Source organism: Gymnogyps californianus, chromosome 3, assembly GCF_018139145.2.
Source record: "Gymnogyps californianus isolate 813 chromosome 3, ASM1813914v2, whole genome shotgun sequence".
NCBI lineage: Eukaryota > Metazoa > Chordata > Aves > Accipitriformes > Cathartidae > Gymnogyps > Gymnogyps californianus.
The window spans coordinates 43,522,973-43,667,151 of record NC_059473.1 but is presented as its reverse complement, the minus strand read 5'-3'; the positions used below and the strand labels follow the sequence as shown (position 1 = coordinate 43,667,151).

The 144,179-nt window shown below is 38.9% G+C and overlaps 3 protein-coding genes across 10 annotated transcripts in view; 2 read left to right on the top strand and 1 right to left on the bottom strand.

The window, feature by feature from the left end:
• The window catches only part of LGALS8 (galectin 8), a 14,621-nt gene extending 3,215 nt beyond the window's left edge, over positions 1-11,406 (top strand). The window contains exons 3-10 of one of the 2 annotated variants that reach the window (XM_050895110.1): positions 2,307-2,395; positions 3,122-3,332; positions 3,989-4,105; positions 5,883-5,939; positions 6,019-6,045; positions 7,445-7,533; positions 9,468-9,633; positions 10,091-11,406. In XM_050895110.1, coding sequence (XP_050751067.1) covers positions 2,307-2,395; positions 3,122-3,332; positions 3,989-4,105; positions 5,883-5,939; positions 6,019-6,045; positions 7,445-7,533; positions 9,468-9,633; positions 10,091-10,240 — 906 coding nt within the window. In that variant the 3' untranslated portion in view covers positions 10,241-11,406. The remainder of the gene's footprint in view (positions 1-2,306; positions 2,396-3,121; positions 3,333-3,988; positions 4,106-5,882; positions 5,940-6,018; positions 6,046-7,444; positions 7,534-9,467; positions 9,634-10,090) is intronic. The other variant, XM_050895111.1, reaches the window with a different exon arrangement.
• A 995-nt stretch (positions 11,407-12,401) lies between these two features.
• HEATR1 (HEAT repeat containing 1) lies at positions 12,402-51,498 on the bottom strand. 2 transcript variants are annotated; one of them, XM_050895107.1, is made up of 44 exons: positions 51,353-51,498; positions 49,126-49,342; positions 48,044-48,185; positions 47,415-47,516; positions 46,346-46,486; positions 45,588-45,799; positions 44,189-44,322; positions 43,245-43,353; positions 42,783-42,893; positions 42,213-42,330; positions 40,905-41,012; positions 40,403-40,498; positions 39,300-39,388; positions 38,790-39,001; positions 38,392-38,513; positions 37,685-37,882; positions 35,832-36,015; positions 35,417-35,565; positions 33,097-33,289; positions 32,383-32,555; positions 31,862-32,029; positions 30,766-31,008; positions 29,865-29,996; positions 29,346-29,452; positions 28,104-28,247; positions 27,213-27,328; positions 26,829-26,950; positions 25,220-25,348; positions 23,652-23,882; positions 22,839-22,965; positions 21,559-21,725; positions 20,874-20,920; positions 19,895-20,018; positions 18,902-19,042; positions 18,396-18,685; positions 17,459-17,609; positions 16,784-16,942; positions 15,906-16,040; positions 15,548-15,652; positions 15,286-15,454; positions 14,372-14,526; positions 13,868-14,026; positions 13,050-13,158; positions 12,402-12,621 (listed from the first exon to the last, which is right to left on the bottom strand). In XM_050895107.1, exons 1-44 carry the CDS (start codon positions 51,492-51,494, stop codon positions 12,533-12,535), a joined length of 6,471 nt encoding a protein of 2,156 aa, XP_050751064.1. In that variant the 5' UTR covers positions 51,495-51,498; the 3' UTR covers positions 12,402-12,532. The 2 variants fall into 2 exon arrangements, with proteins under 2 accessions (XP_050751064.1, XP_050751065.1); XM_050895108.1 differs by having other exon boundaries at positions 44,195-44,322.
• A 16,529-nt stretch (positions 51,499-68,027) lies between these two features.
• On the top strand, positions 68,028-138,721 carry ACTN2 (actinin alpha 2). Of its 6 annotated transcripts, XM_050893223.1 has the most exons (22): positions 68,028-68,476; positions 93,180-93,294; positions 94,578-94,697; positions 101,422-101,508; positions 102,584-102,671; positions 104,752-104,830; positions 108,284-108,365; positions 110,524-110,609; positions 113,310-113,402; positions 114,422-114,652; positions 115,813-115,960; positions 117,518-117,668; positions 123,353-123,461; positions 124,279-124,419; positions 124,813-124,995; positions 126,152-126,286; positions 126,771-126,950; positions 127,316-127,462; positions 133,657-133,734; positions 134,895-134,960; positions 135,854-136,012; positions 137,364-138,721. In XM_050893223.1, exons 1-22 carry the CDS (start codon positions 68,342-68,344, stop codon positions 137,520-137,522), a joined length of 2,772 nt encoding a protein of 923 aa, XP_050749180.1. In that variant the 5' UTR covers positions 68,028-68,341; the 3' UTR covers positions 137,523-138,721. The 6 variants fall into 6 exon arrangements, with proteins under 6 accessions (XP_050749180.1, XP_050749184.1, XP_050749185.1 ...); XM_050893227.1 differs by lacking the exons at positions 104,752-104,830; positions 133,657-133,734 and adding an exon at positions 106,494-106,572; XM_050893228.1 differs by lacking the exons at positions 104,752-104,830; positions 134,895-134,960 and adding an exon at positions 106,494-106,572.
• Positions 138,722-144,179: the final 5,458 nt, after the last annotated feature.

The following is a 144,179-nucleotide window of genomic DNA, read 5'->3' as shown; positions in this document are numbered from 1 at the left end:
AGACCATAATCTGTCCTCTTGTTTTATGAAAACTGGCAGATATTAGAAAGAACTTGATCTTTGAGACCTCTCAAACTCAGTTGACATTGACCAATTGGCTTCAGAGGTAATTTTTAGAGGTCTGGAAGAGAGCCTGGATGCTGGTAGATCACTTGATGTCACAAGCATTACTCTTAATAAAGGAGGAAGAAGAACATCTTGAGACGTGAAGAAATTACAGGCACATTCTGTGATGACAAGACCTCATTAAGTCTGTAGTATTGCACCCAGGAAATGCTCTATTGTGGCCTTCCAGATTCCATGTCTGAGCTTCTGAAGAGTTGATGGGCCAACCTTCTTTTCTCTTAAATAAATGCATCCTTTTGAATGTAAAGAAGTGTTCTTGCCACAGCTTCTCTTCCAGGGGTGAGTAACTTTGATCCACTAGAGTGGTTAAGTCCCAGCATCCCTGGCCTGTGTCTGTATGTTTCTCTGGTTCATCTTTGGAGACTGAACCAGTAATTTATTGCTCTACTGCATTACTCAGAGCTACTACCGTTCAGGAGCAGTGTGTTAAAACTAAAATAATCAAGATATGCTTATTCTTATTCTTTGAATAAAAATGAGCCTCTTGTGTACAGCTTCTGTATTAAGGAACCAGGCTACTACCAGTAAGCAAAGGGATTTCAGCCTATTTATTCTTTCACTTTTAACACTTAATTTCACATTTAGATCCTCCTCTACTGCACCTTCTTAAGCCAATAAAAATACACAAGACTTAAAACAACTTGACCATTTGTGAGCTTATGCTTGAGAAGCAAGTTCTTTAAGTCTGTTTTGCCTGATGTAGAAGACGAGTGCAAATTAGCTTTTGTGCAACGTCTGGGCAGCTGAGAAAGGAAGTGGAAAGAGGGCAGAAAAGGATGTGTATCTACTGGCAGAAATGATCAACACTCTGTATTTAGACAATTTTTGCTGTCATTCCCCCTTCCCTCCTCACAAATTCACAAGAATAGGTGTCAGCAAACACATCCCCTTTTCATATCTTTGTTTTGCATGATGATACATATATATATTTAAAAAATAAAAATATCAAATTGTTCTTTTATGGTCCAATATTCCATTCAAGAGTAGTATTTCCAGTCTGTTCATTTTTTGTTGTTAAATTACTGGAACTCTTGTTTGCAATTGCTGTTTCATTTCAAAGATGGCCTAAAATCTTATATACGCTGTTCCATAGATCAGGGATTTTGGGGGGGGGGGAAACTCCAAAAAACCACCTTGGTAGAAATTTTTGTCTGTTAACCAGAGCAAATGCAACATTTGCTACCATTTACTTCCTTTTTCAATGTAAAGCACGTGTGATGAGATGCAGACTTATAGCTTTGCTTTCAGATCAGTCTCCTGTGAACTTCCACAGTTTTCTGTTAAGGTGTTCCCCTTCCCTCCCTGAAATGCTGGGTGCACCAACTGATGGTCAGGGTAGGGCTTCTGTCAGCATGTCTGAGCCTTTGCCAGAGAGCCGTGCTGGGGTGTCTGGGGCTTTTCTTTTAACTGACATGTCCCTGCATATGGCTTAACAACTCCTACTATGTTGCCATTTCAGTTTAGCATACCATGCATGTGTTACCTTCTCCAGCTATTGATATGGAAATGAAAATAGGCAGGCTTTGAGCCAGACTGCGTACCGTAGATACCATAAAGACCAAGGCCCCTGAACAGGGCTATTTCAGTGCACCTTGCAGTTCTTAGCTCATTAGGATGAGGTATTTTGTTGTGTTTGTCGTGTAGTTTTTACTAAGAAGACAGTCTGTGACATAGTCTCTTCTTTTCCCATCACTGTTTTCCAAAATGGAGCAAGAACAAGCAAAAAGGCAGCTGCTGTAGTCTGGGGTCAGAAGGGTTGTGGAAGGTGCCTCCTGCTACCAGCAAAGGGCTGGTAACAGTCAGCCCTTGGCAATGACCTAATTTGAAGTGAATCCTCTTTATACTCTATTAAAAGTGAGGCAATAAAATATTACCACTCTTCATTTGAGAGCTAGGAATGGAGGCTGGAAATTTTAGTTTTAATTTTATCTGAGAAGCTTGGTTTTCATAGGTGAAAATCTACTGGGTTTTTCCTTCCCGTTGTGGTGGGTATTTAGTGCTTTACTGTTTCTTTTAAATGAAATGCTAGTTGTATTTCTTTTAATGCACTAGAGCACCACATATTTAAGTATTGGAATATTATTTTTAAAACTATTGTGGGTTTTTTGCCATCATCACAAAATGTTATTTGAATCCTTTTTTCCTTCTTTTTTTTTTCTCCCCCCCCCCGCCCCTTCTAGATCATTCCGTATGTTGGGACAATACTTGGTGGCCTTGTTCCTGGAGAGCTGATTGTGATACATGGGACTGTTCCTGATGATGCAGACAGGTAGTGGCTACAGTGTCACTTTTTGCAGTGTCACCATGTGAACAAGAATGTAATGGATAAAATGTTTCCGGGGTCCTACTTATGATGGCACACAAAGGCTTGATCTAAATCCTTGTGATAGCATCAGAGTGAATACAGGCTTAAGTGGTTAATGAAAGCTTTGTGATGAGAAGTGGAGGATGAACTGATTTTTTGCTTTCTGCTGATCCTCTCTTCTCTCCTTTTGCTTTGCCTGCTTTGGCAATTTTTTTTCCCTGTCATAGCATATGCTCCTTGTCTAAAGAAGTTATCTGAGACAAAGAAAATTGATAACTGAATGTGTTGCTTGACGGAATTAACTTAAACTGGGATAAGGAGGTCTGAACTAGTGCATGTGCCCAGTATGGGCGTTCTGTTCTGTGACTTTGCCCAAGGTTCGTTTGGTTGTTCTACTGAAGATGGTGGGAGGGAAGGTGGTGAACGCAGTAAGTGAGGAGCTTACATGATATGAATGATGACCATTAAATAAATACTTAAATATTTTAATTCATTGCAATAAATCATGGGAGAACCTTTCACAAATGTGTAGGAGTTGGACAAATATATGTTTGGTTTTTTTCCTTATCCAGCAACACTCATTGTGTCTGCCTGTTCTGAGGCTCCACAGTAAAACACAAGTGTATCGAACTTTTAGGTGATTTCTTGACAGACTGAGCTGAATGTGGTTTGTCTTATTTTTATGACTAGGTTTCAGGTGGACTTACAGTGTGGCAGCAGCATAAAGCCTCGAGCTGATGTGGCATTTCATTTCAACCCCCGCTTCAAAAGGTCTGGCTGCATTGTTTGCAACACACTGGAGAGGGAAAAATGGGGCTGGGAGGAGATCACTTATGAGATGCCCTTTCAAAAAGGGAAGTCATTTGAGATTGTCATCATGATTTTAAAGGATAAATTCCAGGTGAGTCTGGGTCGATTCTTTATCTGTAGCCAGTTGTCAGGCCAATACAAGAGAGGTATATTGTATACTTACAATAAATAGTTGGAAGCCTTGGTTTCTCTGTTACCTAGGTATAGTCTTAACTACAGAAAATTTTAGAAGCTTTTCTTTAAAGAGGTGCTAAGTAAATCAGACCTTTAATTTTGTATTGCTTCCCTCTAAGTTGGATGAGAGGCAAGTAACTTCCTGCCGTGGCTGATGGCTACTCCACCCTTCCCTTCTTATGTGCAAAGGGCTGACCTTAGGATAAACCTGTTTTTTGAGTAGCGTAGGATAGTCCTCTTGGAGGAAACATGTGAGGTGTATTTGTCTTGCTCTGTTAGACTGCAATAATAGATTCTATTAGATTGGTAATACCACATTGATAAATGATCAGATGATAGAAACAAAAGGTGCGAAATGCAAATATTAGTGTAGGCAAATAAATCTCCCTCATAGTGATGGGAAGAGAGACTGAATCATGGATGAGCTGAACTTAGTTGCTCTGAAATTTCTAGGACACTCCCTGCTTCTGTACCAAACCAGTGTAAAACAGAGATACACGCATACAATTTGATACATGGCTGGTGTAATGTATGTTTAATACCATTTTCCTATTTTGTTTCCTGTTTCTTTAGGTGACTGTAAACAAGAAACACTTGCTGCTCTACAACCACAGAATTAGCCTTGAAAGAATAGATACTCTTGGAATATATGGCAAAGTGCAGATCAAAACTATAGATTTTGTTTCTAATGTAAGTTATATGGACCGCTGACTTGTTCAATTCCTTTTCTCTGTCCTGCTGAACTACAGAGCAGGATTTATGGTGAAAAAGAAGTAAAGAAAAGCAGCTACACAATCTAACATCAGTAACAAGATTTTTTTTCCCCACATTTCAACATGTGAGTCTCATGTGAGGATCTCTGTCTTCCCCTTTTAGTCTTGAGGGGAGGGGCAAAAGGGTGACAAAGTTCACAGCTTACAAAGTTAACAGGACAGGTGGTGTAAGAATTGATTGGATACTGGATCTAGGAATGGATTAGACTTTTCAAATATTGCAGGAGCTCCAAAATGAACTCTCAGTATTCAGTGCTTCTAAGTGACAAGCTCAGCCATGACTGCAACTTGTTGCTTGGCTTCCAAATGCCAAGTTTAGCCACAGCTGGAACTGCTTGTGCACATAACCCTGCTTTTCCTGCTAAAATGACTGAATTGTTGAATGAAGTGATTAGTAGGAGTGTACGTTTAATTCGGGGCAGGGGGGAGAGGTGAGAAGAGGTGTCCTTTCTCAAAGACTTTGTGGCTTGACTTGCACTTGGACCAAACTGCAGTGAATTTAAAGTGAAGGCAGTGCTGTGCTTCCTCTCAGCTGCCAGCTCTGCTAGAGAAAGTAAACCAACAGGGAGGAGTTGAACAACATTTTCCCCTGTGCAGGAGGAGTGATCCTTCTGCTCTGGAAGGGTGAGACTTTTAGAGCAGAAATGGAAGGTGATAAATTCCAGGGAGATACAGAAGGTGAATGCCTTTTCCCTTTCTTCCTGCCAGTCACTAAGGCAGCTTACCTACTCCTGTGTAATATTCTGGGTCTCTTCTGCCCCATCCTCACTACATTGTGGGCAAAGCTTGGGTCTCTTGCTGCCAAACGTCAGGTCTAACTCAGGTCAGCAGACTAGTAACTGTGTTGATAGAAGGTGGAGATTTGGGTCTGAATGAAATGGGGCCTAAGCTTTAAAGCTATATCTACTCACTGATCATTTGCAAAGCCTATGACAGACTTTTGTGGGCCCCATCACTTGGCCTTGGGCATGTTGCCAGAATAATGTTACTTCAAAGCTGTCTGAGTCCTGGTCTTGGAGGACTGACTCTGAGAAGAGCTTGGGGGCAAGCAGGTGCTGTAGGCTGGTTTCTGTCTCAAGCACAAAACAAAACAGAGTTGCTTTAGTCTGTGGTTGCTGGTGCTGTATCCTTTGGGGGAGAAGGGAATAGAGAAGGGCAATTGTTTCCTTTTTGTCTTTGCTTCTTATACGCTCTTCTGAGGAGGAAGATGGAGGCTTGTATTGAAATAAACAAGCTGAAGACACAATCTGCCAGGGCTAGGCTGGAACTGTATCTCTGCATGGCCATGTTGCTCATCTGCCCTTCCCGTGGGAAGGGACAGGGATGCAGGGCAGGGGGCTGCTTAGAATCCCAAGAGCCCCTGTGTGGGCCTGCCCTGCTGGTATTCCTGTACCAGTGAGGAAAGCTCAGTGGGTACCCTCAGATGCTAAGGGGTTAACAGTGCTCTGACTGTTAAATAAAGATTCCAACTGTAATGAAGTGGTGTTTAGAAATCTCGATTTGGCTGCAGCAGTTGATCTTCAGGACTTTTCCTTGGTTTGTAGGGGTTTGGCTTTTTCTTTACCACAGCCCTAGATTTCCATGTTAACAGTTCACCCTTCAAAGCAGCACAGATCCTTATATGGTTCTAAACCAACTTTATGTTAAAGTTCTATGATGTTAGCAATGACATCTAAATATCTCTCTCTCTGCAGTCTATACAAGGCTCTCAGCCATCATCTCTAGGAGTAACAAAGATAAACACAGAAAATGTATGTATGTTTGTAAAAGGTTGAGTGAATCTCCCTGTTGTCTGATAAGCTAGTTAATGTTGTTTGTTCTCTCTTGTAGGGGGAAATGCCAGATGGTTCACAATTTGTAAGTGTCTCGTGTAGACTTGTGGCAAATGTGAAGAATAAAAAAAATCAAAATAAAAACATCTCAGTTATTCATGAAAAAACTTGCACAGAACAAGGGAATCGAGAATCTACTGGGAGATGATCATCAGTGAGGTTTTGTAGAGAGTAATCCTCTTCGCTGCTGCTAGTAAAAGTGAGGCTATTTGTTAAATCATTTAGAAAACCCGAAAGATAAACACGGCATCCACAGCCATAAACAGAGAAATAAAAAGTGAGGTACCTGAAGTTTTAAAGGACCAAATCACATGAAAAACTTTTTTCAAATAAGCATACTTAGTTTTCTCTGCCTTAGGGAACACCTGCAAAACAAAAGTATTCTGCAGTCATACCACGCCAAATGGCCTTATGTTAATGTGCGTATCTCAGAACCTGTCAGGCTACATCTTCCTCTTGCTGACAGATCCATGCTTACACTGTATACACTTCAGGTGGCTGGATGCAAGCATCGCATCTTAGGGTTGGAACTCACACCCAGCTAGCATGGAGCGTAGACAGAGTGAGTGCTCATCTTTTTGCAAAAAGCTGTACACGTGGACAGTATCCAGACTGGAGTAAGGACCACGCTCAAACTGAAAAGGGGTTGGAAGCCAGGAATATGTGCAAATAGAATTTGTGGAGAAGGTGAAGTTGCAGTGAGTGCCGTGATTTTAGTTGCCTTGTCACTTGACAGTCTGCCTTCTTCAGTCTTCTTTTCAAAACCAAATAACGTGCAATATTGTCATTTGCAAGTGGTGGACTTCAGCAAAAAAATAAAGGCTAAGTACTTTTCCATTCACTCCTTTTCCCTGATCAAAATAACTTCTAACACAATGAGGAAAAAAAAACCCCGCAAATAAAATACTTGCTCTGTCTATCATTATGAACTGATGCCGGGAAGACAGAATACTCAGTGACCCTACTTCTAGTACTTATGCAACTGTGGGACTAGACACTTAGCGTGAGTCTTATTCTTTAAAGCATAACTGAAGTTTTCAGAGAGGAGAGGTCAGGATGTTTGCATGTGAATAATTATGTGATACAAATTTAAATTAGTGCAGGGAGTTTTGTGCTTACTTTTTTTTTTTTTTCCTTCTTCCCCTCCTTCCACCATTAGTGGTGGCAGAAGTAGTTGTAAATAATGTTTATTTTGAACCCAAGGTGGTAGTCTAAAGAAAAAACCCAACACATTGATATGTTTATCTCAGTGTAACTTTTCCACTATAGTATTAGTATCCCAGAACGTATCAGTAGGAATAACTTTAGCTATAAGTGCAGATTCGCAATTGTAGGCTAAATTTCTTCCTGCCGTAACAAAGCTGAGCTTGTATATTGAAAAAAGTAAGTCACAGTCAAAATTTTTACTGGTGGTGTACTTCCAGGGAGTTCCTTATGTTGGGAAACTTGATACTGCACTTCGTCCAGGATGCACAGTTGCCATTAAAGGAGAAGTGAATAAAAACCCGAAGAGGTAAGTGTTACTGAATTTTTCTGCTATTTAACTGAGCTACTCTTGAGAATGAGTAGGCTTTTCCATTGCCTCAGTATATCCTTACTCACTTGCAACTTTGCATCTGGAATCATCTGAAACTACAGTGCACTTTTCTCAGGAACCTGCAGGATACCGCTTTAGAGAGGACTTAAAAGAGCAGCTCCATTGTGAAAAGTGAAGGTAAAACCTGAGTGTCTTACCTACTAAATCTGCATCATTCACAAGATTGTGTGTCTGTTGAGGCTTTCCATTGTGCAAGGCATGTGAGCACACATATTGTACAAAGACAGCTTTTATTCTAAAGAGATCGAAGAGTAAGGGAACTGGCCGAAGTAGATGGAAAATGAATGAGTTAGATGAGTTGCTGGTGTGCTCAAATGCTGCATGTTACAACATTTCTCTGAATACTTCTCAGTCAGCCTCCTTGGGGACTGTGTAAGCATGAAGGTGCCTAACTGACAACAATTGAATGATGAAAGCTGGTAGGGGAGTATGAGCTGTAATTTTGATAGCAAATTAGGAACAATGGGTTGCAAAGCAGACATTTTCCCAACATGATTTAAAGTGGGGGTGGGGAGGGGAAAAGGGGAGCGCAACACAATCAAAATGGAGCTGAGGAAACGTCTGTGCTTCAGCATGCCCTTTGCTTGAAGGGTGGTTTTGGCTCTGCAGAAACATGCCTAAAAATGAAGCGATTAGTGCAAATGATGAGAACCATGCTTTTTACGCCGTGTGTATGCATTGTACTCCTGCTTCCTCAGAGTACATACCTTCCCTGCAGCTGCACAGCACTCAGAGTTCATATTAATACTGGAACCCAAGGTCTAGAAATCTCATCAATGAAGTTTGAATGGACTTTAAATTGGACAGGATAAGTAATACTTGGATAGTAGCATTTGTTTTCCTTCTTTTGTCTTGAAAAGCTTATTAGCACATTTCAAGTGCTGAAGGTACTGCTTATAAGCGTGAAGAGGCTTTTGGGTGTTAGTTAAAGGTTGTCTGCTTTTTGTGTTTGTGGTTTTAAACTTATAGATTTTTATAGAGTTTGTAAGTTATTTAACGTCTTTCAGTTCACACAGTTGTAGATATTCCTTTTTCTCAGTGAAAAAGAGGACTTCACAGCTTGGAAGTGTGGCTGTTGCTGTATTTCGTATCTGGACTAAGCAATTCTAGGCTTCTCAAAGGAGGGATATAACCTGACAGCTGGAGCTAATTTGGGGGGAGGAATATTCCTTCTTCAAATGCAGTGAGGTCTTTGCCACAGGTTGAAGCATTCATTAGAATTTGGATGACACTTCCCTCTGATCACTCTTCTCCAGAGCTCCCCTTTAGGAACCCTGTGTTGTGGACACATAGGAGACTGCAGAATATTCATTCAGCGTGGGCAGAGCTACACGGCCTAGAAAGTAACACTTTGTATGCATGGTGTCCCACCAATCTTAAATGTATGGAGAGAATCCTCAAACTTTTCTTTAGAGTCTAACCAGTTTGTTGGCAGAAAGAATATGTCTTTAGGTAAAACAAAGCCTCCCGCTCTCCACTGCCTGAGTTAAGAGAAAGAGATGGTGGAGCAAGTAGCACCGTATGTTTCTGTGAGAACGCTGCTTCCTAGTGCTGAGGGGAGCAGCGCTTGGCCCACTTGGCTCAATACCTCCTTGCTGAGACATGAACAGAAAGCTGTGAGTGATGAAGCAGATCTAGCAGGGTCATGTCCTACATTTGCTCCCTCCAGCAAAGGTTTCTGTGCGAAGGAGACAAATGCATGTTAACTGCCTGCTTGGTTCTTCAGGTGAATCACGGCCCTGGCTCCAGAACAGTTCTGAGTATTGGCTAAGGGCTTGGTAAATAGCATAGACTACTGTATCATGTTCATAAACCCTTGGTATAGTAAACTTTTAAAAAATATCTTCCAGCTTTGCGATAAATCTGAAATCAAGTGACTCAAAGGACATTGCATTACATCTGAATACCCGAGTGAAAAATAAAGTTTTTGTAAGAAACTCATACCTTCATGACAGCTGGGGAGAAGAAGAAAAGGAAGTTGCCAACTTCCCTTTCAGTCCAGGGATGTACTTTGAGGTAAGATTAACTGAAACATAGCATCAAACTGGTAATTCTGCCAAGAGGATTAGCAGTGGTGCTTAAATGTCATGCCACTAATGCAGATTTAAATAAAACTGCCATTCCTGCATTTCAATGTCTTGAGAATATTTAGGATTAAATGACACCATAGGGAGCAGAGATTTGACTTGGTTTTAATGACAGTTTTGTTTTTAAATAGTTGCAAGAATTCAGCCTGTGCTCAGAACGAATTTTAATTGAGTTGGACTCTATGATCCTCATGGGTCCCTTCCAACTTGAGTTATTCTATGATTCTATGAATTTTATTGAAGTTCCACTTTTTAAAATGTTTCTTTTGCATGAAACAGTATTTGTAACAGAAGCAGGGTTTGCCCAAGTCTAGGCTAGATCACCCGGTTGTTTTTCACATCTTACCTGAGTTTAAAACTTAACTGTTTCTCCTCTTGCTTTTCAGCTGATCATTTTCTGTGATGCCCACCAGTTCAAAGTTGCTGTTAATGGTGTTCACACTCTGGAGTACAAGCATCGTTTTAAACAACTTGAAAAGATCAATGTAGTGGAAATCACAGGAGATGTTCAATTGTTAGATGTGAGGAGCTGGTAGTTCTTTTCAGTCAGTACTAAAAGAATTAAACCTCTTCTAATGACAGTGCCTCATTGTCAAGTACAAACAGGTGCTGACTCGCGCTGAGCCTGCCTTTATCTGTCCAGGCTTCTGCATCTGCCTCTCTGAGTTAGGTGAGTACCAGAACCGCTAACTGCGAGATTAAATCCTCGCTAATTAAGCTAAAAGTAAGTGTTTGCTCAGATAAATCTCCTGTATTACTGAACCTAGCAATATGAAAATGCTGCATCATGCTGTCTAACAATTGCACTCAGTATGTTTAAGTTAAACTACTACTCGGCATTCCTTGATGGCATACATTCGATATTGTGAAGTAGAGACGAGACTGAAATAGGATCTGAAGATATGGTTGTCCACTCCAAAAGGGACATTGATAATTCATTTGAAATAGAATTATGAAATATACTCTTCTGCTTCTTAGTTTATATTAGCAGCTATAACCTTTTTACCGAGGCTGGATTAAGCAAACAGTTGACCCATCAGTTCTAGCAAAAGGCAAGGAGGAATTTGATCTTACTTCTTAGCCTGCTGCTGCAGTAGTACCTTCTCTGACACTCATGGTTATGTCACCTCCTGCTAAGAAGTGGCTTAAATCAAACATACAGCAGCATTTCTAGCTTTTATCTTTCCAAAGTGAAACAAATGAAAAATGATTTAGCTGGTTCCAATTGTGTGAACTTTTGAAAGCTTGTTTGATCTGAAATGGCTCCTAACTGAGTTGAGATTGCTCAGAAACTGAAGTAGATGTTTGTGGTTTTCATTTTTTAAAAATGTGTGAACCCAGGTACTCCAGGCAGGGTTTCAGCTGAGATGAGACTCAGATACTCATCAGTGGAATAGAGAATGAATCCTTTTTCAGTCTTGTATTAAAATACTATCTATCATCTGAAACAAGCTGTTCCTATTCAATCAGTTTTCCGTACAAATGTCAGTCTTAATTTTTATACTCTTTTTAAAAATAAGTTGCTACTGGCTGTCAATACATGCCTGAGGAACGTTCCTATTTATCGTAACAGCTGCTAAAAGAGTGAAGCAATTTTGAGAATAAGATGTACCCTAAAAGACTGTTTAAGATAAATTACCAGATTTAATGTATAAAAAGCATAAATAAAAACATTTGTGAACTCTGCTTTTCTCCAAGTGTAGCTAAGTAGCTATGGTCCCTTTTTGGTCTATATTTTGTCTTGTTTCGCTTATTATCTTATGAGTATCTCCAAGGTGGCATAGTGACCCTGACTGGAGGACCATTTCCAAGGCTGTGCTGGTGTGGCCTCCAGGACAGTGTTGTGCTATACATACGCCTGGGCCGCAGGATAAACTTAGCTGGCTGATTGTAACAGAGGAGCTGGTAGGCAGCTCCCACTTGGTAATGGCAATTACACCACTTGTGTGTCCTTGCCTTTATCTAAGAGTTCAGCAGGAATTTCTCATGTGAACATCCTTTTTGTTTGACAGGAGACATGATTAATAGTTGTTTTCTTTTAATAAAATCCTGTAAGAGCACGAATGACCATGATGGGAAAGTGAAATGCATGCTGCACCCTGAACAGAGGCCTATTCCCAGCACCCGATGGGATGTAAGATTATCCTCTTTATAGTGTTAGTTCTAACCAGTTGCATTTTAAACCATATTTTACAGAGTCTGAGTGCCTTTCTTACTAGCAGTGTAATGAATGAGCACCTCCTGGTGCAAAACAGGTGGCGAGTTTTTTGGTAAATTCATGAACATAGCAAGCAATTTATTCTTGATCTTCACGTGAATAAGAAGCTAATCAGTAGCAGTCTTTAAAGAATAAAAACCAGCTTCAGCTCCTATATGAATCCTAGTTTCTTGTAACTTCCTTTTCAGTATCTTCAGTGGGTTTACATTTTACTTCCCTAAAAATGACAGAAAAGCAGATTCTCAGGATTGCAGTGCATGGGTCCAGTGAGTACCATGCCTACAATGTAGTATGACAGCCCCTCCACAGGGACAGTAACTGCATACCCCAAGCACAGTGGAATTCAGTGAGTCTCACATGTTGTCACTCTGTTTGTGCCCAGCTTACCAGAATTTGCTTAGAGCTTGCTCCAGTTCCCACTGTTAAGAAAAGAGCAGTTTAGGAAAAGTCTCCAGACCATCCAGAAATGATAAAACCAGGTTCTTACAATATTTTATTAAAAAGTTAAGATCTCAGCTCTGATAAAAATTACTATGACAGTTTGCCTGTAACACTTGCACGTGTGAAGCTAACACGATTCAGACAAAATTGGAAAACAAAGGGGATAAATTTAGAAGTAGCTTTGGAGTGGTTCTCCCAAAATTACTTCCAGTTGTTGAATTGTCTTCTGACACAGCTGTTCAACTTCTTCACATTCATCTAGAAACAGAAATAAAGCAGGAATTAAGTAGAAAAGTGATTATAAAACTACCTTAGGAAGGCTTCATCATTCATCAAGGCTAGAACTGTCTTCAAACACCAAGTATGAAATAATTATTCAAAGATATTTTGGCACTGATGCAGGACTTAGGCAAATTATTGCTACTGTAACACTGATCTAAAACATGCAACTGGGGAGTTGTGCACAGGCTATAACACTGAAGAAACTGCCGTAATTTAACTGGACTTTACAAGTGTGTTGGATACAATCCAATTCAGTTTGCATCCTGCACAGTTTAAGCTACTGTATACCAATTCATAAGATTTATAGCAATCATCCTGTCTGAATCTTTGAAATAAGTGGCCCTTATTCTTTTTTGGTCATAGGCCAGTTGTCTGCCTTCACTAATGCCACTTTAGAACATTACCTTCCATGAGCTCAGCTAAGAATGGAATAGATTCTGGTAGCAGGACCAGGTAGTTCTCCTTCAGTTTTTGTGCAACTTCTACCAAAGCAAGCAGAGCAGCAAATCGGACCTAAAACAAAACAATAGTCTTTGTAAGGAAACAAACATTACAGTATAGTTCCCTGTTTTGTCCCCCCTCCTGTCCCTGCTGCCTTCTTTCCATATAAGTTTGTAAACTAGCTTTCCCTACTGAAAGGAACTAGTTTTAAGCTAATTTAAATCTCAACATCTGAATTAAGATAATGTCAAAGGAAAAATAGGTTGCAAGAAGCAGGTATGTTGCTGGAAGTTATTTGATATAATGGTCTTTAACTTCCCATTACAATGCCACTCTGTTCCACTGTATCACAAGGACTTAGCTCAGTACAACGAAAAACCAAGTACTCCCGCTGAATACATATAACCTGTCAAATAGGAGAGTCTTGACAAAACTCTATATAATAAACAGGTCTGAAGATTGATAAGTAACTGTCTTCCAGTTCCCCCTCTAAAGTGCCCCTTTCTTCATACACTAACAGGTTAGCTCTTATTCCAACAGCCATCAAATCTTTAAAAAACGCAAACCACACGGTATGAAAGACATCCACATGTGGAATATTGACTGCTTACAGTAAGAGCAGAAGGCCATGTTGTATACATCTCTCCAGAACTTGGGAGTAGCATAGTACAATATCAGTATTTTAGCAATGACTTGGCTAATCCACTTCTGGTTTTTGGGGCACTGTTCCCATTTTCTAATGCAACAAAGAAAACGGGTTCAAATTCTGTTAGTTCCCAACCTTAGAAGAGGTGTGCCTCATTTTCAGCAGGATGTGGTAGTTCAGTGGTTTCCAAAGAGAATCATCTGCCATTGCCACTGAAAACTGAGCTATGCAGGGTATCAGGTGTGCTGTCACTCTTCCCTGGAACTTCTCATCTCCTCCAAGCATATTTTCTAGCTGTGGAAGTAAAAAGCTTGTCAAACAGATCCAGGCTCAGATAAACCCAGCCAAAAGCACTTCTAGCTTTGGCTTTCAGGTACTCAACAGTTACGTCAAAGAGCATCAGTGGGAGTGCAGTGGTCTGCAAGAGCTCAACAACATGCAATTAAAAAGAGGATAAAAAAAGTTAGTAATTCAGAGCCTTAGGCAAAGCAGTTAATGCTGTCTGTAGCCCAAAGACAATGAATTAATTCCTCCCTTTTTGTTTAAGGGAGAGGACTAAGGCCTGATTGATAGTAAAAAAAAAATAAAAAAATAAAAAAATAAATCAGCTATGAATTGTTTTTTTGTGTTTGTCAATACCTGATCGACCAGAGGCATCATCAAGGTTTCTGCTCTTTCCTTACTCAGGAACTTCTGGGTGTCAAACAGGAAGAGCTTGTGCAGACAGTCCATGGTGAACTGCAACAGCAGACAGCTCTTTTCTGTGCTATTCTCAGAGTCAAAGAAAGCTTCATCTACATACCAATCAAGGAGAAGAAAAAAAAAAAATCATCAAAAAAATGAAAATACAAAACTTCCCCACAAGATAGAAACATTGTTAGTTTGTGAATATAGATAAAGGATGTACTACATAGCAATTATGTACTCATCACTCAGAACAATAAAGTGGGTGCAATATGTTATCTGGCTTTTAGCTAATGCCCTAGCAGGTCTGCTACTGCCATTCACAGTCAGCTGGGGATAAAAGAGAATAGCCACAGGCTATAGGAGAAGTGCTTGGCCATACCTAGGGATATGGACAATTTCTTCAGGTCACTACAAATGGGATGGGCAAATAGTTTCCCATACAAAAAAGTAACACCTATTATTGCCAAGAAAGCAGAGGAGTCTGAATACACCAGGTAGCATATAAGAGAAGTCAATGAATGCAAAAGAAAAAAAAAAAAGAAAAAACCAAACCCAAACAGAAACAAGTCACCCTCTTGCCACACAATTTCATTCTCATGGAACTCACTGGGACTGACACTGAAAATTTTCATGTGGTCTCAACTTTGTACTGGCAGCCCAGAGCCCATGGATGAAAAATGTCCTTTGGTTCCACCAGAATAAGAAAGATGCCTTATTTATGAGCGAAAGAAGGAGGAGAGAAATGAGAGGTATATGCTGCGAAGTAAATCCTGTAAGACTAAACTTTCAGCAATTATAATAAACCTCTTTCAGCAATTAAAGTTAGCCTGCCAGTGCCTCTCTGTAGTTAGTAACTGAAAACTTACCAGTTTTAGAAATGTTGACCTGGTTCAGTGTCTCAGCAAATGGCTTCACTAAGTGACCAGCAAACAGGGTGAAGAGACCCTTGAGCTTGTCTGCAATGCAATCTGCTATTCGGTGGAATGTCAGCAATCTGTCTTTTAGGGTAGACTCTGTTTTGGACCAATCAAAGAGCTGAAAGTGAAAGGCAGATTAGCTCTTTCCTGTGTCTGTGCACTGGAAAATACAAATATGCTGATGCAGATGAATTGTATTTAAACTTCTTACCTTGAAGAAGAGGGGTCTGAAAGAAGCCTCGGAAAGTTTCATAACCATACTTATTAGACAATCAATAATGTAAGCCTCTGTCTTACCAACTTCCTCTAAATCATCCTAGAAAAATCAGAAAACATAATTCCAAGTTTGAAATGTAAGAATTTGAGCTTTCAAAGCACATTTTGTCTGTTTCAGACTTAATACCCAACCATAATGTTTTCTACCCCAAGAACAATTCCAGAACAGAATATTTGATACCCAGAATTTCAGAGCACAGATGCAATGGAAACTACTAATATTTTTTAAAACAACTGATAGAATTAGCATGTAGAGGTTGAGCTGATGCTGTTCATCCCCCTCAACAAGCCACCTGGGCATGTTCTGTTCGGAAGTCCAGGGCTTTCATGAAAAATGCCGTCAGCTCAGACTGATGGGAGATCAGGTGCTCCTTCTCCATACCAACAATGTGCTCCTTCAAAATGTTCATAAGGGGACCCAGGCAGTTCTGCCAAAACAAAAGCAAAGCAATGCAAAGGCAACTGTGATATTGACAGTAACTGAGAAACATGACAAGGGAACTGGATTTTTGTACTTCACACATTTACTCATTAAAATACTGTTGATAAAATAAACAAACTTTTTCCTGTACTTTTTGGGGGCTTAAGTTAGTAGGAATCCTGAAAAGAGTTTGGTCTCCCCTTTCCAATACTGGAGATACCAGTTAAGTCTGAAAGGTTTGCACCTATGAGGCAGGAACAAAGCCCAGATGAAAATTATGACCCAAGTCGTGTTCCTACCAGATAAATCAAGGCCTTTATGAATGGGATGATTTCTCAAGCATTCATCATCTAACAGGCTAAGGACATTAAACTGGTGCATTTCTCCCACGTCTAACTTTCCTGAATCACCATTGCAGTACAAAAGAAAACAGAGATAATATAAAGACTGTGCTAGGTTTGGCTGGGATGGAGTTAATTTTCTTCATAGCAGCTCATACAGGGCTGTGTTTTAGATTTGTGACCAAAACAACGCTGATAACACACCAGTGTTCTAGCTATTGCTCAACAGTGCTTGCACAGTGTTAAGACTTTCTTTGTTTCTCACTCTGCTGCCCCAGTGAGTAGGCTGGTGGTGGGCAAGAGGTTGGGAGGGGACGCAGCCGGGACAGCTGAACCAAATTTTGCACTGCTTGTTTCTTTTTTTTCTTTCTTTTTAATCACAATGCAAAAGAATGAAAAAAGTCCTTACCTTCCGGGTATTTGCCACTTCACTGTAACACTTTGTAACTGCAGGCAACAGTATCCGGGGAGCAAGCCTTGTAGCTAGGATAGTTTTCAATGATGTTATGCGTAAGCTTATCTGGGAAGAAGGACCAAACTCGACCACAATCTTTTCCAAGCGGACAACCTATCAGGAAATCCAACAAAAGTTAGGCATACTTAAAACAACTCAAGAACTTGTTGACAACTACTGTACTTGTACTTGTCAGATGGGAATTTTGCTGTTTGCACCACTTGGAGCACCTTACATTAAGATGTCTGTGTACAGAGCTTTGCCGTCTTCAGAAGACAAACACTGAAAAAATGCGCATGTCAGCGGCAGGGGGTCAAAACGACCCTAACTAGAGCTGTTAGATACACATTTGATGAGATCATGGATATTACAGAATGATCCTTCAGGATTCATCTCCCTTTCCAAAGAGGCAAACTACAACCTATCAGAGGGAGGAGCAGGAGATGCTCTTATATTCTGTATCTTAGTTATGTGCATAAGAAGGTGAGTAGAAGAGTAATATGTTACGACCTTCCACATAGTTGGCACACACTCCTACTTCAGTTTCGGAGACAAAAAAGTAATCTCTAGCTTCTTCTAGGAACTGGGCAGATCCTGTCCCCCTTTACATATCTGTAGGAGTCAGCTCACCTGCAGCAAGCAATCCAAAAGATAAGGACTAAGGAAGTGTGGTAATGTTTCTGCAACCTTCAGCAGAGCAGTGACAGCACTCAGCAAGTAAATCTCATTGGAGACCAGCTCCTTCTTATTTTTTAGTGTCTTCAACAGTGCTGGCATCAGCCTGTGAATAACCAAGCATAAATAGAGAAAGGTGAAACCACTGACCATTTGGAGGCACATTTCCAATTGCATAAATACATCTGTTAAGCCTGCAGGGACAATTTTCACATGAATTTTTACATGTGTATTTGAGAAAACTCAGTATTCTGGGCTCTTCTGCTGTACTTAATTTTTTCAAAGCTAATGAAGGATATTAGGTTTAGAATCACAGAATCGCAGAATGGTTTGAGTCAGAAGGGATCTTTAAAGATCATCTAGTCCAACCCCCCTGCCATAGGCAGGGACATCTTTCACTAGATCAGGTTGCTCAAAGCCCCATCTTTAGTTTAAAGATTTAGTGACAATAAGAAACTTGTATTTGTAATGAGATAAAACAGTCTTAAAAGCAACAAGTTAGATGCTTGAATTCTTCTTGAATAGGGAGAATAAAATAACGTAACATGCAGGGTTTCCAACTGTACTGGTTCTCACGTTTTTAAATGCAATCTGTTCTACAGTAAAAATACAAAACATGGTCTGACTTTTCTAAAGCCATTAAGATTGCCTCTCTGTTCACAGTAGCAGACTCCATAAGGAACTCTACTGATTATAAAACTCTTACAATTTCCCCACTAGCTTCTTAGTTCTACGACCAGGAAGCGCCTTCAAGCGCTACGAATACCTTTATTCTTATCTACACAAAGCACACACATGGGCAGACTGCCATTTGGCCGTCATCAGCATTCCTTCCGTTTAGTATAACTAATTCCTGCTGCAGTTGGTTCTGTTAAAAAGAACCCAACAGTACCTTGGAAGCTGAGGTATTGCTTGGGCTTTCAGTGTACAGGTGACCTCAGCTATACAGAGCAAAGCACTTCCCATCACATTCTTTTCCTCCTTCTCTGAAGAAATTAGATGAATGGCGGTTTTCAGAACAGGTACAAATGGCACTGGATTTTCTGTGCCAAAACCTTTGCAGAGTAGCTTGAGGCTGAACAAAGCAGTCTGCCTGTTGATGGCTTGCTCCTCCTCTTCCTCCTTTCTTTTACACTTCACAATAGCAATGAGCTCAGGAATTAGCTCTAAGAGCTGCAGGATCTAAGAGGACAAGAGAACACACACATTAGACATACAATTAGAAACTCAGAACCTGCAAGGTAACTATGGGCAGGTAGCCTACGTCTCACTACTCAAGAGCTGCTTGCCAGACTTGGCACTGGTACTTGACGTCTTTACATAGAGCAGACCACTTCTACATCAATCTCTCTCCAGGTACTTCTGCTAAAGGAACCGAGTTTAACCACTTTGCCTCACCTGGCTCTTCTGCCACCTTGTGCGCTGCTGCACCTTATTGTTCAAAAGGTCCATTGCCTTACGTCTCACAGATGGGAGCTGATTCATCATTAGTCCCCTAATTACAGGGATGAAAGTTTCTGTTGGCAATAAGGCATTGACCTACAAGAAAACACAAACAAAACAATACCATAAATGCTCTTCCATGCACTATGACATAGTAGCCTCCAAATAAGACAGGCAAACTTTCTTCAACTTCCCACATGGGTTTCAGGATCAAAGAAGAGAGGACAGGCTAGCAATGCTGTACCTGAGGCAAGCAAAAGAACAAAGCAGGTTCCAGTTACAGTACCTAATGTATGTTCACTGGCTGCTAACCAGCCATTATCCACTAGCTCTGAGATCTCCTCGGCAATTCCTTTGGTCTACACTGGTGAGCTAGCCCTCCTTACCCTAAAATACTTCTGGTAGTGCCCTGTGCATGTACATCATGAAAACTGGAATATGCTTCACAGGCAAAAAAAAAATCCAAGCTGTGAAAAGACGTATGCTCCACAGCATGCAACGAGACAGCCAGTCCAATTCTACAAATATACTTCTGATCAGAAAAAGATTAGAAAGAAAAGCATAAGGATTTTTTTTCTCCATTGAAATCCATGTAGAAATATACAACAGTTCCATTAACATTAGTTAAATCATTTTATGAGTTAACAGTGAGAAATGCTGCCAAAAGCCATTCTTCTCCACCAGATAGATAGTGAAATGACTGCTTCCAGCCAGTAGAAGACTAACTAGAGGAAATAAGCATTCCTGAATTTTTTTTTCTGCTTGTTCTAAGCTGTTAGCTGTAGTTATTAAAGCTGTTAGATGAGTTTAAACAATGATGCACCAGGTTGCAGACCATCCAATAAAGATTAGTCCTAATCCAACAAGAAATCCTACAAAGGTTATAATCATATTAATAAGCAAAAGCAGAAATGTCCCACTGCTAACATGAGGGCTAATGAGACATACTTTATCCAGCATATCATAGGACTTGTTAAGCAGAACCCTCCAAAATTTGGCTGTTGGCTTGTCCACGTTTCCTTCCACTGAAGACGCCACAGTGTTTATATAGCGAAGAACTTCTTCTAACAGCCTAGATGGAAAGGAAGCATCTTTTAGTAAGTAACAAGGACACTAAAGAAGTCAACTTTATTACTGGAAAGCGTAAAATTTCACGAAACAGCTACAATAAAAGAAAATTAAACACCTAATGGAGAGACTAGCAGATCACATCTACATATTAACAAAAAGCTACGGCAATAAGGACAATCATGCGCACATTAAAGAAGTCTACCTGGTACCCCCAAATTAGCATCTACATACAACAGTAGTTCTACTTAAGAACTCTACTTTAAAACAAAAACAATCTGGGAAGATATAGATGTTTAAAAATGAGCATTTAAGGAACACAGCATTTAAAATAAATCCTACACCCTTTTTCACTTTGAACAAACATAAAAGTTAAGCCTCTGCAAAAGAAACCCTCCATTTTGCATCATTGGCTGTTATAGCCCAAGGACTACAACTGTGATCTGTGATTACTGGTAATTTTCTTACACCAATATAGGGGCACCTGTGCATAACGATTTTTTTCCCTACAAATGAAGTGATATGTTTTGCTAAAAATCTGGAATTCTTTTAGAGACTCCATCATCAATAGCATAATAGTTATGGCCAAGTATGTAAATAAACACTATCAGAAATACAGAAAGAGTGGATATTGGGTAGAGCAACCTTTCAGAAATAAAAAACTCCACATCATATTTAAAAAAAACAAACCAAAACAAAACCCAAATAACTTGCATATAATAAATATTGCTTGTTGCTGAGGACAACATTAAAAGTATCCTTGGGGAAAAAAATATTCTAATGGGACTACACTTAAAAAATATTCCCAGGTTGCACTAAAAGCTAGAAATAGGAGGAGTGGAGCAGATTTAAAGCATACCTCTGTTCCAACTTCTGCAGCTCTTCTGTTTCTTCACATTCAACTATCTGGTTTAAAAAGGAAGAATGAAACGCTAAGTGTGAAACTTACATCCCTTCATTAAGTTAATATCCCAGTATACGCAAATTTTTCTGTTCTGAATGAAATGTCCACTAACATGGTAATTATGAGTTCCCCACATTTGCACTTAAGCCATCATTCTAGAAGAAAATCTGAGAATCTTAGGCAATGCAGTCACAGTAGCAAATACATTTCATGCTGGTGGATGATGTTCAGTTGAAAAACTGGGAACTACTTCCAGCTAGAGCCGCAGCCTAAAATTTGTAACATTTATTTTGTCTTTTCAGAGTTAATAGTATGAATCCCACACCAAACTTGGAGTTATACAGACTGCGAGTGAAATCCCAGGCTCCATAAAGCCAGTGGGAATCCACTGGGACCAGAAATTCACTTTGTTACCTATTCATCAGTCACACAAATGGAGTCTACCTGGAAAAGCCTTATTAAAAAATAATTAACATCACTGAGAGGTTTCAAAACTGTGTCAATAAAGGTGTCAGCAAGATACACTGGACAGATCCCTTTTTAATATAAAGCCATACTAAAAACCAAATTAAACCTCATCTATTACAGTATGGCACAGTTACTTAATGTGAGCAGCTTAAAAGCAATCTGCCATTATTACCTTTTTCACAAAACTCTGAGAGGATAAAAGTTGTGACATGAAGGAGACGGACAAGAATTTGAAATGCCGAAGTTGTTTGTCTGAGTGAGACTCCACATTAAAGAGCTGCCCATCCTGACTTTTTAGCTTTGTCTTGCATGTTCTTGACTTTTTTGGCCCAGGATCATCTGTTGAAAACATTCACAAAACAAATTTGCAGCCAAGAGAAAAAGATATTTGATTTCTGATTACAGAAACAAAGTAAAATTACAGTCAGATGCCTATCAAGGATAGTAATTCTGCAGTATCCAAAATCACGTCAAAGTTCCAAAAAAGATGCTCTGAAATACCACAGGAGATAAACTTTTCATTTCAACAGCCTCAAAAGAAGTAGTGCCATTTCACTATCATTCCATCTGATCATTTTTACATGAAGAATCTTCTTTTTTCTTGGTACTAAAGCTACGGTACACTGGCTACAAACACGAGAGACTTTTGAGGCAGGACCACATACACTGCGCGTCACATATTTGGGAAAACTGCTTTCAGTGTCATTACCTGGTCCTTCCTGGCTGAGAAAATGTATTCAAACAACAAATACGGCAAGTCCTAACTTAAAAAGAAACAAACAACCCTCACCCACCTTCCTCAATGCTCTTTGAAATAACAGACTGGAAAAGTATTAAAACATACTGTTTAATTATTGCTCCACTATACTGTAGTAGAAAGAAATTAAACCTTAAAAAACCCAGAAATGACTGGTAGTCCCTGTGATCTTGTCTGCTATGAATAACAGCTTTTTATTTCAACTAAATGATTTACTGTACCTTCTAAATGAGGACTACTGTTTTATTCTAAGTGCTCAAATTAATCTATAATTAAAAGAATTAAAAAAAAAGTAATCACCTATTTTAGCCATTTTATTAAAAAAAAAAAAAAGTCATTAAAGTAATTCTGTATTCCTTAGTCTTCTGTCTAGAGGAGTAACAGAATCATAGAATAGTTTGGGTTGGAAGGGACCTTGAAAGGTCATCTAGTCCAACCCCCCTGCAATGAGCAGGGACATCTTCAACTAGATCAGGTTGCTCAGAGCCCCATCCAGCCTGACCTTGAATGTTTCCAGGGGTGGGGCATCTACCACTTCTCTGGGCAACCCGTTCCAGTGTTTCAGCACCCTCATTGTAAAAAATTTCTTCCTTATGTCTAGTCTAAATCTACCCTCTTTTAGTTTAAAACCATTACCCCTTGTCCCTTGTAATAAGGTGGTTTACATGCATTTGCTGGCTCTGTTTTGTGGTTACCTTCTTTGTTCTCTGGCAGCTCTGTCAAGTACTGAATTATTTTCATCATGCTCTGGAACTGAGAACGTACATTAAATTCGCAACAGATGGAAATCCAAAATTCAGTGTCTGCTTCCAGAACAGCATCCTGTTTATGGTTTAGAAATAAAAACAAAATTATTTCAAGAATTAAAAAATATATTCCTAATAATGATAAAAAGACTCAAAAACTCCTCAGTGAGTTTGTGAAAATGCCATGGTGAGCTGGATACTGCCAGGATTAACACCAAGGGTAACAGCAGCAAGCTCTTGGAGAGAACATAGTTCCAGAGGGAGTAGAAAGAGATTAAATTGCTATAGCAAAGACTGTATCTTCGCACCAATGTTCCTTTAATAATTCTTTTAGTTTTCCCCATAAACTATGCTTTCACCTAATCCAAGGGCCTGCCTACACAAAAACATAATAGGGTTTTTATCTTGGTCTGTACAGGAAAAACAGTATCATGTTTCACAAACACAGTTAAAGAAAAAAAAGCAACCTTTAAAAATATTGAAGCACTTCATAATTAGATTATCAGCTCTTCAGGTCAAGGATTGCTGTACAATATGATCTGATTTACTGTTCAGGCTCCAGGACTAAACAATATTGTATCTGCAATACAAATTGTAGTCAACATCACCATCAGGTTCTGCTATAGCACAAGCTCACAACTCACTACCTATTTTAGCATAACCTAGGGGCTTATCTTGCACCTTCTTAAAGGCAAGACCATGAACAGAAAGGGGGAGAGATCAGTCTGTTGAGGAAAAAGTTGACCCCACTAGTCTTCTAACCTTGTCTGTGCTTGGTGTCGCAGTCACAGTTTTGGTCACATACTGCTCAAACAGCAGCACCAGGAGAACCCAGAGGAACTTGTCTCCTCCCACCGTAGTGATCAGCTGGGCCAGAATTGGCAGGCGTCGGTGCTCCGGCACGTGGGGCAAGGCATCCACAAACACACGAATGATCTTGATCACCACCTCTTCCACACTTCCCGAGGACTCTGACAAATCACTGTCTTGAGCCTAGGTACAAACAGGTACAGCTGTTTAAACAGATTATTGCAGATGGGTACAAGTTCTTTCTTGTGAATTCAGAAAATGAGAGAAAGCACTACGTGCCTGATAACAGCATTACCAAAAGCATAATCTCAAGGAAAACATAAGTGCTCCAAAATAAACAGTTTTCAATAACACAGTTCCTTTTCAGTGTTTAAGGAAGATGCTTCAAATAAAATTAAAAAAAAAAAAAAAAAGAAAAAAAGAAAAAAAAAAGAAAGAGAAAAAAGAGAAAAAAAAAGTTACTTGGCATCAGCTGAAACAAGCAGGACGTTTTCAAGGGAAAGCAATGCCACATCCTTCTGAAAACTTTGCCTGTAAGCCTGATAGTTAGGGTCTTGGATTCAAGGACTTAGTAAAAATAATACAAGTAGGCTACATGATCTCAGGTAAGTAACATTAGGCTCTCCCCAAATGTAATAATTGTGTGTGCCATAAATAATTTGACACAGAAACTTGTGATGGCTGTTATGAAAGATTTTAAATAAAAAAATAAATTAAAAAAAAAAAGAGACAGCAACTCGATTTCTCTAACAGAGATCTGCAAGAGGATGCAAAACGTGTATACATATCATTAAAAAATACACTGGGAAATCCCCAGCCCATTGGTAGGAGAAATTTTTTTTTTTTTCCCCCAATTCATTTTTACATAAGAAATTTATATGGCATTTTTCATGTTTAAATCTATGAATGACTCTAGAATTCAGATTTATTAGGTGCAAGTGAAATCTGACTGAAGAAAAAATGTCCCCTTTGAAAAACAATGATGTATTTTTCTTTTGGTTTATAACTATTTATCTAAGATGTCTAGACAAAAACAAGAAAACCCACACAAATGCCAGCTGGAAGAATAAAAGCATTTGTCAAATATTGTACCTTTCCACTTCCTTCAGACCATGTCTACTATTGATATGACCATGACATATTATTATAGGACTAATAACCTCCTTCTTATTTCCAATGGTTCCTCTGCTGAACTTGCCTGCTATTTTTATGATAAAAAACTTGAACTTAAAGTATGTTTCAGGTCCTCTTTAGGTACAGTTGTGATACTGTTTTGGCTAAACCATGTGTAAAGTGCAGGACCTCATAAGATTAAAAAGAAGCAGTAGTCTGATGAACTCAAAAGTTGGTCAGATGAGGAGTAGTCTGTTAATATAGTTATTATATATAATTTAATATCTATCTAAAAATAATCCTAGAATAGGCTACAAGTTATTCTACCACTGATATTCTAAACCATTTACTCAATAATCTTATTGTTCACTTTTTTCTACTCCTTTCCATTAAATAGACAAATTTACCTGTATAAGAGCAGGAATAACCATCTGCACTGTCTTATTAATTACTTGGAACGTGTAAGTATCATCCAGACGCAAGACATTTGCTCCCATGAATGTAAAAATGGGCATAATGTTATGGAGAACCTTATCCTGGAAAAGAAGACAGATGAGATTAGTTTATTTTTTGAACTGTGCTGCTCTGTGTATTATACCTTAAGGCATTTCTCCTTCCCACAAATGCCACTAGATTCCTATAAAAGAAAATGAGAATCGTTAGTATCTTCCAAAATCTAAACTAATTTTAAATGTATAGTGTCCCTTAAAGCTACTTACTATGTGATTGTTAGAGTTCTAAATATTATTTAGAAACCAAGATACACTTCTAAGCAAGTAATTAAAGAGTGGAAATTGAGAGTTTAGTCTGATGAAATACCTTGTATTCTTCAACTCAGTGCCATAGTAGTATGACAAGTAAAATCAGCTATGGGGAGATTTGCAGAAGCACACATGTGAGTGTGGCACAGATTCCAGTGATTTTCATACCTTTCCCACCCATACTTTTTATATCTGTAAAACATTTGCAATATCTACAATCATACAATGGAAACCAACCACGCTTATTTTAATTTTTGGCTTTTTTGGGGGCTAGACTGTAATCACAGTCATTAATTTTAAGAGGGCTGGATTAGAGGTGTCACCTAGCTCAAGACTTAGTTTCCTAGATTTTGCCAGAATTTAGAGCAAGAAGTTATGGGCACATTTTTCATTCAGTTTTAATGAACTGAAGGAGTGTTTTAGATTTAAAAAGAGAGATGAGACTCATACAAAGTATTTCCTTGTATTCTGACCTTGAAAATCTTGTAAGAGCCAATATTAATGTAGAATAAAAGCTCGGTTCTATAGAAGGTGATGGCAGTAAGATGGCGACAAAGAAAAGCAATCCCAACAATAAAAAAGCCAAATCCTCTACAAATTTATCAAAAACATTCCAGTTTTGCCTTTTGGGAAAAATGCTATCTTTCCAAATGCGTGGAGAAAATACTGAGGTACAGATAAAGATGCAAACTGAGTTTGATACATCTGGATACATTTTGCTGATTTTATAGTTTCAAAGCAAAAGAATCTTACTTAGAAGAGTGAGTGTACAGTCAAATTTCAATCCACAGAAGAAAAGGCCTGTTTCTCGGTCAATTAAAATCAGACCAACCTGGTTTTATCATCAACTACAACTACATTTCTCAGTGTTGTACAAGATAGGAACTTGTAAGAATACATGTGCTATCAGGCTAGATGTTTTCTCTCTTGTATATAAAAAAGCAGGGGAAAGAAACAATGCACGAGAACTTGACCACAGTGGGAAGATGAGGCAGGGCTGTTGTCAGAAAGCTTCTTCCATTTCTAATGCACTTCATTGAAAGTCATAAATGATTAGTGACCAAAGCATCAAGACAGGTTTGTTTTCAAGTAAAATGGAACAGAAAGCCCTAAGAGAGCAGGGAACCTGCATATTTTGTCTCTTGCTCCTTTCAGAAAGTTTCTCCCCATAGAACAGCTTTATATCTTCTTCACTCTTCCCAATATTTGGAACCTGAAGAGAAGAGCCAACACGTGAATTTCAGGTACTACTTACGGGAAACATGCCAGCAACAGCACCAAGGAGAAGCAGTGCATGGTGGTGTGTCTGGGGCATTTTAGAAATCCTGATGCACTGGACTATCACTTCCACATTGAATTTTTCTTTGTCAAGGATATCTGCAAGTAAAAAATGTTCACTAATTAACACTTTAATGGTCAACCATGTAGGAATAAACAGTACACTCAAGCACTGGTTTCAATTTGCAAACCATACCTAAGGGATATACAAAAAATGATTAAGGCAGCAAACTTGTATACCCTATAGAGGAATCTATGTCTCCTCAACAACACAGCATAGACTGAGAGAAGAAAAAAGTTAGAGGCCATTGTTTTAATGCCGGTGAGAGAAGTACCAAGAAATGAGTCTGGCAATTTTTACCTGCTGGGATCTTGCCATCTGAAGACAATTTCTGACAGATGCTTAGCAGGCAGCTGAGGATTAGCTGCTTTGTATATTCCATATTTTCTTCTTCTGATGCCATAGGTTCCAGACACCTATACATTCAGGAAAAAAATTAGAGATTGAAAAAGGAGACAGAAAAATAAGTGATCAAACTGCACATTAAGATTCAAATAAGAAACTGCAATCTTCATTCTACAGAAGTTCTAAATTGAGGCTTCTAAAAAGCATTTGCCAAAAAGCGTCTCTTCTTTTTTGTTTTCAGATATATCAACTGGTCTAATAAAAGACATTTATCAAAGCACTGTCAAGAGTATAAGATGATTACCTGAGATATGATTGCCAGTCTATGTAAAGGCAAGTCATAAAGTAAAAAGATAAATATCCAATCTGTATGTGAACTTTCCTAAGTGCCTGGAGATAGGGCTGGCAGGAAAGTGATATTTTTCTTAGGTTGCACTGGAGGAAGGCTGTTCCACAATCTTTTGGGAGGAATTTTAAAGCTTAGAGTATTACTATAATAGCTCTGCAAAAGACTCAAGTCCTGTCAATTGTGCCAGTTTTAGCACAGGTGTCATCCTTCTTAGCAATCCCAAGCACTCCGCCTGAGAAACAAAGTCTTCACATAAGAAGCTATGCATCAGGTAAAAATCTTAAAAAGCCCATCACATTGTTTAAAGGGCAAAAAAAGTCATAACAACCTCCCATTCCCCTCATCTGATTTACCTAAAAGAAGTTCAAGTAAAAAAGGCAAGCTAAGCTACAAAACCTGGCAACAAAGCAGAGAGAAAGTAGCCCATATTTTAACGCTTTGCAGTGTCTGCTGCAGAAGAGAACGCTCAAGGACTTGTGTTACGGAGGCACCATTACCGGCTCAGCAGGTTAAAAAGCGCAGGTACCAATGCCTGCGGACGTTTAAGTTTCTTCTTATGCTGCAGTAATTCCAGAATAAGCATAACCCTCTGCCAGCTGAAGTGGCTTGTTTCCGGTGCCAATTCTGCATCTTGAGGCTTTCTAAAAAGATAAGACAATCAATCAGGATATACTTTTGCAAAGAAAATAGCCCAGTGTTTCAGGGAACAAACACATGCATAAGTAAAAAAAGACAAATGTTCTTTCACATAGTAATATCCTTTACTGCTTCTCCTGGGAGAAGTGGCAATGTGTGGGCTTTTGATTGAAGCAGCAACACGTTTTGAACATCAACAGAAAATCCAGACCAACCTTGTCAAAACAAACCAGTATAGCATGCCTTCTGTGCATACAAAAATTCTACACAGTGAAGCAGACTTCTGTGGGAAAAAAATAAAATCTCTTACCAAATAACCGTCCAAATGCTGATCTGCTCGCCACCCAGGAAACTTGTATCTTCAGAACTACTAGTTGTCTAACCACTGACTAGGCAGGCAATGGGGGTGTGTGCAAGCATGTGTGTTTATAAACTCTGACAGACAGCATTTACAGGTGGATCCATCTAATGGGTGATGATTGTTAAAAAAGGTCAAGTGAAGGAAAATAAGAACAGCTATTCTAGGTCAAACCAAGAAAACCAACTCAATATCCTGTTTCAACAACAGCTGACAGCCGATGCTTAAAGAAGAGAATAAGTACAGTGGACAAGACAGCTCCTTCCTCATGAGAATGGAGAGAAGAAACAAGATGAAGAGATGTAAAAATTAATGATTACATTAACATTTTAACTGAAAGAAAATACTGTTTTTCAGTCAACTGACAGGAACATTTTGATAAGCATCTGTAGGCTTCAGCCATGTGTATGTAATTTGTCCATACATCTTTATTACTAATCAAGTCTAATACCTACAAAAGTGAATCTTGTTCAACTGTGTCAAGCCAGATTCTATAAGAGCAAATGTCAACATTAAAACTACTGGATTTTTTTTTTTTTTTTAAATTTTGACTATAGTTCCATCAGTTCTCAAACAGCAACATGAGTTGGTTTTCTCCTGCCAAAAGTAGCTCAGAGTTATTTTACTATGCAGGGGAAAAGAAGAAATAGATGCTTATGCTTTCAATACAAACTACGCAATGTAGTAAAACAAGTGGCGTTTTCAAACTGTACAGGTAATATTTTTGGGTCTCTAGTTATTTTACCTCTGTTGCTGCATCTTCTGCCTTCTAGTTTGCTGAACAGTGGCCAGACTTTTGGTTTTCTCAGGAGGCTCCAGTTCTCTGACAATCTGCTCAGCACACACTGAAATCTGAAACAAAGAACAATAATGCAAGTACCAATGAACGACGTGTCGTATCACACGTCTATGCCCCCTCCTTTTTTTAAAAACACATCCCTTCCATGCACATATGGGTATATAATCCACATGTTCAAGTCGTATCCCAGAAAATGAAAATCAGTGCAGCAGAAAGAAGTGACTTCTGCTGAATTCATTCACATAGTATAGTAAATGACTGATGCATGGCTTTTAAAGAAATACCTTCTAAAAGCAGTCACTTAACAGACTTTTCAAGCCATTAACACAATTATATTATGTGACAAATAGTTTCCGATTCCTTTCATGCTATGAATGATATAAACAACGAGTGTTACTGACTGTAGCAAGAGAGAACCACCGCAACAGGTTTGAACATATTTGTGTTCTGGAGTTTGCCACTTACCCCTTTAAACACACTGCTAATTGTCTGGGCACAAAGCGGGTTCTTACAGTTTAACAGTAAGTCAAACAATACTTTTAATAGCTTCTGTTGCACCATCCCATCTGACACAGCTGCAAAAAATGGTTTAGTAATCTACAAAAGGGAAAAAAGAAAGGATGCAGAGAGGTTTACTGTAAGAGGGTAACAAAATCACAAGCTATGGAACTTAGGTATGTTAGATTATGGATGACACACCCAATCACACACGCATGTTAGTATGAACATATATCTTAAAAATCTGCATATTAACTATGTATTTTTATATATCCAGGAATCCTCAGATGCAAAGCACAAACTTCTGAAATATCCATCAGACATACTGATTCCTGCAATTTTTCACACAGCTTGCCTGGGGGCAGGGAACAAACTTGCTGTTGCCAGCCTTTGGTAAGTATACACTAATACCTGGCTAACAGAAGGCCTGAATTTGTAGCCTCCTTCAAATGAGACTATTTGTCACCTACTGTATTTTCTCGACAATTTTTTCTCAGAAGAAAAACATGAAGTAAAGCTCCTGCCTGACTGATAAAAACTAAGGACAGTGGAACAGTAGTATCTGCAAGCCATGATACAGGTATTCAGCTGCATGCAAATACAATGATATTTCTATTCTGTACTTGTCAAAATGCAAAAATAAAGCAAGCAGCAATTTCTCCTTCTGGTAAGTTTAAGAGAGAAAGTTTTGCAGCCTGTTTAGATGTTTCAAAGACGCTACGGAGACCTTGAAAACTTTTACTAAAAGAAAGACAGGTCAAAAGCTATGGACTCCTTAACACAAAAAGAGTCCTTGTAAATCCAATCCTAAACACTGCTATTTGCTTTAAGCATAAAAATAAATTTAAGATCTTTCATAAAACCACACCTGCCCAAGTGCTGTGATCTGAAATGGTGGAATTTCTTCATAGATTTTCTTGGCAGCATGCAGACTTTTGATAAATAAATCCAGACTCTGCTGATTCTTGCACAAGAGGGTTGCTGAATATTCATTAAACTTTCCAAGGATGAGATGCAGGAGAACAACTTCATCTTTCAACATTGCCTCAGGTTTCTTGAAGACCTTCTCTAGCAACCGGTCTAGTGCAGGCAAGAGGTGAGAAAGAATCATCTGCAAACAGAGGAAATTCATAACAGAAGTTTTTATCCGTTCTCATTTTAACAAACTTCCAATAGCACAGCCTTATTTCAATGCAACATCCCCTCTCTGATAACACACTGCATACAGTCTTTTATGCAACAGCTATTCAAGAGGAAAAATACAAGACTTATTGTGAGATTACCACAAGTACATGCTCATCTGCTACTTTGCTATTCTCCTTTGCAGAGTAGTATTTCATATTTTTGAGGTACAGAAACAAGGCCATTTTTTCACCGATTTATGACTGCTGTCTCCTACAAAATCCAAATGTCAGGCCAGAACGCTCATCCTCTATGCAGTTCACAATCCTTTTAAGACACATACAACTGAACAGAGCATAAAAATTCATAATTTCATTAATTTTTTGAACATGAACTCATGTATTTTCCAGCACTTAGAGAATTCTGAATGTACTAGATAAGAGGAGGTTAATACATACAAATAAAATTGATAGTACTACCTAATGTGTTACAATTCTGTACAGAAAACTCTATATTCACTGATATCTAACCAAGGTAATAAATTTTTTCTGGAAGAATCTTCTTCTGAAACAGCCTTTTTCAGTAACATCAAGGGAGTTTCCTTAAGAACTCCAGTGCAAAATTCTGCAGCCCTTACATTTGTGGATGGAGTATGCAAATATTTTATGTTGCATTAAATCATACTTTGCAGCACTACCGCATATTATTAGAGGTATCAACTTAATACCTAATAGTCTAATACATTATGAAGTTATTTAACAGCATTATTACTAAATGAAATTTGATTTTAGCATTTCAATCAAGTGCAGAACCCATAAAACAACTAGAAAGGTGGCATTTACCTCACCATGGACTCCATGAAGAATTTTCATTAAGTTTCTTGCAATATATGATGGGAAAATAGGGTTCTGTACACAATCAAGTATGCTTTCCAAAGCTTCCAACAATTTTTTCTTCTCGGATTTCTGTTTTGGTTGTGTCTCAAGCTCCTCAAATAGATTTTCCATAATCTAGTTCATTAACAAAGCAAAAATTAAGTTCTTTCCCTGCAATAAAAATGCCTTAAAACAACATTTATTCAATGCTTTCATAATAATGCAATCTAGATACAAACAGAATTCTTCATCTGTAATTAAACCACAAGTTATTACCTCTTATTTGACTGATATTCTCAATTCTCTGTATGTAATAAATCACATCAGTGTTTTTATAGTCCTTTAAAAAAATATATATAAAAAATCAGTCTACTATAGTATACAAAGACAATAAACTTTCCCAGTTAACTTGATTTCTTTTAGAAAAGATGGGAGCTCACAGCAGCAGACAAAACTTGTATTAACGTACTCCTTAATAACAAAAATACCTGTCTTATGTACGTAGGGTCAGATATGATCTCTTCTGTCTTTGGCTCCAAATGCTGAAGAACAGGATGAAATAGAGACTCCTTTATCCCTCTCAAGGAATGGAGGCAATTGAGAGCAGCCCTTCGAACTTCACTCACAGGACTACCCAAGTTAATTAGCAAAGATATCACCACTGCAAAAAGAGTGAGGGAAGGAAGGAGGAAAAGACAACAGAATGAAGTGAGTGGTCAGAATTTTAGCGTATCTGTCCCTGAAGAGGCATCAACGTTACTTTGGAATTAAAAAGTCATCTCTTTTCACTATAAACCTCTAGACTACACAAAACCAATATCAATTTTGCAGATCCATGGCTCTGAAATTCTTCATCACAGTCCTTATATTCGTGTTTAAGCTCAGAGAGTTCATATATTTCTACTGACTGCCACATCCTTATACTGCACAGAAAGTAAGGTGCTGTAACTGACTTCTTCAGCATAGGAGCATGTTTCTTTAACACTTTTAAGATTAAAGAAAAGTGGTTTCACCTACTTCCAAAGCTTGGGCTAGTAACTGCAGCAGTGAATCATCAAGAAAGAGAGCGCTCTCAGCCTACTGCAGCCGAACATAAATAACTATTGATACCCTTCATGGTATAAAACATAGTAAAATTGCACAAAATTAAAAAATACTGTGATTAAGTCTTATGATGAGAGATAAATACTGTTTTACTTTACCTGGAGATGATGGCGATAGCAGCTGTTTCTTTTTTTGGTATGTCTGTGATTCAAGCAGTGCATAGCCAATATATAGAGCTTGAGTCTGTAGCATTGCATTGACTTCATAGTTCAGATGATTTGAAAGGTTATAACTGTAAGTCCATAAAACTGAAAGGAATTTGAAGAGAACCTCTGAATCTTTTAGATGTACCTTAAATTTAACAATAAAAAAAAAAAAAGAAAAAAGAAAAAAGAAAAAAAGAGAAAAGCACTTGTTTAATAACTTTAATTTATTTGGCAAACTACTACTCACAACATCTGATAAACCACCCAAATCAAAGGAATACACAGAAAGAGAACTAAAGAGTCAGAAACAGTGTCTTTTGGGAAGAAAAAGTTATTGAGTAGATGCTTTTGGGTAAGCAGTACTTGCATGTGTATACAAGTCCACATGTTGCTTAACAGCTGGCTTATTTAGTTTAACAGATAACTTGTAGTCTATAGGTATGCAAATACAAGGAATTTTTTTTTAATCATAACAAACTGAAAACACATCCATATGAACATTTGTATAGTATGTCAACTGCACAAGAAAACTGTTATATGCAAAATAAAGAACTTCTATTTCCTGTTTTGTGCAGTAGTAATCTTAATATTAAAAGCGCTCTAAGTAATCCCTGACTTTTTCATCAGTCATACAAAGTGATTTTCAGAAGTCTATAAACTAGTGTCTCAGAAGAGCTGGGCATCCAATTTCCTTGTACAGCACAGCTTTCTGTGCTGAATATTCACACTAAACTTTATTCTTAGAACTTGTCCTGGATTGGCTGTACGGGCTTTATCATAATAGAGCATGGACCAAAATGAACAAACTCTGGATCATAAATGTATCACTGACCATCGCAGACACAGGTCAGAGTGCCTTCTCCCCCCCAATAGTAATAGCTGCTCCAAGAAGATTCAGTTCAGTTTTTCACATCTCTACATCCAATTACCTTAACTTTGCTTTAGGATATTTCAAAATTTAATGAGGATAGCTTCTGATTTTGAAGCAGTTACATTGTCTCCTAATAGTATCCCAAATCAATTTAAAGTTCTTGCTTACTACATGGTCTGGCAATAGCTAGCATGCTTTCTGTCTGCAAGATGCTCTCTGGAATCGTAAGAACTTTTCATTCATCAAACAGGAGTGCCCACTCAACATTCCGCAGACTGAACACAGCTTGCCAGAACAACTGATACAGCTTCTGACATAGTCTTGCCTATTCTCTTTTCCACAAGTCCACCAAGATCTAGGTTCTAGTTATATTAACTGTTCTAGAGTGGGCAAAAATAACTGTCTTGTCCCCTTCAAATTAAAACACCCTCAAAATCAGAGGCCAGCGGTACTCCACAAGTGAAAGAAGCAAAATTATTACTGCAGCTGTTGCCTTCACTAGGTCCTAGGACATTACTAACCCCATTCCACAAACCTTCTGTAGTCCCTCCTCCAACCTTCTCCTCTTCTTCTGTGCAGTATGACCTAGCTTGCTCAGTCAAAAATCCCACCAAAATAACATCCTTCCTTCCCTGCTGACAGCCTTTAACTAGCCAGGCACTGAATCAATCTCTTTAACAGCTCAGTGTCGGTACAATTTCACCAGATCCTGGAGTGACTGATAATTAAACAAAGTTATATACAAGAATTACCATCAGAAACAAGTTTTTTTATGAAATCGTTGCTATTCTTTCCTTCCTCTGTTTGTGTTTGTCATGTGCTGTTCTTGATGAAACAGCATCAAATTCCAGTACCAGCAGCTTTGTGTCAATTACTTGCTTCTCTTTTCCTCGGAATGTGCAGTTGTTATTCTCTGTCATCTAAAATTCAGTCTGCCAAAATCCCTTATTCTCTTCACAACAATCTATCACTCGATGCGGGTGAGAAAACATGAGATGATGTTATAAGGAAACATGCAATGTCTTCTAAAAGTTTTCCTTTCAATTTTTGTATTTAAAAACTAACAAATTTTACAGAGCAACTGTTTTCTTTGCTCCCAAACAGGACCAAAACTTTTAGCTCAAACTTCAAGCTCTTGACCTTGTCCTGCAAATCAGTGTTATGTTTTCACCTTTGCGTCAACTGGCCCTTTTTTTTTTTCTTACTTTAGTTTTCTATTATTACATTTAATTAGGGTTAACTAACCAGCTGAAGCTTAGACTTTCATCTGCTTACAGTACTAGCATGCCACAAGCAGTGTTGCATGATCAGTTCTCCATTTTTCTCAGTTTTCCTTAAAACTATGTAACTGCATAATAGTTGATGACTAATAATTCAGAGCAACAAATGCAAAAATAATACCTTGAGTAAGAGATTCATCAATGCTCTGTACTGAACAGCATTGTTTCCCTCACTAGCTCCACAGACAAGTAGGTCAAATAGCCCCAAAAGGAGGTGCAGGTAGTCTTGGCTATCTTGATTCAGAGATTCAGGATTCCACCAAGTTTCCTCTAAAAAATACAGGTTATAAATAAGACACAGTGGATGCATCTGAACACCTTCAGAAACCAAGAGAAAACAGACATCTCTACTTAAAAGAAGACAATACATTTGGCTGATTTCGTGTTCAGAAGCAAGTAATCTTTACAGATCTCAACAACAAAGGAAGAAGGTTAGGGAGGCAAGGCTTGTTTCCAACAAATTCTGAAGACAAAAAATATTAACCTTCCTTTTTCACCTCACTGATATAAAAGAGAGTTGAAACCTTAACACCTACCTTTTGAAAAGGACAAAGGAGGTTTTAGGCCATTAATGAAGTTTTTCAATAAGAACAGGAACATAGCTGACTCCTCTGCATGAGCAGTCTGATCATTATTGAGCTTTTCTATATATGCAGTTAACAAGTCCTTAGGCACCAAAGTTTCCTCTATTGTTTCAACAGACCAATTTAGGGGAGTTTCCTGTGAATGAAAATTCATTTTAATGTATACTATCACAACTTCATGCAACAGAAGACAGAAATTTAGCACTAAAATTCAGCAATATTTAATTTCCAACCTCAAAAGAGGTATCCTTATGAACTGAATTACATTTCTGATTTTACATTTAAACTTGCATCTGCAGTTTTAAAACCTATGCCAGCTCTTACTACCATAATTAACAGTGTACATAAGTGAGGTAACAGAACAGTAAAATACCAATCTCTCTAAAAAATCTCTTCAAAGGGATTAGGAGTTACTCACAGCATTTTGTGGACATTAAATTTAATCCTTTCATCTAGCTCTGTTCCAGCAACATAATCCTTATCTTTCAGATATTTGTATATATAAAAACTCTTTAATGGAATAATCTGAGGTCAGAATAACTAATTACCATGTATTGCTATGTGTGTGTGTGAGGGGGTGCACACACAGAAACACAGCCCTGCTCACATGGGTTTCTTACACACGAAAAAGAGAACAAACTGTTTCAACAACAAAATAAATCAAGAAAACCCCAATGGGAAATATGCGTAAAAATAAAGCAAAAAAAGAGGTAGCAGAAAGATGCAGAAATACTCTTTCTGAACATTGTTCCTGCCCTTCTGATGGCTCCTCCTTCCGCCTCCACGTTACCCCCCAACAAGTATCAATACAACTGCTTATGGAGCTGCACAATAAACCAAAACCCAACAAATTCAGGGACAACACTTTCAATATTGTTGCAAGGACTTGCTTGAGGCTGCAATTCATAGAATGATAGAATCATAGAATGGTTTGGGTTGGAAGCGATCTTCAAAGATCATCTAGTCCAACCCCCCTGCCATGGGCAGGGACATCCTTCACTAGATCAGGTTGCTCAAAGCCCCATTCAACCTGGCCTTGAACACTTCCAGGGATGGGGCATCCACAACTTCTATGGGCAACCTGTTCCAGTGCCTCACCACCCTCATAGTAAAGAATTTCTTCCTTATATCAAAGCTAAATCTACCCTCTTTTAGTTTAAAACCATTGGCCCTTGTCCTATCACTACAGGCCCTGGCAAAAAGTCCCTCTCCATATTTCCTATATGCCCCCTGTAAGTATTGGAAGGCTGCAGTAAGGTCTCCCTGGAGCCTTCTCTTTTCCAGGCTGAACAACCCCAACTCAGCCTTTCTTCATAGGAGAGGTGTTCCAGCTCTCTTGACCATTTTCATGGTCCTCCTCTGGAACTGTTCTTAGCATAAGCTCTTTTTCATACTCAACTGCATTTCCTTCTTTCCCCTATTGAACAAGCCAGCAAAACCTTTACTCAATGACTAAAACCCCTGATATTCCTAAGCCAAACAATGACATCACAGGGTAGCTGGCAGAAACGCCCCAAACTTTGTGCCAAGCCCACAGCACTGAAACACTGAATTAGTTGGTGAGATACTAGCCTAAAGCTCTGGAGTTCTTAATTTTTCAACGCATACTCACTAGAGTGGTAAAATGTAAGAGCAGTTCTTAATGGCAGCTTCTAGTACTGCTGCCAAGGGTGTGTTTTTGCTCTGAAAAGAAATGAAGGCGAGATTTTCAGTCCTTCTCAAGGTTTCTGAACTTCTTGTTCTCCAATAAAAAAAGATTTCTCCATTACAAAGAAAATGCCCTCTCCAAACTGTTTACGTCTTACCTCTGCAGGATCACAAGCTCTGAGATTTTTTATTTTTTTATCCAAGAAACCGAAGACTCTGATAGCCACTGAAAAATAACTTTCCTTCATCTGTGTATTGCAGCAGCACTGAACAAGCACTGAACCAATTATATGAGTAGTTACTTTCTGTCTCACACTGTCAGATTCCGTTTCAGCAACGAGTATCAGATCATCCACCTTAGAAAAGGGAGTGGAGGAAAAACAACAACAAAAAGTCTGTAAGACAGTAGAACTTCACTATGACTTTACACCATTTTTCATTTGCATGTCCAATTAAATCCTTGTTACCTTCTATCATCAGTAACAAGTTACTGTCTGCTGTAATGGTACTCTTTGGAACCTGGGAATGCACAAATATCTGCTTCTACGAACTACCCACAGGTGCACTTGTTTATTCTCTAGAATTTTTTTCAGGAAACTAAAAATTCTTGGAATTTAGTTACACTAATCATCTGTCCAAATAGGTTAATAGCTTCGCTTCTTCTTTTCCTTATGTTAAGGTAGAAATCTGTTTTATCTAGATTGTATTGGGGTTTGTTATTCAATATATTTGCCTAGCAGCTTGATGATAGCAGACTAATGCTAAGAAGAGCACATACAAAGTTCTTCTATATCACGTTTATTCTACTACAGTGACCACCTGGAAAGTAAAATCTCTTAAGCTTAGGGTAACATGGTACACATACCATTTGCAATAGTAAGGAAGGGTCCCCTGAAGTCATGTTTTTAGAAAACAGCAGAATCATTTTCTTGTTGGCCATTCCAATCAACTCTGCAGACTTGCTAGATTTAATTGCCTCTTCAAGAGCTATTCCAAGGAAAAAAATAATAATCAGACAATCTAGGTATACAAATCACATATTAAAACACTGGTGGCTCAATAATATTTAGAAACAGTCAGAAACATACTAGACAATTTCTTCATCTTTTCAAAGGGTTTTTTCAAGAAATCATTCACAGTCACAGCATGATAGCTTGTTAATGACAGCCAGTCTCTTTCAATAAGTGTTTAGGTTCAATAAGGATGACGTCCTAAATTGTCACAATTTGTCTTTTACCAAATTAGTTAGGATTAACACTTTACCTTCTGGCCAACCTTTCAGTAAAGGGTGTAAGGAGCAGAGATCAGATTCTGACAGACAAATGGCCATTTTCCAATCTGAAGATTTTGAGTTTGCATTAGTGATTACCATAAAAGGTAACAACTGCATTACTGCTTCATCTAGTAGTTCTTTTTTCTCTTTCAAAATTTCCTCTTTGACTAAAATTTTTATTGCTCGCTCCAGGACCTTGTACCTAAAAGAGAACAAGTCATGTTGAAAACCCATTGCTCAATCATACCAGCAATATTTCTTTGATTTGTTCTCCATTTTCCATGGCCATTTTCTGAATCCAAATAGCAGTGAGAACAAATAAGGAATTCATGGGAAATGGTATGCAAATAATTGAACATTTCTCCTGTAACTCAGCATAGATATAGCATAACAAAAAGTATTTGAAGTGAAAAACAGTTTTTAAAGTATTCTTTAGAGTTACTTTTTAAAAGTTTAATTTATACAGAAAGAATGCAGACTGAAAAAAGGCACAAACATACCACTTTCCATCCTTTGAAAGATCAGCTCTCTGGAAGATGTTCAAAAGACTTGATACTACGACTTCTGGATTGACTTGTTTCCTGAAAATCTGAAAAGTAATCAAGAAAAAGAAATGAAAGTATAATAAAATACAAAATAATTTACCATATCATAATGGAAAATGCATCTGCTACACCAAGTGGATACAGGGGTCAAACATCACTAATTGCATTCCTATCGATGATCATGTAATAAAAATATTATCAGGGTAAACAAGTTATAAGGCTGCCCAGTATGCCCTATTGATATGCTAAAGTATGGAGAATTTATCGAATGCAGAAATGTTTGGTAAAATTGATAAACAATAAGCAAAACACTTTATAATTAAATAAGAATTGCTTTTACTTTACATAGCATCTGTATGACAAAAATGTAAGGCACATTTACAAAAGATACTAAAGTTTAAAGAAGCACTCACGTGCTTCTATTCCTATTTTTTAGTGACTGAGAATGAATGAACACACAACACCAATTATACTACTGCTAATAATATTCTCCACTACTACTAGCAGAAGCAATAAAGAAAGATTGTTACTCTAGCTGGAAACAATCGGTACAATGCATACCAGAGTCCTATCCAGTAAACCTGAGCTGGAGTTTAGGACTTTGCCACTATCAACTGACCAAATGACTCTCATATGGAAAAACTCAACTGAGTTCTTCTCACTAGCATAATGACTTGTCACTGCACCATTTTCCATCCAAAAGGCAGATAACATGGCTTGCGTTTTTATAGAAAAATGTACAGGATAAGCAGGAAGCACACTTCAAATAATAATCAAAGATTAAAATATGCTTTAGTAGCTACATAAAAAACCATCAATAAATTCAGGTTAACTGCAAACATTTTGGGAAAGATCAGGAAGCAGAAATCTGGGGAGGAATTGTGAGGCAGTAAACAACACAAGCCTCCTAAATTTGTGCTGCTTCATCCCGTTAAAGGACAAAAGCCATACACTACAGACATGAGTAGAAGAAAGACAATTACAAGGAATACATTCCAGACACACATATTCAAGACCAGCTAAAATCTCACCTGACATATCAAAAGATACACACTTACCTCCAAAGAACTGAGAGCAGACATTACAACATCTCTGTTGTCATCCTTGAGCCGACCAAAAATTGCTTCTTCTATGAAAGACTGATCAAAGCCTTCCTGAAAAAATGAAGGAAAAAAAAGAGCCAAAGGAAAAAAAAAGTCATTTGCTGGTAGCACAATTTACAGGCTTTTAATGAAATATCTGAATCCTAGTACAATAAAAGCAGTAATATCATCTAAATTAAACCTCACAGGCAGACTAAATTTCAACAACAAAAGAAAGAAAACCAGAAGTATCCATTAACTTAGCTTTTATCTTAGACTACAAGCAGCTTAATAAACAAGAACTACATCCAGACTCCAGAATACGGGAAGCTTACTGAAAACACCATGAAAAACAGTGAGGATGACATATGAATAGTTTAATGTACCACTCATCTTCCACTGATATGTCTGGCAAACAGCTTTTTGAAGATATTATATGTTAAGTCAGTTCTGTAAGTGAGAGATTCATGACACAAACCTTTGATGTTTCAATAACATCTTTCAAATGCTGAAGAGCCAGGACCCGCACAGCTGGCTGAGGATGATTCAAACTAAGCAGAAGGGAGGTATCAGAGTCTTCCAGAAACTGAAATACAGATTTCAGAGTGACTTACTGCATGTTTGAAATACTTTAAGTATATATAAGGATAATGGGAGAAATTCTTTCAGCAATTTTTTGTACTAGAAGAAAACCTGTATAATTCAGACCCAAAAAGCGCCAATTACAGAACAACGATGTTGTATAACTGTTTCAAATTTGGTCTTCTTCACTTTGGCGGACAGTTTTTGGAATATAGCTTGAAAAGTACAGTAAGCCACAGACACCTTTCTGTCCTAGAAAAGCACTACACTTATCTAAGGATTCTGAGAAAGCTCTAGTGACAATGTCAGTGTGACAGAGCACAGATAGAAACTGTTAAAAAGGCATCCCTGCCAGTCTAATTGCGTGCACTTATCTCAGGAACCTTAAAATCTAGAAGAGAGTCACATGCCTTTGTTCTGCATGCCTTGTTTTTCTGTTAATCCACTTGTTATTCAGTCACAGAATCTGTACCTTTGTTAAATCAGTACAAAATTATATGAAGCACTTCTTTATGTAGGTTATCATCTTCTTCTAAGTGCTTCAGTCTTTTGATCGTTGCAAACAACAGCCATAATACTAACTACCTTTTAATAATAAATTGCTTGGACAGATCTCTTGGACTCATGGTTATTCTGTGTTAGGCTGAATTTCAATTGCTATTCAGAAATGGCACAGGAAGAACTCTGTAGTCACTCTATTCTTCCATGTTACTGACTGTAAACACTCATAAAATCAATGCAACAAAAAAGATCGAGCCACCTTCTCTCAAGAGCGATAAAGTTCTTTGTCAACTTTCCCAAAACAGACTCTTCTGACACTGACAAAATCTTTAAGTAAGATGAGGCCTTGCTGGGCACCACCATGTTTTCACTATCAACCACTACAGTATATGTAGTGGCCATGTTCCTAAGGAAAAAAATTACTGATAGCAATCAGGGCAAGTGGAAATGTATAAATTTTAACCATGAAAAAAAGCTCACACTCATGACTGTTCATCATAGCTTTTGATTTCATCACAGTTTTGATCAAGCCCTGCCCCCCCCATCACATTTAAGTTGGTTGGTTGTTTGGGGGTTTTTTTCGGTGGGAATGGTAGAGATTTTGTTTAGAAAGAGGAAGAGAGAGTAGAACTTTGCCAAAATATCAGCCTTCTGACAGTATAACCAGCTAAGAGCTAGGATCACAAACTGAGCTTCTACTTACCTTGTATTTGCCACAGCTTAATGAAAGAGAAATAAATTGGTGAAAAAGATTTTGGTCAGCCTCATCTGTGCAATCTTCCAGATACTTCTCCAACACAGAGTCTAAGGCTTTAGGATACCTGCCAACAGACAAACCCCCCAACATTTTCCACAGAGCACTACAGAAGAACATATATTTACTAGAGAAATACAGAGAAATACAAGGAAGCTGAATGCACACGCACTCATCTGAACCAGCTATTTTAAGTAGCTTTGCAAAGGCAATCAACCATTATGTCTTTACACAGATGAACAGTATGCAGACCACTAGGATAAATAATGAGCAGAAAAGGTCATGCTACACAGCAAACAGCTGTACAAAGCCAGTAGGTCTGTGTCCATGTACTACAGTGATAACAAAATATGTAAGGATAGATTGGTAAAATAAAATTTGGACAAAGATTAGGAGTCAGTTATTTTTACTGTAATATTTGGGCAAGAATATTGTGCTTACTACACCCAATAAGCCAAGATCATAGTTGACATCACCACTCTACAGATCGTGGGGCTGTCATAGAAAAATGGAACTTACTTTCTCTCAAGAAGTCTGATAAGAGGAAGCATCTTTTGATTGAGTGCAGCCATTTTGGTGGGATTAGATTCAATCTCTGTACCACAGGAGATAAACTCTTCAAGAAACTTGCTAAAATTACAAACAAAAGAAAAAGCCATCATTTTTTGGACAGTACAGTTTTCATTAATGTTATAAAGCACACTGCTAAACAGGTTAGGATTAATATGCATTACTTATTGCAAGTACAGATTTGGTCCTGGCCTGAAGTTTCACTCTGTCCCACAGGTACTCCCACAAGTACTAAAAGCATGGCTTTTCTGGATTACTGAATGTTTCAGTTTCAAAATCCAGGTTTGGAGTTAATTTATGAACTCAGAAAAACATGTTCATGTAATGCTAATGCCATTGTCAGGAATTAGTTGTTATTAAGCCAGAAATGACTGTAGTACTGCAGAAGAAAAATAATCGAAGTTAACTCACGAAGCCAACAGGTGATCTAAATCCTTTTCCAGTGGTATAGTCTGAAGAATAGCTTCAAGATGTCTGATGTAAATCTGATTCTCTGTCTCCTCAGATTCTTCTTGTTCCTCTAAGGACAATGCATTATCATAAAAGATGAACAACAGTTTGAGAATATCGCCCTCATACTGATTGAAGCTAAGACCTTATACAGGCATCATCATCGGCATCATCATCCAGTGAACCAAGCACACAACTTGAAGACCACAACGTTCATTGATCACTAGCACTAACTCTCTGTGAGCTGCTAGCAATGCTTTATACCAATGTCATTAAAATGCCAAAGGCTGTATTGCTACCAATAAATTCAAGTATGCTTTGGAACGTTCCAGACCTGCTACCACAACCTGTGCCGGCAACTCCCTCCAGCATTCCCTGGCGTGAATCTGGACCTTTTCAACAAAAGAGCTTTCCCAGTCATGATTCGGCAGTTACAAGTCCACGGTGCAAACAGACTTACTAGTGCAGACACAGGCTACTACTGCATGCCAGTCACTCTTGCTGTCCCAGACTGTTCCCAGGCACATTTAATTCATCAGGTAAACATAGATCTCCACTACTTAAACTACATATGGAGTACATGTAATCTACCTAAAAATGATTTTGCAGTACTACAATACATCTCTAAGAGTCAGAAATTTCATACATCACAATTAAGTTACAGCTGAAATACTGCAAATCAACATCTAAATGAAAGCAATATAGATAAAACAATGCCTAAAATATCCTCCTTTGTAGGGCCTGGAAAAACAAAAAGCAACACACACACAAAAGCTCGATCAGGTCTTCACATGTATTGGTGCAGTTTTAATGGCAGACGCAACTAAAATTACACAGCTACGACATTAACCACAGCCATCTGTCCTTAAGACTCAACAAAATTGTAAAAATGTATGCTAACTTACCCATACCACTTTTCATGACAGTGCAAACAAGGTGAGGCAACAGGTAACGCAGAAGAGGAGAGATATCATAGCCTGCTGAAAGGCCTTGCAAAAGTGTTACCAGTTCTGGGGTTTTGCACAGATAGTTAAACGGCCTGCACAATGGAACAGGGAAATAAAAAAAAAAAAAAATGTATGCTCATCTGCGTTACTAACACTTTCAAATCATGCAGACTTCCTAAGGATTCAATTTTCAGCATCAGGTAACAGCCTCATTGTAAACAAATGCTGAAAAGATTCAAAGGGTTTCACTTCCTTATTGCTAGAGGTTTACTGGCGCATTTAATATCCAAGAAGAAAACAGGGTACTGCCAGTCATGTTGAGCACAGCTGCTGCAATAGCACAGCAAACATACCTATGTTTTTGAGAAGTTGGTAGTACAAGAAAAAATACTCGTATGGATTGCATGAAGAGATATCCTCACATTGCAAGGAGCATATCTATTACCCAGCAGCCGCAAAAGGAAGAGAGGAGAAATAATAGCTCAATGACAGGAGATCCTAAAAGAGAGTGGAAGCAATTTCCCTTCCTGCTAATAAAAAGTTTCTCTCATCTTGTCTCCTTTAACAGCCACCTGGCTGGATACTGCATAATGCATCAAGCATGCCTCTCCTTAGTTTCCCCACACCTTAGCTTTTAACCCATTTTCCTCTTCTATGACTGTGCTCGAGTATCTGGAAGGTAATCACTGCACTTAGCCCAGCAAAGATTTATTCTATGGGAATACCCACGCTAACCTCTCTGCCAGCAAGCAAACTCCCTGTAGCATGCAGGACTTCTATCACCGTGTTCAACTGCACGTTAACAGCACTAGCTAACTGTATCAGGGCAGGGCAGACAGATCGATGGGACTGAAATACTACATGTACTTCCAGAAGAACACCTGACTTGTGGGACCAAAGAAGTGGTGGTATAGAAGCACTTACACTTCAGGTGTCAAACTATATGAATTCAAAGCCCTTCCATTGAAGGGACAGAACTTCTTTTTTCCAAGCTATTCAAATAACCTCAAATTTGCACTACCATTATTATGCTGGCTTCTTTTCCAGGATTCCCACTTTCAAAAAAACCTCTTACTGGCCAGGTTCAGTTTTGCACATTGACAGCAATCCTTTACTGAGGGAAGTGGCAGGAGAGGGACCAAAAGATGACAGACTTGCACCACTGAGACTCCTTAGCTGTAGCAAGCATACAAATTTTCAAAGTAAGCCAAAGAAACTTCCAAGCCCTTTGAAATGTCAACTACCAAAATTTCTGATAGGAAAGTATCCCTTTAATGACGAGGATAAAAAAATTCAAATTATCAAAGTACAGTCTGAGCTTTTAAAAAGTGGGAAAACTCAATTCATGTAGACTTACTTTTTCCCAAGTTTGTCTCCTTTCTGAGTTTGCAGAAGTAGGTTCAAGCATGCCACCCCGTCCCTGACTAATGAGGGCACTTTAGATAATGTCTTGCTTATCTGTAACATCAAGGAATGCACCAAGGAAGTCTCCACTGTCACTTTTACTGTGATCTGGCAGATTATCATGTATGTTGCAGCTCTGTAATCCTGTATAGAGGATTTCAAGCCCTAGGAAAAGAGACAAACGTGGATTTTTAACACACACAAATTAAAAAAAGAGCACCTTAACATAAAAATCATTTTCATTATGACATCCATGGAATCACATTACCTTCTTCTCCATGTGTTAACTTTCAAGGGATCTATAAACTCAACTTTCAAGAAGAAAAAGCTATCACACAGGGTGCACACATAGAGGAGATACATTCATTAATAGAGCAACAATCCTGGAGGAAAGAGGATATTAAAGCAGGCTATCCACCCTGACTCCATTTCCTCGTTGTTTGGCATGATAAGTCTCTAAGGCAAAGAGGTTCATTAAAACTGTGTATCCATTTCTCACAGCTCCAATCCTCATGCAGAGTAGGAAACAGAATTCTTAAAGTGCTCATCTGAGGTGTGAAAAAACATTACTATTCATGGACCTGCACCTGCATGATGTTTCAAAGCAGGCTAAGAGTGGTATGATGTATGTCACATAGAATGTCCCTCTTAAACGTTATAGGGCACACAGCACATTTCATCACACAGGAAGGAAAACAAAGCTTCATGTACCTTTTGGATGTAAGGGAGCAGCATAGAGACTATAGTGTCTGTTATCTTCTCTGCAGCTCCAAGAGCTGATACAATGGTGGAGGCATAAAACACAAGAAGAACTCTCAATTGAGCTGAGCTGCCAGGACACTCTGAAAAGACCTGGATCACAGGAAAATCAGTTGTTCAGACATCAGGAAAAGTGGAAACGCACATACAGCTTCCCCCCAAACCAGCAAAATCTCAGAACTCCAGCATGTAAGCTCTACCAGCTCCTGCTGGCACAACTTAAGTCATCACCTCCTCCTAGCAGTAACCCTCACCAGAGGTTACCGCTCCCCCTTGCAGACAAGGTAGAAGGAAATGGTGCTATTCCTCAGCTACTGTAGTTTATCATAATAAGGTAATCTAAATCACTTGTGATTTTGGTGTAATGCTCAAGACTGAGAACTGGACAGCCAAGAAGCTGACTGGTATATGTTTAACACCCCCTACTACATCTGTGAACAAACCCTGTTATTGTGTGTGCTTTGCTTAGTTTGACAGTACATGCATTCTAGTTCTCTAAACAATTGGAACTGTCGTACGTCTTACCCTTCTGAGACTATAAAACTAGTTCTCTATTTGACATTAACTGAAGAAAAAAAAAATCCGCTCACCTTCTAACATTCTCAGTTTTAAGTTCTCATTAATATTTGAAGATGTACGTTTAAAACACCCAGGACAACCCCCAAAAGAGATACCCAAATTCAAAGCACAGTTCCAAACTAATAGCAGGAATGACTGTATAAAAGAAATAAGACAATGAAGTACTTGAAGCAATACAGTATCTTTAAGTAACACAGTATTGCCAAATTGTTTTGTCATGGCTCATTGGTTCTCCGCCACTTCCTTACAAGAATTTCTGATAGACTGTCATCTATACAAATAATAAGAAAAGAAATTTGCATATTGTTTACTAATAAATGAGTCGTTTTACTACTTGATATGTAGTTCAAAATATTAGTAAATAGCATAATACTACACAAATACAAAGATGGGGAAAACCAAGTGACAACAAACAAATAATGTTCTAGAAAAAATGAACAACCTTCACAGATTTTGCCACCAGCCTGCAGATGAAATCCATGAAATCCAGGTCTTTGTAGCAGTGTGTAATGACAGTACCCCTTGCCAGAGGGACTCCAGGTTTCTTTACATGGTGGAAAAAGTAAAATTAGAACACTCAAGGGTAAAGTGAAGCACCCAAAGTAAAAATTAATATAATCTGTAAATTAATCCTACCGATCAGTTAACACCATTTAAATCGAAATAAGTAATGGAAACCCACACACCTCTCTGGAATTGTTTGTATCTACATTAAGACAGATGATGAAGAGCATTACATATCATCTATATTCAAATAAACATATATTTTAGTAATCGACATATCTTCCTAGCAGCAGCAAATACTTGCACCTTAAAAGCATACTTTAACTTTTCCAAAACAAAGAGTAATTACAATCAAAGCTTTTTATAATTAGCTTTATATTTCAAGAAAGATAGCAGAAACAACAGGTGGGCATCCAGGCTCCATCCCTGCAATTAAATCTTTCAGTACAGTTCTACAACTAACCACATGAACAGGTGGACCATATTCATTAACCTAGTAACAGAGTCAAGATATTATTAATAAAGTCCCTCATGTTTCTCCCAACTTGCATCTGTTAAATACTTTACCCTTATTGGATCCATCCAATGCCATTTATGAGTTGGGCTTTTTATATTTAAAAGTTGAATAACTCTCACAAATAGTTTAGTCTCGTGATATGGCAGAACACAACCAATCAAACTATCTTGATTGTAGAGATGGATGTGAAACCTAAGGAAAAAACATATATATACAGTTAAAAATTATGTGGAAGTCCAAAAAAAAGACCCAGCCACGTTCTTCTCAGACCACCTGGTTTACTCGCTTTTAAGCAAGACGAGAGATGATGGTCATACTGAATCAGACATTTGGTCCACCTACAGTCCAGAATCCCAAGGTGGCCACTAGCCTGTATGTGCTAGAGAAGAGAAACAGTGCTAGCAATTTTTTTGCTCACTCTCAATAATTTTAGGTCCCTACAGGGCTTAAGATGACCTTAGTTTCTTCTTCATAGATTTCAATATTAAACCAGACATTACAATAATCTAGTATGAATTTCAGTATAATACATATATTAAAAAATTGTGATTCAAAGGTTGTATCAACAAAATCGCCCACTCTTTCATGACGTGAAATATTACACTTTCTGCATCTGGATAGGTTAATTTATATAAATAACTACAACATCACTTCATAAAATACTTCTGGTTTTTTTTCTTCACACCTTCCTACATAACCTTGAAATAAGAATACTTAGCTCATGTTGTAATACAAGGGCATGCTATTCATGGTGCACAGTTAATATTGAAAATCAGCTATTTTACACAGCCCATTTCTAAAAGCATATTACATAAATGCCTCTCTAGGTCCTCTGTAACATGGCTAGAGCTGGGCAAATCTGGTGAAAGCCAGGCAAGGGAAGAATTGCTTTTATATAGAATACCATGACAGATCAAAATTTTCACAGGAATTTATCAAAAGACAAAAATCTAATTGCAAAGAAGAACATCTGGCCCCATAAAGACTAAGCTCAAATGGATATTTTTAACATTTTAACCTCTATTTTCAGAAAACTAAAGTAATATTATGAAAAATTTTTCTCATCGGGGAAAAAAAATCTGGCATTTCTAGTAGCCTTATCTATTGACATGTAGGATCTTCAGTGGATTACCTGTGAATCAGCCATTCAAGGCACTTCTGGGCTGGCTTAAGCATAAAGTAAGGGGACAGATGAATCAGGAACAATGAAATATTCTTATTCAGCTGCTGATTTACTGCTTTAGACTGAACACTGCGTTCCAGGCCTTTGGACGTGGAACTAAACAAACTGGACTGGAACACTTCAAATGAAGGATCAATCCCCATCAGCTCTTCTAAGCCAGTGCATCCTGTGGAAAAAAATGGAAGAATGCTTTAAATGCAACAGTTTTATTCACCAGTCCTACCCACCTACCTCCTCACTGGCATACCCAACTTCTTCGCTATACAGGTATACGTCATCCTCACTAAGCAAACCAAACCAAACAGTAAACACGTCTAAGACCAAAACTTTTGCTACACTTAAAAGTATTTCTTAACTGACAAAGAAAAAGAACATGAACAAGTATCAGCAGTGCGCTCTTGTAGCAATGAAGGCCAGCGGCATCCTGGGCTTTATTAGCGAGAGCGTAGCCAGCAGGCTGAGGGAGCTGAACTGTCCCCTCCATTTGTGAGATTGCATCTGGAGTACTGTGTACAATTTTGAGCTCATCAGTAGAAGAAAAACATTGCCATATGGGTGTGAGTCCAGCAGAGGAACATTAAGATGGTCAGGGGACTGGAAAATAACATACAAGGAAAAGGAGGAACGAGGTTTGTTCAGCCTGGAGAAGAGAGCGTCAAAAGGAAATCTTCCTGCCATCTGCAACTACTTAATGGGATATAGTGTAGGTTGTCAAGAAGATGAAGCCAGACTCTTCTCAGAGATGTGCAATGGAAGGATGGGAGGCAACATATGCAAGCTGGAACACAAGAAATTCCAAGACAATGTATGGATTGATTTTTTTTTTTTTAGACACTCAGGTGGTCAAACACAGAATCAGAGGCACAATATTGGATCAGAGGCCATAAAACCTCCATCCTCAAACTCAGCCGAACATAGGCCTGAGCAACCTGTGCTAACTAGCCCTGTGCTCAGTTGGGCTAGTACCAACTGACCTTCAGAGGTCCCTTCCAGCCAAAATTATTCTATGATTTTATACTGATGAAGCAAGCAAAGGTACCTCTTTGAATAAATTCAAATACAATATTCCATGTACACCACTGGAGACGCATTGGAACTATTTCTTTATTTTACACAAGCTTGTAAATATGAATGGCTAAGCACAAAGCAGACAATTTCAGCTGAAATAAAGAAACCAGGCAGCTGGCTGAAATACGGAAGAAATAATTGATTATATGCAGCAGTTCTATAGTAACTATTTAAGAAACTAAAAAATACTCTGTGTTGCATCAAAGACACCCATATCTACAATCTTGTTACTTAAAATCAATATAGGATATCAATCTTTCTGGTTTTAGAAAACAGCTTTCTTATTCAAGAAGTATCACATTCCTGGGTAAAGTTCTATACAAAAATGGAAAGAGATAAGCACAAAGGATTTGAAGTGTGCCAACATAGCAATGGCTTCTCCCACTTTACATTATTTGTGGCCATAATGTTACCAAAGAGCAGGGCATCAGCATGTTTTCACAAAATCACAGAATTCAGGTTGGAAGGGACCTTGGGAGATCTCTAGTCCAAGGCCCTGCTCAAAGCAGGGTTAGCCCTGAAATCAGACCAGGTTGCTCAGGGCATTATTCAGGTGGGGTTTTCAAAAGGATGGAGAGTTACAACCTCCCTGGACAACCTGTTCAACTGCTTGATTGTCCTCATGGTGAAAAAGTTTTTCCTTATATCCAGTTTGAACCTCTATTGTTTCAACTTATGCCCATTGTCTCCTGTCCTCCAGCCATGCATTCCTCTGGACAGCCTGACCCATCATCTTGAAACCTCCTCATAGGTATTGACAGGCTCCTATTAGACCCCTCAAAGCCTTCTCATCTCCAGACTGAATGAGACCAGAGACGTTCCTCCAACCAGCCTCCCCTTACAGGGCAAATTCTCCAGCCCTTGACCACCCTGGGGCCCCCAACTCTTGCCAATCACCTTACCCTTCACGTGCCCAGAAATGTGGTCCAAGAGGACCTGCTCCATGATTTTCGCATGGACTGGAGTGATGCTGACTAGCCTGCAGTTTCTTGAATTATCCTTTTGGCCTTTTTTGAATATGGGTTTGCCTTTCCCATCTATCTTTCTCCAGCTGTTTTTCTCGATAGATGATTTTTAGAATCACTGGCCTCTAAACAGCTGAACTCACCGATTGCAAAAAACGTGTCCCTGTCAATACTAGCAGCTTCCTTGCAACTGAACAGCAGTGATGCTACTTCGCTGCGGTTTAGGAGGCTGGGATCATTCTGGGGAAGCGCCAGCCGCTTCAGCTGCTCCGCCAGGGACGTCATAGCTTCGTGCTGCGAGGGAAGGAGCCTCCAAAGAAACCTAATGAAAGAAAACCAAAGCAGGCCCGCGGATAAAGCAGCTGCACGGAGACATGCCGTCTCTCTCCCCCCCCGCCCCGCTCCCCGTGCAGGCCCCGCTGCCAGCTGCCCCTCGGGGGTGCACACACGTAGGGATGCGCCGGGCCCAGCCAAGCCGGGGAAGAAGCGGGACCGCGGCAGGCGGTGACACGCCCCGCAGCGACACGTATCCCGGTCCCGGTCCCGGTCCCGGTCCCGGTCCCCGACACCGACCTGGCTCCGCGCCGCTCCCTGCCGGGCCCCACGTGGGCTGCGCGCGCCGCTAACCCGGAAGCAGCGGCTCCAGCGGAACGGGAAGCTCCCGCCCCCGCCCGGTAGGGAGCCGCCCCTCCCCCCGCCCCGCCCCGGGGCTGCGGGCAGGGGCTCCACTGAGCATGCGCCACCTCTAGGCGTGGCGGTGCTGCCGCGTGGCGGGTCTGCGCGAGGGTGGTGGCCGTTGTGGCCGTTGTCGGTGGTTTCGCGCATCCGGGCGGGCGGTTCGGAGCTCAGCCTCCGTGTGGAGGCGTCGTGCAGGTGCGGGGCGGGGGCCAGCCTGCCTGTGTGGGAGAAGCAGCCGGTCCAGGCGACCAGTCGAGGTGTGAAGGCGTGCAGCGCCGGCGGATAGATGGGGAAGCCTCAGTGAGCTGTCTGTGGCAAGGCGTGCTGCCGGCTTTGTGCTGAGCCCAGCAAGGCAACAGCTTGGCCTGTGGGTGGGGATCCACTAAACAGGTATTCCTTTTTCTCATCGGGGAAAAAAAATCTGGTATTTCTAGTAGCCTTATCTATTGACATGTAGGTTCTTCAGTGGATTACCTGTGAATCAGCCATTCAAGTCAGTGTGTCTTAATAATAAGGGTGCGCACAACTGGAGTTGTTCCACCTTAGGATTTTTCCCTATCTGGAATGAGTGATGCTAGGGGAAGTGCAGAACTCCCATGAGCAAAAGGTCTTGAAAGCTACTGTAGTGTGTATGGGCTAGATCCCAGCTGCAGAACCACAGAACTATGTAGGTTGGAAGAGTCCTCTGAAAGTCGCCTGATCTAGCCCCAGAGCAGGGCCAGCTTAGAGCAAGTTGCTCAGAGTTTTGTCCAGTTGCGTTTGGAGTATCTCCAAGGATGGAAATTCCACAGCTTCACTGAGCCTCTCATCCAAGGTTTGGTTACCCTCAGATTAAAAGGAAATTCCTAATATTAAAAACCATGATGTGTCCCACCAGTTTGCATTCAAGGCTGCAGGGTTCTGCACCTGCAAGTTGGTGCACAAAGCCAGAAGGGAACATGGCTTGTGACAAACCAGGAGAAGCCTGGAAAAAAAAGCAGAAATAAAACTGATTTCAGTTGATGTCAGCGGATGGACAAAATGATGCCAAATATAACAATTCCAGCACCAGATCTGTAAAATTATTTCCATATATTGTTGAGAAGCTGTATAGCTATGGCAGAAATAACAAATTTGTTCGCATAGTAAAGCTGCCTTATTTGGCAATCATTTAGCATACAGTAGGAAATACAAAAAGCTGATAAAAGTTTAGGGTTGCAGAGAATTGTTTAAATACTTAATTTTATCCATTAGGAGTATCCACTGATTTCAACAAGACTCTTTGCTTGTGTTAAGTTAAACATTTGTAGGAGTGGGCGCAGAGAGAGGAAATGAAGCTGGATGTCTGACTTTGTGCCTGATTATATTTACTGGTGCCTTGTCAGAGAGCATGAATTAACTATATATCGTGTTACTTCTGACATGGTATTATCTGGAGGTAATGACAGCAATTGCTGAGCTGTCAAGGGTTGCTACCACTGCAGTTATAGCAGTGTTAAGGTGTTTGGAGGATTTTACTGATTTAACGGGATTGCAATTATTTTTCTGATTGTTCTAACACTGAGATTCTGATCATCTAGCAAATGAGCTGGCTAGGGGTGGTGCAAACCAAGAGGCCAGTTTATTGCACTTTTTCACATTCCCTGTGGCTTCTGTGCATCTTTTTCCTTTATGAAGCCTTCATGTGACCTTATTTTTAGCATAGTTTAAACCTGCATAAATATGCATGTTTCCATGTCTAAAAATACCAAACATTAAAATATGTAGACTTTGCAAAGGACGGAAAGCTGTTTCTAAAAAAGAAAGCTAGTCATTTTTTAGCAATGTGGTTCATTATTTGAATACTCTAGTCAGAAAGATAAATTAGAAGTTGTAAATGCTGAAATGTGTTCAGGTTTTCTAGTACTCCTATCCCACTCTATTCTTTCCCGTGGAGAGCTGCAAGACAGAGGTTTTATACCTTTGTGCTTTCTGTTCCATCCTTGTTTGGTTTCAGAGTAAAGCTGGGATTCCCTTTGGAGGTTAATTGGAGGAACAGAGACACCTTCTGTAGAGGGAAAAATATTTGTTCTTGATTTAATTCTAAAAAAGTGTTTCCTGGGAAAAATATAAAACCAGAAAGTCTATTAGGAAATATGCTTAGTTGGCTTTGTAATTCCCCTATGGTGAGGCTGAATATTACAGAGGTTTGCTTCATGCTGAACTACAAAGAGATGCTTTTCTGAACTTAAATCCAAGTCTGTTTCAACCAGTCCCTTTAGCTTCTCAGTGCCTGCATCATCACATAGCTAGTCTGTATGGGTGGAATTCTCATAGCCGTACTGCAGCTGAGGTCACCTCTGCTGATGGCTGCTATTAAACTACGTTTGACAGATTAGATTGTCTGTTAAAAAATCTTGAAGTCTTAGAATATAAATTGTCATATGCTAATTTTTATTTGGAAAAAAGTGATCTGTTTCAAATGTTTTCTGTAAGCCTATTCACTCGTAAGTGTTGGTGTGTTTGAAAAGATTTGATTGAGAAATGCAAACACTATTAAACTTTTAATGTTCTTTACATCTGGGTAAATTTGTGCTACCGCTGGAGCAAATATAATTGATATCTTTATATAGATAAAGATCTAGTCATTATATTCCTTTCCTTCCAAGTCACCTCACCAGCTGTGCATATATAGAGCTATATGTACCTTGGTAAGTAATGCAGCCCAGTAGGAGGAAATTTGTAGAATGAAGTGGTGCTTAGGAACCCTCATCACACTGTGTGCATTTCAGAGGTTTTATGCAGACTAGATCTTGTTCTGCCCTGTAGACCAAATTCCCATTAGGTGTGCTCCCGGAATGCATCTTCTAGTTTGGTTTCATGTGTAGGCAACAGATGGGGAGAAATTTCATTTAAAGAGGAAAAGGGAATCACTTCTGATACAAAAAAGGACTGTTCAGTAGCATTCGATTGTAATATGTCAAAATGAAGGTAAGGAATTGTGTACTAACTATACAATTTACTGTTTACATACGAAGTTAGAGAGTGTTTGTATTGAGTACTTTTAAGTACTTTCAAAAGCTTATTAATTCATTTGCTAAGATGATGATGCTTTTTCCTTCTTGCACCACCTCCTGTAACCTAGTGAGCCACCATGATTTTGGGTTGCTAGAACAGTTCTGAAGGAGATGGAAGAGGGCCAGCTTCCGTGTGCTTCACCATTGCTTGCTAACAATCTCGGTACGTTCCCTGGCATTTCCCCATGCCATTGCTAATACGGGATGTGACAGTGCCTGACATCTAAAATATGATCTGATTGCAGTGTAATGAAGTAATATTAAAACCTTTCTAGGATATGCAAAGGAGACTGTAACTTCCTTAGAGTGTATCAAGTTCTCTAACTTTTTAAGCAAAAGTAGGTGTTAACAGATATGTGCGTTTAATGTGGGTATATGTATGCTAAATGACCTGTAAACTGATCCACGTTCTGGAGCAGTGGCTTGAACACCTTGTAAGCCAAGGTAATCTTATTGTCAAGGGATGTATTTTGATTTGCTATTGATTGTAGGAGGCGTGCCAAAGTTTTGTAGTTTTGGAGGCTGTGCAGTTAAATCTGCTACTCTGAACTAATCTGTGTCCTTTGTTCTTAATTTGTGTACATATCTGTTCCCTATTGGAAGTTTTTCATTTATAAGAACACATCTGTGGTCTCTGAATTTGTAGACTTACTGTAATTATCAGGAAGAACAGTGCTTTATTGTGTACTTTAAGGCTGCAGTAATGTATTTTTCTCTGTTTTCAGTTCTTTCTGCTCTCTGACAATGCAGCAGTCACCCTTCATGTCTGGACATTGTGAAATGATCAGACAGTACCCTTCTGCAGTGCATACATTGATAAGGCCTTCAGGCTGTTATTCCCTTGGCTAAGCTTTTGTTGGAAGCAGAGATTGGAGCCATTGTATCATGTAGCAAAGCAAATATTTAAAATGAGAGAGTTAAGATTTGTTTTCCCTATCTACCCTTCCTCCCCTAAGGGCTTGATCTTTTTATGCTTACATTAGTGAAACTCAGGAGTAATTCTGATGAGGGTCGGGAGTTACATGAGTGTGCAGCTGATGTAACTGGAGGCAGAAACAATCAAGCATAATTCGATGGTGGTTGAGGTTACAGCAAATTGCAGTTCTCATTGCTGGAACAGGACTGAAGGGAGAATAATTCTTCAGTTGAACTGAAGGGCTGGAAGAAGCTTCCTTGCTAGGCAGCGTATCAAGAACATCATCAACTTACTGACCACTGTGGCAGGCAGTATCATGTTGCCCTGGCTTTTCTTGGAAAATCTATTGCAGCTTCCCCCAGCCATAAATTCTCATGTGTAGCTGCATTCCAGGTCTAATAATAAATAGAAACCCTCTGGATGGGGTGGCAGGAAGCTATTTTGGGGATTTTACCGTATTAAAGGCTTTCTGATATGGTAATATAAACTGAGGGCTTTTGAATCAAAATTGTTGTAAAGAAAACTTTTAAATATATATTCTAGATAAGGAGAAATAAACCCCAAATAAACAAACTAGCTTCAGCTAGGCACATACAGAGAAAGCATCAGCTTGAAAAGGGTAGGCAATAGTCATCTTTGTAACCCCATTTGTATCCACTCAAGGTAGGTCTAGTTTGTCCCAAAAGCATCAGGGAGAGTAAGGAAGACAAATGGAGATGGTGAAAAATGGAAGAAAAAAGCAGTCCTTTCAGTGCTGAGCTACTTGATGAATTGTGATTTTTTTTGTTTATTGTGTAAAAAGTCACCTAGAAAGTTGGATTGTAGTGACTGCACTATTGTCGCAATGAAAAATAGGAAAATGTCTCTCATGATTGCTGTGACTGTGATAGTCCTTTGTCATGATTTGATATTTATTAGGCTGGGAAATATGATACTGTGTGTGTATGTTAGCTGTTTATTATTATGAAAAGATACCTGTGCCAGACAACCTACTGAGAGAGTAGGTGTCATAGATCTACTGTGTGGTAGTTGTGAATCACATTGTTTAATGTATTGGGAGAACTTGGTAATCAGAGTGTAGCAACATGGCCATTAGGGACTTGGATGTAATAAGCAATAAGGAGAGTGTCGTGGACTAGACATGTATCACCTTTCATAGCAGGGCTGTAAACAGTAAAAGAGGCAATAAACTGAAGGATGGGGAGAAGGAAAAAGTGATCAATAAGGAACATGCTTAATGCAGCATGCTTTTCTTACTGCAGTATACTGTCTTGCTGTTGCCTCCCTCAATTGCCTGTTATTCCAGCAACTGACAGGCATTGGAATAGTAGTAGATCTCATATGGTGCAACTACCCATTCCTGACCTGCAGCTGTTCGAACCTCTATTTGCTTGTCAGCCAGCCATTTGCTGGGGTTTTTTTGAAATGCTGAGATGAATCACAGCTCTTTCCCTGAAGGAGAAATAGTGTCATTCCTATCCAGATGCACTAAATACAAATTTCAGCCTTTTCCCAGGCTGGCCATTGAAGCCAGTGCTGCTTTCATTTCTTCATTTTCCCCAGTCACTGCCAGTCCATGGGTCTTTTCCGTATCTGGTGTATACGTGGTTTGAACTAGAATGAGCTCACAACTTTACATGATAATGCCTGAAAACAGTATGATCCACATTCAGTAGCAGAGAGGAGAAAATATATCTGCCAATTTTGGTGTTCAATTATATTCAGTTACATATTTTTATTTATCCACTTTCTAAAGTTTATTTATTTTACATATTTTTCTGTAAGAATGAGTTATGCATTCACATAATGCCTAGCACAGTGGTATTGTGAACACTGGGAACAACTGAACATTTTTTAATGTATGTGTATATGCATATATATATGAGAGATATTAATACTATAATATTTAAAAAGTATTAGAAAGTCAAAGAGTGCATTTCTGTGATACTGAATTATACAAAGTATCTGCAATCATAAAAAAAACCCCAAACTTTTCTCTGCATTTCAGTGCAGTTTAAAAAAATGTTTGGCTTTTGTATTTGCTTTCATTGTGCATTGGAAACTATTTATGCTGTTACGTATCTTGGGAATTCTTGGGGAAAAAAAATGTTATTTGAAGAAATAGTGTGTTTGATTTAGATGGTGAGGGCATGCAACTGAGTTTTACTGATAAGCCTAGATCTCCAGATTTGCTGATTTACTAGAGGTGCCATGTTTTCAGAGTTAAAATAGTGGCCCTGCTGTCTCGAGATGATGTAAAGACTCTGTGCTGCCTTTCATAAAATAGTCTTGACAACTGGAAATGTTCTTGATAACAGCTAATAACTCTTACTGACAAAAGTATATGTCAATGTTTTCTCCAATGCATTTCTTACTCTGTCATTCTGCATGTATTGTGTATGCCAGTGACTTAAGAGAGTTCTCTGCAGAGAAATTACTTGAGAGAGACTTAGAGGCCCAGTGACATCAGAGGCAATTCCTTGGACACACTGAGAGGAGGGTGCTATTTCTGCAGAAGGTTTGACAGGCACTTAGTATAGTGGGTAGGAAGGCAGCCTGGCCTTGAACAGGTAGTGAAGGGGAGTGTGTGGCGCTAAGAATCAGGTAATTCTGCCACTGATGCTGATACCCCTCTTTTAAATAAGCCTGGTGGCCAGAGACAAGGTAGTTCCTGCTGCGATGCTCTCAAATACTGCACAGGAGAGGTTACACTTCAAAATCTTGCTTGCTTTACTTGTGGTAGGATCCCTTTGGTTTGCAATACCTGCTGATTCTTAACAGTATAGTGATGTATGCGCCTTGTTTTAGTCTGTAGAGGGGGAACAAAACATTTTAAACAATTTATGACTCATTTAATCTTTAAAATGTGCCTAGACTGTCTGTATCACTGTAACACATTTAAAGACCCCTTTGTGTGAACATACAACAAACAGATCTGAGATGCAAAACATGATGTTCTTTCTTGAGCAGAAGCTGTAGTGGTTATGTAACTGTTAGGCTGCACTGGAAACCTTTAGTGCTTTCCTTAACATTTTGTATGAACTGTCTTCCAGTTCAGAACTCATTTATAATTACTTAATTTATAATGTATTTATAACTAGTTGTAGAGCAGATATTTTGAAAGAACGTCGAGATCACAAGTCTATTAATGGTGGACTATGCCAGAGTTAAGTTTTCCAAGCAATCTTCATTCAGCTGCTTTGTATGTATCACAATGCAGACTTTAATTGCATAGTCACAAACTACTTTTTCTCCAGAAATCCTGCTTTGTTCAGTATATTGCATAGGCAGTGCTCTACAGCATTATGATTTCTCTTTTTTATTCAATGAAGGTCTGTTACACTCAGTTGAAGCATGTTCCCACATACATAATTTATGATTTTCAGCTCTGGTCATCACAGTATTTGTACTTGTCTTCAAATATTCCAAATCTATTGGGTATTTGATTTTCACATACTTCCTTATCCTTCACAGCATTAGTATTATTCCTGGTCTACAGAAAGAAAACTGAGGCACATGCTCCAAACTGTCCATAGTTCCATTTCCCCATCCAGTGGATAGTTTTAGGATAATGAATGCTGGTACTATGGAATTTGTCTTTTCCCTAAAGTGCTTTACAGAGTACAATTACATACTGTCTTTTTGGCCACTGAGTAGGCCTGGTGGTTTGAACCTTTAGGCCCAGCAGAACCCTGTATTTGCCTGATATTTCCATTATGCATTTTTTTAAACATTCTGTTCTGCAATTGAAAGTACAGTCTATGACCCTCCTGACTTCCACCACTGGTACTTTAACAGTAAAAAATCAGGCCCTACAAATTTAGGGCCTGACCGGCCTAATTTTCCATAGATCATCTGTGTGCCAGGGTTACCTATGAAGGAGGTATAAGGGGGATTGCTGAGCCATGGGGAACAAATGAAAAAGTGTCTTGGTGTTCTAGAAGCGCATTCATAACTGAATAATCTCCTCTAGAGAAGTCCAAGATATATTTGAATCCATCCATTTGAACTGCAAAATAAGCTTTCTCTTCAATGCCTTTGTCATGGGGAAAGAGGCCAGGGGAAGATGTGTTCAGACTATCTCAATTAAAAAATGAATTCCGGAGTTTGGTATAAATACATGTGGAGCCTTACAGCCTATAAGGGTAGGCTCACCTTTGTCCTAGTTGCTGACTCCACCTCCAGTAACTATCATCCATATGAACTGGAGAAATACCTAGAACAGCATCTGGCTTGAAAAAAATAAACCCTCTTGAATTCAGTTCAGTTATGAAATTCTGGAAGATTACAGCTATTCCAGCTTTAACTATGGGACACAACAGAGATCTAGACTGCACATTAGCACAACTCCACTGCATTTATCCTATAGACAGACTGGTTTCAAAGTGAAGAAACATACAAATACTCTCCTCTCCTCCTTTGCTTGTGCTAAACTGGACTTAAGCAGGGAAAGAGGTGAGCCAATTAAGAAACAAAGGACTTGTCTACATTCAGAGGGATTGAGAATATACAAGAGCCTTCACCATGAGTAGGTTATTACTGGTAGATCTCAAGAGCAACAAGGCTCGTACTGGAAAGTACGGTGTGCAAAACTAATACCTGTTGCTCCTGAGATGAGAATACGGCCGAAGTTAGGGAGAGAGATCATAGCTGGACAGGGAACAATTGTCTTCAGGACAGGAATTGGAAAATTCAGGCCTTGCTGCTTTCATGTCAGGCATGGCAGGAATATTGCTCGTTTTCTCAGTGCTGATTCTTAATACAGCTGAGTGTCAGAGTAAAGCTTTGTTGGACAGGATGTAAGGACAACAGTTCTGGAAAAGGAAAACTTGCACTATACATGTTGCAAAAAGAACATGTTATCCCTGTTTGGCAGTAATTCAGGTTGCGCCTAACACTGCCTTATACAGGGATGAATTTGCCCCTTTCACTAATCTTTGTATTGCTCCTCTGGAATGAATAATAAGTAGCTAGTATTCATTTTTACAGACTGGTGATTCGTTCAACCAGGTTGCCTTCTTGAGTGTGTAACTTTAATTTCACTGATGTTAGTGAAATTACATTGGTGTATCTGGAAAGAGAAATGAGGGCATTGAGACTGCAACTTGTCTAAGGTCATTCAGTCAATCTGTACAAAGGCTGGGTTTAGAACACAGCAGTGTCTGATATCCAGTGCCCATATCCTGTGGCCATAATCTCTACCTCATAGCTCAGTGATCTAAAACCTGCCAGGTCTCATCTGTGCCCCTTAGATAATTATTGTCTGGAAACTCTGACTTAGTTGACGATGTTTGTTTCTAGATAAATAAAGGCATGTTCTCTATGCATTCGTTATCTCACACATGCATCTTTGTTCTCTTTTCTCAGTGTGACCAAAGCTATTGCTGAATAATGTTGTGCTTTTTTAGACAAATAGTCTCGGGTAAATCAGTTATGGGTCACAGGCTGGCTCACTTTTATGACTGGTTTGTATTTTGTACTGATTTTTGTAACTGGTTGTATTCATGAAGTACAAATTATATAGTCAGTTGCAGGCTTTCACATTGCTCTAGTCACAGAGTTTCTTCCTTGCCTAATATCTTTGTGTGATAAGGCTAAGCCAACATAAAACAGGAACACAGCCAGGATTCTGAGAACACATGATGGTGTGAAGGTTTCTTCAGAAGGTTTGTAATAGGCCATGCTATACCCCTAGTCCTGCCCCTTGCATTCTCATCACTGAACCATTTTTAAAATCCTGGATCTGTCCCACCATTTTTTTCCGATCTTATGCCAGCACTATTTGTAGTTTCCCCACCTGTTACTGTGTATTACGTTGTAACTGTCTGCATATTGCTCTACAACTTCAGTGTGCTAACAGACTGACTGCGATGTTGTATATAAATTACCATATACATTTCCCAGTTTTTCCTTTGATGTTACATTTCTAATCTGTGCAAAGCATCTGTTGAAGCTTCTGATATTATTTAGTTCATGATCTAATCTGTCTTTGTGAGTTGCATCTACCCAGACAAGAACCATTAAACAAAAAAGGCACCCTCAAGAGGCTCAAGGGATAACGGAGTTCAGGTATCATGGTTTCTTCTGAAATATTTAATAGAAATATGTGAGAATGTGAGGTCTGAGGGCTCTTCTCATTCATGAAAGGTAGGATCTCGTGCAGTGCTGCCTGGCAGTCACCATCACAAGAGGGTTCGCCCTCTGCTACATTACATCTTTCAGCACTTACATTGCAGTTTGTAATTGTTATTATGTATCACAGTACTGCCTAGCGATACTGTGGCAGAGACCAGATGTTGAATGTTTCCTGCTAATATCTGCCTTGAAGCCTCTCGGAGAACCAGGACCATCTGCTGTGCAGTCTACAAGGCTGCAAGTGTGGCCCTACAAACAGTAGGGACATCCCCTCCAGAGTATAAGGGACCCTGAATGCCTGAGCAAGCCTGACATACTAGAATAATGCTAGGCATTTTTGGGTGCAGGCTACACACAGACCTGAGAGACAAACATGGAGGTGAAGGGTGTACGGTAGGGAAAGCACACTGTAATCATAATTGTTCTGTAGGCTCCTCAGGGCTTTTAGACAGAGAAAGCCGCTGCTCCAGAGAATTTGTGTTCTAGGTGGACATTAAGGACCAAAGGAAGCATTGCTGACGCTATTTTAGAGATGGGAGAGTACAGCACAACAAGCTTGTTTCTCTCAGTGAGAGCAGTCTAATGGGCCAACACTTAGCTTTTTGGGAAAATTTTATCTGAATTGACTTGCTCAAGGTCACATAGGGCATCTTAAGCTGGTATGGATCACCCCATGTCTCAGCCCCGTGATTTTCCTTCCGCACAAAGGGTTGGCAAAAGCCAGTGATCTCAGTGCAGTCAGCATTTTCTCCATACTCCTGAAGCCCAAGCTATGCTTTGGTAGTATTTGTGTGTCCTATAAATGTTTCTTGCTACACTTCATCCATGGCTGAATTTCAGGGACAGAGTAAGTTGTCTCTATATATAGCTGATGAAATGCTTCGGGATCTTCTGACAATGTCAGTTGTTACTATGAAGCCAGCAATGCATTTTTTCAGCTCTTTCTCCATTTTTATTTCCAAACCTGTCATTTGAAACAGTATACTTTAAAAAAAGAATTATAATGTATATTAATGTATAGTTAATATCATCATGCATGAGTAGCATGGGGATTTTTCAGAGTCAAAGTTTGTGCCCCTTGGTGCTAGATGTGGGAGGGCTAATATGCTCAGTGCCCACGGTGCTTTTCCTTAGCTCAGACAAAATCAGAATTTTGTTTCCCAGATGTATGCTTCTCTTCTTTGCTCTTTTTCTGCCTTCCTTCTGTATGTGTTCATTTTGGGAATATGAAGCGAGTTTAATGTTTGTTCATATTATCTTTACATATTGGATTTAATTCCTTGGGTTTTTTTCTGAACTTACAAAATAGTGTGTTTCTTACATTGAAGAAGATGGGTTGTGTTTATTGTATCGGGAAAAAAAAGGGTTATTTCTCCCGAACTCTAATAAACCCCCCCCCCCCCCCCCCCCCCCCCCCCCCCCCCCCCCCCCCCCATTTTATAACACACCCCACCTTTCTGCTTAGCTTTGTTTGGGAAATTTATGCATAATTTTTAACAGAATCCAACATTTTGGCCTAATCTAAATTATCAGTGTCTTCTTTAAATAATTCAATTTTTTGTTGGTTAGGCTTTAAACTAGTGGATATTTGCTACAAGCAAAAGTACATTTTAAGTGACGGTTACGACATGCTTTGAAAATAAAAGGGCTTTTTGGTCCCTCTTAAGTTTCTGTTAACAGTTTACACAAGAGAACAATCACTTTGAATTTATTTTCTTTTATCTTTCATTGACTTCTTTCTTGAGAAACCATCCTACTGTTCTTTTTCACAGAAACAGGCTGTGCCTATGGAAAGATTATTGCTTAAAGACTCACTGACTTATTGAGCTCTCATAAGATTCTTTATCTTCCTGTGGCCTTTCTGAGACAGATTTAGCAGATGTGAACTATTGTGTTCCTACACAGAAGTGTTACAGCTGAAAACTAATGGTGATCATTTTCACATCAGTTTATTGTTTCACAGGTGGTTATTTACGTAGAGAAATCTGGCTAATTTCTTATTCTAAATCTCACTAAGTTCAAATAGAAGAATGATCTGGGGAAACATTTTGCAGTGTTCAGCATTTTTGAAGTTTTATTAAAAAGTTGAGGTTTTATTCTCATTCTAAGATTTTGGGAGAGGGAAGAATAAGAAGCAGGTTGAAGGGATTGAAAGTCTGATGAACAGTGAAAATACGGAGTGAGTTCTTGAGAGAATGATATGATGGCTTTTGGGGAACAAATGGATGTTAAATATAAACTGTGTGAAACAATTTCCATTTCATTAAAAAAATGATAAAGGTTGACACAGGAGGTGAAAACTGTGCTTCCTTTAATTAGAAAAGCCCTTTTGATTCTCAAGGAGCTTAATGCAAAGTGTGCCAGGAGGCTTTTGCTTAGGTGGCATTAGATTCAAAGATCCTTCGTAAGTTGGAACTGTGATAAGAAATACTGAGTGATTTCACTCACAGACCTGCTACTCCTGTTAGGAAAGTTCTGGCCTTCTTGGTGCTCCTTGTGCATGGGAAATGATATCTTGTTGCCACAGTGTTCTCCTGGGGTAAAGGCGTTCTCCTGAGTACGCCCTTACTAGCATTTATGTTAGCATGAACTACAACTGTACACCTTTTTGCCAAATAAAAGATAAAAATAGTTGACAATTCAGCTCTGCCATCTCCATTTCTGATCTCCCTGTGCCACCTTATTTCTTCTAATCTGTTTGGCAATCATGAGTATTCTTTTTGTCTTACCACATTGTAAGCAATCTGTGTCATTTCTACCTCAAATATACCTGCTGGCTCTCGGGTATCTTGCCATGTCAGCTTAAAATTCCATATCTATATGGTTCACTGTGCTTCTTCCTCTTTCTCTACTTGGGACTTTTGTCGTTTCTTTCCTGCTCAGCTTGCTTATTTCTGTTTTGATCTGATTTTCTTTCTCCTTAGGCACACATGGTTTGTAGCTGTGCAACTCTACCAGCTTCAGTGGGGATAGTCCTAACCTAGCTCTGATGTGGGAATAAGTTGATTGAAGCACACTGCTTTATTCATACTATGCTGGACACAGCTTTCCTTTTCTCTAGGTGAGCTGGAAGAGGCACCTCCCTTTCCACGTCAAGTTTGGCATCAGAGTTCCATTTTGGCTCTCCACTATGGACCTCCATTCATATGCTTCTCGTTACCATCTGTACAGTTCGTTTATAAAATTAAATTAAAGTAGTAAACAAAATACCAGATACTCCTCCTAAAGCTCCATCTATAAATATCTTCCCTGCCTACTCATCCTGTCTGATTAAGGGGCAGTAAGCACTTATTTAGAGAACCTAAAACAGGTCAGATTCCATCAAGATAGGCATTTTTTTTTAAAATGGGGATATACCATTTAGCTTCCTGTTTCATAGATAAAAAGCCCAGCGCTCTCAAAATGCACACTGATGAAGTTGAAGCCCCCTATTTTGACATTTTCAGAATTAAAAAATTAGATTTTCTCATTCTGAAATATTTTTTTCATCCAAAATGAACTAACATAACCTACCCAAAGTGGATTTGGAAATACTTAGCCCTTATAGAAAAATGTAGGTTTATTCCTATTTGGAATTAACTTGAATTTTTTTGATATCTCAGACTAGCTGAGAGATACTATGGTTCTAGCTGTTGATTCCTTGGAACAATGATGACATTTTTGTTTTATTTGTTTTGTTATGGAAGTACTAAGTTTACCTGTGTACCAAGTAAACATGAAAAAATGAACAGTACCTTTGCAGCAGTGGCTAGCTATGTTTTGAGTAAATCCAGTTGTTTTATGAAAAAACTTAATAACCTTCTTCCAGAATTCTAGAAAATCTGGGTAGATTTCCCTTTGGTTTCCAGAAATCTAGGCATGAGTCTGACTCCAGTGTGATCCACAGTGTGATCGGATACTCTTTGTTATCATAATGCCTTGTTTTTTATTTCATGACACAGGCACTCTGGCCCATGTTACAGGATGAGGGCCAGCAAATAAAATGTGGCTTTTAATTAGTACCTCCCTGTATGAAGCCATCAGTACCCGTAAGGCTCGCCTGTACTGCGCAGTGGGGAGTGGTGCGGTACCATCTGACTTCATCCATGTAGATCCCCAGAGAAGGCAGTGCCGAGGAAAGGCACGAAGCTGGTTGCAATGGCTCACCTCTAATGAGGTAGTGCATAAAAGGTCAGAAGTCTTGTCAGTGCAGGACAGCTCTTCGCACAGGAAACAGCTCTGGTTCAGAGCATTACAGCTTTTCATGTATATTTCTGGGACTTTTCTGACTTCTTCCTGCTTTTCCTCTAGAAACTTCTCATGTGCTGTGTATAGTGAATAAGAAGAAATGGTTTTACTGACTTCAAAGGCTTAAATAGTCATTTAGGTGATTGAAATTGGACGTGTATTACAAACCACAGATGACTACCCAGCTATAAAAATAAACCACACAAATTACACCAGCATACACTTAATGTGTACATACATGAAATATTTTGTTTTGTAATTGCTATTTGATATTGTCTGAGAGTATCCTAAGAGAATGCTTATTTGCACTTGAACAAAAAAGTCTCGGCGTAGCATTCATCAACATTTGCCTCATTATATAGATGGAAATGTAGCAATCTTGAGAATATTTGCACTGAGCAGGTGAAAAGCATGTGGTTCTGACTTTGCTGCTTAAATGTGGAATTTGATTTTTAGACTGTTTATCTTTCAGTATGTACGTACATGAGTCTTTGGAAGTTCAGCTTGCTTTGACTGCATGAAACGTTGCAATCCTCTTCTGAATTCCAATTTGCAACCTTAGTGCTGCATTTATGAAGTTTTTTTGAGCTGATGGGTAGGTATTAGCTGTGCATGTAAGGATGTTCTTCTAAATTGCATAGACTTATGGGATAGAAGGCGACTTGGCAGAAAGCAGAGCTTTAGTTAGCAATACAAAGTGGAGGACATATGCTGTCTAGCTGTTAATTATTCTGGTTATTCATTCACATTGGCTTAGAGACCTATGGTTGCCTTTACTGAACATAGTTCTCCCCTATATCTGACTTTGTCTTTTATGGCTTCCAAAAGCTCAGCTTTGGTGAGCATTTTCTTTTTCTAAGTAAGGTTCGAATTGTATCCAGTGTGGACACTGCTAGAGAGGATGACCTTGGCTGATGATAGGTGCGGGCATTAATGACAGGCTACATGAAGAACATAGTAAACTTGCCAATTCCCAGAAGAAACATTGTCGCCAGGGCAACTGAAATGATATGACGTGGGAGATACGGGGCATGCTTGCCAGGATGCTTGATCTCAGTGCTATCTTTTCAGATTTTACCCTGTGGAAAGCATGGGTAAATGGTTCCTGTCACACATTTATAAAGTTATTGGTTCCACAGACCTTTGTATGTGCTTCTTTGTGCCTGCTTTTGGGATGTACTGAGCGTGTTTCCCGGATGAAAAAGATATATGTTGCTTTTCTAAGTTGTGCTTCCATACTTTCTGGTTTAACTCCAGACCTGATCTCCACTGGAAATTGTTTCATCTCTTGGGTGTCCTTGTCTGTGCTGGCCCTTGTGGTCCTTAATCTGAAAAGGAAAGTGTGCAGTGACTCAAGGGTCCACACAGACTTCAGGCTAGTGGTGAACAATGTCAAACTACGTTAGCAAATCATAGATGGGTCTTGAGAAGTAGAAATACATGTCAGTAGAAAGAAAAAAGAGACAAGTATTTTATCAAATTGGAAGGACAGACAGACAAACAGACGAGTAGACAGCAATTTTTGGCCAGAGCGCTTACGGGAGGTGAGTTCCCCCGGTCAGCCTTACCCTCTTGCAGTCAGCTTCGCTGCCCTGTACAGAAAGAGCGCGGCGGCGGCCGCAGCGCCGCCCGCGAGCCCCGTGCTCCTGCCCCGCTCTGCCCCGCGCCCCGCCCGCGGGGGTGGCGGCCCCGGCCCCACTGAGGGCCCCCCGCCGCCTGCGGCCGCCGCCTGGAGCGGGGCTGGAGCCGCCGCCGCCGCCGCGCCACGTGACAGCCCGGCGGGGATAATAAGCCGCAGCAATGAGCCTCACTGGGCTTCTCCGGAGGGTCAGCCGCAGGGACCCGCAGCAGCAGCAGCAGCAGCAGCAGCAGCAGCAGCAGCAGCAGCAGAGAGAAAGGGAAGGAGGGCAGGAGAGAGAGGGAAGGAAGGTCACCACAGGTCAGCACCTACCTGACAGTTTCAGCCTCTGCTCTCAGCAAGACTCATCCATATTCACTCCCTGTCACCTTGGAAAAAGAAAAAAAAGAAAGAAAAAAGACACTGCTACCTACAACCCATCAGCAAGTAAACTAAGCTTAAAAATATACATATATTTAAACGTAGTAGAAGCCACAGCAGCTGAAGCTGATCCCCGGGTAGCATGAGTAGCATGAACCAGATAGAAACAAACATGCAGTACACCTACAACTATGAAGAAGATGAGTACATGACCCAAGAAGAAGAATGGGACAGGGACCTGCTCCTGGACCCCGCATGGGAGAAACAGCAAAGGAAGGTCTGGAAATAAAGTAATTTGTGTCTGTGTATGTGCTTCTGTGTGGAATGATGTCCTCTCTTATTGCCATGCTGCATCTGGAATTGCCAGGGCTGTGCAGTAAGGGGTTCTAATTTTGTAAGAGAATATATTTTATATTGTATAAAGCATGTATATAATATATATTAGCTATGCCATATTTTGAGGATAAAGCATTCACTTTTTGGGTTCTTAAGTGAAACCTATGTAAGATGAAACTAATTTATCAGATTCAGGAGTTTCTTTTTATAGTGCACTGGAAATATTCTGTCGGTACTCCTAGATTTATATATTAGTATTTCAGTAATTTTTAACTTCACTTCCTGGGTCTTCCTTTCGGAAAGCAGACTCTGAATTGATGCGTGTGCCTGATTACTTTTCAAAAACAGTAAATTGCAATTATAAACAGGGAGATGAATGAGACGGTTCAAAATTGGTGTGCAAAAAAAGTTTGTGATATATCTGAGAGCAGACTGAGAAATAGCTTTTGAAATTGTGATCTTGCGAGTCAGCTCTTACTAGAATTTACTCTTAATTCTGACTGAATGATCTGACAAGGAAAATATTGCCTAGAAATATATCTAGGCTAGATTTGGAAAACTGTATTTCATGATTAGATTCCCTGTCTGGGGAAAAACGGGTCTCTCAACTCCTTGGAATATACCATTGTAGAGGAAACGCTTCTTGCCTTTCAGATGTAAGAAAACTATTATGCCAACAAGTACTGCCCATGCTCTTTTTCTGAACATAGGCAGAGATTATAATCCCATCAGCAGTCTTGTCAATGGTTTGGCACTTTAGTAATATTTGCAGTATCTAATTTCAGAACACTGAGTTTTAAGCAGCATATGGAACAGAGAGAGATGAAATATTGTAAAGGATTTGTTACTTCCTAATGTAAAAGGTGATGTTGAAGGCGCAGCTGACAGATCCAGGATTAAAAGGTTATCTGCTGGTTACAAGAATGAAAAAAAAAAGGGGGGGGGGGAGAGAGAGAGAGAGAGAGAGAGAAACGGCGCTCTAGACAATGAGGTTGAATATGCTTTTTGCTATAGGTGAGCAGCTCACTTCAAAAACTTCAGTAGAAGTTGCCAACTTATATCTGATGACAGTCTGGCCCACTGTTACAGTCACAGCTTCTATAAAAGCTATACTATAAAAGTATAGCTATAAAAGCAAGAGCTGTTGGAATCGTTGGGGCCAATGGGTTTGCTTTTCCATTAAAATCGGTAGAGCCAGTGTTTTCCTCTCAGTTTTTACTTGTAGTCTTCCTCCTTCTGTGAGTTTTAGCTGTTTTTATTCATTTTCCTACATTCACACCTGTTCAGATCCTGCTGTATGAGTATAGTGGGAGAAGTTCTGGGCTAGGTTGAAGTTCACTTTTCTTAATCTACCAGCTGCTGCAACTTCTAACCAGTTATTAAGCTGTACTCATCAACACTGGCATTTATTTTAACTTGACACTCTTTAGATGGTGAATTATTCTTTTATGTTTTATAATGAGAATGGAAATTATCTTAGTGCTTAAGTGCTTTAGTGATTTGAAACAGCTCAGCCATAACAGGTCATGGTTACATCTGATTAGGATTCAATTGTCCAGCATTTCAGAGAATGCTGTTTTCAAGATAAAGAAATAACGGGCAGGTTACAGATAGTCAGCACTCTAATGCAGTTTTCCTACAATGCAGATAAATGATAAAAAATAAAGAGAATTTGGATTCTGTAGGCTTTCTTATGTTTACAGTAAGTCTCTTGACTTTTACAGAAGAGCAGGGAGTAGTTAATATAAGACCCCATAGCAAATTTTTTATTTCCATTCCTCCAAACAGCGCTTCAGCAGAACGTCAGGTTTCCACATTGATAAATTAAAGCAGACTCTGCTTTACTTCCATAGAGTAGAGAGATTGTGGTTTTGCTACTTTATGTTGCCAGTTCCCAGGGCTTAGTTTTAATATTAAAGTGATACCACATTTAAATAAAATTTAGGAGAGGCGTTCCTCATTCCTTGTCTTGGAAAGGAGTCTGAATTTATTATTACATGAAAAATAAGTACTGTCACGATAAAGGGCCTGGTAAACTTTATAAAATTTCAAGGCTTCTATCTTTTTCTAATTGGTGCTAAGACAGTTGCAGAAAGTGTTTTCTTTATTTTCTTATTTATTAGGAGAAGATTGCAGATACATGGGCACAGATCTTTGTTCTAACTGGTAATATAATATTGAAAAGTGATCTCAGTGAAGCCCTGGCAGTTGGCAGCATATATTTTCTATTAGACAGTCTTCGAACAAACCAAAAATAAATGCCATTGTTTCTATTGTGGGCTGCCCTCTCCAGACTTGCCATTTCAGTGATATGCCTGGTATGAGATCTGTCAACAGATGCTGGTAACACATGATGACGTCCATAGGATTACAATGGATGTGACACCTAATTATAACCATGGTTCATAGAGTATTATGGTCTGCTGTAATCCAGGCTCCTTGGTGGTTGCAGATGTCAGAATAAATATGAAGTACATGATAGGAAAAGAAGCTGAGTTGTAGCTTAGCTCTATCTCTCTGAATGTGAACAACAATTTAAATGCTTTAGTTGGGGTAACATTCAGCCTGTGTCAAATCAAGAAATCAAGAAAATACAACAATTTGACCATTTGCTGCATTAGACACTGTTGGTAAAAGCTTAAACAGGATCATACGGTTGGAAATTTCAGGCAGCAACTTTAAAGAAAGACTAAATAACAAAAAAAATTGTGTTTTGGATGGACATGCTGTCTTCAGTAGGAACTAATTAGAGAACTACAGCCACAGGTACTGTGGCTACTCAAACCCTGGCGATAGGTGAGCAAGCGGCTGCATGGTGCTTAGTTTTCGGCTGGGGTTAAACCACAACAGTCCCTTTTGAACATGTAGATGGGAACCATGAGATTGGAAACTTCTGAAATCTTCTCCTTGACCCAGTACAATTCCACTGGCCACGTGCACTTAAAAAGCAGTTGAAAGATCTATGAAAGTGGCCCCTTGTTTCTTCAGTGCTACATGGAAATAAAAAAGTATTGGTAATCAAAAAGTCTGGCCAGAAGGGGTGGGATTGTCTTCTTTGCTCTGCTCTGTAACCTTAGGCAAGGTCAGCTCACCTCAGACCTTGGTTTTCCCACTGGTAAAAAGAGGACAGGAGTGATATTTGTTACAACTGATAGAAGTAGTTTGTTCTATGGTATGTCAGACTAGTGATTAGCTGTCTTTCAGTCCCTACCCTTCTGGACTCGAGTGGAAGTAAAAATCATAGTAGCTCATAGTGGAAGACTTAAAACCTAATTTCTCTTCTCTCCATGATAAATTTATTTCTTAAGTTTCCAAAAAAAGTTCAACAAACCCCACAAGCCTTTTAGTTTTCACTAGCCTGTATCTCAATATAACTAAAAGGAACATAGGAAAATGCAGTGTCCCTTAGCTTAGGAAACCAAGCACAACAATGCTACTTAAAACGCAAACGTATTGTTTGCAATGTGTTTGAACTGCCAACACTACTCCTTAGTGAGCTGTGTGTTAAATGGTGCTTTTTCTTATTTGTAACTTCTGCTATAAATACTTTATTATAGGAGCGTGCTTTTTTAAACTTTGACATGAAATGTGGTTTGTTAGTCTTTCAAGGAAGTCTTAAGCCTTCAGGATAAAGATTTGAAGGTTGTGAATCAGGTGTGATCCCTTCTTCAGGACAGTTGTATTGTATTGTAAAGCACTAAACTGGCTCCACATATTTCATATGTGTCTTCTCCAGTCATTCAGACATGTCTCTGACACTGTTGCACTAACACATACAAGGAAAGAACTGGAAACATACTCCTTACCTTACTGATATTATTACAGATGAATGATCTTATTCTAGCTTGCTGTATGGTCCTGATACCACCACTTTGTTAATGCAGAAGGGTTTTAATGTAGGTGTCAATGCAGTTTCTGACCATTTTGATGGCTTTTTACACTGGTATAGAATAAACAAGAAGACTAAGAATATTTATTTACTTTGATATTGCACTGTTTGCGAATGCAAATCTTCTTGATGACACTGAACGCTATGCATGAGTGAGGACTTTGGAAAAGGTTCTTTAGGAAAGAAGCTGTGTCTTTCCAGTCTTCAGCAGTACATATCAGATTACATTTTCGGTGTGATCTGTAAGGATTTATCTGCATTACTTCCTTTGGCTGGTCATAAAACTCCTGTTGTCCTTGCAAATAAAAAAAATGCATTTGGAAGACACATGTATGGCAAATTATTTGGAAGAAGCTACCAGGACTATGAATTACGGACAACATCCTTCTTTTTCTGGTGTTGCTGCAACTTCATTAAGTTCAGCAGATTTGAGAGGTTTATTGCAGCCTGAAAGAGAAATTGACCTTGTGTTCAGTCTGACTTCAGTGTCTATAAATAGAGTTACAGTCAGTGTCCCAGATTCACTCTGAAGTTTGTGTGGTCTTCTATGGATGGAATCTAAATTGATTTCTTATCAGAAACCTTTTCCTGGAAGAAGTCTATGGGTGAGTGAGAAGACAGATGAAGTAGTGGAAGGAAACAGCTTCATTCTTCAACCAGGAAGAGAAGGAGAGAAATAACCAAGCCTGAATGAATGAAAAAGAAATGTAAGGCAGAAAAACATTTGCAGGAGAGGCTGGATGCCACCAGCAAAATTCAGTACTGTAGAACCACTCCTCATGGATTTAAAGGCTCCGGATTGAAATCATTGTCATGGAGAATATAGCAATATCTACAGTGTACAGGGCATTCCAGCCTAGGTCTTGCTCTTTTACTGAGATTATCTGGAAGTAATCAAAGTTGGGGGTTTGGGTGTGGGTTGGGGGGGCGGTGTTTGGGGGTTTTTGTTTGGTTTGGTTTTTGGTTTTTTAGACTGTGCAAAATTTTTTCCTTGAATAATCAGCCTTGGGGTTAAGCTCCCATAGCACACAGAGAAACCATCCATCTCTTGAGGGTTTTTAATGAAGTGACACTTTTTAGCCATGTGGAATACCAGTGGGATTGTTGAGAAGGCACAGAGATTCCCCTCTGCAAGTGAGCAACATGAACAGGGTCTGGATGAGAACCAGCAGTGAATGTAGGAGGTGTAAGAGAGTATCAGCCTTCTCATTACTTTTTCCTAGTACTTACCTGGTAACAGTTGGATATTTCTTATAAAGATGGGGTCCTGGGTTGAGTAGCTTTAGGACTAATTTCAGGAGGGGATTTAATTTGTTAGGAGGAAAATCCTCCAGAGTCAAAAGCAGAATGATAGTGGAAAAATCATGTGCTATACTGAGTCCTACACTGCAATTTTCCGCCTCCCTTACCTCTTATGCACGGAATTAGGATGACATAGGTGTCTTGGGAATTCTGTAGGTTTAAATGCAGGATTTTGTATTACTACTAATAGTTAGAAAAGCAAACAATTTCACCTTTTTAGACTTACTTTTTTCTAATATTCAGCCAGTACTGTGACTGTCTTCTATAGGAGAACAATGTCTTGCCAAATGATACATGCCACTATAGATGCAGAGTGTGTCTTATGGTAACATGAAGTTTCAGCGCTCCAAGGCCAAATGCTTCTCCTCCAGGTGCATCAAGAATTTTCTTTTCAAACAGTGGATGCCAAAACCTCTAGTATTAAGAACACACACACAAAACATCTCTCATTTCCTTTTAAGTCCTGGGTGCTCTTTAAGTGACCTTCTCAGTGGCAGATGGCCCCATATAGGGTCTGACTCAGAACTTGGTAGTCAATGGACAGACTTCATTTTTTTCTGCCACAGCACGTCTTGATTTTTCAGCATATACTGTAGCTGTCCTAAATATTAGACACTGATGCAACAGAAGGACATGGAGTTGCGGTTTCCCTAGTCCTATGAAGATTTGCCGTGAGGGTAGAAGGACTCTGTATAGAAATATGGGATGTGTTTATGGCTTGTTCTGTATGACTGGCCTCTTAGAGATTAGTGCTTGTTAAAATAGTAACATGTTAAATTCCTCTTGCTGATGTTACTTGCATGGAATGGTGCTTGAGAGGAGCATGCTGAAAGGATAGTGGAACGATCATATTTTGTCAGTGTGCTTCATATTCTGTCTTGGAAGCTGTCAATAAGATGTGCAGCTAAAGAGGGCCCTGAATACTGTGGTGCTGGTGTATGAAGGAAAAATCAAAGAAAGCTATTATGAAATTCACTTAACTGGAAATGTTTATGGAGGTAGCTTTTTTGAATGGGAAGGTTTTCTTTATCAATATTAAGTGCGAGAAATCAATGTATTACTCAATATTATATTTTCTATTTAAACTCAAACAGCCCTCTCAATGTTGACCCATTCCAGGCTCTGTATGCTTTTGTTAGTGTCGTCAAATGGATAATTCCTCCAGTCTCAATTCAGCTGTTAATTGCCGCTGACCCCCAAATATCTGCCAGCAATGGAACTGTATGGTTATGAAAAGAAATTATAAGAACCATTTTATAATGGGAAGCAAAAGCTACCTCCTACCTGCACTAACAGATACACACCACAGCCTCCCCTGAAATTCGTATAGTAAAATGTCTGCAGATACGCTGATCCAATTAGTAAGACAATAAGGATTGGAAGAAAGTATGGATGTAAGTGGGTTTCCATAAGCTGCAACCAAGGTGCTTAAGAGCTAGAGAAAAGCTCTGTGTTAAGCAGTGGACTTTGCTATAATCTCTTGGGGGTGGGAGGTCTGCATCTTGCCGTGGATCTGTTTGGGTCACTGGAGAGCTGAAGAGAGAGGGATGGGAGGTGTTTGCTTGGAAAAGCACTGAGGGTCTTCAGCCCTGAGACTGCAGTAAATAGGGAATCCACGCTTATACAATTTGTAGCCCTGTGCAAGCAAAAGCAGGGCTCAGGTATATTCTGTAAGCTAATGAATCCCAGTAAGAAAATATCATGATTATGTCACCAATTTCCAAATCAAACTAAGACAGCTCTGCAAGCTGAATTTTGACTACTTTTTGCCAATGGGGTAGCACAGTTCAAAATCTTCCACCAAAGCCCTTCCATCCTCTTACAAGTAAGACAAAAGGGGTTTCATCATTATGATGGAAAAATCAGATACCAAATGTCTAACATAAATTTAGTCACTGTTGCATAAATTCTGATCCATTTAATGATGTTCAGGTAGTAATTTCTGTTTTGCACTGTACAGTTCTACTGAATTAATTTCAGTGAGACTGAGCATTAGGTTTTTCTTTAGTTGTGAATGGTGAATACTATATAGATATTGGTGGTATTTTAGAAGTTGTATTGCAGAGCCTGCTTACAGAAGAACACATTGGATTTGTATCTGGAATGCAGGTGGACATGATGCAGGAAGAAGCATGTCAGTGAAATAGAATTAGATGGGAATTTGTGCTGCTTAGCTTTGTCCCAAGTCAAAAGACATCCCTCCTGCGTGTTATTTTATATCCTTGCAAGCAAACACATGAAAGTGCTTACACAGTTGGCAAAGTTGAGTTGTTTTGGATGGCTTTACTGCCAAGCATAATTTCTTCTGAGCCCTAATTAGCGGGATAAACAATGTATAACTGATGTGGTATTCCTCTACTGTGAGCAGTGAAAAGTTGCTGACTCTAGGTGAAGATGTCTTTCATGGCTATGCATTCTTTACTGTCAGCTGATACCAGAAGGAGAATGTATTCACATCGAGCACTCCATTTCCTCCTAAATTAAATTTCATTCCTAGCAGTTTGGGGTGATTTTCAAGTCTTCAATGTTTGAAGAACATCATTTCATGACATGCTGTGATGACGCTGTGTGACATTTGTTCTTATAATATCACTGGATTTGTTGTTTTTAAATATGCCTCATATTGAGAGACTGATGCATAAAGCTGATCATAACTACACAGGTGCTATACAATGCTCTTCTTCCACCTGAAAAAATTGGGCGTGTATTTAAAGATAGAAGTTACCTCTTTCCACATCATTTAACCAGCAAACACAATGTTATAATCACCCTCTGTGACAGTTTCTGTACGTATTCTGTAGTAGCTCTTCCTGCTGGCAGCACAAGTAACTCTTCAATACAGATCAAGATAGCATGGTCCTAGTAATCCTCAAACTACTGGTGTGAAAGGATTACAGGGCAGGTGTTACTGCTCTGCAGGAACAGAGCATCTGGAGAGATAGAGGTAGAAGATTTTGAAATGCAATGTTCTCCTTTTAGGAAAGTGTCCCACTTGAAATGGTAGCTTGTAGAAATACACTTCATTCTTTAGAAGGCCTGTCCAGAGGAAAGCAGAAGCTGACAATTGTCTGGCTAATGTTTAGTTAGTTTCCATATTTGGACCTTACATTTCCATGTGTACACACAGGTGAGAAAATTAGTCCTGAATTTATGTCCTAAGTGCAAGAATGGGCACTGCTGCTTCTATGTCTGGTCCCAGTTTTCCCTGCTTTTGAGTTATAAGGACGTATCACTTTGTCCATATCTTCATCTCCAAAATAGTAGTTGTAATACCTATAGGCTGGCTTTACAGATGAAAGTGCCAAGTGTTTACTGTACTTGGTATGAGTAAGATTTTCCATTTACTTCAAATGCTTCCTCCCAACTGCTCTTAACTGTCAGAATCCCTTCAACTTGAAATCTGATGCTTGTTCTTATTTATCTTCAAAAACCTGTAAGCAAAATCAGTCCAGCCATCCATTACTTTGATAACTAGCAGAACCTAATTTAGAGCAGATGGCTTCTACTCTGAACTGCCCCCTAGAAAAGCCTTGCTCACCCCCACTGCCATAGCAGGAGTCTGTGGAAAGTGACTACCCTAGTCTAAAATTAGCATCTGTGATTATTCCTTAAGCGTCTAAGGAAAGGCTCATATTTTTTATAGGTGTTGAACACCCAGGCATTTCCACTGATGTCAGGAGGAACTTCTGTCTATTTTGCACCTCTGAAAATCAGCCTGCTATTTTGGCACTCACAGAAAGGCTTAACCATCTAGCATTAAGTGATATTTTTTTTTAACTCCGTTTTATGTTTAATCTTGGCACCAGTGTAGCTTTTCACTGCTGCAAGACTTAAGACATTGGACTCTCTAATATGAAGAAAATTGGTACCCAGCTGCACTAAATACAAATAAAAAAAATACATAAATGATTGTGTAGCTCTGGGGTATCATTTTACCTAGAGGAGTTTCTTTAGGCTTTGAAAAACCTCTGTCGTCCAAGTTCATCTCCAGCTGTACTCTGGAGCATAGTTCCACCACGCGTTTTCTTTGGCAGAGCAGCTGACCGCCTTTGACTGTACTCCTATCCATAGACTTCCAGTCCCCTTTATTTGCTGCTACAATGATCTTCTGCTATGTACCAGATCATGGAAGAAATTTGAAGCAACCCTCCCTGTTCCTACCACTTCTTAATCCCAAGTCATTTCAGTAATGTAGTTTGCAGTGCAGCCCCACAAGCAGCTGTATCTGTACGTGTACATATTATGTATAATGCACTTATCATCCATCTGGCATTAATATTAAAATACAAACAAAACACCATACATGAAGCTGAAGTTTGCTTGCTTTCCTTTTGTCTGTGGCCTTCATTTCCATGATTAAGCACAGGTCCCAGCATGGCTCCTGTTGAGAATAGATATGCTATAAACAAAGAACTGTGAGTTTAATTGACAAAGCAGTTTGCTTATCACAAACACTGTACTGTCTAAACCCAGGTGTTTATGCTTTCAGCAGTTACAGCCATCATTGTTTGTTATTTACCCATCTATTCTTAGCTGTGCTTGAGAACAGGTTACTTAGTTAAATTTCATATTCATATATAATCAAGCCATCCAAAGATCCTGAGTAATGTTTTGCTTTTTATTCTGTTTTTAAGAAAAGCTCAGTAATTTAGGAACCTGAGCCTCACTAAAAATTATTTAGGAACTCCAGAATTTTTCTGAAAGTCTGCTGGCTTACAGGATATTTTAAATGTTTTAGAAAATGTTACTCTATAGCTAATGCCTCATAAAAAAAAATTAGAGCTTAAAAAAATCAACCCAATATGTTTAAGTAGTACCTTTAACAGCAGAAGTTACCAAATTCTTTAAAAAACAGATTCTTAAAATAAGCATGAAATCAAAACTGAATATTTTTTTTTATTCATCAGTTACAATAGTAAAGAAATTAACATGGACAGATTATATGCTTTGTGTACTGAGAAATATTGCATTGAGTAACCTGGCATATATGCCACAGAGGAGCTTTTTGTTGCATAATTGGGAATTAATGCATGAGGTTTTCCTTTCGCTATACGAAACCTCAACTGAAACCTTAGTTTAGATTACAAGTGAAACTAGATTTGGTGATCTTCAAATGTACTACGTAACAGAGTGCAAAGATGACATTTACTGCGTAAATATCTTGGGGTCTGACTATTGACATACTTTTCCCATCATTTATTGGTGTCAGGGACTTAAAGATCTGTGTGTGGAATTGAAAAAACTTTCAAAATCTGTTTTAGCTTTATCAGTCAGAAGACATGCTTTTCTGATTATGGAAGTGTTTTAATGAATGTTGATGTTGGATAGGAACATACTTTTATCCCACTCTGATTGACTGTATTGACCAATTTATAATGGATTTACTTACTCACCTGGCACTGTAGTATATAATTACTGGATAAAGATAGCATGGTGAAGAAAATCAACAGAGAAAGCAAGGGAAAGACATTTGGAAATCCAGTCAACTAAATCCTGGATTAGCCTACTTTAATTAATCCTTCTATTTCCAGAGGGCATACTTTTAGTTCCTTCCATACTATAATGTGTGAATGTTTCTTTCATCTCATCCTAAATAGTATTTGGTCATTTAAATATGTATCTGCTGAAACAAAAATGTTAGCCAGCACTATCTGTGACAGTTCAGGAGCTCTTGGGAAACCAGGAAGAGCATTGTAGGGCACAGCTGGTGGAAGAAGGACCCGAGACTGAAGAGGAGAACAGGAGATATGATCTCTTTACAAGAAGGTTCATTTGGCACTGATAGGGTAGTGCTAATGCATGTTCTTTGTTTAATATACTTGAGAGAAAGCCCCAGGCAGTATAAAGGGCATAGACTTCACCTTTAAAGCACACCAGCAGATTTGGCCCTTGCAGATCCACCACAGTATTCGAGACCCTTTTTGGATTACCTATACTTGGTTTTTAACTCTCCCCAGGGAGAGGCAACTATAAGAGCGATTATGCTTTTGTTCCGTAATAGCAAAGAAGTGGCCAGTTGGAAAAGAATATAGAGGGAGAGAAAAAACAGAAGAATGGCCAGTCTCAAACCTTTTATCATTGCTGAAACAGTTCCCTCCAAACCTGTTGACATTTTTACTGAGAATCTTTTTCTGAAGACGCCTTCTAGTTTGTTGATACTCTTGTGAAGTAGAAATGCTGAGCATGGAAGGTGGTGCTCCAGAATTAACTCCTTCTGAGCCATGTAGAAATGAGTGAATTTCTTTTGACCCTATAACAGTTCAACTTTTTGTTGGATAGTTTGGTCCCATGGCATACTAAATACCTTTTTCTATCCTTGTGTTTCTTAGTTTTTCAGTAGTTAGATCCAAAAAGTGCGCCTTAAATATAGCTCTTTGTCTAACTAGTGCTTACAGTGAGACCTCCCAAATATCACTTTGCTCAAAAGTGATCCAGAAAGCACCAGAATGCAAATAGCTCACTGTTCCATTAATTGAATATGCCTTCAAAAGTATCAGGAGTTGTCTTGACTTTGTTCACCCAACATCTGTATCTAAAAACTTGTAGAGAGCAAGAGAGAGAGGGTGCATGAAAGAGACATGTTTGGAAGCATGCATCAGTACATTGGAGTTTCTAACAGAACCTACACACTTCACGCTCTGCAAGCTCTCTGCTTAGGTCTCTAGTGTCCTACCTGATTGGCTGGGGAGAGATATATTTTGTACAGCACTTCATGAGATATCAATATATATTCCTATACAACGTAAAGATGCAGTCTTTATTGCATGGGTGATAGAGTCCATTAAGGCTTTTATAAAAATGTGTACAGCATTTCTTTGCTGCACTCAACTTTGTGCAGTGTAGTGGTAAATCTATTTTAATGCTCTGACAACTGGGCGTGAACTGATTTATTTGTAGGTATGTGCTGTAAAATTTCGTGGTGTAAAGTGATCAGGAATGCTGTGTAAGATATTAGTTGCTGTAGCCATACTACTTCAGGTTGCAGTGTCAGAATTACTTGTTTTTATAGTGTAAATCCAAGCTCTGCAAAGTACAGTGTATTGGAACAGAGAATATTTGGTTAGTATGCTCTAAAGTTAGGTTACTCTATTAGAGGAAAATACTGTTGTGCTGTGCAAATAATTGGCAGTCCTCAGAGGTTCAGTCTGGATGCTGTACACTCCCAGTCATGCTGTGTGGGAGTACTGTGTCTCTATCAAAAAGGCACAGGTCCTTGTGGGCGATGCTTCTCTATTTCTGCAGATTTCAGTAGGAGACATTTTGAAGGGCAAAATTTGGCAGTGTTGCATGGAAAAAAAAAAAATTACCATGATCTGTTAATTGTTAAATTATTAAATGCTAGAAACAATATGGCCTACTGAAAGAGATCAACATGTCCATAAACTTTTCCTTCGAGGGAAATAAAAAATCAACATCTGAAAATAAAAGAAAACAAAAACCATTGACCAAAAATAGATTATTCAAAACTTCACATTTGTATTGTTCCATTAGTCCCTTTTTTGTTTTTGTTTTGTTTTGTTTTTAAAGCTTTACTCCCATTTAAGAACTGTGTTCTGAATATGCTTGATTCACAGATACTTTTTTCACCAATATTTGTTTTTTTGAGGCTTGTGAAATAAAAGTTCTTTCACTTGCTACAGTATTTTAAATTTGCAAAATGTACATGAGACTGTAAAATACTGCACAATCACTCAATTGTAGAGATGAATAGAGCCCTCCTAATTCTGCATTTAGAACTCTCAGTCCATGGGGCCTATTTACATTTCACCTCTGCTGTGGGGTAAAGGTTTTGGACAGACATGTAAAGAGGTTTTACGACTTGAAAGAAGTTGTACAACAAGCTGTGGAAGAGCCTTTACTCATTGTCTGTCTTTTCACTCTCATTAGAGAAAGCAATTTAATATGGATGCTATTATAACTTGGAAATTTGTTAGTAATTTGAGAACTTTATGTTTACTTCACAGATTATACCATTTATTTGCCATTCTGTAGTGCTAATCTTGTACCTTGAGCATTTTAGTGCATTGAATAATGGTATGTAATCAAAAAATTCAGAGGTATTAATTCTGTTATGACAAGGTGTTAACATACCTGTTGTTTTACATAAAAGGCAAAGAGAGTAGAGTAATCAGAAAGGTAGTTTATAACTGTAAATGATGTCATGCATATTGTTATTGAAGTAGGAGGGAAGATGAAGAGGTAAGATCATTGCAAAGAGCAAGGGATTGCTCCCTATTACTTCATCTAGCTAGAATGAATTATCCAGGACTGCTGTAAGACAGCCAGATGTTGCCATTTGGACAAAGGGTTCTCAAAGAGTATTGCCTGGATGCTGTTTGTGACCATCTTTTTTCAAGGATTCGTGCATATGATGTGAATGAATAAACTATACTGCAAAAATAGTCATTCACATCCAAGAGAAAGCTGACTTGCAAAACCCTGACCTTTGTCACCGCTTAGCAAGGTGATGACAATACTAATGAAAAGTCTCAGTATTGCAAAGCCTTCCGAGTGGAATATTCTAATAGCTCCTACACCTCAACTCATGATAAAAGATAACCTTGTACTGAAGGCGGACTTTTAATTTATTGGTTGGGAATGCATGGCTGGGGGGAACCTTTCACTTTTAGGTCAGTGTTTTGAACCCAGGCCAGGTGAATAAGTGACAAGGTTGCTAACACATGCAGGCTGTTTGGTAATGTCTATGAGGTGAGTTGTACTCTCAGTTTAGCTCTCGCGGGGACAGGTGTCCCCATCACTTAAACCACCAGAAATGGCAGCTTCATTGGAGGTGCCCAAAATTGACCTTATTAGTGAGAGGTAGGGACAGTGACTTTTCATCCTAGAGGTGAAAGCTAAAACAATTTCTGTATGTGAAAATGCTTTCTCAGATTGCATCTGTGGGGTTATTCACAGTCATTGCTATTCTTAACAGTTCCCTGAGCGACTCCTTTCTCCATGCCTAAGTGGCTGGCACATTTCATAATTCACTAACAGTTTAAGGAGGGAAGGATAACTAGCATGCAACTAGATTTACAGTAGTAGGTAACTGGTTTATGCTAAACAGCCAGCTTTGATTTTTAAATGTAGAATTAACTTTGGATGACTGAGAACAGATGCTGAAGATGTTGGTAATTGTTATGTGTTGTTTTCCATCTGTTCACAGTAGGTTCTGGTTTTGATTAATTTTACAGTTCTTTATTTACAAGATATTTATAGTTTTGTCAACTTTCTAATCTTTCTTGCTAATATTTCTTTATTGGGCTTTTTTTCAGGGTAGTGTTTGAGCACCTCAAAAGCAACGGTGAATCTTCCCCCACAATAGTGCTGTGGGATATGGAGGGTTTATTATTCTCATTATCTTTGAATACAGAAGTGGGACACTTAAAAGTACTCAGCTATGGCTAACATCTGCTCCCATTGTTGTTAAAAGGCTTATAGTCCCATATGAGGAATCATGGGTCATAAAATGCTCAGCATTTAGGACAATAAAAGCATTTTTAAAATTCCTGTCTTAAATGACTTAAAGGCTGTCGCAAAGTTGGGGAGAAAACACAAGTGTCAGGATCTCTTCCCTAGGATGATAACACAGACCTTGGGAAATGTATGTACCAATAGAACAGATCATTAAATCCACTTTCATTTTAATTTGATTTATGTTTAATTTTCCGTGAACACTCTTCTACCAATTGACTTTGAATCTTCTTTCCCTCTATCCTGTTACATTTCTTCAGCTTTGTTTCTTTATTATTCTCTGTCTTCACCCTTCTACTTTCTTTTTCTCCAATATCCCTGACAAATCTACTCCAATATTATATTTCTTTTTGCTAAGGGAAATTAGGGGGTCATATGAAAGTAGGAGAGGGAAATGGGGATCACCACAGAAAGAACACCCTGACAGAAACAAAATTTACAGCTATCTGTTGCATGCCAAGTGCTTGGATTCCTAAAAGGGAGTTGTTTTCTGCTGAATGACTTCTTATTTTGTAGTCTTTGGATAACATATATACCTAAGTTTTAGGGCTTCTCAGCCACAGAATCTGGAAGGAAAAAGAGTCTTCTTGACTGTTCTCCCTTTTCAAGGCTGCAGTGTAGATGTCAAATAGGATGGGAATCTTCCATGAACATCATAGAAAGTATGACTGGGAGAATCTGGGAAAGCATTTAGTCCATTCCCCTACTTTCGGGCAGAAGCAAATATGCTCATGCTATTCTTGACACATTTATCCAACTTGTTCTTGATGATGTCCAAGAAGAAGGATTCCACATTTACCCAGCCAATCTCTTCCAGTGCTTCACTGCTTCTAGAGTTAAAAATGAATCTAAATCTTCCTCGTTGTTGTTTAAGCTCATGACTATTTATCTTAAGCTCTATCTTCAGTCAACACAGAGAACTGATTTATTCTTTTCTCTGCTGTGACTTCTTAAATGGTTGAGACAAGTATTACTCTCTTTTCAAACTTCTCATGATTAAACCCGCTCAATGGTTCTGTATTTTTCATAGATGAAGTTTTCTAGAATTTTATTCTTTTCGTGGCTGTTTTGTGGATTCTCTCCAACTGGTCCATATTCTTCTTGAATTTTGTGCCCAAAAGAGGGGACAATGTTACAGCTAATCCCTTTCCAGCACTGAGGAGATTGGAAGAAATACTTCAGATATTGATACACCATTCTTCTGCTTAGACATTCCAATAATGTATTTGCTTTTTGTAACAGCACAACATTTTTTAATCAGGTTAGGTTGTGATCTACTGTTATTCCCAGATCCTCTTCTTCAGTGCTACTGCCCTGCCAGTAGTTCTCCATCCTGTGTTTTTGCAGTTATGTATTACTGGAGGAGGGCAGTAATTCAGATTTCTTGCTAATCTGCATCGAGCTTTCTTCAAGTCATTTCACTGATTTGTCAAGATTAGTTTGAATTGTAGCTCTGTCATGAAACATGCTTACAGACCCATAATTTTGCTGTCATATTCATATGTTATAAGCATACACTCTATTCTGTCATCTAAATGAATAAGTAAAGCATAGTATAGGAAATGGTTCAGGGCAGATTCTTACAGAAGTATACTTAATAAGCCCTTCCGCTTAATAGTGAGCCATTACTCACCATTAGTAGGAATAAACTCTCTGACTTGCTAAACACTCTTTTTTTTTTCTCATATTGTTTTGTTTTCCTCTTAGATAAATAGCTCTCTGCTGTTGCAACCAGCTTAGGTACGTGACATAAAAGAGATCTGCTTCTGTAGGGTCCTGGTGGGGGGGACCTTTAAAATAGCTTAACTAGTGGAACTAGGATGAAAGGCTAGAGTTTAGGCAAAATCGTGAGGGGAGGACATGCATGTACCTAAATGCAGGCTTAGAAAGGTAGCATAACATACGTTTTTGCTTGCTTGTCCTTGGAAGTTTAATTTTTTAAATATAAGATTGGATTCTGCAAAAGTTGATGCTACTTGCCTAGCGAAGTTTCCCACTTCTGTGTAAATAAAATATGCCAAACCTTTTATCACCTATAAGACTGTGTTTCTCACTTTATTATTAAATTTACCACAGACCACTCTGGTCTGCTTAGTGATAGGAATGTTTTAAAAAAATATTCAGAATTAAAAGAACATACCAGAAGTAGACAGTAGGCTTTTTTTCCCTGACAATTCCTTTGTCTTTCTAATTCCTTCACCTTAACAAATTGAGTAGGTTGCATTTATATTGTAAAGATAAGAATGGGTAAAGATATCTTGCAGTTTTTATAATGCAAGGTAAAACCATGCCCATGCTTTTACTAAAGATTTTCATTGGATTCTTGCCTCTTTTATTTCTGCATTATTTTTCTGAGCAGAGTTCTCTTGAGTGATTCTTGAAATTCCAAAAGTGAAAAGTAGATTTAGACCAGAATTGTCCTACAGATCCTGAACACTTTTTGGTTTCAAATGGGATTTTAAATATTGCATATGCTCCTACTTCTAAAATATCAGTGTTTCTGATTGAAAATACATTTAAAATAGGCAGAATTATTTTGAACTGATAAAAATACACAAGCGGACAACCCTGTGGCACTGTATGTATTTTGAGAAGTCACACATTTGGATCATACAGATGCCTGCTGCTGTAAAACTTTCATAAATGGGTGTCATCAACAGTAATGAAAAGGGAAGGAGCTTCCTTCAAGGAATAGAGCTGTTGTAGCATTATACCGACGGTCCATCAAAGTCCTGAGTTGTCTGAAGACTTACCTAAATGTTCGTGCTTAAGACTGGTGCTTCTCTCTCACATGTAAAGAAGGGCTTATGTGCCTGAAAACTTCTCTGTCTTTTCCAGCTATCCCAGGTGATCCAATAAAGATATCTGCCTGCTCCTAATAAACCTTGCAATATTTTAACTGCTTTAGCCCCTCCAAAGACCTTGTGAAACATCTTATCTTCCTTCCTTTCCTTCTTGTTCTTCCCTTAAGAAAAAAAGGCTGAGGTGAGGACAGTGCATGCAGTGACCCATACTGAATTTCCCATACATCTTGCTGCCTCCTGAGTTTTCTTCCATTTTAGACCAATGGGACAACATAACCTTTCCCTGTTGTCTCCTCTGAAAGAACGAACTAATGTCACTCACTTTGTAACAAAAGGCTCAGTAATCTTCTTGACATTTCTCAGGATTCAGCCTTGCCAAATAATTTTTGAAGGGATATTTACATGCTCTGGTTTTTTTGTTAATAGTGAGCACTGTAAAACAGACGTGCAATCATTCAGTGCTGGGAGGGGGTTGCATTTTTTACAGGAAACCCTAGACTCACTTAGGATTAGGCCACCTGCTTTGTAAGGACTGAGGTCTCCCCAGGCTCTTCCATGCAAGCAAAATGCAGAATGCTAGCAAGACATGTGCAATGTCCTGTGTGATGAATACATCCCTTTGATGATGTCTCCTGTGAATGATAAAAATAAGGAACTGGGGTGAAGTTCCCTTAGTTAGTAGAGCAGATCTGCTGACAGTGCAGAGTATGCTAGCATATCATCTGTGACACCATCTGTTCAGCTATATGGATGGCTGTGCTGGAGCAGAGAGGGCTTTCCCCAACTTTGGATTTGGGGACCTTGTGATGGAGCTTCTACTAACTTCCTTTGTGAGACGGTTCTATGCTATCCTTTCTGTTGTTCCCAGGAATTTGGCTTTGACATACTGCCTATGATTTGAGGGTTTCCTCTTAATGACCTTTTGGAACATGCTAAACATTTCCCCCACCTTAGCCTTCATGGCATCCTTCACTATGCTTTCACTGTGCTTCATTTGAGTTGTTGCTGTGCTCTGGTGTGTTTAGTGTTAAAATCCCACTTTGCCTACCAAGTATCTTGGCATGATCGAGTTGCACTGGTGAACCACCTCTCCTGTTATAGTTACCCTAGTTATTTTACTAACATGTACCAATGCATTTAGGCTTCCACTGCAAGGGGAAATAAGAGCAAGGGGACAGTTACTAATAATTCAAACCAACAAGTAAGATGTAAGATTTTATTTATATTCAATTCATGAAAATATACTCATGCACCTAATATACTAAAAGTACAGCTGTTCTAGATGTTCTAGGAATGTCTAAAAGATGCCATGTGTAGTCATTGATTCACATCAAGCTAGTTGACAAAGGCTGTGCAATTTTCTGCTGTGTTTTGCCTTCATGCCCCTTCTCTTGGGAGCAGAATTAAATAGTTAAGAGAATGAGGGCCAATGCAGACTGTGTTCCAAGCCCAGAGAAAAGCCCTGATCCTGCAGTCATTAGAACACTGTGTGGACACAGGAGCTGGGAGATCATGTTGCAGGTTCACAACTTATCTTTTAAAACATGGATAACAGACAGATGGGAAATTCTTCAAGGGGAAACCTCGGTCTGGCCTAGTGGGAATGTTCTGGCAGAGCTCTTTCTGTAACATCCTTGCCACGCGCTCAGAGCCCAGTAATGTTCCGTATAACTACAGAGTGAATCACTGCATCCTATTTAGCCTAGAAGTAATGAAGACCCTCAGCTAGCACAAGTAGAGAGGAAAAATACTTTAGAAGAAAGGCTACAAAGCAGAGTTTTAAGAAACAACTCTATCAGACTGAGATAATTTGGGTTAACACATATGTATATAAACAAATATGTTGAATGTTTATACTTGAAGTTAATTTTCTTCAGGTGTGTTCTCCTGCTCTGGGTATTAGAATTTAAGGTCCACTTAAAATGAGTTGTGCTTCTGCTTTACTTAACAGACACAGGAAGTATTAAGTTTCCTATTAATGCAATATTTTTCATAACTCATAGGTTAAAATTGGATTTTGTCTATATTTTCTTATGTAAATGTTACAGAAAGGCTAGAAACTCAAAAAACATGACTCATGGGCCAGTAGCCTTTATGGTAGGCTACTAGACAAGCAGACACATGCCTTTTAAAATCAATATTAGTTTTTAAAACTTGTAAATATTATAGCAGACAGAAATTGATTTGAGTTGGAGAGAGTGAAAGGCAGTGTTAACCTTTGTTACGAGATATACACACTAAATAGGATACGGGTCTCCAATCCTATATTGGGCTGGATCCACTTCTCAATTTCAATTCTGAGTGCAAGTAAATAAATCTTCCTGAACTTGTGGAGTGTATCCCTTGTACATGTCCCCGTGCAAGTTATGCTGCTGTTTTGGTGATGTACATTTTGGACTCACTGTCAGTGCCAAACTAGAATTTTACCCTGTGTCTTCAGCAGGTGGAACAAGTTGTCTTGTGGCCCACCGATGGGTAACAGTATTGGAGAGGGTGGTAACTCATGCTTTCTCAATTATCTTTATCCTTATTATCACATGTACATATGAAACTTGTTACTATAGCATCTTGTTTTCTGGCTTTGAAGCACTATCAAAAGTAAGTTATCATTACACACATAAAAAGGACATGTGGGCTTTCTCAGGAGTGTAAGACAATTCAGCTCTCAGAGATACTACTTTTTCCATCAAAGCATGTCCTTCATTGTGCATGTGTAAAAATATTTGCACAGAGTGGGTATACCCTATTATTTTTTGGCATTAGCTGCAGTTGATTGATAATTGATTAGGGATAGCTCCTTTTTCTGCCCCTTGGTTGCAATTCTACTTGTCAAGAGCTTGTAAAATTAAATGGCCTGAGTAAATTACCAGGTAAGGTTTATTTTTTCCTCAGGTACACACTTTGCCATCACAGATCTATGAATCCAGATTATGGAGAATATGCTATTGGCAGTCATCACAATGAGGCTAAGTGGGCATAGAACATAAACTGCACTCCCTTTTCTGGAGTTAGCTTTTCCAAAATAGACCTGTGACAGCAGCAGACAATTAATAGTGCATTAAGAGAACATTTACCTGTGGAACTGCAAATTGTTTGGCTTCCTGCTCTGCATCCCCTCTTCTGTGGTCTCTCATCTAAGAATGTCAGCAAAGTTTCTTTTGTAGTATCAACTTTGGAAAGGAGAAATTTTTATTTATTTATTTTTTAAATTTGTAGAGCCACCTATGGTAAATAAATTCTAAAAAGAACTGTCTTGCTTTCTAGGCACTTATTTGTATCCCTCTTGGTATTCGGCTTGGTGCCTTCAGTCCTGCCTTGTTTTTCTGGGCAATCTGATGCTCTGAAATGTGCTGTACAGCTCAGCAGAAAAAGGAATTTGCTTTGTCTAAGTCATTTAATAGCTTTTAAATCCCAGTGGATTACAAATTTGCAGGGTACTATATGCTGGCTGTATCTTGATCTCCAGGACTTAAACGTGCTTTGAATTGTTTCTTAATAACTATGAATAGAACTGTTAGTTAAAGCCAAAGCAGTGAGAACAAGCAGTATCACAATAAGAACAGAAGGATGACAGTTAAATAAAATGTGGATTGTGGAAACTGTTAAAATTTACAAGTTAAGTTTTGCAGTAGCTTTAATACAGTCACTTAGGGGTTGCATCACTGAAACATAGTAAACACTTCCTTAAGTAGCATTCCTATAACCATCTTTAGTCCTAGGAAAATAAGCCAGTTTGGAAGGCATCAGGCTATGAAGTCACATGCTGAGAGTCTGCTGTAATGTACTGCAGTGACACTTTCCATGAGGTACAAGACAACTGTCATAAGGGGATAGCACCATTTCATGACCTGGTGTACTGGTAAAACAGAAAGCTCTGAGAAACTGTAGTTTAGATAAAAGATCTAAATCTCTTATTCTAGATATAGAAGATAATCCAAACTATCTAGGTACAGATAGTCTAAATAAAGAATCCATGCACAGTAGAGTGCTTCAGCAGAACTTGCTATCTCATGAATGGAGGCTTTGTAGGTAATTCCGAGTTTATCCTTCAGAATGCTACAATGTCAATGACAAACCCCAATACTACTGGAAAGAATCTTAAATAACTTATAGATATAAAAAGGCAGCCCATAAAACCAGGGTCTGTCATCAAATTATTGAAAACATCTTGACTCAGCAGTAGTAGCATCTTTTCCTTGTTTATATCATAGCAACATTGGCTGCTTAGTGTCTTCATAAAATGAACAAGATTGAGAAGTTTGTCTCTCAGCAAATTCAGTGCCATAAACATGTCTGTTTTCAAGAGAAACTATTTAAATTATTGGAAAACTTTGGGATCTTTGGATAAAACTTACATTTTGTGTCTATCAGTGTGGCATCCAGTAAGTTGAATCAGCTGTTGTAGAGGTGACGTAGAGGACCACAGTGAGATTAGAGGTGGACAAAATTCTAATTTGCTTTTTTATATTTATATATTTATATATGCATATATGAGCTAAGAAGTGCCAGGTTCCACTTCTTAAGAAACTAAGTGAGAAGTAGCTTTCTTCACAGTAGGAATCAAATTTGTATTTTAAGACTGCTCGACTGGTGGGGTTGTTGCCATTAAACTCTTAATTAAATGAAAAATGGGGAAAACTCATTTACTTGAGTGGTACAAGGTGAGAACGTTCACCATAAATGTCTAAAAGAAGAGATGGAAATGACTGAGGTTTTTCTCCAAATTCCTCTTTGAGTTTAGCATGGTGTGCTTGGAACAATTCTATGAACTGCAATAGCATCTGCAGGTAAGCACATGTCCATCACTTAAGCTTAATTCATCAAAGGCTCATTCATTTACTGGTTCAGCTTTCTAATATTTATTGCCAAATTGCCTTGCAAGGTTCATGTGCATTTACCCTTGAGTGCTTTCAGCTGTTTTTTCTATATTACCGTAATTTTGTTCCTTCCAAGGATGCTTGTTATAATTTTTAGTATTTGCAAATGACTTAATGTGGTGCTAAGCCTTTTTAGATACATATCACTAGAAGAAGATACTGCTTGAGGCAGACAAATTAGTCTTATAAACTAGATCATAACCCTATAATGATCCAAACCAAATACCATCCTAAGACTCTATCACATTGAGCCCTGAGGGTAGAGGTGCCTAGTATCTCTGTTGTCATGCTTGATACACTCTGGTTGCAGGTCTCCCATGAGCTCAGTAAAGCTAGTTACCTTAAAATGAGGAAAATTTTACCTTCCTGAATGACTGCTTTACAAGCCAGCATCCCTTTATTAAAATAGATGTATTTGCAGAGATGCTTCAGCTGCAGCCATACTTATCTCCATCTGCACACAGAATGACTTTCTTATGCCTCTACCTGCAAGTCATCCTCTGCAGGTCAACAGGACCCCTGCCCAGAACCACTTCCAATACTGTCTTCTCTCTCCTCCTTTCTCTGGGTATCTAGAATTAGGGATTTTACTGCACAGCTCCCCCATATCCATAGCACTTCTTGCTTCTTCCTTTCAATTGGATAGGAGAAGTCAATAAAACTAAAGTTTAGCAAGCTGCTCCTTGTCACTGTTGGAGCTCTGAGAAAAGAGCCCAGCAAGCTGCACATAAATTCTTCACATAAATTGAGTCAAACCCAACAACAATCAAAATGTTATTCTTTAACAGAAAGTTGCATTTTTAAGAATAGACCGTTTTTGAAAATTCAATCCATATCTTCTTAAGGTATGAAATCTGTCTAGAATTTACAAGATTCAGTTCCAGGGAAAGTTTTTGCCTTCATCTACTGGCCTTTCCTATTCTGTTTCTGAGAGATCAGAAATTAAATAGTCTAAAAAAACAGGCAGGAAAAAAGATGGTCAAAGGAAATTTCATATTGACAATGGGGATTTACAATATATTTTATTTTTTAAACTATTTACATTAAATGTTTTTAAAATGATGATAATTTGAAATAGCAAATGAAGGGGAATTCCAAATATCTGACAATTTTAAGTAGCTGAAGTCTAACTTACCAAAAATGTATGGCCTTGTTATATACCTAGAGTTATATACCTGGTGAAATACCTAGTAAATACAAACTTGCTTTATATATCTTAACAGACACTGAAAAGCAAGGAGAGTTTGACGGAAGGCTGAGAAGTAATGGATATTTGAAAATAGACTAATTTTAACTACTAAATTTTATAGTAGCCCATGTTTTGATTTCATTCATACAAAAGGTCATGTGTCTGTGACCTCTGTAGATCAATGGAGTTAGCTCTGCTTTTCACCTCTTCAAGTAAAAGCAGACTTGGTTATTCTCCATGGAGAGAGAAATGCTCATGGTTGCTTTTGTGACCATTTTTGCCCTGCAAACTTAAGTATCTGCATTTGTGTGTTTCATGAAGTTGTGGTAGTTTTCTGAAAATTATATAATACAGTTTAAAAATAAAACCCTTGGTAAGGCAGGCCGTATCTGCCTTACCACATCTGAATGTGAAACTTCTGTGCTTGAATTATTGTAAACTTTCAAAATCCATTCTAATTGTCCATGTTTTCAAAAGGCATTCTGTTTCTCACTGTAGTTACAAATAGGAGCAGATGCAATTTTGCTGGTATCCTTGCTGTATAAAGTCTCTTTTCAGTTACTCCATCCTGAAGACTGTCCTCACAACTTCCTGCCTGTGAGAAATGAATGTTACTTGTTCCTGGCATAGATAATCTGTATAAGAACTGTTTATCATGGCATGAATTAAAGTAGTAGAAGTTTTTGCTTCTGTGCTTGGTATTGCCTACATTTTACTGTCACACAGCTTCCTTTATACCATATCAATCTTTCTTTTCAGGAAGAATGTGTAACAGATAAGTCCCAACATAAAATTATGTGCTCATAAAATGTTAAGTGTAGTAATAACTATTAGACAAGTTTTGCCTTTATGTGTAGATCTTTTTTTGGGATGCATTTACGAGCAGACTCCAGCACAATATTGCTTCTAATCAAGCAATTCTTTGCATCTTCATGAACATCTGGGATAAGAACTTTGAACTCAGTGACATGTATAAAATGAATGGGAGTTGGACATCCAAATTTCTAAGGCAGTAGTGAAAATCTCAGATGCAGTATTTACTCAGATGGCTTAGCAGTTGTTTTGAAAAATGCCTTGTTGATAAGTATTTTTTTTAATTACTATTACAGACGTTTACAGCCTGGTGCAATTCCCACCTCAGGAAAGCAGGCACGCAGATTGAGAACATTGAGGAGGACTTCAGAAACGGCCTCAAACTGATGCTCCTCTTGGAAGTTATCTCAGGTTGGCTAAAGTAAAATTTGCTATGTATTTACAGCATGCTGAAACACTCTTAAAAGAAAAAAATTGTTAACAATTCAAAACAGTGAACACAAACACAAAGTAGGCTGAAAAGTGAGAGACGAAACACGCTGTAAAACAAAAAGGAGGAAAAAAAATCTCTGCTTTTTCCTTATCTCCAAAATCTTCTGTTTTGTGCTCGTGTTCCAGGATATCACAGTGTATCAGGGTATCACTGACAACACAGTGTTGTTGGACAAACCACAAACATTTATGACCTGGTGTTAGACCCTAACAATTAAAAAGCCTTTACATTTGGGTTACAAATTCATTTTATTCCACTTTTAGTATAAAAGTTTTGCTTTGCTTTTAATGACTTTATTGGATGGACCAATGCTTGCAAAAGTGAGTGCCTAAAGTAAAACTAGATCAATATTTAGTCACAAGTAAAAGGTCTTATTTTTCAGAAGGGTGGAACATCCAAGAACTCCTTTTGGCTAACTGATGTAAACTCACTATGTCACCCGTTTTATGTGTTATTCAGAGGGGCAGTCCCCAAGGTACACTCAGAATGCCCCTGAATGGGAAGGGAATAGCTCAAGTTACAGACACACAATAAAAATGAAACAGGGCAAGATTTTTAAGACGTCTTTATGGAAAAGGTAGTTTACATTTTTGCTGGAGATTTCAGTGGGGAAAGAAGATCTTCAAATGATCACTCTTCACGAAATGGAGAGTCATATTTTCAGAAATTACTCTTCTTTGTGATCATTTGAAAAGATAAGTTCATTCAAACACATCAGCCTATGCTCTGAAATTAGCTGCTCTGCTGTACTGGATGAGGTTGTTAAAAGCCATTGTTCTTGGGCAGATGTGGAAGGATGCTATGGCTAATCTGCTGGATAGATTCCAGCCTCTCTTTACAGTCAGGGAGGTAAGGGTGATGAGCTCTGAGAACATCCCACCTTCTTAATATTCAGTTACTCTAACACAGACAGTAGCAATGAACCAGAAGTTGAGTAGCAGGAAGCACTCACATATTTTCCAGATGTTTAGGGCAAACATAAAACTCTTACTCTGGTTTTACTGCTATATCAGAAACATTTCAATTTTCTCTTAAGGGTTTTGTTCAAAGCCATTTGACATTCTTTCAGAAAAATACCTGTTAATATAACTGCTAACTTTTAGACAGTGTTCAGGGCACATTCACTCTTGAGTTCTAATCGCTTGGGTGTCTGTAGCCAGGTGTATGTAACCATAAACACATTAAATTTGTTATTCTGCAGGGGAAAGACTACCGAAACCAGACAGAGGGAAGATGCGCTTCCATAAAATTGCTAATGTCAACAAAGCTCTGGATTATATCGCCAGCAAAGGAGTGAAACTTGTGTCAATTGGTGCAGAAGGTATGTGACAGAGCTTGACAGTGCACCGTACTTAGATCCTAGGCATTCACATTGCAAAGAAGTCTGACAGAGACCCTTGGCCAAATTGTGCGGGCTGTTCTCTGTATATGGGTGCTTCAAAAATCCCTTAATATTGATTGCTGACCTATATCTGTGAAGGGACGAGAGGTGGAAGTTTGTGGACACCTGGAGAGGGATAGCGGTATAAATGGGCTCTAAAATTAGTTTATGTCCAAGGTTAAATTGAATTGTCTGTGTTTCAGTGGGTGTTCAGATAATGATTTCTTCTTTCAGAGCATTATGTTTTTCATATATATTATTAAAAATAAGGAACTCCTTTAGAAATCAGGTTGGATTCTAGGGTGTGCTTTATCCAATCTGGGATCTTTTTTTTATCTTTAGGAGATATTATTCAGACAAGAAAAGGCTGACATCACTACCAGGTGGCTGGGACCTACTCCCATTTTATTATGAGACTGACTGTGGATGGCAGTTGTGTTTCTAAAATTCAGATGTAGAGTTAAGGGAGTGATCAAAAGAAATTATGGTAGCTGGAGAGACTGAACATACGAAGAAAGTGGGACTGGATGTTATTTACTAAAGTTATTACTTTGTTATTGTTCTGTTGTTCAGGTAGTTAAATAAAAACATGCAGCTGGCTAGCTAAATGCTGATAGATGTAAACTCTGAGTAAAAGAAGGCAGGCTCTCACTGCAAGTGACCCTATGCCTCCTATGAGATTCAATTAATTGTTTAAAAAGGACAAAGGTTTGTCTAGAACTAGCTGCTCCATGGAGATATTTGCATAATGCTTTGCATAGCCATTACCATACAAAGGAGTGAAGCGGCTAGCATGATATCCAACTACTTTTGATTCCATAGCCTCAATGATGTGCTGTACATTCTGGGGGCAGCCTCTAACATGTCCTTAGAGCAAAACTCTTACTGTAACCTCAGTATCATGGTGAGAAGCACTAGCTACATTCTATTCACATTGCTAGGCCTTTTTAGATCGATTTATGAGCCTTTTCTTTCTGTTTTCTGATTTCTCCAGGCTTATATATGTCCTTATTCTGGCTGCCAAACCTTGATCTTAGGGATCTTACTGTAATTGTGGCTGGAGCAGGAAGATTCATTCGGTGGGATAGGGGCATCTGTAGAAGTAATGGAGAGATCTATCAGCATTCATTTATTCCACAATGGTTTGACCTAGCCCGCTTGGCTCTTCAAGCATCGTTCACCAAATGTGTTCAGTTTCTAGATCTAGAACTCCAAAATCCCAAGACATGGATGGTCTTTGGGCAGAGCATTTGTTTGAACTCATTTATTCATTTGAGACTGAACTGGGTGGGCTATCTGAGTCCAAATCCATGCCATCTACCTTTAGGCACATAACAGACACCTTTTGGGAGGAATATATCATCAGTGGGGAGAAACAGGCAATTCCCAAAGGCACTTCAGATCTCAGAAGAGCTCTACTGCATTTCAGAGGTGCCTGGCTCCCTCCATCAGTTGTACAGGCAGTCAGGGGGAGCTGGGCCCTTTGCTCAATTAAATGAAGTGGGATGGAAAAATATGCCACTACCCTAAACCTCTGCAGTTAAGGTTATTCTGAGAGCGACATGGCATTGAATGGACAGCAGAGGGTACTGAAGAGACAATTTATATGTGGAAATGAAAATTAAGAATACAGAAGCCTGTTTGATAGCTGGTGCAGAAATACTGAGAGTACAGAGTGTGGAGCAAATGAATGGTAGTTTCTGTCATGTCATGCTGGGACTCTGAGGCTTCCTGACCGAAAACAAGAGTGTAGCAAAAGGAGTATCTTGTGGGACAGAGTGGTCATTCTCTCTGATTACAGTTTGCCCAATGTACTAATGTTTTCACACCTAGGTTCTTCAAGCAAGGCTGGAGTATTTAAACTGAGATACATCAGCTCATATCTGCTCCTGAAAGGAGCAGGCCAGCCCTCTGCACTGCTATCTCCCTCATTTTGCCCTGCTTATTGCAGAGCATTACTGCCAGGTGCTCAGACTAGGGAGCAGGGCTTGAGCACTTTGCCCTGAAGGCAAAGCGTCTGGGATAGCTCAGATCAGCCATTAAAACCATTTAAACTAACCCTGCTGTTCTCCTGGGCAGCAACTGGCATGAGTTTAGATGCCCTGTGATAATAGGTAGTTCCTTCTGGGAGGGAGGTGGGAACAAGAGGCAGTAACCTCTTCCAGCTTCTCAGGCAGTTGCTGCAAGGTGATGTCTGTCCATGCACTCAGTATTTCTTCCTGCATGTAACAGCAGGCCATAGTTAGTAAGCCAGGAGATTAAGGTTATGTTCTTGGCTGTGCTGCAGGCTTTTATTGCCTGTTTCTGGAATTCTCAATCTGTAAAATGGAGGGATTAGAAGCAAAAATTCATTCATTAGCATTAAAAAAATCATTTTAGATTCTTGGATGGAAGCACAGGAGAAAAATCCACTGCTACTGTCATAGCTTAGATGCAGAGAGGAACCTGTCATTGTAAGACATTGCACTATGTCAAGTATGGCTACTAATACACGTTAGATTACATCTATGTGGGCAGGAGCAGATAGATCCGTGTGCCTTCCACTCCTACTCTAAACAGGCTGAACACAAAGCCAGCTCTGGCCCAGCCATGCTTAGTGCCCTGTTAAGTTTACCATATCCCCTTTACTAAATTTGTTATCTAAGGCACAGCGCCATGCTGATGCAGCAATGCAGTATCACATCTGACTGGGTATAGTTTCACAGTGTGGGACCTCTGGCACCAGTACGTGTTTAAAGAGTCCCTGTGCCCCCTTGTCCTGCATACTTGCTCCTACACTTCACAGCCCTACCCTATCACTTGGGCTGACAACTGTTTCTGTAGCTATGCTGGAGACTGGATCAGCAATCTGATCTGGTTTTAAAACACACTGCACCTCTTTTTTCTTTTGTTGCATTTTTCAGCATTGTTGACTGGGCAGTCATTATAGTATGAAGATGGAATGAATGCCAGCAAGGAGGCAGAGCACAGGCTCCTTAAGCTTGTATTGTTATCAAAGTCCTTAACCCCTTAACTCATTGCCACTATGTGTGAGCATGGGGCATATGGGCTTGTCTGCACCCATCTGTTTTGGCATTCTCTGAGTTGCATGGATGCTTGGAATACTTTTTAATTTCCAAAGCATGGAAGTTTTGTATCTAAATCTGCTGAGGATCATGTTTTATTATCTGACATGCTGAGTGGTGAAGAGCATGTGCCCAAGGGGACCAACTCGCATTTAAAATGAGGCCTCAAAACAAAGATGAAAATGCGATTCCTGTGGGACATCAGTACAGAGTTCAATTTAGTATTTGTAAGGGGCCAGGGATATTCTTTAAAGCCATCATTACTGTTCTGAGGCTGACTTTCTTGGGCTGTCTGTGGAGTGGAAAGAGAGAGGTGATCACCTTCAACTGTGATGCTGAGCAGAGGCCCAATTTAGCTACTCTGATCTGTCTTGTGGAAGAGTCTTTCTCTCCATTGAGGATGAAATGAGACTAGAGAGTCAAGAAGCTCAAGCAAAAGCTGTGAAAGTAGCCCTTATGAGCCATTCACAGTCCAGGAGTTAGAAGTTTTCCCTTAAGTTTTAAAAAAGTGCAATAACTCCATGTGCAAGGTAATTACATCCTGAATGAAATGAACTGAGATATGGAGAACCACAAAAGATAAGTATCCTGTTACTAGGAAACACTTCTGTATTGCTTTTCTGGGGAGTGGGAGAAATATTAAAGACCAAATGATCTGTGAATCTGCTACAAGAAGGTTAGAATTAAAAAAAAAAAAAAAAGCCAAAGCAGAATAAAAAAAATAAAACTAAAACCTTTGAGAACTTGCCACACTGCTTTGCTTAGCTTTTTCCCTAGGCAGTTTTTATTGTTTCCCCTTCCCTTTCCCTTCTCTCCTTTCCTGTCCTCATAGGTCAGCAAGACCTTTTTCCCCAGAAAGTTGTAGCTTTGCCTATGTGAGGTATAGGAACTATATTCCTCCCAGAGCAAATAGGCAGTGTGAAGAAAATAATGAAGTCTTCTATTGACCCGTAGAGGAATATGATAGGAATGTATCAGTATTCTTTTGTCACTGATACTTTTCAACATTTAGCAACTTTGTTTTCCTTCTGTTTAGATATTTTTCCTTGTCTTTTATACATGTCTTTTTTGCGTTTTATGCTAGCAGTAGATAATGAGAAACCAAAGCTGCCAAATAGCTTGAAAATTCTCCTGAGGCACAACATAGAAAATTCCCTCTCTTGCTCTTTCATTCTGTCTGCGTGTACATATGGATGTGTAAATCAAAACAACGATGTAGTGATTATGCAAATCCATGAATTGATTGCCTGACAATTAGCAATGCCTCCTGAGTATTTAAATTCATTTATTTTACATTTGAAGAAATTCTTCTCTACTGTATATACATATCAGACATCTGATCAAAATACAATGAAGTACTTGACCGAGGAGGAGGGAGGAGAGAGAAGTAGCTACATGCCCTAATTGCTATTTGGTCTTTTTTGGCTGCAAGAGTTTAGTTTTGAGATTTGAAGAGACTTGAGGTCTTTCAGGGCCAATAAGATAGTAATAATGCATGGAAGGCAGGCAAAGTGAGGTAAGAATTCTGGAAAATCAGTGTAGAACCCAAAGGGGAAAGCGGAAAAATAGCCATTCCTATATAAACTTGGATTATCACACTAGCAAAGTAAGCATAGACTAGTGTCCTGGTTTCGGCTGGGATAGAGTTAATTTTCTTCCTAGTAGCTGGTATAGTGCTGTGTTTTGGATTTAGTATGAGAATAATGTTGATAACACACTGATGTTTTCAGTTGTTGCTAAGTAGTGTTTATACTAAGTCAGAGACTTTTCAGCTTCTCACGCCCTGCCAGCAAGAAGGCTGGAGGGGCACAAGAAGTTGGGAGGAGACACAGCCAGGACAGCTGACCCAAACTGGCCAAAGGAATATTCCTTACCGTATGATGTCATGCCCAGTATATAAACTGAGGGGAAAGCTGGCTGGGGACTGCTGCTCGGGAACTGACTGGGCATTGGTTGGCGAGTGGTGAGCAATTGCATTGTGCATCACTTGTTTTGTATATTCTAATTCTTTTATTATTATTATTATTGTCATATTATTATTATTATTACCGGTATTATTATTATTTTCTTCCTTTTCTGTCCTATTAAACTGTCTTTATCTCAACCCACGAGTTTTACTTCCCCCCCCCCCGATTCTCTCCCCCATCCCACTGGGTGAGAGGAGTGAGCGAGTGGCTGTGTGGTGCTTAGTTACCGACTGGGGTTAAACCATGACAACTAGTGATGGGTGACATATCTCCTACCACATTTGTTAATTCCATAGGTTCAAATGACAGCTTGTGTTACATACTACTACAATTTAACAAGTATCTCAAGTCTCGGAGCTGTCAGCTGCTTTGTTCTGTAAAAGTTGCCCCTGGATTCAGGCAACTTTTAAGTAGCAGAGCAACTGCATTTTCTGCTGGCACCTCTATTGGCATTTGATGTTAAATTGAGGAAATTCTTCCTGCTGCAAGTTCCTCCTGCTCCTTCCCCAGAACACCAGTGGGCCCCCAGGCAGCCACAGCTGCTTCACTTTTTGAGGAAGGCTGGAGGTGACTTTCAAGTAGGGGAGCAGCTGGTGCCTTCCCTGCTCCACTGCTCTTTTGGTGTGAGGTGACTGGAAAGGCAGTCTGCAGTTCCCCTCTCTCATTGTCCCACCTTCTCCCCTTCCAGTGCTGGACCCTCCTTATAGTCTCACTGTGTTCTTCTGAGTCTCTCGCCATACTTTTCAGATTGATTTATGATTATCACCACACTTAAGTGGTCTGGCAGTACATTTTTTGGTGTTGAGAATTTTAAGTGGTATCACTGTTCATATTACAATGTAGGAGCACTGGATTCTGGCTTGGCTTGTGGAAGGGACTCCCATTTATGTGTGAGAAGGGTTGGAGAAAGCACCTTCCTAGTGCCCTGTGTTGTAGGTAGACTCATGCAGTCTTGAAACACATTGAAACCCCAGAGGTAAAAAATCCCATTTTATATTAAAGGTACATAAATGTGCATAGGCATCAGAGCTGTAAGATATTCTGAACTGCTTGGCAGGAAGCTATGTAGCTTAGTCTCAGGAGGTGCTGTGTCTCTTGAGCTGTTCTTCATATCTAGTCTGTGCTGGCACTATAGGTAAAATTCTCAAAAAGGTCTAAATAGTATAGGGGAATTTCTGAGTACCATTTTATTAAAAAATAATACTGTTAATATCCTGTAGTTTCTTAAAATTTGGGGTAAGACCATATTTTTTTCAGTTCCTTTGTATTTGAAGACAGTAAGGCTGATATTGTTCAAACTTTAAATAAGTATTTCCCTTCAGGCTCTCTCTGAAAAAGTCAGCCTAAAAGGTAAAGATTTGAGACAGTTACAACTACCTGGAGAGAAGCCTTTTAGCACGGAACAGCTGAAGTGACCTTAACCTCAGTAATCTTCAGTCCTACTACCAGGGTAGCACAAGCATGAGTTTGTTGAAAAATGAATCCAGATGAACTCTGTGTAGATAAAGAATTATGGTAGAAATATAATGAATTTATTAGATACAGTATATTATTTATAGAAATATATGATTAAAATAAGAGAAAATGGAAAACACATTCTAAATACTACTACTATCTCTTTTTTCACCTTAGAAATTGTTGATGGCAATGTGAAAATGACGCTGGGCATGATCTGGACTATCATCCTTCGCTTTGCTATTCAGGATATTTCAGTGGAAGGTAATAGCAATGCAACTATGTTAAATAATTAGGAAATTTGTTTAAAGACATTTTTATATGAATTGTGAACAAGTGAGATGAGTGTTTTAAAAATGAATTATTTTTTCACAGAAAATGATACTGCAAGTTCCCTACCTGGTGACAAAATCGATTTCTGGAGGGAAAAAGTAATTACTCTCCTTATCCTGACAGAGACCTTGAGCCAGCTTTCTAAATGCGGAAGTTCTGGGCATGTCTCTCAGTTATAGACATAGAAACATGCCTGTATTTCTGAGCTTTGGTGACCTGAAACTATGCTGTACCCTGTATGGTGGTCCTATTTCCAACATACTTTTTTAGTCCTGTCCATTTCTCACGTTCTTTGCAAATATTATCTGATCATATCCCTCGTCTTTCTATCACTTTTTTTCCCCCCACTGCTTCAGAATTTTTTTTCTTAACGTTTACTTGGTAACTGGCTCCAAAAAGCATGTTGTAGTTACAATACTCTTTAAATCAAGTCTATGCTGTGAAAAGTCTAGAATTCTAGAAACTAATCTCAATTTTCAACAAAAGTAGAGTCAATTCAAGCTCTGCATGCTGTCCTGCCCATAATTTGTAGGACATTAAATGTGGACCTAATAGTCTATTTGATCTTTTCTGTCCTTTACTTACGCATTCAGGTGCCCATAGGGTTCAGATAGTGAAGGTATTCAGCACTTACACCTCCCTGTAAGCAAATGGACTGAGACTACAAGCATATTTCATGTAGGCACCAACACTATCTTTTATGTCTAGCTCTATTATATTTGTATTGGGTATTTTTCTCCAAATATACATGCTGCTGTCCAACCAATATAATTTCTTAAACTTCTAATATCCCAGAATTATTGTGCAGACTGAGTTGTTCCAGTTGAGCTGACCTCTGTGTCCTAATGGAGCCCCATTAGTCCATTTGTATTAGTATCTTTTAGGATTAAATGTTGGCTTATGCTAACCAGTTTCAGGTGGCTGACCACTTTTAAGATGACAAGAAATTAATTACTTGAGCACTTTTTACATTTTTCCTTTTTTTACTCCCTGGTGTCTTTTACAGAGACCTCTGCCAAAGAAGGGCTGCTGCTGTGGTGTCAAAGAAAAACTGCTCCTTACAGAAATGTGAACATTCAGAACTTCCATCTTAGGTAAACTTCCATTATTTCAAGGGGTAGAAGCAGTCTAAAATATTTTAGGTCAAATTTTCCCACTGTTGTGTAGATATATATTTGACAGGAGAATTTCACTCTTCGCTGTTAACTAGACTTTTTTCAAATTCTTATGCTCTGTCTTCAGAGTTTTATTTTGGTTAGCCTTTGGCATTATTTACCATGGCTTCCGTAGTTACTATTTAAAAGAAAAAAATCCCTACTACATACAGAATGACCATATTACATTATTAGAGGTCCTTGGTATATGGGAATATCTGAGTACTGCAGCATAGTGACTTGCAAATGACTGCTTTCAAATGAGAGCCACTGTAGGTATAGATTGTTCTTGGCAAAAATACCAATGTGTTGAGCATGCAAATATCTCATTATGGTGAATCAGTCTTTATTATTTTGTAACGTAACTATAAATAAGGAGACAAAAATGCACTCAGTACACAACAGCAGCACTTTAAACACATTTGTTTTCAGAATCAGGATCATTACCTAAGTTGGAAAATTTAGTGAAGCTCCAGCCTTGTGGTTCTGTGTTTTCATTAAGGGCTAGAAAGGGAGTTCCAGGCCATATGCAGGCTGCCTGGTTTGGGGATTTCACTGGGCTAGTTCCTGTAGCTCTGCCAGTGACCCACCTCATTAAACTACATGACTTGCCATTTGCACTGTTTAACCATGTGATCTTGCATTCCCTGAAACCCTTATAGTACTTACAACAAGAGCTCTGTATTACAGTGGTTTGGTGTTTTGAATTCATTCTTAATGTGCAGCACCTAAAGCACATGTAGTGATAGAGAAGATACGGTTCACACGTGCATCCACAGATAAAAAGAATTTGTTTAATTTACAGTCCCTGTATTGCCTTTAAGAGATCTGAAATTTGTTACATGTTATTTTCCTTGAATATATAGAGGTATATTTCAGTAGAGCTTTATATGGATGCAGGGTATACTGTAAGTTACAGTGTCAGAATCTTAGTGTGTATACATACAAATGCTGGTCTGATACATGGTATGGGGAAAACATCTTGAATGGAAGTACCTTGATTAATGTTTGGGTTGATCAGCTCTTACAGAACTACTTTACAATGGGCTGTCCAGACCATTTTAGTCTATACCTTTTGGAAAAAACCTTTTTGTTAGTTTGGTGCTCATTTTGATTCAATTTTACCTTCTGGATGATTTTATATTATACAATGTATAATGTATATTCTGCTTAATTGTATTACATTTTTATTGGAGATGGTTCTGTTATTTGAAGGATCTACCCAGACATCTCAGCGACAGGGATTCTAACAGTCTTAAAATGTTTAGTATCACACAATTACTGCACAGGATAAGATCTCAAACTCACAGTCTCAGTGATTGCATAAAGTGTTTACATAAAGTATCTTTCAGAATAATTTCTTCTGGCTGAAAGGAACTTCTCATAATCTTTCCAAATAGATGTTACTTGTAGCTCCGTTCATTGCCTGTTCTTGCCTTGAAAGGCAGCGGCCCTGAAGTCACACTGAAGTGTAAGAGCTCAGATCGAAGCTGTCGTGTGTGTGAAGTGTTTTAAATAAACTAAGCTGATTTATGACTTCTTACTTCTATGAGCACAACATGGTTGTGCCATTAAAATTGTCTGAAATAACTGACACAGAAAAAGCCAATTGCTTCAGCAAATTCAAGTAATTGCAGGTTTGCTCTCCTTTTATTTTTTCACAAACATGCTGTAAATGTAATAGGAGATTATGCACTTTCATTGGTGAATGTGTACTCTGAGCTATCCTGAAACACTGCACAAATTAAGCAATTGAAATCAGGGCTGTTGCACATAATGTACACTGCCTCGAAAGTATTATGGAGTCCTTAAGTGTGTATGGACTGTAAAGTAAGATATATACTACAGGAAAAAGAGTATAGTAACAGAAAAGCTCAGAGGGATGAGAGGTGACAGAACATAAGTGTCAGGATTTGACAGGAGAGTTCCTGCTTGATTTTAAGCCTTGAGCAAGGATCAAACTGTAAAATGCCGTGACTTTATTAACTAATTTTTTTCCATTCTATTTTTTGTTGTAAAGCTGGAAAGATGGCCTTGGATTATGTGCACTTATCCACAGACACCGACCTGATCTTATTGACTACTCCAAGCTAAATAAGGTCATCAGTCTGGGTGGTACAGCATGCTGTCCTGCAGTGATTTGGCTCACTTCTGGTTTGCTTAGCATGTTTTCTAAAAGACAAGCTGAGGAGTGCATACTAATTCTGACTGGCTTTCTAAGCTCCCTCCAAAAAAAAACAGTGACATGGAGGAAAGGACCTCATGACCGTCCTGTGTCCTTCTTTCCTTCCCATTACAATGACTTCAGCATTTAATTGTAAATAATCTGGTCCTCGGCTGCCAGGCAGTTGATGAAGTCTTTTACGCTGCCCAATATGGATGTTAAATCAAATACACTGGAATTCTCCATTCACCACTGATAGTATTGTACAGTCTATCCTGGTTTGTATCTGGTGTAAATGACTGTAGATTGCAGAGCAGTAAACAATGAGATGATGATTAATCCCAAGATTCCTTAGAACAAACACTACCCTTGGTAATCAGGAGTACGCAATAAGTTACTAGTCTTACATAGAAAATATTCACCAATTCTTAGATTATACTTCTACCTATACTTTCAGACAAGTGGAAACAAAACTGATATCCTAACTTCCTTAGGTAGTACCTCAAGAGGATTACAAAACTATTTTATTACAGTGTGCTACTCATGGCAAAATGCATGTTTTCTAAAAGATATCAGCCACTTTGGTTTGAGAGGGAGGAATGAGGAGCAAGTAATAATGTCAGAATTTCTGGGTATCATTACTGAAGAATAAAACCTAGAAAGAAAGTAGAATGTTGTCGTTTCATGTTAGCTTTCAATACATACATAGCATTTTCTGCTCTCTGGAATGAATGCATCTTGAGGTCTCATGTAAACACCAGTAAAACACAAAACTTAATCATGGTTTTAATTTGTTGAGTGCAACTTTTCATTGATGAGAGAGACTGGTAAATCACAGACTATATTTTCCATTCCATGCCCTTCCATTACAAATTGATTTTCCTAGTGGAATCAACTGTTATCAGAATGCCTTTGATGAGGGAAAAGATAAATGAATGAAATGAAATTACTTGAAAACTTAGTCTGCTTTATATATATGTTAAATTTATGCTGGGGTCCCCAAGGTGTGCAGTGATGAAAATTAAATGAATTTATTCCTGAATACATAACATTTTAATTTAGGCAGTTAAGACAACTGCAGATCTGAACCAAAGGGCAAAATATTAGCCATCAACCCCAGCTTGTTCTCTAATTCTATATACAACCTTTCCTACAGATAAACAGACTCATGGAATGACTAAGCTACCTGTCTCTGTGTACATGTGCTTAAGCATGGCACAAACAGAAGTTAGTTTGATTGAGTTTGTGCTTTGAAAAGTGGTACACAGTACTAAAGAACTTCACAGTATAACCATCCTATATATAAGTGCTGAGAAAGGGAATAGAACATAAGCAGATCTGCTTCAGCATTACTATTTCCCTCTTAGAGGTTTCCAAAATAAGAACAGGTCAGGTTTCAAACTGAGGCTGAGCTGTGGCACATAAAGCACATGCAGAAAAATCCTAAAATAGATCTTGCTTTTCTGGCCTGGCTGTGTTTGATTGACTGCTCATTTTGGTTACATTAACAGCTGTCTTGGTGTCTTGTTTCTTGGTTTCTTATCTCCTGCATGCTGTCCTTTCCTTTTCTCACCAACGTGTTTTGTGTGAACTTGTAGCTGGAAAGATGGCCTTGCTTTCAACGCCCTTATCCATAGACACAGGCCTGATCTTCTTGACTATGACAAGTTAGATGAGGTATTTCTTTAGCTGTAGCAGAGATTTTTAGTTACTGTGGCTTGTAGTTTTGTTTAAAAGGATGGGTGATGGAGATCTCCAATTATTCAGAAGTTGCTGTGATTTTAAACAAATCCTTTACAGTAGAGCACTATTTACTCATGAACTTAGTACCAAGCACACAAATAGGAGGTGCTCATCACTCATCCATAAGCAAAGTGTTTTAACCTAGTCAATAGATCTCACTTAGATTTAGTGTATTTTTGTCCCATTTAATTTCAGTAACAGTTTTTGTATACACATTTAGTAAATGTTGTATTACACATGGTGTCTTGTGTAATAGCAAAAATAAGTCCAAGGTTTTTAAACATTGTCCACATTTTAAGTTTCTCTTAATGTCAATGATACACAAAACTGCTAAATGATGATAGAGTGAGAACTTAAGGTTAGAGACTTTGTATTCTATTATACCCAAACTGTTAGGTTTCAAAATGTAAACTGTTCTTCATAACACATTTTATTGAACGTGCAACTTTTAAAGGAAAGGCTCTCTAGTATGATATGTTTATAGAAAGACATGTCATGGGCTTTACTACTTATGATACCTGGCATATGTATTTGCATGAGGAACAGACTTCTATGAAACTTAAATAATTGCTGTGATTCCATAGTAAGTAATCTTACTAAGTTTATTTCAAAGTAACAAAAGAAGCATGCTTAAGACTAGATCCCTTTAGAGGCAGTGTTTATATTCAAATGGAAGCCCTGGAAATTCCCTACAGAAAACCCGTTAACATTTTTTCAGTCCCCTCCAGCATCTCTAACTTTGCTCTTCTGTGTCCTATTTTCCCAACCTCTCTCTGTAGACATTGGCATTGTTCAGAGTGGCTATGATCATTTAGCAGTTTGTGAATATGTGAAAATAATAATAGCATTAATGGCATGAACTGCCATTTCACATAGGGTGTTTTGTCTCCAGGCTGATACGGGAAGGCTGCCTTAAGAGCAGCCCTAATCTGACACGCTCTTCCGTTGTCAGCAATAGCTGTCTGTAGTGTAAGACATGAAATGTGTGCTGTTTATCTGAACTGTGCTCACTTCTTCCTTTCTCTTTCCTTCAAAAAACAAAATCAAAATCTCAAAGCCTGAGGAAGTTCTTGAATTTCCACAGCTCTAAAATTCAATTTATAGAGGTGTTACAAATTTGTCTGTCCAAGCCAAAACTGGGAAGTTTTGCTCCTTCAGAACTGTTCTTCTGTCTCTGCTTGCTTCTTCTCATGCACGCACCTGACCAACAGAGAACCCAGCAGAATTCATATCACTGTAATATAACGTATAGTAGGTATAAAACATGCAAGACTAACTTTGTGATGAACAGTCTAGTATAGCCTACTGGACCAGCGGCCTTGACTGTATGTATTACTGCTGTACTTCATTCAGAATTAGCTCAGAATTGTGAGTGTACACTGCATACGTTATCTACATTCCCCTCCAGAATATATTTGCAGCAGAGTCTTAGTGGTACATAATAGCTTATTAATGTTTTCTTTTTAAAGTATAGCAGTAGATAGACCAAAAGTTCATATACCTAGACTTGGCTTTTTGAAGAACAATAGTTGTGACTCCAGTTTACAGTTTGGAACAACAGAATAAGTTTTAGTCTACCTACTGTAGTCTTGTTTCAAGGAAAAACTTCTGTCTTTGACTAGTTGTATTTTCTTCTTTACTGCAGGATGACCCCATAGGAAATATCAACCTTGCCATGGAAATTGCTGAAAAGCATTTGGATATCCCTAAGATGTTGGATGCAGAAGGTGAGAGTCATATCTTACTGAAGTTTGCGTTACAAGCAGGAGACAATAAAACTTTTGTTTTGTATCTAGCAAATTTTCAACATTCCTTCCACATGAATCATACGGAGCAACCTGCTTTGTTTTCAAACAATGTTTTCCTTCTTGTTCCCCATGTATTGGATAATTTCACTCACTTGTTGCTTCATTCCTTATGGGTTTTTTATTGTTTGTATTTATTATAGTACTTTGGACCCTAACCTCAGCACATGGCCCCACTGTGATAACTGAGGTAAAATGCAGGATCAAAAGATAATCCTTGCCTTTAAGAAATAAAAATCTAAGTCTAATAAAGGGAAATACAACTGTTAGCAGCTTAAAGCATATTCACTTTTTTAAATGTTTAAGTGAGAGGGCCAGAAATAGAAATAGAAGTACAGAACTTGCAAAATATACTAACAACATGCCTCCTATGAAAGAGAGCTAGGTTGAGGGAAGCGGTTTTTTTGTTTATTTTAATTGTAAACCTTTGCAGTGATAGTTTTAACAAATAGTTTCATGTTTGGTTTCTGCAATAATCTTTAGAGTTTGTTGACAAATAACAAGGAAATATTTATTAAAGTTTCCTGAATTTCTTCAAGATAGCCGAGCTTTTGTACTCCAGGCAAAAAATGGTGCCAAAATACTGGAATTTGCCTACACTAGTTCAAAGCATTCTTCTCCAAGTATGCAGACTCTGCTCTGGTGGCTTGTCAGTAGAGCAGTGATAACACAGGAATTATCCAGAGAACTCAAACTGACTGCATCTGCTCCTCTTGAAGTCTTTGGACAAGGAAAGTTAGGCCAATACAGGATGATTTGGAAAATCCAGGTTGTAACCTCTTCATTGAAGAGGTTTCTTGGTTTCACCTTCATGCTTCAAAATGAATTGTTTTCATCTTTTGAATTGTAATTCCCCTTTCAAGCACCACTTAATTATTTTACTCTGAAATACTGTGCAAGGAATAAAGAGAAGTGCTACCTCCTAACCATTGAACAGCTCCTACTATCATTCTCCTTTCCTCATTTTTTTCTCTACACATACAATGTAAGAAACCTTTTTTTTTCCTCAACAGATTTTCTGCACGTTCTAGCCCTTATCTTACTATTCTCCTTCTTGGCAGGGGAGGGGCAAATGAAATCATGCTTCTTCTAACACCCTCTAAGTATTCACCGTCACTTTTTACTCTCTTTACTTCCACTGTGTTTTCAGTGGAAACTTTGCAAAGTTTTGTTCACAACTATGTGAAGTAGAGGCAAAATCAGTAAATACATTGGTCCTGAACTTAGAAATCTCACTGTTAATATTAGAAATTGTCACCTCATTCCTGGGTCTTTTCACACCAGTTTCTTCCCACTCCTTACATTGGCAGAAATCCTTGCAGCTTGCACTAGCATCATTCATTACTCAGCCGTAATTGGTGTAAAAACACCTTTTTCTGCCTTTCTCTGTTAAGCATTGAAAAGGTCCGTTTTTACCAATGTACCCATACCTTGATTGCACCCCCTCTATACTTTTACTCTTTCCTGCTATAATAGGGACAAAGCTATCAGCCAGCCAAGCCAAACTCTCCTGTGATTTATGCTATTAACTAAAAAGACAGACTGGTGCAGGGATTGCAAAACTGTTACTATCCAAGCTTTACTTAGCACAAAATGTATTTCTGGACTGCAGGAGTTCTACAGGTTTCCAATATGTGTCAATACCCTGTCAGTCATGGGGACCCTGTGCTAATATACACTGTATGCACTCCTATTTTGTGACTGTCAGTGGCTGTGTTTAACTCTGGAATAAATCTAGTGATTTAGATGAAGTTGCTTTGGAGCGACAGTGAAGCTGAACCCAGTAGGTCTGCCAGCCATGCCATCTGCTTGGAAGTTTCCACAAACCAGAAGGTAGCAATACCCTTCTGTACAGTCTCAGCCTTCAGATGTTTTGCCATTTCAGGGAGAGTTACATCTTTTCCATTTACTGATTCCTAAAGCTTAGGTAGGTTTGCACTGATATCAGTAAACCGATGCAACCTGAATAATGGTGTATTTATTTTGAATCCTTACAGCACTGAGGTGGCATCATCAGCATAATCTGATGGAAGTACATTGTGAGAATTTCTGAGCAGTTAACCCTCTTCTCTCTACACAGATGTAGTAAACACTGCCAGACCTGATGAAAGAGCCATTATGACTTATGTTTCCTGTTACTACCATGCATTTGCTGGTGCTCAGAAGGTGAGATTGTAGAAGATGGATCAGATCTCATCCTTCACCTTCTGTCTTGTTTCTTTCAGCAGTTTTTCCTCTTCTGATCTTTTCGTCATTAGTTACTAGGACAGCGTCTTAGAGCTGAGCTCATTTCCTGTTGCCTGATTTTCTCTGTGAGCCACTGTCTCAGTAGAGCCAGTAGTAGTCTATCCATTTGTTCCATAGAAACAAACCTTCCTGTCTCATCTTTCTGTATATTTACTAATAATATCCAGTAGGTTTTTGACAGCTGGTTACTGAATGGGATAGAGGACATTATTCTCTTTAATTGAACTTGTGTGCATTCATTTGAAGCACCTTTAAAAATGCAAGATGAAAATAAGCTCATAGTGAAAAAACAATTTCAATAGCAGAATGCCATCTTTTTTTCTCCCTGCTGGATATTATTCCTGCTACAGATGTCAAAATCATCATAACAGATGCTCAGAAAATAAACCCTTCTCTTATGCTTTCAGGATTGTTTTTAAAATGTTAAATGCTTAATGGTAAGTACAATCAGCAACATAAAACATTGCTACTATGCAAAATAGACACAGAAATATACACAGACATGTCAGAAGACCTCTGGAATCATGTCCTAATGAAAAGAAGGAAAATTTTAAAAAGCAAGGCAGTTCAGAGTTGGACATAATTCAGGTATTAGTAATATAAAGAATACAGATATATAATGCTAAGGTTATAACTAATCCACATGCAACCTCCAGAGAACATCTCCCCGGATCAAAATGTAGTCTGTCTTTCCTGTGTCTTAGTCAAAAAAACCCCACATTCTAAGTCACCAGACATATGTGTGCCAGTTCTTAAGCAGATAGTCCTAGTAAAATTAAGGTCACTCCCCCATGACAATACTGCAGGATCAAGCTTATTAAAAAAATTCCACCTCTTTGTAAGAGCTTATGTTGAATTTCTACTGTACATTTTATTCTGTCAGCACTCATCAATCTAACAGTAAATTTATTACAGCTTTGTAGAGTTTCTAGAGTACAGAGCTATGGACAAGAAAACAATCAGAATGACACTATGTTGTGCTTTTATTTATTCATCCTGTTTTCTACTCCTCGATTCTTTTTTTTTTTTTGTTCTGTTTTCATTTCTCCCCACCTCTTGTAGATATTGTGAACACTCCCAAACCCGATGAGAGAGCTATCATGACATATGTGTCCTGCTTCTACCATGCTTTTGCTGGAGCAGAGCAGGTATTAATCAACTGTCCCTTCAGGTTGCTGTGGTTTTGATTGGTTGTTTCACATTTCCACTAGCTTATTAAAAAAAACTAATTTAGTACTTTGTGGTTTTAATTAACAATTGCAAGTATTACTTGAGCACTAATACTTGTTTTTAACCAACACTTGAACCTGTTTTAGTTAAATGTTGTGTAGCAAGTTGAACTTCTTTAATTCCAATGGACATTCCTGTTTCTAATTTTGGGTCTTTATTTGCTGATTATAAAGACTATTTCAGAAAAACTGTATTTGAAGATAGTGTGAAATGGAGTTGTTTGTGCTGCATCAACATCTTATGTGTTTGCTGCATAATAGAATATTTGACTTTTGGAGATTGAGACTATTCTAGACTTACTCATGCTGAGTAGTAATTTAGGGCTAGATTTTTAAAGATGCCTAAAGATGCAGAAAGGTACAGAAGACATCCAACACAGTATTTGTGCCTGGTTCTCACTGAAGCCAACGGAATTATTTGTGGATCAAAGTACTAGTATAAGAGGCAAGAACATCAGCAGCAGATCTGTCATACAGGATGGGATTCTCACTTACCAATGTGGCATTTCCCACTGTTCTGCTTCATACATTTCTAGCCTACAAATGGACATAACCCAACTTATGTGAAAAAAATAATAAGTTGATATTTTTCCTTCATCCTCAGGATTTAATTTCCCTTCCTGTCTGGTAGGTCCCCTACACCTTATCAGAGCACAGCTATGCTGTTGCACCCTCTTGCTTCTGGGTATGAAGGGTTTGCTATTCATGCAAAAAAGGGGGATTCCACATACTCTGTAACACAGGAGTCTACAAAGATATTTATTTGATTAGATATACTCCAGACTCACATTTGTATGAAAGTATAAATCTGTTATGTCAAACTATTACTGTAAATTTTAAATATGGCAGAGCTACACAGTGCCTTCACAAGTAAATTTGGCAGGAGGCATGAAAAGATTTGCTGTCAGTGGTTGAGCTGCATATATTCTGAAGGGTATATGTACACATGATGTGCACATGTAGAGTGGTCTGGGACTCCTGAATCACATGGGGTGTCTTTCCAGTGTGGCTAACAAATCTAATACTTTTTTGATGTGATTTAAAAAAATTAACCTAATAGGATAACTTGAAGAATGGCCTAAGTCGTCTTTGAAAATAAAAGATTTATTAGACAACTATAATGGCAGTATGAAATTCTCCCTTGTATAATAAGGCTTCACTGTACAACAAGGTGGCTTCTGTGCTGATCTGTGCCTTATTCAGGCCACTGGAATCTGTGACTACAGAAGGAGGGTAAATATGTATCTAAGTAACCTGGGAGCACAAATCAACAACTATAAAACAATGTGATTTTTATTTGCAGCAGTCACATTCTCTCTCTTTCTCCAAGCCTGTACCTTTCTCAGAATGTGTTTATGAATATGTCCTGTTTATTTGCTGTGTTTTACAGGCTGAGACTGCAGCTAACCGGATCTGTAAGGTGCTTGCTGTGAATCAGGAAAATGAGAGGTTGATGGAAGAGTATGAGAGACTAGCAAGTGAGGTAAAGACAGCTGTATTTGTAACGTGGTGATAATTACATTCATGAAATAACGAAAGCTGAAAGATTCATGCACTGTCTGCAACATAGCAAAGTGAAGACACTATGAGGGTAAATCTCACAGTGGTAGGGTAGAAAGCTCAGTTGCCCAAGACGTCAAGGTTCCGATGACTCCTTTGCCAAAGACTTCCTGTGTGACCTCCAGCAAGTCAGTCTCATTAATGTGCCATAAAGGGCGTTTGAGGACTGTCATCGGTCTGCCCCAAGACCAGGCTTGCTGTCTCTGTAATCTCCAAAGACAGCCATCCTTGACCACACGTGGAATATACAGGATCCTATCACTCCAAGCAAGCCTGTTGGCTTTGTGTACTGCAAAGCACACCTGGACAGGGTCTCTCAGGGTGTTCACAATGCACCTGTGAACACAGGCAGCAAATGAATGAAGAAGGGGGCACATTGTGCTCCTCCTGTCCTTTCTTGGTAAATGGCAATTTTGTTGAGTCAGGACTACAGATGTGTAGTGCACAAGTGAGAGCTCCCTTGTCTTTAACGCATAACCTGCAAAAACATACTGAGATCATAGACACAAAGACAGTAGTGCTACATTGGCACTAACAGACTTTTGAGTGAAGATTTTTGTGACCTGAGTTACTTGGCTGGTGTCTGTCCTGATCTCATAACTATGACTACTTGAAACATCAAGACCAATACTTTTGAAAGTGGCACGTGATTTTGGGTAACTCAGGTTTTGAGTAATTATCTAGAGACACCTTACATGTGTGTTCATCTTTCTGAAAATCAAGGTATTTCTAGAAATACCTAGAATATATGGGCAAATTAGTTAAAAAAGTATTGTTCAGCTTTGAAAATCTTGTGCTTACTTGCCATTAAGGCACTCATACCAACTGAAGTGAATAATGTTAAAATGGAGCAAACTTAATTAGGATTTGTGCATTCAATATGATCTTTTTTTGGTTGCTTTTCCATTGCCTTTATTTCAATTGTTTGTGTTGGTTTGAAAGCTTTTAGAATGGATTCGCCGGACAATTCCTTGGCTGGAAAACAGAACCCCAGAAAAAACAATGCAGGCTATGCAGAAGAAATTAGAGGATTTCCGGGACTACCGCCGCAAACACAAACCTCCCAAAGTCCAAGAGAAATGTCAACTGGAGATCAATTTCAACACCCTGCAGACAAAACTGAGAATCAGCAATCGGCCAGCTTTCATGCCATCAGAGGGAAAAATGGTTTCAGTAAGTAAAGGAGGCATCAATATTCCATTCTCCTTTTTATCAACGTTCTCACAAAAATTTCAATGTGAAGGATTGAAATGCCATTTTAAGTCATCCTCAGAAACTTCAGTTTGTTGCATTTATCGATATCAAACCACTCTTTTTACACATTCCCTTTCATTCTAGAATCTTGCTGTCTCTTAAGCATGCTCCTGCCTCTTTGAAGGCTTTCCCCAAGAGCAAATTGTCTTGAGATGTGAGACGATACAGAGCTTCCTTTGGGAGTGTTATCAATACTTCTCTGTCAGTGAGGCCAAATATTGTTTATTTAAGCAAAACTCACAGTGGTTTCACTGACATTTTGGTCATCAGACTTACAGAAACAGACATTGCTCAATATATGTTTCTGCGTTTTTCTGCTTTTTAAAATTAAATTTTGTTTTTTCTTATGTCTGTGAAGATAAGAATAGTCAGTACCAAGAATTTGCATCTGCTGATAAGTATTGTGAGTTGACTGTGGGTCAAAACATTTCCTGTGGAATATAGCAAACCTGCTTCTGTACTCTGTTCTATCATTGTGTGTTCGTTGCTCAGATTTGATAAACAGACGATGGCACTATCTGAAAAGGGCCATTGTCCACTCCCCATACACAGAAAATAAGGGCCCTGTTACTTCAGCTTCCTACTCATGCCTTTGAGTTTCTGAGGAAGCTCACAAAACTTTGTGCACCACAGAAAGTGAAATGAATTTGTATTCCAGATAAAATACACACCAAATCCTCTTGATACTAATTATTTTGCTATTGTCAACTTCTGAGAGCAAAGCACTTTTATTTTGATAACAGATAGGTATGTCATAAAAGAACATGCACATTGTAAAATGGGAGGTAAAAGCAAAATATCGTAAAGACACTGAATGTGTAGCTATGCTTGCAAGCCATTTGTATAGAGGTTCCTTTCATGAACCCACCTGAATAGGACGTGGTATTAGGAGCAGATGTCTGGACTACAAGACTTCCTGAGCTGCCTGACAACATTTTCTATGGTTCTGTGATTTTACAAAATCTGGACATAAAAACTTCTCTTTTTGGAGCAAAATTGTGAATGAATCAGAAATCTGCAAATTTGGATAAAAAGAGATTATAGTTTCATCCCCTCTCTCCCATATATTCTCTTCACAGGATATTGCCGGTGCTTGGCAGAGGCTTGAACAAGCTGAGAAAGGCTATGAAGAGTGGCTGCTGAATGAAATACGAAGACTGGAAAGACTTGAACACTTGGCTGAGAAATTTAGGCAGAAGGCTTCCACTCATGAACAGTGGGCATATGGTGAGCAGAGATGGCTTTTAACATTTTTAATGTTTTAGTATTCAAAGTTGAACTGTCAGTGCTGAATATTTGCCAGCCAGAAACTCACTCATAAGTAGTTTGGACAGTTTTAGAAACCTAAAATAATAACAGATAAAATTGCAGGTTTTGTTGACTATAGTCATGATCCTAACTTGTAGGCATGTTGCTAATGAAATGTAACTGTAAAAATCATACTCTTGAGGTAGTGAGTTAAACTCAATGGGAATATTCAGCATTTGAATAGAGGCCATTACTGCTAATGGATTCCTATGTATTTGTACACCAGCAATCCAACCAGGAACGCAGTGACACCACGGGTTAAGTGTGAAATTATTAACAGAGTTATTCTGAGTTGATTATCGTTTGGTCATCATGATGTTTTGAATAGTCCACATAAACTACGTGATAATGGACTCATTTCTGCTTTGCTCCATACCCTGGATTACACCCCATTTATAGTTCTGTTTTTTAATGGTAACCTAACCTTACGTGTAGTTGTAACAGCTATAGGACCATACACTGGCATACAGTTTTGTTGGGGACCATTAAACATAGATCTGCTTTATCATCCTATTGTTTGCCCTGACAACAGTCTTCCTGCTTCTGCCATGCATTTGCCAGGCTTTTTCCAGCTAGAATCTTTTCACGCTGTGAAAGTAAACCAGAGTCCATCCCGTAACACAGTTGCTGGAAGCTTACAAGGCTGTAACTGGCTGCCAAGCAGATACTAGAAGGAAAACTACAGTGTTTATCAGCCCTGAGAGCCTATTTTCTGAGCATAAACTACTCATGGTGACATATTATGGCTGTTATGCAGGGAAAACTTCACATAAGCTGGTACATAGCAAGTGAAACAATAGTCCCTTCTGGCTCTAGAATTCACAGAGCTGTGTAATGCCATGTGGTGAGCTGCAGTTGTAGGGGGTGTATAGATTCAGTTGTCCAACACAGGAGCTACTGAGGAGTAGTATTTCAGTTTCTGACGTCCTCTTTGCTTCTCTAGCCTTTTGTAAATAGGTTGGCATTTTCCACATAAAATTCAGTGTTTGATACAAAAGGCAGCCACACATCTCAATTTTTTTTTTTTTTTTTGGAAGTGCTGGAATGAATAATGAATTGAAGGCAGAACATGAAAAAGAACAACAGATCATTAGTAAGAGTGAAGCTGAGAGTAGCAGTGTGATTTCTGGTTTCGTAAGTCTACTCTACAAAAGACTTATCACAATAGTTTAGAGGCCCAGTTTTTGCCAATATACCATTTTTATGCCAGTTTCTCAAGCCATGTAATACTCGCTACTTTAGACCAGTATAAACAGCCTATGCAAAAATCAAGGAATTACTGAGAGATCTTTAAAAATATATATTTCTAATTAACACTGTTGTGCTGACAATTTGCTACGGATTTCAGTGGGGGTGGGACTTCATCTCATACATGTGATTTTCACCATGCCTCAGTTTAAAAAGTTGACTAAATTTGCAATTGTTCTAACCAATGGATTGGTAAAAAATGACTAATATTTTAATTTCCTCTTTCAGGCAAAGAACAGATCTTACTTCAGAAGGATTATGAATCTGCTTCTCTGACAGAAGTCCGCGCCATGTTAAGGAAACATGAAGCTTTTGAGAGTGATTTGGCTGCTCACCAGGACAGGGTGGAACAGATCGCTGCCATTGCGCAGGAGCTGAAGTATGTTCCATTTAAAGGCTTGCAGCTGCTGACATTTAACTTTGCGATAAACTCTTTCCAATGAATTTGATAGTGTCATAGGTACCAACGTAAGAATTCCAGAGATAGCTTCATAAGTATATTATCTGAGCTGGTCACTGAGACCTTCCCCTCATCTCCCTCTTACCCCCAACCAAGTATAGATATTCAACTGGCCAAAATTATTTAAAAACAAACATTTTAAAATTGACTTAACAGTAATCTCTTAGCATTAGCTCTACTGATGAGTCCATTGTGTGTTGACGGAAATCCTGGAGGTGTTTATTTCTCAGTTCATATGGTCTGCTGAGAGGTACTGGCTGTGAGTTGTTTAACTTAGAAAATAATTTCACTTACACAAATTACAGATCAAGCGTCTTCACTTTAAAATCAAGTATTTTCCTACAAGTATATTGGTCCTTTCAAAAGGCTTCACATCCCTAAATTATCTCTATAGTAGTGGGTAATGCACTGACTTTTCTGAAGATTTAATTGTCTCTAGTATACTTATTTTCACAATCTCTTCGTATTATATTTGGAAGTGCCATTTTCTGCATTTTACAGAAAGGGCAGTGGGGCATATGGAAACTAAATAACTTGCTCAGGGTCACACAAGCAGTCAAGCACACAAGCTCTCATATAGGAGAGCAGGAGTTTTCACCCACAGTTTTCATCAACTTAGCCACAGGACCAGCACTTGCTCACTCAGCATACTATGCCCAGAGGAAACACAACCAAAGCTGAGAACAATTCTGCAACACATTTAGGCTACATCTGTATTGTTGACATCAACTACATAGGTCAGGGATGTGAAAAGTCAAGGCCCCTGACTGACAGACACCCTTATGGCAGTGGAAGTCCTGAGTGTTGACACAGTTACTCTGGCTAAACTCTGTCTTTATCAGTGGAGCTTGCTTTTGTTTGTGGGAAGGTTATTAATTCACCTGTGTGAAGCATAGTTTTGTCAGCAAAGCTCTGCCCACACTGACAGGACTGTAGTGTTACATACTGATGTCCCTATTCTGGTAAAGTTGTCTTGGTGTGTACACCAAGCTAAGCACATTTGATTTTATAATCTTATGCAGTTAATTGCAGTGGTTTTGTGCTGTAAATCAGTGGCACTACTCCTGATCTTAGCAATTTGGCACATACTTAAATTCATTGCTCACCCAGAGTATAAATCTGTAAAGCCAACGGGAACAAATGTGCGGTAGTGGTTGAAACAGGAGCCAAGATCTAAATTCTCAGATTCCTGCCCTTGGCTTCAGCTCTCCCAAGTTTCAGTTTCTCACCTTCTTGAATAGGCAAAACAGTTACTACTCAAAAATCAAGTGTTAAAAGCATGCCCTCTTTTCACTTTGTGAAGGACCATGACTCATAAACAGCTCCACATTCATTAACAATTTAAAAATCAGAGAGTTGTCTAAGAATGTAGTTCATACCTGATAGCAGCAGCACTTACAGTAATTATATAATTCAAATGGATTTAGAAGAAAAATCCTAGTCTTCAAGATTATTTAAAGGAGGAAAAGTAAAGCACAGTGGGCAGGGTAAGTACTGGTTTTTAGTTAGTGTTAAAGAAGTCTGAAAAACACAGAGAACAGAGATTTCACTAAGTATGTGAGCTTATGAAACACCTTCTCGCACGCCTTGATCTCTGTTGTGGAGTTATTTGTTCCTCTTTATACTAAAGAAAGTTTCTGAAACACCTAATCATTGTTAATTCAGCTTCAGCTTTACAAGTGATGAGAAACTTTGGGAATGTAGTATACATAGCACAGCATCTGCTTACCAGCGTTTTGAACCCTGTGTCCTTTACCACTGGTGAGGCCAGTGAACACTGTATCCTGTCTATTTTAGGATTGTCTTTTCTCAGTTGTTTCAGTAATTTGCTGTGTGAAGTTAAACAAGTTATTTGTGGCCTGGGCTGCAAAGGTGCTGAAAACCCATTGCTTTTAGAGATGCTCTACTTTGACTTCTCTGCTTCCCCATACAATGGGGCTATCAGTGCCTGATTTTTCACTGAGACTCAGTGGCTCAGTTAGGCTTAATGCCCTTGGAAAACACTGAATGAAAGGTCATAAAGGTCAAGTTTTATTATTAGCTGCAAGCAAATGGGCAGCTTCTATTTAAATATTGATTTTAATTATTTATACATAACTCCTCACACAATGAAATTATGGAGGAAAACGCTAATTTGTTTCTCCATTCATATTTTTAAAGAAGGATTGACTAATGTCTGAATGCTAAGAAATGTGCATTGGCACCTGATACAAAGCCTATTGAAGTCAATGTGGGTATTTTTTTCTTGTTTTTTTTCATCACTGGATCAGGCCCTTACAGAAATAATCATCATCTGTGCCTAAATTGCAAGTCAGTACACCTCCATGTTTTGTTTTAGTCAGTCTCTTGGCTGCCTTTGCAATTTCAAAGGAGAACAATTGCTGTGTGACCTTGAACTCTACCAGTTACAGTTTCCTGTCTGTTCTAGCATTTCCTGCGGCAGCAGCTCAGTCCACTGTGTGCTTAAAGTTAAAGTTGCTACAAGCTTGTTGATTGGTGCTGTTTAGATAAAGGATTTGTGCGTGTGTGCAAGCAGGTGATTCCAGCCAGGATGCTGGTATAAGATTGTTGTGTTCCAGCCTGTATAGACTTAGATATTCCTTGGCAATGAGGCACGACAAGGCTTGGATAGGGCTATATACAAAGCTGGAAAAAGTCAGGCATTTCTAAAATGGGATTTGCCATTTATGACATAGCAAATGCTAAATAGAACTTGAGTGAGCTGTACTATGAAATGCCATATTCATTTATGATCTTGTGTGCTCATTTCAATGTTTTCAATCATCAAGATAAAATTTTTGGAATGTAGTTTCTTGCATATCCACCACTTCTAGTACAACGAAGAAGACCGCTATCTGTAACACTGATTTGGAGAGTCTTTTTGCTTCTGGAAACCTGGGCTCAAATTGTGCTTACGTGCATGATTAACATGAGCCTGGTTCGGAAGCAGTGCTAAAGCATGTTGCTCAGCAGGTTATTTTTGTGACACTATCACTGTTCCTAAAGTGAGCTCATACTTAAGTGCTCCTCTGGATCAGGACAAAATTTGACTAAATTTTTAATTCTTTACAGATAAGATTGAATTACTTGTAAGATCAATAGGAATAGTGTAATGATTTTTAAATTCCAAAGGCTGTAGATTTCAAATAACCAAACGAATAGATATGGCTGTTCTCTTAGAAGATCTGTAACACATGTGCAGCAGTACTTTGTGTATGCATGATAAGCAAAACTTTTTACAAAATGTGAAATCTAGTCTCTTCACGGCTTCAATGTTGAGAGAGATACAAAAATTAATAGGACAAAGAATGTAAATCTATTTTTTATTTCCAAGTAAATAATCTCCTATGAGTTGTTATTTTTCCCTCTGCTCCTGCTTTGAGCAGAAAAATGACACTTATAATACACTTATTTGAAATAAACTACAGCAGGCCCAGAAAGGCAGTGGAGCTACACTGTTTAACGCCATTTGGTAATCTAACTTATGATTTTTGACCCACAGGTGCGCTTTTTAAAAGTTGTTTTGATAATATTATTCTCCTACCTATTTGTCCACAGCACATATCCCTGAAAGAAATAGGATAGCAGAGATCTTATGGGGAATGACTGAACCTCCCTGGCAGAGCTGGTGGAGGAACGTTGCACGTTACCTTCCAGGACTTTGACCAGAGCTGGTGCAATCAGTCCCTCACTTTCATGGAAGGACGCCTGCCCTTATCCTAATTGACAAAAGGAGATAAGTGATCCATTGAAGCAAAAATAAAATTTGCAGTACTCTCAGGGATGTGACCTGGAGTATCTGGAAAAATACCCTGTCCCTATTCTGGTATATTAGATCTGGTATGCGGAAAGAGACCAGAATACAAATCTCCACATCCCGTCCACTTAGTGAGCTCACAGCTCACACAGGAACATCATCTAATAATCTTGATATGCTATAATGAAAAAAACCAAACTTCCAGCTGAAAACTCATAGCAGCAAAATATATCTCAGCTGGTTTCATCCAAAACTCCATGCTTCTGGCTTAAAATTTCTTAACAGATAGATGGCTTTTGTTGCATCCCTTGAAGGCTAACAAAAAGGGTTGCTCCAAAGGAAGAAGCAAGTTTTTGAGTTAAGGAGCCCTTGTATAGTATGACTTGCTGGCAGCTTTCTCCTTACATGTAACAGTTCTGCTTTCACAACTTTGGGTTGATTTTGTTATTTTTTAAAATTGTTATGGCATTTTATTTTTACTTGTTTTATCATTCTTCACTTTCAACAGTCAATTGATTGTAGCACGTCTGAAGCCTCTTTTAAACAGAATGGTTCACATACTACTCAACTTTATCCCAAACCAGATTGCTCTGACTGAGCTTAGAGGAGGAAGCATGAACACTGCCCCTGGCCTACAGTGTAGCTTCAGAGGAAAGCTACCTCTGTTCTCATTTTGTCCTCTGTGGTTCTCTAAGTTACTGGCGGAGTGATCTGTACATTCCTCTTGCCAATCGCCTAGAGAAGAATGTTCAAAAGAAGGGAACAAATTCTATCTGCATGTAATTTCTTATTCAAGCCTTAAAGTAAATCTTAGCTTCATATTGCCGTGCTGTCACATAATCACAGTCTCTGCAATGTTTAGTACTGGGCAAAGTGTCCTCAAGGAGCAGCCAAGAGCTAAATTCAGTGGATGATGATACACCAATAAAAGTGAGCTTCCAAAGTGCCAAACACATGTATTTTATTATGGTCATGATGGCTGCAGCAGAACCAAGGGGATTATCTGCCACTGAGATAAAAAATTCAATTTGAGACAGACTCAGTGCAGAATCTCAGGACAGAGCTTTAAAGAGTTATTCCAGTCTGAGGCAGAATAGTAAGTTGCTTTCTGTCAGGATAATATAAGCCTATTAAGCAGGTGAAAAAGCAATGCTAACTGCTACATCCTTTGTGGGTGCACTGATTCATGCTGGTGGCATACGTGGGTCTGGAGATCCCTGTTCTCTGAACCAGCTAGTTCTAGAGTGTAGCTCTGTGAGGAGTTTCTGGAGAGGAAGATGAAAATTGTTCTCTGTGCCCTAGATCTGGGCGGCCCCTATTAGTATTGCCAGGCCTGTGAGAGAGAGATTATACTTTGAATGCAGCCTGAGGTCTGTTTCTCAGTTAAATAATTTCAGAGCATATGAGGCTGGAAAGGATCATTGGATTACTTAAAATGAAACGTATATTTCAGGCCAATTAATTTAAAACTGTAACAATCTTTAGAAACTTGATAAAGCCCCAGACTGAAGCATTCTGGTCTTCTGGAGATCAAATTGCTTGTGCCACAGGAATAGCTGAGACAAAAATGGTTAGACACCTTAATTGTCTTTAATACCTGGATGTCACAGATGGATACTTGATTTTTCTCACAACAGAGGAGGTTGATCCTATTCCTGTGCTGTGCTTCTTGAAATGGCGAATGTCTAGATCACACATGTCTATACTGCAACACTTGCTTACCTGGAGGAGAAATATTGCAAAAAAGAGAGGAAGAATTACTGAGGGACAGCGGAAGAGTGTGGACAATGTAACTGCTCTTGTCTTTCAGAAAGTCACATAGATTTTTGTCTTCACTCTTTCTTAGTGAACTGGACTACCATGATGCTGCAAGTGTCAATGATAGATGCCAAAAGATATGTGACCAATGGGACAGCCTGGGAACACTTACTCAGAAAAGGAGAGAGGCGCTGGAGGTAAACCATATAACGATGATCAGCAGCTCAGCTGAGGCAGGGAGGGGGGAATGAACCATTTGTTTCAGATCTGGAAACAGTGCCATTGAGCATCCACTTTGGAATCCAAACAGCAATAAACCCTTTCCTCAGATCTCCATTTCATTTTGGTGTGGTTTCATTTGCGAACAGATTGAATTGCTCAGAGCAGCCTTAACAGTACTCAGCTGCCAAGGACAGTTCTAAAGCAGCAACAAATGGCACGCAGTTTATAGCACTACTCTTTGGGAATTTGATGTCCAGCTAGGATAACAAAAGCCATTAGGCGCTTACCTTTTCATACTTGTCTGAGCTTAATCAGGTGAGGTACAGGATAATGGCCAGCACTGGGTTAATTTTTTGGTAGTGAGTATTCCAAAGCACTGAGATACTTTCCAAAACCTTGTTCCTTAAGAAAAGAAGTCACACACATGTATGCCAAGGTGGAAAACATGTGTCTAACTCTTCCTTTTTATACTTACAAGAAATTACTAAAGCAAGATTAGCAGATAGATCACAATAACAAAAATACTTAAAATATCAGTAGTGAAAAAGTAATTTCACCTGTTATCCTTCAAAGGCATACACCCCTTTTAACCTGTTGAATATGAGAGTACCTTTGCTGCAATTACTCCTATTGCCTTGAGTGAGAATCCTTAAAGCAGGTGGTGAAATCAGTCAACAATGCAATCAATTGCTTTTGAAAAGATGAGACATGCCTTTGTGCTTGGGTGGGTATGTGTGTGGAGTTAGGTCTTGCCTTAGTAACAAAGGAATGTACCTTTCCCAACCTGTACAGAGGACGGAGAAATTGCTCGAAACAATTGATCAGCTTCACCTGGAGTTTGCCAAAAGAGCTGCTCCTTTCAACAACTGGATGGAAGGTGCTATGGAAGACCTACAGGACATGTTTATTGTTCATAGCATAGAGGAAATCCAGGTAAATGGTTGTCTATTTTTTGGCTTACTGTCATACGGAAAACAAGAAAGGAAGCTTTTCCTTCTTGGAGAGTAGAACATGTGTAAGAAAAAAACCCCACACTTGTCTTGACATTTTCTTTGTGATAGGCAATGTCTGCTCTATTATAAATAGGGTTCTTCACTGGTATGAAAGCATATTCCAGAGATCATGGAAGAAGCGATGATCCTGATAAAGTCAATGAGGGCTGTTTCATGAATGTATCGACATGTATTATTTCCTGTATTTACAGATACATGTAGACAGGGTGTTTGAGAGTCTGAGAGAGGAGCTGTACTTATTTACAGCAGACCTTCCAGATGTTAGAAGAAACATTAAAGTTTTCATGCTTTCCCTCTCTGTTTCTGATTTTAGAGTTTAATCTCGGCACATGATCAATTTAAAGCTACTTTGCCAGAGGCAGATGGTGAAAGACAGGCCATACTGTCAATCCAGAATGAAGTTGAAAAAGTTATTCAGAGTTACAGCATGAGAATAAGTGCAAGCAATCCTTACAGCACTGTTACTGTGGAAGAGATTCGTAGCAAGTGGGAAAAGGTAATGTATGCTAAATACATAAAGGACATTGTAACATAGTATTCTAGTTTAGGAATCCTGAGAATATTCAGAGAACTTTACAATAAATCTGTAAATTATTCTAGATCATCAGATGCCAGAATGAACTTTCTATAGTATCTTATGCTTTCCCTTATGTTTGCTAGGTTTGCTTCACAATATCCCTTGCTCCCATCACTCAATATTACCTATGTCCTTTTTGGCTTTTTGGCGGGGCAAGAGGAGCATGTGTTGGGGCTAGTGCAGAGCTGGTGGCAGGCCAGCAGATGGGCCAGGGGGTGCCGTCAAAAGAAGAGAAAATGATTGTATTCTTTCTCTCAGTATAAACAGTAGTTTGTGTGTGTCTTCTACCCAGCTGCTGCTTTTCACAAATGTTGTAAAAAATTAGCATCTTTGGGACCATTAATGTTCTGTCCAATTAGATTGAAACTGGCAATTACCTTAAAAAATTACTGGGGAGGGATTAAGAGAGGCTCCTACAGCAATCACACAAACTTTATTTCATTAGGAACCCAGACAGATAATATGCTGAAGGTAAATGATTGTGTAGAATGTATGAATTTACCAAATACATAAACTTACACGGACAAGAACACACCCTCAATGGGTTATAAAAACCAAGCAATAAGGACTAAATTCAGAATCTCCCAGGCCAATCCAGAAGGGTAAGCCAAAAAAAGCATTTGCAATGTATTAGAGACCTTCAGATATACATGATGGACAGAATGTGTCTCATGTTATCCTATCATAATGGCTGTGCTCGAATAAAATGTTTTGCACCAACTATTCTTAGAACAATTACTTAGAGATTGAAAAATCACCTGTGTTTCAAAAGAAAAACAAAGTAACTGCTCTAATAGCAGTTCAAGTTAAATAATTGTCTTGAACTTGCCAGAGGTGAGAGTTTCTTCTCTCTCCATGTCAGTATCTCTGGTCCGGCTGCCCAAGACCATGTTAGCAGTTTCTTATGTTAGCACAGAATTGGTAAATAAAATAGCAATCACGTTTCTGGCTTGTCCTGCTGATATCAACCTTCAGACCAATAAGAAAAATTAGTAACTGTAGACTTATTTGTTCCATTTGTTTTTAAACTATTCAGTTGTGCTTACTCACACTTAGTGCTTTCCCACTGTAACAGGTGAAGCAGCTGGTGCCTCAGAGGGATCAATCCTTGCAGGAGGAACTAGCCCGCCAGCACGCCAACGAGCGCCTGCGTCGCCAGTTTGCTGCTCAGGCCAATGTCATTGGGCCATGGATCCAGACCAAGATGGAGGTGAGCATCAGACCCTCATGCAGAAGCTGACGAAAAAAGTAGTTTATATTTTTATCTATGCTCTCTATATAGCACAACAGCAATCTCCATGATAGTTCACCAGCTGTTTGATCCTGAAGTATTTAGCACCTGTTAAGATGATTTTTAAAACTGTGGAAGCTTGTACAAGTGGTACCTTGATGGTGAGCAGGAGATGTAGCTTTGAAAAATCAATCACTAAACAATTACTATTTAGCTTCTGCTTTCTGTAAAGGAAAGGTACCAGGATCACTGGGGTCTCAATACTAATTCCAGAAATAAATGTGCCATATTTCTTTTGAAATGTGTTTTCTACAGTAAAATTTCTCATCTCCACTGTATGAAGGTTTTATTACTATTGCTTCTTAGTATGAAAATACTACATATTTATGTGAATGTTGGTCAAATCAGCAAAACTGAAGCTTAAATTTGCGGGGCGGGGGGGTGTCTTTGTTTCTTTTGACAGGAAATTGCCCGCAGCTCTATTGAAATGACAGGGCCTTTGGAGGACCAGATGAATCAGCTGAAGCAATATGAGCACAATATCATTAATTATAAACACAACATTGACAAACTGGAAGGAGATCATCAGCTTATACAAGAAGCCCTGGTGTTTGACAACAAGCACACCAACTATACTATGGAGGTAGCCATTTACTCCCTTTTGTACTTGTTAGTTTATTCTGCCCTCTTCTGCCATATAACTACCCTTCCCTGATCTGAAGAGACTGCAACAGAGGATGGCATTTGGCAGACTTTCTAATAATCTCATAACACTTATTTTATTTGCAATTATTTTTACTTTTAGTGAAGAAGTACACATTTAGAAACCAGTTCCATATTTGTCTGAAGGCCATTTTTATTTTTAATGATCCTTGGTCATAATATAGAGTTAGTGGTATGGAAGAGGTATCACGTAAATATTTAGAGCTGATTTTTTGCTTACTGTACTTTTTATACTCTTAGAAGAATGTATTCGATTCTTTAATAAATCAGTATTTTCTCTCATAGCACATCCGTGTTGGCTGGGAGCTCCTACTTACCACCATTGCTCGAACTATCAATGAGGTTGAGACTCAGATCCTCACAAGAGATGCCAAGGGTATCACCCAGGAACAAATGAATGACTTCAGAGCATCATTCAATCATTTTGACAGGGTACAGTACTCCTGCTTTTTCTCAACTAGCAGTATTTATTCTTCCCCAAAGCAAATTTCTTTTCATTCCAAATGTAAGCCTTTTAAAAAACTGCAAGTGCAGTACCAATGGGCTCTTTTTAAAACAGCAAAAAAGATCAGTTAACGAAGGATTTACAGCCTTATGAAATCATAGCATTGTACAGATACATTAAAGATTAATTTTTACTCTTTAAATGTAATGCAAAATTATAGTTCTGCTAATATGGTTGAGTATTTGTTCAAATAACAGGTAGAACTGGATAAATCTATGTGTTTTGGAAAATAACGTTCCCCTTTATTTTAAGGCAGTGCAGCATGTTCTATGTACTTGCCAGCAGCTTCCATCTCATTAAATTTAACTGTAATCTGGATTACACGTTTTTTTTTTTCCTTTGAATCACAACTTGTCCCCCTAGAAATAGATTTGTAGGGAATATAGTTGGGGCACCGATAGCTGTCAAGGAAAATCCTTTATTTTTCTGGCTGTATGTGGGAAATAAGAGGCTGATTTTTTCAGTTATCTAATCATGGATGAATAAAAAAGTAGGAATGAAAACACTGTTGTGAAGGAACTTAACTCACTCCTTCTGTGAGTTACACAGTATTCATGGATAGAGGGTTAAAAAGATAGCTATTCATAGACACAATAGCAAAATACATGCAGACAGGGATCTGACATTCCCAGTTGGAGAACAATCTGTACATGACTTACCTCTGTTGGCTCTGTGGTCACATGAACCCACCTTCAAAACCAAGTTCACATTTCAAATACTGAAAAAACATTACCATAATGCAGCACCAGGCTGTTGTCTTTTTCCCAGTACAGATTCCTGCAGTTAGCAAACTGTGCTTAACCCCCAATTTATATTCTATTATCACATGAGTCGGCTCCTTCAAATCATTTCAGGCTATAGCAAAATGCCACTTTGTTTTCACTGACATCCTCTTTGTCCAGCTCTACTCAAAATGGTTACCCATATCTGGACTTATACTTTATGTGCATTGGATACTGACAGTCATAGTTTGCTAAATATTCTTTAGAATATCCTTAGTTGTTTAGAAAGAAAAGCAGAATTGCCAAACCTCTGCTTTCTGAAGAAACACACAAGCATAGAAAAGGTTAGCTACATAGGGACCAGGAACAGATTTTATGGAAAATCTTAATGTGATTCTAGTGCAGCATAATTCCTTTTTGTATTTTCTAAGGAAGCAGAAGATAACATCACAGAAGAAGAGATAAATTTCCTAGGGTGGAAGGAAGTAGCATACTAAATGGCTTTCCCAATGCACTGGAGCAGATAAGTGAGCAATTAGAGCTATTAAAAGCAGACAGAGTACCAGGCCTGGATAAATTGCACGCCAGTATTTGAGAGACCCTATTAAGGGAAACCAGGGACTGTGCACAAAGATTTGACAGCTCCCTAAAGATAAGGAAGCAAGGTGACTGAATCCTAGTATATCTTACACTAGATGGCCATTTCTAGCATCCCTGTATCTTTGTAGTTCATAGATGAGTTCTCTGCCATGCTTGCGGCAAGACTGGTTCAGTGGCTGAGGAGATATTATGAGCATCTCTTGGTGCCTCAGAAGGTCTTGAAGGGAGAAGCTAAATCCTGCACCAACCAGCCCTATTGTTATGGATCTTTAGGCTTTTCAAATATAGTAAGACTTTGGGATATCAAAGGATACAATAGACTGAGGCCCTAGGAAAGGTTGTATGGCCTGGAAGAGGGCCCTCGTGTCACACAGCTGCAGGCAGGTTAGAGATGGGCTATGACAATAATGTGCAACACAGAAGTGCTTCCCAGCTCCTCGATCCTTGCCTATCCCTGGCTGTCTCCTTTCTTCAGGCTATAAAGAGTCATGGCTTCAGGCAGTGTCCCTTCTGCTCTTGCTTCTGTTGCAGGAAGCCTGAGTGGCTGGGTCAGAAGCGGAAGGAGATGCTTCTTCAGTTTCTATGGCCTCAACAACCTGGGCCTGAACTGCAAGTTTAGCTGCAGACCTTACCTTCCTTGGATATAATCCAAAGGCCCTAAAAAAAAGAGGCCTGGAAGGATCACGTTAAGGGAAGGGCCATTTTGCATATGCCCCCTTTAGTATACTCCTTCCCTTAGCATCAGACATGGGAAATTGATCTAGGAGGACTTTTGCACTGACACAGTGCAACAATTATGTTCTTAGTAGCATAATGCAAGTTAAAGAAAGGAAGAAGGTAAGATCTAAAACCACTCAGCCATCAAGCCAGGCTTTCTGTAGGGGACAGATAGTAGAAACACTGATAGAAGAGAAGCTTATACTGATTAAATTACACTGTAATTTAGTGGGCAGATGCAACTCAATCTACGCAGGCTAGAAGGAGACATTGAACAAATGTTTGAGAGAGGCAGGCTTGTTTTTCATTTTTATATCCTTCCTATGTCCTTGTACACTCGAATATTTAGTGTTGGTGAATAAAGGAAACCCAGGGTCCTTCAGAGTTACTTCAGGGTACACAAAATAATGAAGACTCTAAACTTGGAATTTAGATAGAGAAGGCAGTAATGGATTCTTTTATGGTCTTGATTACCTTCAATAGAAATGAAGATGAAACAGGTTCATCCGAACATAAGCACTAACATGAAAAATACTGGCTTCTCCATGTCAGACGGAATTAGCTGTATATGTAATAATTTTGTTGTGCTTAGCAGCATTTCTGAATGAATAGCCAGAAAAGATCCCCAAAATTAATACTGTCCCAGACGAGTAGGCTTTAAATACGTAAGCACAACAGATTCATTTATGCATGCTATAGCTCTGGCTTCTGTGGTGTTTCTCCAATTTCAGACATATCTTAATGTTTGACTCTTAGTCTGTGTTGAGGATGTCAGCAAAGTACTAATATGCAGCGTAGCTCCCTTCTCCATTTTAAAGAATGTATTTTGGTACACATAAATGTAACAACTTTTTATAGAGTGCTTCTAGAAATAACTTCCTTTGCTTATAAATCTGAGGAAGGAACCCCTATCTTCCTCCCCAGGAAGAATATATAAAAAAAAAAAAAATCTTACAGTTCATAATCCATTATGGGGCTTAATTCTGCAGTAGTTAATCCTTTGAAAGAGAGCTAAATAATTGGGTGAATTGTTTTAAATGGTTCTACATCTTGAATATCTGAAAGAAAACTATTTGGTATTTTACAAGGTTTGTTTTGGGGGACTACATGTCTCTCATTCTCAAACTGCAGTGAGTAAGTGGGCACCATGCATATAAGAATTACAAGGGCAGGAAGAGTTGTGTTTCTTTCAGTGCATCCACCAGCAGAGATATGCTAGCACAGAAAGTGTTACAAGTCATCCTTGCTAAAGGCAAGTGGTAAATACGCTATCTCCCTTGGGGCAAGGGGGCAGCCCTCTAGGCTCTTGTGTTTTCAACAGGCATGTAGGCACGCTGGTACCCCAGAGGTTATTCTTGAGGATGCTGCTGCTTACCCACTACTCCTTGCTGGAGGCTGTGCCTGAAGGCACAGTCTAGTTGTAGGTATAAATATAAATCTTCAGCAATGCTGGTATATTTCCTTCCTTAATGTGACTGCATAGAGAAAAAAAGAGAAAGTAGGACGCAATGTCTGAATCACAGAAGCAATTTAGAAGTGTTCAAAATGGTGCATAGCTGAATTATGGTATGCAGACAAATTGGGACACCAACACAGGTATGTTGTCAGTCACTGGTTTTGAAGTCTTTTTATGCAGGGATTCCTTTTTCAGATTCAGTATATTCAGTAAATTCTAAATAAGATTGCGAAGTATGTGATAAAATATCTGCAGCTGCTCTGCATGTAATATCCTAATGGCTGTTAACATATTCTACTATTGATTTTTGTGCAAACTACAGATTTTAAGTAGGAGCTCTGCACACAGAACAATAGCATCATGACACCCTATATTTTACTAACAGAAAAACAACAGTTCCCTATTAAAGGAACCACATGATCAGGCTTATGCAGGTCAATTAGCATTCAGGAAACTGAAGGACATATTTAAGAATGGATTACTTTGACTCAGAAGCTCACTTGTTTTATAAGGCCACATATAAATCACAAAGGGGAAGGAAAAGATTTCTGGTGACTAATAATGAAACATGGAGGGGGACTTCAGTGTTTTACTTTGTATTGGCAGGAAAAGATGAACAAGGCAAAATTATTTATATGCTTTAAAAAACTAATTTCAGTGATTAATGTTGGTCTGCAAACAATAAAAATAAATACAAAGAACCATTTCCCAATGAGAAAGCCCTTGAATGGGCTTGATCTATGCATTAATTGCAAAATACCATTGCATCCAATGAAACTCTGATATACTGCAAAGGCAAAGATGCCTTTTTAGGCCATATATGATGCAGATTAAAAAAACTCCCTACGAGAACGTAAGAACCTGCTATAGCACATGGCAGAACTATTTGGACCTTCACTGGGGAGTCCCACTTAACCAGACAACGGTTGTGAGCTCCAGCACCACCCTTGCGCTCCTCTCCTAAAGAAAATGGTTTCTCAGTAGATGTGCTGGCCTCTCTCACTCCCGTCTGCCCTTTGCTAGCTGTTGCACGACTACCGCTGCCATGTGTGCCTGGTTAGGGAGCTCATGCACATGCTGACCACCCAGCTCCCTGGTGTAGTCAAGTAGTTAATAGTCCTCTACCAACGCCTGTTAGAGGAGGTGGAGGGACAGGATTTGGCTCTTAGCTCCCATTTTTATATCATTTTGTTTGCAGTCACACATTAATATCTTTGGCTTTAGAAATAAGGTAGAATGAGCTGACTTCACTCCTAGTGTGACCTGCTGTAGCCTGTCTCCAGGATGGTTTTTTGAGAGTCTAGGCCAGCCTAGATTAACATTTTCAGAATGATAAGATAAACCATTTTGAATGCTTTATAGCAGGAATTATCCTATAAAATGGAAATATTACAGGAAAAAAAATTCACTGTGATTGTGGCTTTTGACGAAATGCTGCTCCAGACTTGCAGCTTTGCTTTATCTCTTGTCATTGACTTCCTGCTGTTATTTTTCATCTTCCCTTTATGGAGCTGGTGGAGGTTGATGCAGAGGGAGTCAATATAATAACAGCATGATATGTCAAAAATGCATGGCATTATGAACTTAATAAAGCACCACTTTATCCTATTAGTATACTAAATAAACCCAGGGCGTTTGTTAAAACTCCTATAATTTTAGTTATGCATAACTATACAGAAATTTTCAAAAATAAATTATTCATCTAGCAGGCAAATATGTAGCAGACAGAAAACCTTGGATCTTCTCCAAACTGTCAGTCTGTAAAATCAATAAGGGTAATAATTTTTCATCTTAGAACATCTCTTTAATTGTATTCATGTTAAGTCAATCTGAAGTACACCTCTGATAGGACACATTTTGTATGAACAGGAAGAAAAAGACAAGCCAGTCTGTTTTTAAGAAGTTAGTGTGAATTTCTTGACCTGCAAGATGGAAAAAAATATTGGTTCAAAACAATGATCCAGTTTGATGTGGTGTTACTAGGAGCCATTTAACCTGGAATTTAATGGGGCTTTTTTAAAGTCAGTTTTCAAAGCAAAACCTTACTATATAGATTATTAAAGAAGGCAGATAAGTGAAAATATGTTATGTCAGTTACAAATTTATTTTGGATCTAGGCAAGAAATCAGTTGTTTTGTACTTCTGCTCTCTTTTGAGATATGCATATTCAGTTGTTAAGTAATATTATCAGATCAAGAGTGAAGTAACAGTAACTGAGTGGGGAAAAAATGTTTTACCCAGATTCAGTGATCTTTTTACTGCATCTGACATACACTGTATGACAATAGAAAATGAAGGAAGCAAACAGCAGTTCAATAGAATAAAAACTGCCTTATCAGCAAAAATGTTAACAAAGCACCTGTAGAGGAAGCACAGTTTTAACTCTGTAGTTGAAGTAACGACCTTATTCCACTAAGGAAAAAACCTAAAGCATGAAACTGCAAAAGATGTACACTTTTTAGGTAATTCAGTGCAAAATGTTGACATTACATTTCCATGAACTTCTGTAAAAACATGGTTATTAATACAAGAGTAGAATGTTCTTTACTAACCAACTAACCTGATCTGTGATTTCTCTTTCTTTCCTTTCACCTTCCCAAATGCATGACCTGTGATGGGATGCTAGGATGAATCTGACAATCTACATTCAGATGAATTTAAAGCCTGCCTCATCAGTCTAGGACAGGTTGGAAATGACCTGCAGGTAGAGGAAACTGATATTGTTCTGTTTTCCGATAGGCAAATATAATAATAGCCAAAGAGACCGTGGGTTTAAATTCCAATGTATTGGTCATAATGCTTTGAAAAGATCCTGCCTCTGGGAAGACAACTGGATTAGATGGACTGTCAGCATCACTTGGAGCCATATTTTTCTATGCATTTTTCAAAGATTTTTCAGGTTGTTTCTTTTACTTGGTTTGAGATGTTTTATTTGGCCTCTGCTAGATAACTATGTGGAGCTCCTATGCTTCTTGCACTCAGACTTTTGCTAATTTTCCTCTTCTCGGACTCAATACAAGCTCCCTACTGCTCTCTCCTGATTTAGGATGACACAATTCTCTCCAAAACGCTACATTGTATCACAACACAGAGGAAATGTTTATTTACCTTCTTACTATTATGCCATTTAATGTTTACTCAGCTTTGAGTCACGAATGCCACAGATATGTTATTGCCTGGAAAATGAGCAACGTCCTTTTATACAAGGTCTTCAACTGACCTCCTCCTAAGTCTTGCAAGTCTCATCCTTTAAGCCAGTATGCACATCTCTCTGCTGTAGTCCAGGTCTTGATAGCCTGCAGTCAGAAGGAAAATCCCTGTACTTATTTCCCATATGTCAGCAGACAGCTCTCATAGTGTACCTACCTTAGCCTTGGAGTGGAGTATTTGAAATAGTCAGTGATACACTCTTTTCAGACTGGTTTTAACTATACTTTTAGTCACTACAGCATCCCATACAGAACTTTTCAAAGACATTTCCTATCAGGGAGGCAGCTGGAGCATCTCCTGAGTTTAACTAGTTTAGTAACAAACTTTTCTCCTTGCCCTTCTCTTTGTCTTCTCTGGTTGTGTTCTCTGTATTCTTGTCTCATTCACCTCCTCTTCTCCCTTATCTCTCCCCTGACCTTTCCTGATGTTACTTTTTGTGGTGAAAATGTCTGTTTCCTGTGTGTAATATGTTAGTTACTTCTTCCTCCTTTAAAACTGATGATGATTCTGGTGACCTGCTTGGGCAATATCAATGAATACTGTTCATACACTGGATCCAATACGCCAATGGTCTAAACTCGTCATCTCTCTGGAAATTACCTTGGATTCTTCAAACCTTCCCTTCTATATTCCTTACGTTGTTTTGGTCAATAGAGGAAGAACGGATTGATGGACCACGATGATTTCAGAGCTTGCTTAATTTCAATGGGTTATGATTTGGTATGAATTTTAAGAAACAATGGCAACTGATTCTGCTTACAGCTTATAACATTAACCACAGCAACACTAAAGCTTATTTAAATTGACAGAATACTAATAATATAAGTTACACTAGAGATACTAGATTCTTGTTTCCTTGCTTTTTCTCTATTTTCAAATGGTTAAAAAGGAAGTTAAAACTAGACACTTGAAAACCATATTCTGTGGTCCGCTGCATTGCTCTTTGAGTTAAGGAAATTTTAAAAGTTGAAATTAACTGTTATTATTATTTTTTTCTTTCTCCTTTTTTATCTCCATGAGGAAGAATGAGTTTGATGCTGTTTAATTCTCATAAACTAGCTTTGGGGATTGCGTTTTCTTTCCTTCACTTATTTATTCTAAAAACTTCCCCCAAAATTCAACCCTTTTTAGTGGAAAAAAGGATTAGCCTTAGTTGAACTGTCCTGTATTTGGCATGAAATTTTCAGAATTGTCTCCCTTACTTCTTTGTTCCGTGGGTCTGCAAGCACACTGCTTCTTGGGCTATTGTTTCACCTCCCTGTGCGGTGCCTAAATTACAATGGTTTTAGGATGGGGTGGAAAATGAAGTGTTAAGTTAAAGAGGCATTGAGGGAGGGTGGGAGGGGGGAGAAGTTGCAGAAAGTTAATGGAAAGGTACATACTGTGTATTTAGGACAAAGAATACATTTTTCAAAAGCACCGAGTCCTCTTTACAAAAGAGGGGTGGGCATTTAAGATCCCAGCTTTCATTGACTCTGACATTTATGTTCCTAAGTCAGGAAGATGCTTTAAAGGCTTTGTAACCACTGGTCCCTACTGGTTCATGAGAGACACAGGCTGTTGGCGATTGATATTACGGTGACCATTTTTTTCTGTTTTGGGTTCTGTGAAAGGGTGAAGCTGAGTTTGCCCGAATCATGTCTCTGGTTGACCCCAATGGGCAAGGAACCGTCACTTTCCAGTCCTTCATTGACTTCATGACCAGAGAAACAGCAGACACAGACACGGCTGAGCAAGTGATAGCTTCCTTCAGAATCCTGGCTTCAGATAAGGTCAGTCATCGTGCTGCTGGCTGTAAGGATTCAATAGCTCTCGTATTTAGCCCTTCTTTGCTGAAAGTCTTACAAAGCCTTTTAGTAATAGTGAAGCTTTGTTTTCAGTTTGTAAGACTTCAGAGAAAGCACTTGCCTTTTCTTCTTGTTTGGACCCAAGACTCTTAGCTGAAATGGGTGCAGAATTCAAGGCTTGGTGTGTATACCCTCATATCACAGAGAGCCAACATAAAATTAGACATCTTAGACAAGATTTAGACAGTTTGTCTGTATAATGGTTATATTGTACATCAGGTTATTTCCACACAACAGCCTTGATTAGAGGGGAACTTCTGCCTTTCATGCTGTTGTCTGGATGTTTCAATGCAGAGTTTGGCCCTCTGGAACATAGCTTGGGTCAGTTGCACAAGACTCCACCTAATTGGGAGCCACGTTGTGACCTGACAGCTCATTCAACAGGGCGATGCAATGTGGTGTACCCCTGTCCTAGGAGGAGCAGGCCTCCTCTAGTTACTGGGTTCGTGGAGGAAGTTCCTGAATTTGGCATACTTTCCTCCCCATGCCAGATCCACTGGTGAGTGAGTGGTGTATGAAGATGAAAGGGAGGATAATGGCAACACAAGAGCTTCTGGAAGAGTCAGGGCCATAAACAGTGCTGCCAGGAAACCAATCCTGCACTATGGAGAAAGGAGAGATCACAGCAGTACAGGTCTATTTGCCCAAGCTCGCTCTATTGATTTTCTCATTCTGGCTCTTTGTATTGATTTCGTGATCTCATTACTGTGGACTACATTTTGAATTCCAGACATGTTCTCAGTAGGAATTCATGTGGAAGATGAAAGCCAAGGTCGCAGGAAAAAATGGTTTTCATTATGTTGCTATTTTAAATAATGTCAAGTCTGTTAACAGAGGGTATCCTTCATATCATAAATGCAAACCATTAAGAGCAATAATGCATCTTTCATTACAAATATATTAGGACCTTGAAACTAACAGGATCTAACTGAAAATGTGTCTGTCCTGTCACTGCGGAAGAGGCAGTAGTGCACTTCAGAGATACTAGCTATCCATGGACGAGCTGTATCAGTAGCAGTCTATGCATGGCTGCACAGCGCTCGGTAGCTAACATACACAGTCACATATCCTGAGACTGGATTTTGACCTAATCAGTTTGTTGGTAGGATTGTCCCCTTCAACTCATCATTAGGGATGGAATTTACTGAGGAAAATATTTGGTCTCAGAAAAATAGGCAGGATGTCCGAGTTTATTAGTCACAGCTACAGAAAATAAATGTATTTTGTGTCTTTGAAGAATACGTACTGAATTTGTCAATCCTTTCTCCCTTCCCAGCCTTATATCCTGGCAGATGAGTTACGTCGAGAGCTGCCTCCTGAGCAGGCTCAGTACTGCATCAAGAGAATGCCTCCGTACACTGGCCCAGGTTCTGTTCCTGGGGCTCTGGATTACACCTCTTTTTCGTCAGCACTGTATGGAGAGAGCGACCTCTGATTCTGTAATTGGCCATATTCATGGTAGACACTAAGAATACCCACCTTATTGCCCAGATTGCTTCTCAAAAGCTTTGACAAGCTGATTTAAAAACAGGTTTTACAAATACAGTAGGTACCGTCAGTGTAAAGTGCTAGTAACTAAAGTAACTAGTGTATATTAAAGTGTGCGGCACGCTAGGTTTCTGCATTGTTGGTTTTAGGTTGTCTGTCCTATACAATGCTAGAAAATGTATAAAAAAAAATCGCAAGATATTAACTTTGGAAATATCCATTCAGAAAATAGAATGTAAAACCTAAGAACATTGAAACTCACAAAGTATTTCTCCATTTTCAAAATGTTTCAATGCCATATGCGCTTCTTTTACAATGTTCATAAAACTATGTTAGAAGTCATGCTTTTTTCTTTCATACAGCAATATTATTTTCCTCTAATGATTTCTGATTTTGTATGCTTCTACTGGTGGAATTTAATAAAATATTAAAATGCAGTTTTTCAGGGAAGAAATATATCAACCAAGTAAACTACTTAATTACGAAAATAATCCAGAATGCTATGCTTTTGTCTCTTAAAGATGGTTTTATCTTATCACAAAGAGTTGTAATATAGGGGGGAAAAGCTGAAAAGCTGATTAAATTGCAGGTTTAGAGTTCTGTAAGCAGTACTTTTCTTTTAGGCCTTTAACTTTTACAGCTGAGGGAGTACAACTTTTATAATCAGAAATAATAAGGAAGCTAATTTCATGTGAGCTGTTTTGTTTCGAAACCCGCATTCTTGTCTGTGTTGGACAGTCTTTGTTTCTCAGTATAAGAAAGCCAGTCCCTTGTTGTATTAGTGGGCAACATTCATCTCTATCCTGCATAATGCAAAATCTCATCTGAGCAAATGTAGTGTGGTTGTCTTGCAGCTTTAACTGTTCAGTGCTCAAGTTTCAGTTTGTGTGGACTTCTACTGGATCGCAGGCAGTTCTGTCTGTATTATGCTCCTGTGCGCTAGTTGTTTACTGTTTGTTTTTTTTTCCATCTTGAGAAACGATAGAGAAGTAAAAGCAGTAACTTTTTTACTTGAATCCTACCGACACTGAGGAAATGCAATGTAATCAAACAAAACCATTTACAAATGGTCAAGTGAGCTGTGCAGCCCAGTGCTATTAAAGCAATGATGTGCCTATTAAATAAAGTCTGCTTTTCAAAACCTTATGAGACTCTGTCATTGGCAATCATCTAGTGGTTCCCTCTAAGAACTGGTAACATTTCTGAACATTAAAGGAGGTTTCAGTCTGCTGAAAGTAAAAGTTCAAAAAAGTATGTCATGCATTTCTATACACTGTGTTTGCATGAACAACAGTCGCTACGTGCTGGAGGGACAGGTATGGCTTCAGGAAGTGAGATGGAGCTCGGAACGAGTGGGACAGAGTTTCCATTTAAGTCACCTGAGCACAGACGTCCATAGCTTGTTAGACTCCTGGCTTAGATTGATTTCAGTGAGACTCAGGCACTAATGCTTTTGAAGATGTTGGCCTTTACTTTTCTGTATCTCTCTTTTTCCTCATGTGCAAAAAGCAGATGTTAAGTATGCAATGATGCCTTCACTGGCCTTTGCTTTGAAATCTATGAATGGGAAGCATGAAAAATCTGTGTGTGATTTCAGTCCTCAAGCAGGCATCCTGCAGGTAAGGTGCATGTGGTGGGAGCAATTTCTAAACAATCCCAGAGGAGATGGGCAATGACCAAATACCTCCTCCTCCTCCACCTTCTGTACAAAGGCCAGCGGAGGACTTAGAGAAGTACTAGGGCTGGAGCCACATCTCCTGCAGTGCATGTGCAGCCTTGCACGCAGCCAGAAGCTGCTGCTGCCACTGCCAATACTGACATGGTGCAGTGCCATCTCTTTTTGTGACGACAGTGCCCGTACAAACTAAGTCGGGAAGCTCTGCCTTAAAGCAATGGCATTTCCAGCTAAATGACTGCTGGGCAGGCTGAATCCTATTAAAAAATAAATCTGTATATCTCTCATTGTCACCGTTTAATGCAACTGGAAGAATAAAACATTGAGCTTCCAAATGTGGCACAAAAGCAACATCTCAGTGCTACAGGCAGGATTATGCTAAAAATTGGCACAGAGACAGTTTATATCTGACACGTCTATCGGGTGTCATTCATATTCTCTACCTGCTAATTTTTATATTGTGATATTCTTCCTATTTTTGATAGTATGGAAGAGACTTCTGAATTCCTCCTTTAGCTAAATGTTCTGTTGATCAAAGCATGTCAGAGATAACATTATCAGCAGCAAGAGAAAAAGACTTTTGCAAAGCAATTTTTTCACTCCCTTATCAAGTTTCTAATTCCTAAAGTAGAGTGAACAGAACCAGTGGCAGAGAGCTGCAGGGATTAATTACCCATCCGTACTTGCCTAAAAATGTTATACCATAGTTATTACTTTAATATGTCTTTCACATAAAAAAAAGATGTATCATAAAGTTATTTCTCCCAGCATCAATTTACCCTGAAGAGGGTAAAATTCAAGGTTCTTTAAGATATTCTGTGGTCAAGTTCCAGGGCTATGGGTTTAACAGAGAGATTTCCTTTTCCTCTAAGGCTCCATTTTTAGTAGGTAGCATTTGTTTTTTCTGCAGAATCAGTCTGTTCACGCTGGGAATCAATGCAGTGGCATTTTCTGTCTACGCAATTCTGGCAGCAAACTAGCTTTACTATCAAAAACGCACAGTAACTGAGCCCAAGGTAATGAACGTACCAATCACAGGGGCCAAATCAAGGTTCAATAGGTGAAGGTACAGCTTATTCTGCTGATCGTGTGAATGAAGGTTATAGAATAAATGAAAATTCAAAGAAGTCTGTAAGGATTTAAGTTGCTTTAATGACTGTAATACAGATGTCTTCTGTGACCTTTACATGGATACAACAGTTCTTTGAAAAACTTCCTGCCAAGATAATCTTGATTTTGTGGTAATCATTTTCAGTCAGTGGTCTTCAGAATGGTGCCGATGCAGGTAGAAAACAGTGTTGTCAGCTCTGTGCTACCTTCATACCTCCTTTCTTCATAGATAGAGTTTCCAGCACTTCTTTTCTTACCTGCTGGCCACAAAAGGCTTGGATCAGAGCCGCTCCTAGCGGCGTGTGTTTTCATCGGAACACCCTGTTGTTCAGTTTGCCCGCTTCTTGGAGGAGAGCATGCTTTTTCATTCAGGTTGTTCCTGATGTCCGTAGAGGTTATCCCAGACACAAGTGGTCTCAATGAAGGAGAAAAATAGTTCCTGTTAGCAGCTGGATTTGGACGGTAAGCAGTTTCCTTTTTTGACTTAAATGGCTTGTGGTTGAGAGTAATTCTGTAAGGAATTAATTGTTTGATCATCACTAGTATATGAACAGGCCCTTAAGAGCATGCTTCCAGCATTGGTAATGGTGTCAATATTTTTTGGTGGGCTTCTACAAACAGTTCCAGTAATATTTAGATGAGAAAATAATACTTAGGTAAGAGATGACACTTCTTTGAAGAACATTCATCCCTTGGTTTTGCCAAATGCAAGTCCTCGGTCCTCACCTTCTTCAGTGGGACTGTGCCTTTTGGTGTCATATGGAGTTCTAGACTTTTAAGAGAGGAACAAGCCTGAGGTCATTCTTCAAAAGAAATGAGGAACAAAGTCAGTGAAAGTCTGATATACACAAAGAAAGCAGGGAATAATCTGTATGAAAATAGAGAAGGATCAGCTCAGTCAAACAAGAAAGCACGTGCGTCATTTCCATATCTTGAGGACGAAGTAAAAATTATTAGATCTGGCTCTCCACTTGTGTTACACTAGAAAATGACATTAAAGCAGCTGTAAGTTTAGCACAGTGAAAGTTTAGCACAATACGCCCGTGCTTTGGATTCCTGACTAACTTATTTCTTACCACGGAAAACTGCTCAGCAGTCTTTGAATTATTGTATTATGTCAGGATTTATGTCTGAAAAACCTTCCCTACTTCTGGAGACAGAGCACTAGAGGAGGTGGTGCTGTTGTGGCAGGAACATTTCAGTGCATTGCAGAAAAAGCACCCCAAAGGCTCTTTTCAGAATCAGAAAAACATCCTCTGAGATGCCAAAAATGCTCAAGTATGCAATACCTACTATAATTATACAGTATGTCCATTGCTAGTGTTGCTTTAACCTCACTGGTCGCTAAGGTATTTCTCTCTTGGTAAATATTAACCAGGTTTCAGAATAACTGTTCATTCCCCATGTCCCTCTTCCCCAAGTGTGCTGGTTTTGGCTGGGATAGAGTTCGTTTGCTTCACAGTAGCTGGTATGGGGCTCTGTTTTGGATTTGTGCTGGAAACAGTGTTGATAACACAGGGATGTTTTCGTTATTGCTGAGCAGTGCTTGACACAGAGTCAAGGCCTTTGCTGCTCCTCACACCACCCCACCAGCGAGGAGGCTGGGGGTGCACAAGAAGCTGGGAGGGGACACAGCCGGGACAGCTGAGCCCAACTGACCAAAGGGATATTCCATACCATATGACATCATGCTCAGCATATAAAGTTGGGGGAAGAAGAAGGAAGGGGGGGGACGTTCGGAGTGATGGCATTTGTCTTCCCAGTAACCGTTACGTGTGATGGAGCCCTGCTTTCCTGGAGATGGCTGAACACCTGCCTGCCGATGGGAAGTGGTGAATGAATTCCTTGTTTTGCTTTGCTTGCCTGCGTGGCTTTTGCTTTACCTATTAAACTGTCTTTATCTCAGCCCATGAGTTTTCTCACTTTTACCCTTCCGATTCTCTCCCCCATCCCACTGGAGGGGAGTGAGCGAGCGGCTGTGTGGTGCTTAGTTGCCAGGTGGGGTTGAACCACAACACCAAGTTTTATGGTTAACAACCTGTGGACTTACTTGCTTGTGCATCAGTCTACCTTCTGCTCATGTTCAGAGGGCTTTTTATTTGAGGAGCCACTTCAACAGTGTAAGGTCTGTGCTACAGATAGCTGTATGTTCTGGTGAGATTCTACTTTTTTCAGACCAAATATTTTTATATAGGAAAACTGACTGTTCTAAGATGCATTTTATTTTATATTAGTCTCTTTTTAAAATGCGTGATTCCTTTCTAATTTTAAGCCAAGGTGTGGGCTGCCACCACAAAGGACAAGTCTATCTCCACTTTTTCCATGATCCCATTTATTTATAAATAGAACAGTTCCCTGGCCTGGTTACCGTGCTGGCTGGGAATACATATCCAGGGTGCTAAGAACGGCAGATTATCCCCTCCAGCAGCAGCCTGTGTTTACACTACCTTAAAGTGATTGTGTAACTGTGGAATTAGGGACCCAGCCACGCACTTTCACTAGAAGTCCTTTATTATTCACAACAAAAGAACGTTTATGTGTAGACAACAAACCCTGCACCAGTACTACGAATACCACTCATTTTCCTCATAAAGTAAAAGAGAGCTACATTAAACAAGCAGCCCAGTCTTTTCTGTATGTGAACTTGACTAGGATTTCATATTCTAAGCTTCAAAAGAAATTCCTCTGCCAATTTGCTAGGTTTTGGGAAATTTCATTAGCATTTGTAATACTGCTTTGCACAAATTTGATTATCAGCATATTGCTTTAATTACTTGGAAATGAAATATATTGGATGAATGTCCTGAGGGAATAAATGTCCTGAGGCTATTTTAACACCCATCCATCCCTCATCTACTTGCTCCTGCCTGTTCTGTTTCAAAACCTGGCTGTTTTATTTTGCCCCAATTCATGGAAACTTTCTTCCCTTCAAGATACCTGTCAATGCTTTAAGTGAAAAATGCCCTCGAGTGCTGTCCTCAGGAGGAGTGGTTATCCTATGTGCTCTCCTGAGCTGGAGCCTTCCAATTGTGTGATGGCTACGTGTGTCAGAAGCTCAGGTATAGAAGAGCTCTAGTGGCAGACCACAAACACTGAGGGTCCTGTTTCAGGTTTTAGCTGGTCTGCTGCTAAGACTGAAGGGAAAGAAATGTTTGCATAAGTTGCCAGCAAGTCTTGCCTTGGTTTGGACTGAACTGTCAATATAGGCACACCAAATTAATATAAATTTAAAAAAAAAACACCACAGAAAAGCATAGAATGGCTATATCAAACATCTTGTTCAGACTTGTGTCCTGGCTCTGACAGTTACCAATAGCAGGCGGAAATGGAAAAGCGTAAAAGCGAGGCAGTGTGTGGCCGTGTGTGCCCAGAGGAGTCTCCAAGCCGCCCGTAATTTGTGGGTCAGGAACTTGTGGAACACTGCGCACCGATGCCAAAAATTTAGTCTGTTTTTCTGCAAAAGCAGTATCTTCTCTGAGAGCTCTTTTTGTATTCCTCTCAGTAGGACCTACTGTTCCTATAAATTCTCCAGCAGGCTATTGGATATGCTTGGAAAAAATATTTACTGTTTTTCTTTTATCTTTTGCAAACTGTTCCTCAAAGTCTTTTTGGTTTCCCTTATTATCTGTTTACACTTAACCTGCCAGAATTTATAATCCTATTTTCCTCATATGGACATGATGCCAGCTTTCTGAAGGATGCTTGCAAAATGCAGGCAATCCAAGAGAGAGGCAATCCTACCTCCCGTGAGATAAAAAACCAGAAAACCCCATTCACAGTTTTAACAAACTCTTTAGCAAACCTGATTATTTAAATGAA

Excerpts from the sequence above, each read along its gene's own strand:
- HEATR1 (XM_050895107.1), bottom strand. The coding sequence starts at position 51,494 with ATGACGTCCCTGGCGGAGCAGCTGAAGCGGCTGGCGCTTCCCCAGAAT. Across the intron at positions 39,002-39,299 it reads CTTTCAAAGGATGGAAAGTG|GTACAAGGTCCTGGAGCGAG; the intron begins GTATGTTTGTGC and ends GTTCTCTTTTAG. Across the intron at positions 20,921-21,558 it reads CTCAGAGTTTTGTGAAAAAG|ATAGTTGAATGTGAAGAAAC; the intron begins GTAATAATGGCA and ends TTTTTAAACCAG.
- ACTN2 (XM_050893223.1), top strand. The coding sequence starts at position 68,342 with ATGAGTAGCATGAACCAGATAGAAACAAACATGCAGTACACCTACAAC. Across the intron at positions 94,698-101,421 it reads TGTGTCAATTGGTGCAGAAG|AAATTGTTGATGGCAATGTG; the intron begins GTATGTGACAGA and ends TTTTCACCTTAG. Across the intron at positions 104,831-108,283 it reads ACTACTCCAAGCTAAATAAG|GATGACCCCATAGGAAATAT; the intron begins GTCATCAGTCTG and ends TCTTTACTGCAG.